This window comes from Saccoglossus kowalevskii, chromosome 8 (assembly GCF_978046115.1).
Source record: "Saccoglossus kowalevskii chromosome 8, keSacKowa6.1, whole genome shotgun sequence".
NCBI classification, from domain to species: domain Eukaryota; kingdom Metazoa; phylum Hemichordata; class Enteropneusta; family Harrimaniidae; genus Saccoglossus; species Saccoglossus kowalevskii.
Window position 1 is genome coordinate 21,952,113 of NC_140648.1, and position 144,179 is coordinate 22,096,291.

At 36.7% G+C, this 144,179-nt stretch overlaps 4 protein-coding genes and 2 long non-coding RNA genes across 6 annotated transcripts; all 6 read right to left on the reverse strand.

Annotated features, from left to right (window-relative positions):
• Positions 1 to 35,630: 35,630 nt before the first annotated feature.
• LOC146739403 (uncharacterized) lies at positions 35,631 to 36,645 on the reverse strand. The gene is made up of 3 exons (XM_085502764.1): positions 36,477 to 36,645; positions 35,906 to 36,156; positions 35,631 to 35,720 (listed from the first exon to the last, which is right to left on the reverse strand). Exons 1-3 carry the CDS (start codon positions 36,643 to 36,645, stop codon positions 35,631 to 35,633), a joined length of 510 nt encoding a protein of 169 aa, XP_085358890.1.
• A 5,270-nt stretch (positions 36,646 to 41,915) lies between these two features.
• Positions 41,916 to 42,204, reverse strand: LOC146739404 (uncharacterized). Its single transcript, XR_014930096.1, has 2 exons — positions 42,140 to 42,204; positions 41,916 to 42,016 (listed from the first exon to the last, which is right to left on the reverse strand). It is a non-coding gene; the product is annotated as an uncharacterized LOC146739404 (long non-coding RNA).
• A 28,511-nt stretch (positions 42,205 to 70,715) lies between these two features.
• On the reverse strand, positions 70,716 to 82,026 carry LOC146739405 (uncharacterized). Its single transcript, XM_085502765.1, has 14 exons — positions 82,019 to 82,026; positions 81,737 to 81,843; positions 81,461 to 81,616; positions 80,702 to 80,771; positions 80,248 to 80,294; positions 79,958 to 80,110; positions 79,681 to 79,747; positions 75,576 to 75,622; positions 74,854 to 75,126; positions 74,346 to 74,615; positions 73,908 to 74,195; positions 73,526 to 73,754; positions 71,240 to 71,295; positions 70,716 to 70,932 (listed from the first exon to the last, which is right to left on the reverse strand). The coding sequence occupies exons 1-14, from the start codon at positions 82,024 to 82,026 to the stop codon at positions 70,880 to 70,882; spliced, it is 1,824 nt and encodes a 607-aa protein (XP_085358891.1). The 3' UTR covers positions 70,716 to 70,879.
• Positions 82,027 to 83,000: 974 nt separating this feature from the next.
• LOC146739406 (uncharacterized) lies at positions 83,001 to 83,663 on the reverse strand. Its single transcript, XM_085502766.1, has 3 exons — positions 83,528 to 83,663; positions 83,269 to 83,338; positions 83,001 to 83,166 (listed from the first exon to the last, which is right to left on the reverse strand). Exons 1-3 carry the CDS (start codon positions 83,607 to 83,609, stop codon positions 83,001 to 83,003), a joined length of 318 nt encoding a protein of 105 aa, XP_085358892.1. The 5' UTR covers positions 83,610 to 83,663.
• An 833-nt stretch (positions 83,664 to 84,496) lies between these two features.
• Positions 84,497 to 87,183, reverse strand: LOC146739407 (uncharacterized). The gene is made up of 7 exons (XM_085502767.1): positions 87,140 to 87,183; positions 86,959 to 87,037; positions 86,315 to 86,361; positions 85,694 to 85,858; positions 85,202 to 85,274; positions 85,002 to 85,054; positions 84,497 to 84,774 (listed from the first exon to the last, which is right to left on the reverse strand). Exons 4-7 carry the CDS (start codon positions 85,851 to 85,853, stop codon positions 84,497 to 84,499), a joined length of 564 nt encoding a protein of 187 aa, XP_085358893.1. The 5' UTR covers positions 85,854 to 85,858; positions 86,315 to 86,361; positions 86,959 to 87,037; positions 87,140 to 87,183.
• A 45,874-nt stretch (positions 87,184 to 133,057) lies between these two features.
• On the reverse strand, positions 133,058 to 133,935 carry LOC146739408 (uncharacterized). The gene is made up of 2 exons (XR_014930179.1): positions 133,878 to 133,935; positions 133,058 to 133,113 (listed from the first exon to the last, which is right to left on the reverse strand). It is a non-coding gene; the product is annotated as an uncharacterized LOC146739408 (long non-coding RNA).
• Between the last annotated feature and the right edge of the window lie 10,244 nt (positions 133,936 to 144,179).

Below are 144,179 nucleotides of genomic sequence, written 5' to 3' on the forward strand. Positions count from 1 at the left end.
TGCAATATGTAAAGATCACCTTTGAAACGACGCCCGCTATATTGGGAGGGAGAATGACATTTATTGTACCAACAACCTCCCTCCAACTTTGTATTTTTTAATATTTTGATTTTAGATAACTCGTACCTTCTGCATTATTGCTTGTTTTAGGTCATCATGAATTGTGGAAACATTTACAAATAATTGTTAGCTCTTGTCGTGTTAAACGTACTCTTTATTGTGTACATGTTTCCCGCCACACCGTACGTAAACTGGTTCCTGTCGGGACGATTTTTAAAAAAATTGTGTGATTTTAGATTGAAAAAAAATGTTTTATCCACTCGAAGTCACCCTGACTGATGGCGTCCGCCCTCTATCAGAATCATAAAAAACGATGTTTTTTTAGTGTGTACTGTTAATGCTAGTACGGTAGTGAGTAGTTTTCTTTTAACCTATCAGAGGGCGGTATGATTTGCGGCAGTGTAGCGTAAGAAGCAAGTAGCGCTCCGCCCATCTATACTACAAGCAGACGAAGAGATCGTTGAATAGTTCCCGAAATATTATCAAGTCTTGCATATAACGGCATTGGAAAGAATTAGAAGCAAATGTTTGACGGGTATATTTCCAGCCGCGATGAGAAACAATCGCGAGAAGTTGCGCCATTTTTGTGTATGACCTTTAACACGACTGTTGAACTCATTGAACATAATGTGCACGTGGCCTGCATAATCTAATTAAAAATTCATATACGAATACAGCAGACACAAGTCGGGGGGATTTCGTGGTGATTAGGGATTTCGCGGCGAGAGGGTATTTCGCGGGAATAGTTGAGACACCAGAGACAATATTACGTAATTGGCACTGCCGACGTCTTGTCAGCTTTGTTTTGTTGTTTGCTAAGCTAGTTGATCTCGTTTTAGGTAAATCAGGGAGCCAGGACAGGAAGTCACGAACTGAGGGCAGCAACTCACTTGCATATAACATCAAGAGCAACATAAACAAACTTTCGGGACTTTTAATCACATACGCGTTCCTTGGTTTCCTATATTTTAAAATCGTTTTTTAGTACGTTCCAACATTGACAAAGCTCCGAAATGTTAACACTACCTAGCCTGTTGCGCCGGCCAACTAGTACAAAATGAGATTTTACCGAGTTTAACTATGTAATTTCCAAGGTGATTGGAGGGTATCAAAGGAGTCACCAGCTGTAATTAGTGCACGTTGTACCCAGGTCAAAACTCGTACTCGTGATTTTCATTAAAAGAACGCATTGGATTATTGGAAAATACATGTTTACCACACATGTGTCGCACATGAGCTTAGAACACGATTCCAGTTGCCAGGAATTGCCATAGACGTCCGTGTACAACAAAACATTTTTTCAATTCAGATAAATAAAATAAAGTGACTGTAAAATGAATATATATTTTATTCATTAACGCCTTGATAGCGATTTGTTTTGTATTCCATTCTTAATCTCCATCATATTGACCCAGCATAACTAGACCCTCAATCAAATGAATTCTAATGTCACTGTATTTCCACGGTTTGCACACGTTAATTTGGCGTACGTTTACTTTACCTGTCTATTTGACACTTCCGGTTATTTGACAGTCTTGCACGTTTACTGTGGGTCTTATATTTAGTTGTCGAGCCTGAAACATGGTGAACCAATTCTGTGTATTTCAGGTCCACGTGGTGAGCCATTTCTTGCGATTCTATGATATTAATTACTAGTTTTCACAATAATTGGAAAGACTTTCTATCAAGCCATGGTAAATGTACATGCAGCTACGCAATATATATTGGACGTATGTTTACAAGCAATATACGGCCTTATTCATTGCAAATTACGAAAACTTAACCAGACTGCTTTGAAAGTACACATTTTACTTTTATTCGTTTCTCATGAACATTGTATTAGAAGTAACGGTAACACATTTTTCTATACACAATTTTAAATATTCGGTTTAACTCTGTCTGCCATGTGGTCACTTAATTCATAAACCTACCATTTAAGCTTTGTATTTATGTTATGGAATATAAAATTAGGACAATGTGTCTCAATATCGTTTAAAGCTTGACTCCTAACAACTCTATTGCAGCTGCAAATATTATATTTACCCGTGATAAATTACCCACTGACGTCTAATCATATGGCCAACAAAATCCCGTAAAATATTTTTTTTTTTAATATTCCATCTTCAATTCAGTCGTTGATATGATCAGTCTCTTTTCTCACTACTACAAATTTCCTCGCCATCTTCAGTTTTTTTTTAGGTTTTGGATATGAGTAACATGGCTGTTACAAACTAGTGAATGCATAATTCATCGGGTTCCAAGCCTAGTGGCTGTAGTGCCACAATACACACGCTATATGGATAAGCTGTACTGCCATGAGACACACATAGTGAAATTCAAATTTGTATTGTTTTGCATTGGATAGAATGCGAAATAGTACCATTTCGATTGAAAATGTACAATTTGAGAATTTCAAAATATTACGATTTAAAAAAAAATAGATTCACATGCATTATTCATGCACTGCAAATCTATGTATGGTTTATGCCGTCCAATGGGAAAAATGCCCATACGGAGCATATGTGAAAGTCGTGATGAGAAGAAATGTTGTAATGTCTGGATCATGCGCATATATTGGGAGAAATAACATCTGAGCTCATAATATATTCTAGAGTAATGCCATAGACGACTTCTTCAGAACTCGATGATAATCGATCCATATTGCATTTTTTTACTTTTAGCAGAATAAAGAAAAGATGCATTATTTTATAACAATACCTGTAAACGATATGGGGTTGCATTTACATAATCGTGATTGTACAGACGTTTTCCGGATTTCATTGCAATTACTACAATTGACAGGCTACAGGGCATCTCTCAAAAGTATGCATATAATTAACTGAGAATACTAAGAACAAATCCCGTGAACCCCCAACCACATCAGTCGTAAGGTTGCGTTTCTACTTTTTCTATCACCCCTCCCATAACTAGCTAAAACATAGAACGTGTAAACAGTTCAAAAAAGATAGATAGACTGAAACCAAATCACGCAATGAATCCCTTAGACGAACAAAGTAGACAAAGAACCTACCCTCAAAAACAAACAATCCCTTCTAACCCGACGAGTGCCTCATATTTACAAATTAAATTAAACTGAATTAAAAAAAGTCTACAGTTCATTTTTCATTACCAATCTTAAAATGCTATTGTGTACTTAATGGCCATGGGGTGGTACCGTACATATTTGCAAAGCGGAAATGCTAAGTTAATAGTTTTAACTTTAAATCCACACCACTGCAAACTGCCAAAACATGCTATTCAGTACTCCAGGCGTATGTCAACATCATTTGTAACAAAGCACTGAAATAAGATATACGACATTATTAATGGCAAATTGCTATACTGTAAATATGTGTTTTAAGGTAGAGATGCAGTATATTTGGCTTGCTTTTTAATTGAGTAATTAGACAATGAAGATGGTATTATATATCCAACATGTTATATATTTTCCGAAAGCTTATTATACAAACTTTGTAAAACTTGTCTTTATTTTAAATATCCAGAATGCGTTTTTGATTTTGGGTCAAAAATATGCTTTTTTGGACAAAAGTGGTTTAAAAAAAATAGCTTAAAAACTTCAAGTCCGTTTGTGGGTAAAATTACATCACTGGATACCTTGGTATACTACTAATTCAAATGCGTCCACACATCTCTCTAACGGCTTTCAAAGTCGCACAGCATGACCTCAAAGTTCACTCTTTTCTATTTATGCATAATTTATATATCCATGTTAATTGCGGACTTGTTATTTTTGTTCCACTCGCCGAAATAAACTGTCCGGACGCATTTTGAAGGGGGAACACCTTGTCAATAATGTGTGAAAATTTCGAGGCAAATGGCCAAAGCGTCTATCAGCTATTTTAATTTAAAACCCAAGAATTCACCAAAAATAGAAGACGAGAAAAAGGCTAATTTGTATATTTGCGCGTTAAACCGGGAATTACGGCTTTGTCATACTTTGTCATACTTTCTAGACTATTGAAATTGAAAGTTAACGTATAGACATAGACATTTTATGTAAAATCGTTGGACCAGAACAACTGCTCTTGAATATATAAATCAGAAATACGTCATGCATACCAGTGTTTTGATGGGGTCGGTAAAAACACGTGGCAATGCCCAGTAAATATGATGTCATCTCATGAATTATTAACCAGGGGGCGGTCCTAGGAAGGTGACCTTTTATCACGATCAAAACATCACGGCTTCTCTTCGATGTATTTTCAATAAAAAATCTACGAGTATTTCAGAGCCTATGGTTTATCGTGAAGAGTACAAAGTGGGATATTAAATTATTTATCCTTGATGATTTTTATGTAGTATTGAGAACCAACTCCAGAAAGCAAACGCACAATAATGAATAATTGCGTAATCCTGGAATCGAAACGCGAGGCACAGAAGTTTTGTTCATCGTTTCCAATCCCATTTTTCCCACTGCAACATATTTGTTAAAAGAAATATTTGAATTCTGTTCGTTTTTTAAGGAGGCATTTTTATATTTTTTCCGATTTTGGCAACGCCTTATTCAGGGATTTTCTAAGACAGTCGCAGACAATCAGCGCACGGATGTACGTACAAAACATGCTGTTGTACTACCGGCGACGGTCGCCTGCAAGAAGAGAGCTCCAGCTCCTAACGTAAAAGTTTTAAAATTTCGACCGGTTTTAAATAATTTGTGTTGGAAATCTGACATGTCTTAAGAGTGCAAAATTAAGGTGCATTTTCGAGCGGCCGAATTTTTCTGAATAGAAATCGGCAAATGAAAAAAATAGGAGTGCTAAACAGTGTGCTTCGTTAGTTTAAAAAAGATGGAATGTCCGTCAAATTGACGTAAACTTCCCCATTTTTCACGGAAAAAGCAAAGGTCGTGACCGAGTTGCAGGCTAAAAAACTCAAAAATCAAAACAAAATCATCAATCAGTAAGTATTATGACAAGGAAAACAAAACATCAGACGCGGAGAAGCGGTCAGCGCGTCAAAAGAGTTGTTACCGTAATGTATCAAGTTACCTCTCTCTGTGATTTTTTTTTCATTGAAATTATTTGGTTGTTTTCAATTAATTTTAGCGTACCTCTGCAATTTATTTTAGCATTGTCAGTTGTTTGCTTCATTGAATTAAACGGAGTTCGTCCGGTTGCAAACAAAGCTGTCTCGCACCACCTAGCAAAACTTGCGAATGATCGAAGTACAGGTACCCATTGGACAAAAGATACACATAAGTTTGTATCTCCCCGACCCAGTGCAATATATCCGGTTAGAATCAAAGCTCACGTGCCCCTTATTTGAGCGACCAGATTCTGCCGTAAATTCTGGATTGGATTTAGAAAAAAAAAAAGGACTTTTAAGGTGTATTTTGGCGTCATTTTCTAAGTTTTACCGTAGTCATTGACGCCTATTCAAGAGTATGATGTTTATTGTGACTGGCGTGAATGGGTAAGCTTCGTTTCGACAATGAGCAGTTATCACTGTAAACAATGTTAAATTATTCTTCACATGCTCAGTTTATTTTTTGAGAACAATTATTTAAAAATAAAATCTCTCAGTCAATCAGAAACTCGGACTCATGCCTTCAGGGAAAGTCATATTTGGAAGCTCACATCGATTTTGTTTTTCGTTCGGTGGGCTGATGCCTTCCGTGTAGCTTTTGCCTCTTCCGACATAGAAATCATCTGAATCTTCTTTCTACCACTCTTTCTTTTCACACCACGCATAATGTTAAGATAAAAATTAGGAAAAAACGCTGAGGAAATATAATGTTTGGTTTGCTGAGAACTGATTTGAGAATAATTGCACATGCGCGTAAATTGAATGAACTATGACCCGTACAATCTCGATTTGCATATTGTCAATCAAAGGTCCTGTTATTTGGTTACTCATGCAAATTAGGCAATTGGACATAAACATTGCCACGTGTGAGTGTTTTTTATTTTTAACCAGAAAATAAACAGCAATTTTAACGGTGTTCCAATAAGAATTCATTGGTCAAATTTTCACAGAAAGTTCTTTAGATAAAAATCTATATGAAAAACATAAAAAACTATTTTTGATTGAAATTCACAAATAAACTGCATCTCTACCTTAAACGGTAAACAACGCCATATTTTTTTAATTGGAGAAGCCTGCCTCATGTAGAAGAATTGGAAACACCTGTTGTAGCTCACTGTTTTGAATGCACCGTTATACACTCAACATTTACGCGTATTTTATTACACATTATTTGTATTTGCGAGCGTGCCCACCGCCTGAACATTGTCCCAGCTCAACACTTTGCAGTTAAAGATAGGGGGAGTTTCTTACTATTAATTGGTAATATAAATATGGAAATTTGGACATTTTCAGCAAGTCGTAGACAATGAGTCATCGTAGAGATAGTGTTTCATCCATCAGTTATTAAGTTTATATTTCAGAAACGTGGTTAGTACGTGTATCGTTAATCGCATTGTGAACATACGTGACATATACAACACATGTTAATTATTTGGGATTGAAATATTCCAGATTAAACTTCAATCAACTAAGTCCGTTGCAATGCCCCCTTCGCATGTTTCGTCTTTCAGAATTCAGTCCTGTCGAATACAGGAAATCAAGGCCAGTGAAATAAAATATTTAGTTGCAATGTTCGATCGCATGCGTGCGCATTGTGAGTTGGGGTGTTTTAAATGATCGGGGCGTAACATATTGAATAATTGTAATTCGAAGAATGTTCCAGAATTCATAAATTCTCCAAGGAGCGTGCATAACGTGCACTAATGCACGAAAGTCAAAGCTTATTGAACTTTCAGAACATGCTGATAAACTAAGTTTTCGTCCCTTTGGTGCCTGGCGATTGTGGAATATCGCGTAAGCCCCGTCGTACTTTGCAAAACCGTTATACGTACAGTTGAAATTTACTTTAGGATTTTTTCAGAAAGTACCAGGGATTGAAAAAAAAACACCATCAATAAGAATTATTTGTGCATGCATAAATTTATTTGTTTGTTAAAAACTATATGTACAGACTATATCCTGTAATAAAAACATCCCTGTTATCTTCCAGTTTACGTTTACGGCTGTCGTCACTGAGCTGTCGTTGTACCTACAAATATAAACATGGCTATTCATGGGTTTAGTTATCGTCATCGATCGTATATCCCCTGAGAATAAATGTGCGAGTGAAGAAGAAATATCATTTTCCTTACGATGAACAGTTGTTTCTCGGAAAGTCATGAAACGTCTGAAAGTCGGGAATATTTCGCCAGTTTTATTAGCTCCGCTGTCAACTTTGTCGAGCGGAGCTTATCATATCAGTGATTGTCCGTTGTGTCCGTTGTGTCCTTGTCAACCTTTTACTTTTTCGACTTTTTCTTGAAAACTACAAGTCTTATTGCTTTGATACTTAATATATATGTAATTTGAGCGGACGTCTCTGTTAGATTTGTTCATTTCGTGATGGTATATTTAATTCTCTAATTGTGATGAATATTTTTGCAATTTTTGGTTTTTATATATGGGTTTACAGACAAAACAAAGTCAGCTTGGACATTCAGTTGTAAGACATGACAAAATAAACGCTGCCAGAGATATTTTTTTCGAGAATAAAAGAACAAAATAAACGCCGGCCACGCGCCTCGGAAGAAAATAGAACGCGTTGTGACACATATGGTGTTTTCACGTGGGGAGAAGGCTAGCCTAAACTAGGTCGGTCAATAATCCTTATCCGTGGTTTAAAACTATGGAGCGTTTACACGTATTGCTGGATTAGTTTAGTTTAGATCGGCATGACGTCATCATTGTTTGCGCCCTCTTCAGTAGAAAAGCGGAGAATACTATCATCGGGGGCGGAGCAACGTCACAAGACGTTCCACGTTGCTAAGACGCGTACCACTGTACCACGTATTTCTATGGGCTCTGCGCGCGCTGCTGGAGGAACGCAGAGCGCCGAGCGAAGAATCAGTGAAAATTCGAGAAAACGGCAAGAACTGAACTTTGAAGTAATTCTGAACAATCAAATTTATATACGTTACACACACAAAGGTAATCTTGTTACACTGTTCAGGGGAGTCTCAAAAACCATCTCAAAGTACCGTTTTCTGAGAGTTTTCGGCCTTTGTTTTCACTATAATGGTTGCCATGCGTTGAAAATGCCCGGATGTCCCCCCCCCCCAGAATAGACAAAATGTGAAAGTTAAGCGTCAGAACGAGGCTGGTCACGTGATGACGCTCTTCAAAGACGGCTTCAAGTGTTTACACGTATTGCAAGGTCTTGTTTTTAGATCGGGGTGCTGGCTCGAAACCACCACCTTTAGTGCGGCTTCAATTAAGATGGCGCGACGCCGTCTTCGTCTGTTTACACGTAATTTTTTATCACCGGCTCCCCCTTGGAGCTGGCTTTTTCCCCACGTGTAAACACCATGAGTCTCATCAATCCTTTCACTCACGCAATATAATTATTCTATTTCCCCACGCACTTATAATTAATACATTAACAAGAAAAAAACACGACAAGAAAATGTAAACCAGGCTTGTAATTACTAGTAACTCGAACGCAACATTGATCACCATAAAATTAAATTCGAACCAGCCATCAAATTCAAAATTCAAACAATTTCGTTAAATGTCAATCAAAAATACATTTCGTTATGAATTATTCTTAATATCAATTTCTAGATTATCTTGTCAAAATTAGTTTTTTCAGGTTTTTTTTTTCCAATTAAGGAAGAATTTCATAATGTCGAGAACGGGAAATCTTTATCGTAGTGTTCAACATTGTAAAACGTCGACTTCTTGAAAAATGCAAACGGATGACAGGACCAGCGTTAAGAAAATGTAATCTCCACTCAAAGCTATCTTAATAGACTGCAGGGAATTTACCCTTACCGAATCTTATTTATGAATTATTCGGGATTCAGCTACCCAAGTGTTTGTAACAGAGTATATCTAAAGATACGCGACAAAAACGAACTTTTGCGTGGGACTTTTCATGCAAACCTCGTCAATGGTTCACCGACACAGATTCCTTTTTAACTTTTAATTTTTCCAAGACGCGCGAACTCTGCTCATGACCGGAGGCGTCGTCTTCGTTGATAACTCGCCAATTCACCATAATCGTGGTGGTGAACTATTTAGCTGATTTTTCAAAAGATGGATATTCAATTTATATTCATCCCAACTTATTTGAATATTCTTCCGGAAATTTGAGCCATTGTTAAAAAACTCGTGCACAAAAAAACGTTACAAACATTAGCAGTAATTTCTAGTACTACCTGAAGAATCGCGTATTCTTTGTTCTCATCAGACATATCTCAAATTTCCAAAAGCATGTTCTGCTGCATTAAAGTCGGGCGAATAAATTGGAGTGATTATGAATACTCATATGATATAAAAATAGAACAGTACACTGCCACGATTATGGTGAATTAGCGAGTTATCGACGACGACGACGACGTCTCCGGTCGAGAGAGCTGGCCTACCGCCATCCATGACATGTGTCTGCTGCTTCATTGACAAATTTCAAAAAAGAATCCTTGAATATGTTGGTTTTCTACTTGTTGATCCGATAATCTAATTTGCTTGCAAACTAGTTCACTAACATTAAACTTGTTATTACTGTGTTTCATTTCATTTATTGGTTTTCTCCTGAATTATGACATTTGATTGATTGTGTGCCATAATATTTTATTTCAAACACTACCAAACGCCGTAGATTATTAGTACAGCTGTATACCACTTGTAATTATTACGAAACGTTAATTAAACCCATCGCTAAAATGTAATTGTTACAGCTTATATTCGTAGTATGTTTCATTTCAGAATTCGTCATTATGAAATTGATTACATTATTATCGCTAATAATGGGCTATTTTGCCGTCGTTAATGCACGTGATTTAAGGGTACGTATAATTATTTAGATATATAACAAATCATACAAAGCAAATTTAAGATCGAATCATTCCACGAGTCTGGTATATTGGAATTTTTAATCACGTGTCCATCTGTACGTCCATGTACTCTTATCAGCACTTAATTCAAAATTTTTAATTTAATCAATTACTAGCATGTTTAAAAAACCTGTTGTATTTCAGAGATTTATTCTCAAATATGTGAAGGCAAAATTACTCAGTAATTTAACTCATGTGAAACAGCAATTCAGCATACTCACATCTATATTCAGCCACGTGTTTGATTGCAAATTTTTACTGTTACATCCAATCAAGGCACTGTATTACCTTTTTTGTAGTTTAAGATAATTATCATCCACCACACATGCTGATATGTAAATATTTTCGTTCTGTATCAATTATTTAATGAAGTTTTATATCTGTTATTCTCCACTCAATGATTGTAGAAGCATTTGCTTTGTTTTTAAATCGATTTAAAGTGTGTGTTGATTGAGTATATACATAACCAAAAAATGTTAAACATTAATTTGTTAACACTTTTTAGTGTACTATATTATCTCAAATTCTCAAAATCGTACTGTCATGTGATGACAAAGTAAAATTGTTGTGTTTCAACAGATGTCCATCCGTGTTTTGGTGGTGCTCATTTGATGTCATATGGTTCGCTAGTGTTCTGTGGTGGCACTCCTCAAATTGAAAATCTTATTATTGAAGAATGTCCATCCGGGTATTCCTGTCTCGCAGACTCTAACTATGAATATTCTCTGTGCTGTCCTGATGGTAAAATAATTTTATAGTATCTTTAATATAATTCAGTTTCCACAATTGTATGAATAGTATGAATTTACCCTTTCAATTATGAATATTATTACGATTTGTTGTACCGACAGATACTATTTCGGGCTGCTTTGTGAATCGTCCATTTATACCTAATGGTGATTACTATATTGACGATAATTGCGCAGAATGGTGAGTTATAGTAGTTAGTTGTGAGAAAGTTATTTGCTTTAATTTGTATGTATATATATTCATTAACATGCCTTTTAACTTTTTATTAACTTTTATTAACGTTTGTCGATGTGACCCATATGAAATATGAAATCTGGTGAATGTTGAAAATTCCACCCTATTTGTAACATGGCCCATCTTTGATGAAAGGCACAAATAAAGTATTCCGTTGGTCACATGAGACATTTACAGTGTAACAGCTGCAGGCAGTACTCACATCATTTCGATCGGTCGTGTGGCTTATAACTATAATGGATTAACCCAATACAACCAAATTGTGTTATTCAGTGACTACTTGGGGTGTCCTAAACATAATATAAAAAACTCATACACCAATAATTCGATTCACCTGAACTTTAACCATGATTAAATGTTGTTCTTTCATCTGCACATCAAGGTTAATGAAGCTAATGATGAATAGTCACATAGAGTACATACAAACTGAACATTTGAAATTACTCGTACTCAACATTTAGATACATGTTTGTAACATCAAACCCAAGTAATACTCTAAAACTATATTTCATACTGTAATTATCAACTTTCCTTTCGTTTCAGTCACTGTAAAGACGGTCGGATTACATGTCAAGATACACCATTGTGTGGTACGTGTATATTCATTAAACGTTTTGTATAACAAGTAGAAATACACCACGTAGTTTTGAACAACAGGACTCTTATCACATTATGGTGTTCGGTGAAGTATAATATTTGAGCCAGCGATTATGATTTAGATATAAATGTATGTATTCTCGGGCGGAGCTACGTCACGGAGCGTTCTATGTTCCCCGGCAAGGCACCGCTGCACAATGTATTCATATGGGCTCTATATGAGCTGCTGCGGACTGCTGGTCTAAAAGCCGGTGAAAACAGCTTAAGTCGAGAAATTAGCACAAACTTTACTTTGATACAATCCTGAAAAACACACTTTATATATTTTGCACAGGTTAGAATAATCTTTTTATGCTGTTGAAGAGAAACACTGTTAACCCAAAACACAGTTTTTACTGACAGTTTTCGAACGTTTTCTTGAGTGTAGTTGCAAGTCGGTGAAAATGCTCTAATGTTTGCTTCTTGTAATTGTACAAGTTACTATTTGATTATCTACGTTTATAAGACAATTATTTCCATATAAAATGTGTTCCAGCGGTACACCCTACCAAGACGAGTATAATATGAACGTATTGTGCTCTAGTAGTACATTAACTAGGACCTGTCCAAGTTTTTTGTCCTGTTATATGATAACAGATGCGTATGGTGTGTGTTGCCTACAAACATGTAAGTATATGAGCATGTTATTCCCATCTATACCATTACGACATTGTTTATATAAAACTCGAATGCGCTACGCGGCGACTGTATGTCTTTAACATCTACTCCATTCCGTAAAGATACACCGACGTTTGATTGTCAGACGATTGCCAGATTGCCATCAGTGTTTCCAGGTTAGCTTTTGTAGCATTATTTTTATAAATGAACTAATCATAACTCACAATACAACACACCATGCAACAAATGGTGAACCCCAAAGCAAGTTGTGGATTCTATGCAATATATAGTTTAAACAAATATGGACCCGACAAAAGTCAGACACATTAAAGACAAGTATAAAACGTTAGTAAATTGTGCAAACGTACGCGTTTTTAATCCAGAACATACCCAATTTGCGTAACAAACTACAAATATAAAATAAATATACAAAAAGAAGATTCTACAAGAAAACTGTGCAATCATACAAATATACCATACGAATATATGATAAAACTATATTCTACCTCAGTCTCCGGGATGATTTTTTCATGTGAATTAATTCCCTTCTATTTATCAGCTGTTGATGATGCGTGCTATATATTAAAGGCGTTACATATCCTAATGTCGCCATTGTAATATTGGAATGTGCTCTCTGGTAAGTTTCACATATACATCATCGTTACGTAAACGACATGGTTCTCTAGATTGAGCATGCGCCGTTTCATAAACAAGCAGAATTGACAATGGTGATACATTACTGTATTATCTTTTTGATTTTATTCCCAGTCAATGCCTGTATGGTGCGTTTGTACGTCTATATCCTCCTGGTCTTATTTGTGAAGCAACATATATACACATACTGTTTGATGAATACAATAGACCATTTTTTTGATCTTATTTGAAGCCTCATAAGCTAGTGTGCTCTATTGCTTACTACTGTGTTGCCGTTGTCTCTCCTATTAACCACAACACCTTATTTCTTAGATTCATCAGAACTCATCTGCCCCAATGGTGATGATTACTATACAAGTACGGGAACAGAATGTTAATTTCTGTACTCTACCACTGGATGCATCATTTGGTCTTACACAAGGGGATTGCCCGGCTGATTATTTTTGCCATCCTTTAGACCTCGGATACAGTACATGCTGCCCAGCAACTTGTAAGTCTTTCCTTTCAATACAAATCGGCTTCAATGATGTTTGTTAATGCGATCTTTCATCTCAACTCACATTGTTTACGGATACGAGATAATTGATAAGATCAATCAATAGTATGTGTATTTATATTTATATTTATATTTATATCTGTAGCTGGAGATTGCGTTGTTAATGGAGTTCTAATTCCAAATGGCGGAGTAATATTGATGCCAGACTGTGTGTCATGTATGGTGGGTATTACAGATTTCCCTATCATAAGTGTAATGACATTTGCATATTCAATGCCCATTCTGTAGCAAAGACATGTTGTGGCTACTTAGTACAATGCTGGTTAATTGTAATTTTCACACTATAATGTTTTTTGTTGACATTTCCAGTAAATGTGTAAACGGTGGTAAAATGCCTTGAAAATATACCATGCGGTAAGTTATGTTAAATATGTAAGCAGATATTAGAAAAACAGCAACACATATACATTCACGTTCTCCTAGTGTGACTATGTTTATAATCAATGATAGTATGTATGCATTTATATTATTCAGATGAAATATGTCCGAACGGAGGTGATTCATTTGTAGAAGGCGGTTTCGGAACAGTGTTCTGTACAGGAGCTCTTCTGACATCAAAATACTACACAACGACAATTAAACATTGTCCAAGAGGGTATGAATGCACTCGAGTGGTCTATCGGTGTGCTGTCATATCAGTGAGTACCATACCGTTTGTCATTTACACTAATAAATAGGGCGAAAATAACCACACTTAATTATTGGCTAGAACACATATGATCAGCAATCTTGCACTATTTTTTCCTGCCACGTAATATTTTTTTAGCGAAAAACAATTTGAAAATTCCAAAACAATTTTGCAACCAAATTCAATAAAAATCCAGCTTTATTTCGAATACAATGAATACATTTAAAGCCATAACTACTCCTCTTAATACAGCATGTCATATTAAATCATTTTGAGATACAATATAACCTGCAGTTGTTAACCATGTAAACCAAATCACCATTTACGTGTGTGTTCAAAAGTAGTAGATGGCGATATAGTGATGTCCTGGCTTTGTGAACAGCATCACAAAGTAAAACCATATTGTAATAGTCAAAGACGTTTGTGATAATGGTAGCCAAATACTTTAATATCAATCGACTATGTTCTATTCAATACTATATTTGACGCAATTTTTGAGGTGTAAAATGGTGTCCCTGTCCCCAAATTCGAAAATATATCTTTACATTATGTCTAATAAACTGTGAAAAATGTATGAACCATCCTCCTCAAGAAATTTGCTGCATTGATGAGAAGATTTGTCCAGGTCACTGTGTTGGATTTGGTAATACTGTAGGTGAGTTATCTTTACGTTAAGTGAAGTAGATAATAACGTGTAACTACAATTACAAGTGTGTAAAATATGGCATTTCGTGTTGTATTCCAATGTTTACCTGAGTATCAACTAAATTGTGTGTTTTTCTCATCGGTTACTGTAAATATGATTGTGAATACTTTAAGCCAGGAGATACTATAAAAGTGCCTCCATGCACAGGATGGTATTTAGTATTTAATTATATTCTGTTTAAATTTGTGTTGTTACAACTCATTTACCTTTACGTGGATGTATGTTGTCATATATACAGTGTTTATCATTTGCAGCCAGTGCACAGATGGCAATTGGAATCCCTGCATAACCGACCCATCTTGCAGTAAGAAACTTACTTTTTATGACTATGATTGTGTAACTAAATTGTTAATTAACATTGTATGCGTGATCTACGGAAGCAGTAACGGCATAATGCCGCTAAAGAAATATGCAGGGAGTATCTTATGAGTGATCCCCAATATTCGACTGGTTTGTTAACCGAGTGTAGTAACTTTGTTTCGAACCTTTTGTGTAGTTTATTGTTTTACTAAACGAGTTAAATACATCTCATATTGTAGAGTCACGATTTTAATATTATGTGTATTCATGTACCCATTTCGCAGCTTCTAAAGGTTAAATACTAACGCAATGTTAGTCCGTATTCAAAAAAATGTAGATCGCCCTTGCTCATTTTCATAATTGATCGCCGTTCATGAACGAACATTACCGTTAGTTTACCTTATTACGATTAGGTAATATATATATTTTTGAGGCATTACGATATTTAAGTTCAATCTGACCAATCAGATTGCCTTGATTTTATTACATACTATGGGGATACATTATAACACTGCTTTTTCTCCGCTGAACTGCCATGATATATGGGATAAATGCCGTTTTTATTTACTCGCATTACAGATTGTGTTACCCCATTAACGGATGATGTAGGTAATCTAGTCGAATGTAAGCCAGACCAAAAGTGCCACGAGAATGGTTTCACTTGTATCAATGGAGTATGCTGCAGCAATGGTATGATATACAATATATTTTTTATCTGATCGACGCGTATCTCTCGATTTCGCGACCAGTACGTAAAAGTCGAATGTTGCGCATGTTTTAGACTTGTTTGCATATAGTAATTTCGTTGTAACAGTGTATTGCACAATCATGTACTAGGTATATCACCTATCTTATTTTTCTCCTAACATGTGCCCATTGTGTAATATTTCGATGTTCGGTATATTTATTAGGTTTGATATTGCCTCACATATATACTAAGCATAAACACACACATCTCATTGTGCTCCTTTTTATCAATAGAGTGGGTTCCATGTGAGAAGCCTTTGTTAAGTTCAAATGGATTCCCGTTCAATTGCGTGTATCAAGGGTGTTCAACTGGGTATTCTTGTGTTGCGAATTCCGACAATTATGGAGTATGTTGTCCAGGTATGTTTTGTCAAGGAGAAGCTTCTTACAATATACGGTCAGAAATAAACAGTTTGTCATCTTATCGAAATCTAGGTTAAATGGTCAACAGCAAAATACGCGCTAGTAATAAAGTGAAGTGACTTCGAAAGACTGGATGTTCTTTGCAAACTTCGTATATTGGGCTCCGGTTTTAGTTATAAACTAACATTCGCTTCACGTGCATGTCCTACCACGGCAACAGCTGAAAACATGTCTGTTTTTTAGGAACGCGGATCGCCAATCAGCCTACCGGCTTGTTCTGCTTTATGTCGTATTAATTAATATTGATTGTCTGGTATCTAATTACACAGACAAATACCCATGATGCCTTGAGCCTGAATCTGGACCGTGTGACGATTATATTCCACAATGGTATCACGACTGTCGAGATGACACGTGCAAAGATTTTATTTATAGTGGGTGCGATGCGAATGATAATAATTTTCTGACTAGAGCAGATTGTGAAAAAGCATGCGGAGGTAAGGAATTATAAATAAACAATGACATGACTGGGAAATTGACTATTGAGGGGGGGGGCATGTTAATATCACGGGGAAAGATCTTCTCCTCTGGGGTTCTCCAACCCGTGTCAAGGGAAATCTCGTCTCTGTCTCTATCTCTTGTCTGCTTGAGGTACGGGATCGGGAACGTCACTTAAACCTTACGGTCAAATAGACACACACAACGAAATACGTTTCAACTCTCGTCTTTAGTCGGTCAGTCGAGTACTCTATAAGACATAGCGCCCTGGGGGAAAAGTCCCCAAGACCAACGCAAGGCTGACCCAAGACAAGCCCAAGACTGCCCCAAGACTGCGTCTCTCCTCGTGTACTCGCCAAGACCAACTCAAAACTCTCTTTATTCACTTTCAAAACCTTAACCAATTACAAAGCAGTTAAATGACTCTAGGACGTGGCCTTCACACATACAGCCGATCACACTAAGTACTGGACATGTCATATATTTTGATTAATCGTTCACTATATTACTAACTGCGAATACCAACTTCCAGAAATAGTAGTCCGGATAGCGACGGTTATATCGTAATTAATTCCAAATCACTGAGTGAGTTCCGTCCAGGACTTCGCATGAACCTAAACGATGACAGATATAACACAGCCATTCAATCGCAACCAGCTAAAGAAGTCAGTCAACAGATACGCGCAAATAAATTCATAACATTACCACAGTCTGACTCACCACAGAGTATTATTTACATATATATTTTACATCAATATTTTAGGTGACTGTTGTTTGCCTGTCAACCCTGGTGTACCATGTGAATTTAAGCTGCTTCCCAGATGGTATTTTGACTATCAATTGTATGAGTGTATACAGTTTGCATATTCAGGTTGTGGAGGAAACAACAATAATTTGGTAACAGAAGAAGCTTGTAGACGACATTGCGGTGAGAATTTTACACATTTGCAACAGTTAATACATGTAAATATCTGGACACGTGTGTGTGTGTGTGTGTGTGTGTGTGTGTGTGTGTGTGTGTGTGTGTGTGTGTGTGTGTGTGTGTGTGTGTGTGTGTGTGTGTGTGTGTGTACTTGGATTGCTATATGTTGCGAGGACAAAAACACAGATATATAGCTACTTCCGAGGACATACACACCTTCCGAGGACCTTTTTCATAGTCCTCGGAAAACATAATTTATATTAATAGTTAATTCGATTATTAATACGTTTTGCGTAGCTTAGGTTTAGTATCGGGGGAAGGTATGGTTCACGTTATATTAATATTAATATAATTATACCATACCTTACCCCGATACTAAACCTAAGCTTCGCAAACATTTCTATGTTCAGTCACGGGATATTCAACTCTTGTTTAATTAAACTTAATTAAAATGCAATTCTCCATTGTATTGCATTGTAATTGAGTTTAATTAAACTCCAATTAAAACGCAACCCTATATAGGAACGCGTTTTAATCGAGTTCATATCGCAACTATATTAAAATTTAATTCAACTATATTAAAAGTTAATCCAATGGAGTCCTCGGAACATATTGCAATACAAGTATGTGTGTGTGTGTGTGTGTATGTGTGTGTGTGTGTGTGATTATCCCCGTGATTAATAACATGGCATTATATATTTTTCAAAAAAAAGTTAGTCCATGTCTTGCTGGCTTACTTGTGATCTTTGTGGTGAACATGCATCTGTGACGCCTGGCTATCTGTGTTGCGTAGACGACGGTTGTGCGGCACCATCGTGTTTAGGAGGAGTATACACACCAGGTAATAAGCTTTAAATTAACGTACTGATCTAACATTTTAAGGAAATATCTGCCTTTTCTGTTTCGTATACAATCCTGTTTCAGTCACAGAGATATCGTTCAGAATAAATGTTTCACACTGGATTAGATTGTGTTATGATATTCTATTTTTGCTGTAAAATGAATATATTTTGATAATGCTCAGTTAGCTAGTGAGGCTTGCCCAGCTGCGGAATTAGAATAGACAGCATGTATTGTCATTGCTAATTAATATTCTTCGTGCTTGTGCAAGACGAACGTGAACACGAGTTAATCAAGTTGTCACCCAGCTCCCGACCAGTGCAGTGCAGCTCAGCTCAGCTCCGGTGCAGTGTCAACGTGGCAGCCAACGTATGTCTCACGATAATGCCTGACCAATTCGGCATGTGGGACTGATAGATGCAAACAGCCTGCTGTGGTTCTACGCTGTAAAACCAACTTTATTCAAAGACCGGTGTTTCGCCAGAAAGCATGGTTTGCTGATCTTGGTTTTCTCTCTACACGGACGGTATGGAAGTCGCGTAACATTACGGTCAGTGTCGTGTAATTTGCATTCCCCGAGACCTCTTAGTTTGGAGCTGTAGACCTGATATCGCCGTCGACGTTGCTGTGATTAACTGTACTATCGCTGAAACTACGCAATACGGGTTCTGCACTTAGGTAGGGTAGACAATTCCGAGCTGGGCTATTATCATTAATGTTATATTTATTGTGATGTACATTGTACATTGTTTGTGATTTATATCACTCCTGTTATTGGTTTATGCTTATTGTATTATTAAATTAGTATTATTGGACATATCCTGACTGTGTGCCTTTGTTTGACCTTTAGTGTTGCGTTCTGGAGTGCGAGATATTGGCGGCCAGGTTCGCGGGAACTATCTCGTATTCCCGTTCGTAACCAATTGGCGAGCGTGCCAGGATACGACACGAATTGTTATGGTACATTCTAATATATAAATGCTTGAATTGCGTTTGGTGGCCGTACTAATGAATTTAAATTGTACTGAATTTTGTTTGGTTATGTACCATGGGTATGTATTGATCCGTACTGTCGTACAGGTCAAACAAAGCATACTGATAATTTGCTTACTATTGAATATATTTGATGAATATTGTGGGTATATAATTGTTGACTCTATTATATTGCGTAAATTTTGGATATTGTTTTGATACCTTTTATTTTAGGGCTAAGGTGCATTCGAGTCTTATTTGCGTAATATTTGTATTGTAAAATATTGTATCTGACACCTCTCCAATCATGACTTCTAGTGTAGAGTTTAATGCTGAAAGTTTTCTGAAATCTGCCAGTGTATGTGTTAAAGATGTAGAGGCATTGCGCAAAGATGAGTTGAAGGCCCTTGGGGAATACCTAGGTATTGGTGAAACACTGTCAGGTATGTTGAAATCTAAGATGGTGCGAGTATTAAGTGAACATTTGCGGTTAGTTGAGGAGGAGGAGGAAGAAGAGGAAGAGATGTCTCTTGACAGCCAGGTAGTTCTAGCTAAGATAGCATGGGAAAAAGAGAGATTAGAAAGACAAGAAAGGGAAAGGGAAAAGGAGAGACAAGAAAGGGAAAAGGAAAGACAAGAAAGGGAAAAGGAAAGACAAGAAAGGGAAAAGGAAAGAAATTTTGAGTTGGAAAAGATGAGATTAGAGCAGGAACTTAATAGAAGTGGTCCTAGTGGGTCAGAGTTTGGGTTTAGGTATGGTGGTGGTAAAGTTCAGGAATTTGATATGGCTCGGGAAATTAAATTAGTACCGAGATTTCAAGAGCAGGACGTGGATACCTATTTTTTGTCATTTGAGAAAATTGCCAAACGACTTGCATGGCCTGAACGTTATTGGACCTTGTTGTTGCATAGCGTGTTTACTGGAAAAGCTAGCGAAGTATGTTCCACTCTTGATGAGGAGCAGTATTCAGATTATGAGTTTGTGAAAGCTGCAGTTCAGTCAGCCTATGAATTAGTGCCCGAAGCTTATAGACAGAGATTTAGGCATTTGCAGCATACCGGTGGGCAAACATTTGTTGAGTTTGCTAGGGAGAAAGAGCTAGTTTTTGATAAATGGTATAGGTCCCTCCAGGCAGAGAAAGATTTTTGTAGTTTACGGGAGGTAGTGTTGTTGGAGGAATTCAAAGATAGCATTCCCCTAGATATTAAAACCCACCTTGATGAGCATGAAGTGAAAAATATTAGAAATGCAGCTGCTGTGGCCGATGATTATGAATTAACCCATAAGAAGAGTGTAAAGTCCTATTCCCCCAGATGGAATAATTGGCGTTCCTGTGGTGCTAATGGTGCATTGGACGGTGAGGCTAGTGGTGAAAGTACTAAAAGTCAGTCTGTAACACCTAAACCAGCTGAGAACAAGAGAGTATGGGAAAAACCTCTTTGTTACTATTGTAAGAAGCCAGGGCATGTGAGGGCAGAGTGTTTCAAGAATGAGAGGCAGTGGAGAAAGCCAGTAGCATTTGCCAGGGTTAGAGACCCTGTTAGGAAAGTAGTAGGGAGTTTAGCCATGCCTGGAAAAAGATGTGGAATTCTTGATGTACCTGAAGAGTATAAAAACTTCGTGTCAAAGGGTGAGGTATCCCTTGGTAAGGTTAGTGATAGTAAGCCTGTATTTATACTCAGAGACACTGGGGCAGCTCAGTCTTTAATGTTGGCTGGTGTATTATCTTTAGATAATGTAAATACAGATGCCAGTGTGCTGGTTCAGGGTATTGGAGGTGGTTATGAGTCTGTTCCCTTGTATAATGTCGAGTTGAGGTCTGATTTGGTCACTGGAGATGTGACTGTTGGTGTGGTCAAGTCCTTGCCGATAGAGGGCGTTACTTTTCTGCTGGGTAATGACCTGGCTGGGGGTAAGGTGAGTGTACTTCCCGTGGTTTCTTGTAAGCCTGTGGTTAATGATAAGACTGAAGAGTTGCTTGAATTATATCCTGGTATATTCCCTGCGTGTGTTGTTACTAGGTCACAAACTAGTAAGGAGAGACAGGATGAGCTGGTGTCAGAGGTAGTGAAGGAAGACTCTGGTGTGTGGTTAGCGGAGACTTTCTTTGGTGATTTGAAGGATGGTAGTGAGATTAAGACTGACTTCAGTCACTCTTCACTAGTAGAGCAGCAAGAAGCAGATTGCACCTTGAAAGAGCTAATGGCGAGTGCATTGAGCGAGAATGAGGCTGAAAATCTTCCGAAGTGTTGTTATATGAAGGATGGTGTTTTAATGAGGAATTGGCGACCTCCCAGTTCCCCAGCTGATGAGGACTGGACGGTAGTGCACCAAATAGTGGTGCCTCACTCTTATCGGCATGAGATACTTAGAATAGCTCATTCTATCCCTGTGGCTGGGCACTTGGGTATAAGAAAGACTGAAGCCAGAATAATGGCACATTTTTACTGGCCCAAATTACATAGAGACGTGGTTGACTACTGCAAAACGTGTCATACTTGTCAGGTTGTAGGAAAACCCCAGCCTGCTATTAAGCCTGCCCCTTTGGTGCCTATCCCAGCATTTGGTGAGCCATTCAGTAAGGTGTTGGTTGATTGTATTGGCCCATTGCCTAGAACCAAGACAGGTTTTCGTTTTATGTTAACAATCATGGATATGGCCACTAGGTATCCTGAGGTAGTGCCTTTGAAAACTATAACTGCTAAGGTAGTGGTGGAGGCATTGGTGCATTTTTTTACAAGGTATAGGCTTCCTAAAGAAATTCAGTCTGACCAAGGGTCAAACTTTATGTCTGGGCTATTTCAGGAGGTTATGCATCAACTGGGGGTGAGTCAGCTTAAATCCTCTGCTTATCATCCTCAGTCTCAGGGAGCATTAGAAAGGTACGTAACAGTTGTGATTACACTATAAAGCCATTTATTGTTACTGAGAGTTAAAGCGGGGAGTCCACATCTGCGCATGTGCCAAATGGCCATAGCGTGTCATTGTTTACAAACAATCGTCTACCCATGAGCCCTTGCGTTTTTAGCGTGTGTTTTTATCGTCGCTTGGGCAGGTGACGACATTCCCGCTTTAAAGTACGGCTACGAAGATACTAACTAGTAAACGTCCGTGACTTTGTAGTACAGAGCATTTGGCGAGTTTTTTTCTGCAACCCTGTTATTACATGTATTGTATGTGTTACACCTAACCCCCTGCTACATATAATTTGCATCTGAATTTGCATATCATAGTAAAGTACATGTGTTTCAAACAAAAAACACCTGCTTAGCTTATTAAGTAGTGTACCTATACAGCTTGTCAATCTGCCTACCGTTGTTTCAAAATGTCCCATTTTTAAATAGAAAAAAAATCGTGCTACCGTCTTAAATCACGCGAGAACAACCTAGTTCTGAACGACAGTTCTATCATAGTAATTTTTTAAGAACAAAGAAAGTAAAAAAAAATGGACACCGAAAGAATATATACCTATTAAGCGGGAATAACATTTCCCAGCGAAGCAATGAGTTTTATTGATATTTTACATGTAAACGTGATTTTAATTTAGAGGATTTTTCTTAATAGTCAATTAAAAAACGAGTAACTGGTTAATGGATGTGCATTACAAGAGTCTAGTGGTGTCACGTTATACACATTGTAAACACATTTCAATAAAACCGCCATGTTGATGACGTAATCGGAAGAAAAAATATCATCAATATGCTCTCACAAATGTTTTTAATTTCCACAGAAGGGTTTTGTGAGTTGGACTGTGAATATTACTCGCCGGGAGATGTAGTGAATGAAGACTGTGAAATCTGGTAATGAGTTGTAATTGTATTGTAACAGTAACATAGTTAATACCTCCCGTTTTGTTAATTAAAAGATTGTGAGATTGGTAATATTTTTGTTTTTAATTTCTGATAGCACGTGCAAGGATGGAAGATGGAATTTTATACCAGATCCGGCATGTGGTGAGTACCTATTATTTTGACAAAATCGTTCATATATATATGTACCATGCTGATTCATTTATTCACATTTTCGTTCGTTCTTTCATTCATTAATTCATTCACTGGTGTGTATGCTGAACTATATGAAAACGATTTTATTTACAGACGGAGTCTGCCCCTGTCCGCCCGACTTTGTAGGGGATATGTGCGTGGAATCGTGTGACGTTTGTGTTACAAATGACGAAATGAGCAAAAGTCGGCTTTGCTGTGCTGATCCTAATTGTCCACCGTCTGAATGTCTGTCTGGACAATATCTTGAAGGTATTTCATCATTTGTGAATTGTGAAGTTTTATTACACTTGGTGTATTTTTATCTTTATACATTTTGATAAAATGCTACATGAATTCTGTCGTATGGTCCGCCAAAACACCATCACATGAATGCTCAACTTCTTTATTTGTTCTAAGGTTACTGTGAAACGAATTGTACTTTCTACAGACAATTTGATGTTTATAAAGAAAACTGTGAAATATGGTAAGCCTGTGGCAGATTAAATACATCTACATTTAAATTACACCACTCCCATCAATACATTTAGATGCTCAACTCTTTAGGAGCAGTTAGCGGATTTGTCGGTTTTATTTATTTATTTACTCCAAGTTTCGATAAATGATTTCCATGGTCTAAGAATTAAAGCTGAATTAAGGTAATTTAGACATTCCTAAAGGCAACTGAGAATTCTACCAGAACATCGTATATATTACTTGATTGATATAAACGAATATGGTAGTGCATATGCCGTGCCATGTTTGTTTACGGGATTACCTGACGGTCAATATCGCTAGTGTGCTTTTTTTTACTATTCCGACTATTGAAAACGCCGTTTTTCATGCGAGTGACATAACATTTGCAGAAGACGTTGGTAACCGTGTAGGCTGAAAGATTGCATCTTTGTTTTCTGTTATCTGCCTCTATATTCTAGCTACTGCCAAAATAACTACAAACATGTTACCGAAAATCCGTTGTCGGTAATATGTGCTGCATATTATATCGTACGCGGCAAAAGAAAGGGAACAAGGAGATAACCCATTATACCCGCATTCTTGGGTAATATCATTATTTGTGTATGATGGAGATTCAAATGTTCAAATGTTATTGCTCTTCAAACATTCAATATCACTAATATATGTGTTTTTGTGTGTTATTTTAGCGTGTGTGTAAAAGGTGCTTGGGGCTGCCCACCGGATCCTGATTGTGGTAGGTAAATTTTTTGAGAGTTTTAAATTGCGCATTAGTAAATGTACATAGATGTTAAAGAAAATTGTAATCAAACTAGTAAAAAGGTGCAACATTGTTTATCGCTATTGAGACCATTGCTATGTGAATTCGTTATTATATTCAATTGTGTTGAACAGCGCATCTACAAACATAAACATTCAATATGTCGAGATACGTGTCATGTGAACGATAACACGAAGAAACATGGCATTTTATCTCAACTGTGTGAGATATACGAATGGTTAGTTCCCTTGTACCACGGGAATACCTTTAAAAATGTTCATTGTTTGTGTGCATGTGATGTTTTCTGAGTCACAAGTTAGTCAAGAATTTCTTTTAAATAGTTGTGTCACGCGGGATTTCCATTAATTTGTGATGATGTGTCTGAAGTGTACTGTGGTCGCGGTGGCGTTGAGTGTCCATTTGGTTACCACTGTGTTATCTATCCTGCTGATGCTTTTGCTGTATGTTGCCCAAATACAGGTTATCCAAGTCTCATCATGAACTCAGTGTTATGCAATGATCGCACATGATTTTACTCACGTATTAGTCAAAAGTCTGTGAATAAAAACAAAACCATTTTTAATTTCACCTGTAGAATGTGAAGACGGTGAATGGACTATCTGGTTCGATAGAGATAACTCAGGAGGTACTGGGGACTGGGAACTGGCATCACTTGCCATCGAGTTGTATGGTGATAAAATGTGCACCGATCCATCGGCGATACAAGTGCAGACCCTTGACGGTATTCCTGCAGGAGATACTGGTGAAATATTCTTGCATTATTCACCAGACATTGGTTTTGTGTGTCGGATGGAAGATCAACCAGATAACACTTGCTTTGTCTATCAAGTGAGATTCTGCTGTCCAGGTAACTAATATTTCTCGATATACATTCTAATTTGTGATCACAGAAGACCATTTAAAATTTACGACATTATCCCATAGCTTGAATGAACCTGATTTGTTATATGGTTTTGCGGCATTGACTCATAAATATGGATGTATTCGATTTATGTTATAAACTAATTCAATGAATTCATAACTAATTGCGAAACATGGTCTCCGTGAAAGTAATTGTATTCCTAATTGTGTATATAACACACGTGATGCGTATTTTAACAGCTGATCCACCATGTGATGGTGAATGGTCACAATGGTTCGACGAGGATAGTCCAGATGAAATTGTTGGTGATCTGGAAACGCTAGCAACACTATGCGAAGAGAGGTGCAAACGACCCAGTGCAATCCAGTCCCAGACTATTGATGGAATACCAGCTGAATTAACAGGCGATGTGCTCCTGAGCAATGACATGATTAACAGATTGGCTTGTTTGAATGAACAACAGGACGATGAGAAATGTGAAGATTATAAAGTCAGATTCTGTTGTCCAGGTAAGTCGGAAAAGTTAAGAATTAACGAGGTGTACATTAGACAAGTAATATTGATGCAATATTATTTTAAATATTGAATGGTGCATATATTAATAATACTAAATTAGGAAATGTAACACATAATAAAATAAAAACATATTTAAATATTTAAAGGAACGTTATGTCTATTCTGCTGTGAATCGAATTGACAATCAGTAAAATGCAAATAACATCACATCAATCAATATTGATATAGATATCAATTCTAGGGTGAAATCTTACACTGTTAACCTAGATTGTAACGTCAGAGGCACATATCGTATATACTGTATTTTTTACTACAGCGAGATTATAAGATGAGCAGTGTTAATAACTTCAAAATAGTTTCAAAGACCGAATTTAGCAAACAACAAATTAATAGAATAAAATGTTTCCTTTAGAAGAATAACATATTTCACAATCATTGACAAATTATTGTTATAGATTACTGTTATTATATTTTTGCACTGATATAAAATTCAACTTTGTGTTTACAGTTTAAAGCATATTGGGCCATTATGTGGAAAGGTAGCAGCACTCAGATCAATCAAGACATTCTTCACAATATATATTGATTATACATTGATACTATATAAGCAATCAGATCATTCAGTCAAAGTCACGAATGCGCTGAAATGCATTTTGAAAACTAACGGAGTTTATAACACAAAGAAGGGTAAAAGATCAGTGACATGGAATATACATTTTTTTGTTTTGTTTTTGTTTTTTGTTTTTTAATCAAAAAGTGGATTAAAAAACAGTAATTGTAATACTAGTATAGAGTATATATAAAGTATACATTTTGTTTTGTTTTTTGTTTTTGTTTTTTTTCTTTGAGTAAGTAATAAAAAAGGAATGGATTAAAAACTGAGTATTATAAGAATGATATTATTAGTAATATTTAAGAATAAAAAATGACATTTTGAGTATATAAAGTATACATTTTCGTTTTCATGAGGGCGCTGTTCATCATCGCATCCAACTATGAGCAGCGCTCTCATGGTCATACCTATAGTGTATGCTAAACTACTTATGTACCTTGACGACCGGATATAAACTAATGGAAACCAGCCAGACGAACATAAAATTCGTGACATAAACTTATGTACGAAATATATTGCTTTAAATACAAATAATGTGTAATAAAATACTCGTAAATGTGGAATGTATACCGGTGCATTCAAAACAGTGAACTAAAACAGGTGTTTCCAATTTTCTGCATGAGGCAGGCTTGTCCAATTAAAAAAATATGGTGTTGTTTACGTTTAAAACACCTATTTACAGTATAGCGGTTTGCCATTAATAACGTCGTATATCTTATTTCAGTGCTTTGTTACAAACGATGTTGACATACGCCTAAAGTACTGAATAGCATGTTTTGGCAGTTTGCATTGGTGTAGATTTAAAGTAAAAACTATTAAGTTAGCATTCCCACTTTGCAAATATGTAACATAACATTTTAAGATGGGTAATGAAAAATGAACTGCAGACTTTTTTAATTCAATTTAATTTAAATTGTAAATATGAGGCACCCGTCGAGTTAGAAGGGTTTGTTTGTTTTTGAGGGTCGATTACTTTGTTTACTTTGTTCGTCTAAGCGATGCATTGCGTGATTTGGTAAGAGTGTATCTATCTTTTTTTGAACTGTTTACCCGTTCTATGTTTTAGCTAATTATGGGAGGGTGATAGAAAAAGTGGAAACGCAACCTTACGACTGATGTGGTTGGGGGTTCACGGGATTTGTTCTTAGTATTCTCAGTTAATTATACGCATATTTTTGAGAGATACCCTGCAGCCGGGTGGGAAACGCGATTTGCTACCGTGCGGGTTCGGTTCGAGTTGTCCGCGCATCTCATGCTTAATTTTATCAATTTGTATTTACGGTGTTGTGTATTCGATATTATTTATGTGAGGCGAAGACTCTGAGTAACAAATGATCAGCATATCTGCCCTGCAGTCAGTAAGATCCTAGGTCCATTCACTGAGTTGTTATTGATCTGAATACAAATTTTTACTAATTGCATTGAAATCCTGAAAACGTCTGTACAATCACGATTATGTAAATGCAACCCCATATCGTTTACAAGTATTGTTATCAAATAATACATCTTTTCTTTATTCTACTAAAACTAAAAAATATGCAATATGGATCGATTATCATCCAGTTCTGAAGAAGTCGTCTATGGCATGACCCTAAAATATATTCTGTATCTCGCATTTTCTGAGGTCAGATGTTATTTCTCATATATATGCGCATGATCCAGACATTACAACATTTCTTCTCATCACGACTTTCTACGACTTTTACATATGCTTATGAGGGCATTTTTCCATTGGACGGCATAAACCATACATAGATTTGCAGTGCATGGATATTGCATGTGAACCCAATTTTTTTAAATCGTAATATTTTGAAATTCTCAAATTGTACATTTTCAATCGAAATGATACTATTTCGCATTCTATCCAATGCAAAACGCAATACAAATTTGAATTTCACTATGTGTGTCACATGGCAGTACAGCTTATCCATAAAGCGTGTATATTGTGGCACTACAGCCACTAGGCTTGAAACCCGATGAATTATGCTTTCACTGGTTTGTAACAGCCACATTACACATATCCAAAACCTAAAGAAACAGGAGACGATGGCGACGAACTTTGTAGTAGTGAGATAAGCGACTGATCATATCGACGACTGAGTTGAAGATGGATCATTAACAAAAATATATATTTTACGGGATTTTGTTGGCCACCGACTATTGCGTAACTGGGTAATTTATCACGTGTAAATATAATGTTTGCAGCAATATAGTTGCCAGGAGTCAAGCTTTAAACGATATTGAGACACATTGTCCTAATTTTGTATCCCATATAACATAAATACAAAGCTTAAATGATAGGTTTATAAACTAAGCGACCACATGGCAGACAGAGTTAGTACCGAATATTTAAAATTGTATATGGAAAAATGTGCTACCGTTACTTCTAATAAAATGTTGATGAGAAACGAATAAAAGTAAAATGTGTACTTTCAAAGTAGTCTGGTTAAATTTTCGGAATTTGCAATTAATAAGGTCGTATATTGCTTGTCAACATACGTCTATTATATTGCGTAGTTGCATGTACATTTACCATGTCTTGATAGAAAGTCTTTTAAATTATTGTGAAAACTGGTTTTTAATATCATAGAATCACAAGAAATGTCTCGCCACGTGGACCTGAAATACACAGAATTGGTTCACCATGTTTCAGTTTCGACAACCTATAGTAAACGTGCATGACTGTCAAATAACCGGAAGTGTCAAATCGACAGGTAAAGTAAACTTACGCCAAATTAGCGTGTGCAAACCATGGAAATACAGTGACATTTGAATTCATTTGATTAAGGGTCTAGTTATGCTGGGCCAATATGATGGACATTGGGAATGGAATACAAAACAAATCATCTCAAGGCGTTAATGAATAAAATATATATTCATTTTACAGTCAGCTGTTGTTTTATTTATCTGAATTGAAAAGAATGTTTTATTGTACATGGATGTGTATGGCAATTCCTGGCAACTGAAAACGTGTTCTAAGTTTGTATTTTTCAGATGCATGAAGGACGGTGGTTATCGCGCTGCTCATGTGCGACATTTGTGTGGTAAACATGTATTTTCCCACAATCCAATGCGTTCTTCTAATGAAAATCACGAGTACGAGTCTTGACCTGGGTACAACGTGCACTAATTACAGCCGGTGACTCCTCCATGTCTCATTTTGTACTCGTTGGTCGGCGCAACAAGCAGTCTTGGCTAGGCAGTGTTCAATTTCGTGACAATTTCGGAGCTTTGTCAATGTTAGAACGTATTAAAATAAACGATTTTAAAATATAGGAAACCGAGGCACGCGTATATGGTTAAAAGTCTTGAAAGTTTGTTTATGTTGCTTTTGATGTAAGTTATATGCATGTGAGTTGCTGCAGTCAGTTTGTGACTTCCTGTCCTGGCTCCCTGATTTACCTAAAACGAGATCAACTAGCTTAGCAAACAACAAAACAAAGCTGACAAGACGTAGACGCTTCCAGTATGCAAGCGGAATAAAAAACATACAGTTGTAAATGATAAGTAAACTTTTTAACCTTTATCTCGCAACATGTCGACAACTTCTAGCCTGGCAGCTCCTAGTGGTAGACTGTTGAATAGTTTGATTTTTTATTTATTTTTATGTAGGAGGAAGGCCCGGTAGCACGATTTGATTTTCACGCAAAACAAGGCCACCATTTCTTTTGTTCTCTTAGTACATTTGGGGCGAAGCTAAAGAAAAGTTCATGAAAAGTCAACAGTTGCCATGTAAACCGATTTATTAAAATATGTATTTTGACCATAGAAACACCTCTGCCACTTACACAAGAGCATATTTATTACCGCTATTTATACCGGTAGTGATGTCACAAAGTACGTTGGATGGCCGTGCTCGGCGATCTCTGGATATAAGTCACACTATGAATGAGGTATGGAGAGTATTATTGTGGAAATAGTGATGACCGCAATTGTCAAAGACTTCGGCAGTGCCAATTACTTAGCATTGGCCAGGGCAAGGAGTCGTCTGGCTACAGTCGGATGGGGGGGGGTGTATTTTATCTGTCTCAAGTGAAATACAGAACTATTTTCGTGAAATACCCCACTAGCCGCAAAATCCCCCAACAGGTTATGTCTGCTGTATACATATGTGCATTTATTATTTAACTAGATTTTGCAGGCAACGTGAACATTCTCTCCAATGAGGTCAATGCAATGCAAGACGTGATAATATTTCATTTGAACACGTTCCACCTTCCATATTTCGCTTCATCGCGGGAACTATTCAACAATCTATTCAACAATGAGTGCTGAGCAACTTGCCACAAATCATACCGATTTCTGATTGGTTTAAAGAATACTACTCACCACCGTATTAGCATTATACAGGACAGGCTAAAAAATCGTTTATTATTCCGATAGAGGGCGGAGCGAACACCATCAGACTTTGAGTAGAGAAAATATTTGTTTAATTGACAATAACAACAATGTTAAAAAAGAACTAGCTACAGTGTAGCGGGGAAACGTATTGAAGACCACATTTAACAAAGCAAGATATCAAAATTATCTGTAAATGTTTCCACAATTCATGATGACCTAAAACAAGAAACAAGGCAGAAGGTACCATACGAGTTACCTAACATCAAAATATTAAAAAATACAAAATTGAAGGTTCCTTGTACAATAAATGTTATTCTCCCTCCCAACATAGCGGGCGTTGTTCCAAATGTGATATGTACATATTGCAGGAAAGTGAATAATAAACCAGATATTGGTGTAGTGATGTGATAAAGTCAGAGGGGCAGTAGAATGTTCGTAGGATGTATGCAGAGAATGGATGGATTGGATATGTTGGTTGACAGAGGATTATGCGAGTACAGTTGCCTTTGAATCGAATGATGGCAATCCAGAATATTTTCACCAAGAGGATCTTGTTAACTATATTGCCTCTCATCAATGCAAATGGGCATAGCTAAGCCATACTGAACCCGGTTGTGGAAAAGAGTATATGCTATATTAACCACATCTCATTCTATTCTGAAAAAAAAACATGGGGAAAGCAATAAATTGGTATCCCACTTGCAATGCGATATGCATTCGTAACACATTTGCTGTTCTTAGACCTGTAGTACATATGCAGATTGTTTAAAGGGATATTGTATTTTTTCATCAATTAAGGGTTTACCAGAAAATGACTAACCTCAACATTGAAAAGTTGTTTTTTGCAGATATAATTAGCGTGTAGTCAAATATGAATCTCAGATAATATCACTTGTCTGATGCAAGTGTCTTCTTAACAAGGCAATTATTACCCAGAATGACACGTGCTCAATGTTTTCGTATCACCTTTTGTTGTATACAGTAATGTTATTGTACTCACATACTTGTAATTCAAAATACTTGTGCACAGACAAGTGAGTGACTACCCAGCGTGATCACAATTACGTCACAATTAGCATGTATTGTCCATATTATAAATACGTCATCTAATGCATTCTGTTTCCTGTAACACGCGCGCGTGCTGAGATCTGGGATGACATGTCGATAAAGATAGATACTAATAGATAAAGGGAATACAATTTATTGTAGACGAAGTAGAAATATATACCAATTAAGCCGTCACCGTGGTTAACAAAAGTAAGATGTACAATAGCATCAGTGGCACTATCAGCAGCAGCAGCAGCAGCAGCAACAACAACAACATTATTTACAGGCCGAGTTTATTTGAATAAATTCGAAGAAACAATTATTGAATATATATTAGCTGTCGTCACCAGCCATAGTTATTGATAGTATAGTTTATTTGCGAAGAAGGGGTTTGCCGATTAAAGGATGACTTAAATAGATGAATTCAATCAAGTGTTAGCTCAGCCTATTGTCGGTCTTTCAGCGGTAGCCTCGAGCTTGACTGCCTCGATAACTGTAAAAAAAATGAAATAAATTATTTTAATTTTATAATATTTTATGGATGTAATAATTACCTTTATTGTCAATGACATCCATATACATGGTATATTTCATGAATAAAACGAGATTTCCAAACTTGTTTCACATGAATTGTTTTTACAGTAGTTCCCTAGTTTAACTTAAGGCAATTCAAATTTTCCATCTGCTTTCTGAGATACGTAGTTGTATTAAATGTAGAAGATTGTGACTCGGACAATTGTGTCGTTTGCTTTGGTCCGAATATCCACAACTTAACAATACAAGTTGTTAAATAAAACGTACCTGTATCCCCACACAGAATCTTTGCGCACGCCCAGGTTCCATCGCTCGTACAGTAACTGTCAAAGGATATAATAATTGTCATTAAACTGATTTAAGTGGTTGGCTTACATGTGTTATTATGATGGTTCAACTGGCTACTATAGAATCATCATACACACAGACTGTTGACTGCTTGGATTGGCACTTCAGAAACGTTAATTTGACATAAGGTTGAAACGGATCATTAAGCACGAAGTCGAATTTGGTGGATACGTTATGGTAACTAAATAAGAAAGACAAGGTAGCATTCATTATTTTGTGTTGACTGCGATTTGACATTATCAATCAAGCTAAGAATGTTATAATTATAGCAATCGCTCAAGCTCAAGAAAAGGGTCCTATTATCATCCAGAATGCATTTCTCATAAGATCATATCGAAACATTGAAATGACCATATGTCAGCGCCCTCGTGATCCAACCCGAGAAATGTAGCGTTTTAACGTTTATAAGTACTTGGTTGTTAAAACATGTAACTGTAAAACATGTCGAAAAAGCGGCATGCAATTTTAGTAAATTGTGGTAAAATGTTGATTTAGAGAATCTCTTTTGTCATTGTTGATTTCTTTGCTTGGCGGCCATTTTGAATTTATAATGAAGTCATTAGCGACATCTTGAATTAGCGAATGAGTTCTAAATTCGCGAAAAAGACATGCTCGCGAAAAAGGCATATTTACAGTATGTATTAAAAAGCTATATTAGTGATGATGTGAACAATACGACTCAAAACCTGGTTAATAAGAAATCATGCAGTATTGTAGTTGCAAAAAACAGTGTCGGCCGGCACAACTGCCACATTACTGTAAATTACTCAATTGTTTGAACTCAACAATATATATGTAATGCAGCTAAGAATAGAAAATTGAGAGATGTAAAACCAAATGATGGATACACATAGCAGCGAGATTTAGGTTCCGGTTACCGATTGTGAAACTTATAATACGACCGGTGCCGACAGTCACGGCTATTCAATAGCCCTGAGTACAGTCCTGTAGGTTGGCCTTCTTCCACTGATCATTCGGCCCCCACATTCCTGAGAAGTCGCATAGACTGGGAATTCGACACTATTGTGAAGGAATGTTCGGGCGATATAAAAGGCATTCAGCTTTGCAGTTAAAAAATAAGCAGGTCTTTACGTCCAACTATTCTAAATACCTTAACTGGAAGCAAAATTACATCAGATTCCTACTAGGGTCGATCAAATCGACATTTTCCAACGTCAACCGAAAATATACGCCACCATCTTGTTCTTGACGTATTTATCAACAAAACGTTGTTTCGTTGCGTAAAACTAGATTTCGTCAACGTTCCAGTACTGTAGGTTCATTTCTCGGCCACAAATGGTATTTGTGATCGCTAGGTTGGTCGATAGATGTTTTAGCTGGTTACAATCATGAAAACGGCAGAACGGTTATCCGCCATATATTTGTAGGCGGGTGTCGAATCCTCGGTCTATGCGACTTCTCAGTACTGTGGGGGCCGAATGATCAGCGGAAGGAGGCCAACCTACTGGACTGTACTCAGGGCTAGGCTATTCGACTACACGACATCTGAGCATTGCTGGCTTTGTTTTATTTGGAAAATTGTTTTACATAGGGTAAAATGTGAGAAATTACCATGCAACCAAATATTGATCTTTTTCGCAGTTCAATAACATGTTATCATAGTAACGATAGTAACCGAACATTTGAAAATAGTTAAATTGAACAAACTGCCATATTAAGTACAAATATTGGGACAGAAAGATTAAAAATAATAAGTCCCAGACAGGGTGTATCATAACTTGTAGAGCTGTTTGACACTCACTCATTTCTGCCAGTGTCACTAAATATTTTAATAATACTATCACTGTTTGTTTACTCCTTCTGGCTTCACCCGCTCTTTCGAAGTTGCTTCCGCTTACATGCTTAGTGGTTGCATATACGTTTTGTAATTTACAGATGCGTTATGAATTGAAATGTCCCAAACGATTGGCATGTTAATATTGGGTTCAACGCCCACACTATAACTGAATCCATCAAGCAATGCAACAAAATTAAACAAGAATATATAATATATGTTTAAAAATAAGCCACTTCGAACCAAGGTGTTAGCATAATGCAATATAGTCTTTTGAATAAAAATTAATAATAAACGTATCTAGTTCATCTTTAGTATTACGTAACGAAATGTCCACTACATTCACTAATAACCTACCAGGTATTGCAGTCTTCTTTTCTGCCATCGCCTTCCAGGTAAATAACGCCCTCATGGAAACATGGGAACACAGGATCCATACAAATTGTGCCGCATATTCCAGAAGCACAGCATTTTTTCTTCCTCTGGCAATCGGTATCATCTTGGCATTCATAGTAGCAGTAACCCTTTGGACGGACAGCGTCGATAGATGGTACCATTGGGCATTGTCCGGATTTATCAGGTTGTTCTGGAAGGAAGCATTGTGACGTTTAGAGCTCTCAGGAAATAATTTTACACCTCATGGAAACGCTCAGGTGCGAATGCAGCAATCACAACTTTGTCTGTGAAATGACAAGTTCTTACGTAATAGTTAACATATTAATTGTATATAAATACGTACCATCACAACAGTATCGAACTTTGTAATCATGACATTGATCACCAGCTGGATGATCTTTGTCAAGACAAACAAATCCAGGATCGACATCGTGATGTAGGAATACCAGACCGGTGCTTGATGAAGGTTGTTCAGTGGCGGCGACAGCAACTTGAATGAATAACGGCCTTTTACACATTTCATTTGGATATTCATCTTGGATTACGGCGGTGACTTCACGATCTGCATCTGAACCTTAACATGCTTTATCGGTGTTGAACCATTTTGTCCACTTGTCACAATCTGGCTGTACTGTATAGTGATATTACATAAATGAAAACCGTGGTTAATGAGACGAGACAGTTTTTTGCTTATAATAAGTATTCAATTCAAAGTAACACTCAAATTAAAATATTCAACTAAAATAACGTAAAAACATAATATATTATTTGTTGTGAATATTTGAATATTGATTTACCAGGACAACAGAATCTGACTTTATAATCTTCACATTTCTTATCGTCCTGTTCTTCATTCAAACAAGCAAATCCATTAATGATATCATTGCTGAGTAACACATCGCCTGTTAATTCAGCTGGTATGCCGTCAATAGTCTGGGCTTCAATTGCGCTGGGTCGTTCGCACGTATTTTCACATAGTGTTGTTAGCGTTTCTAAATCGCCAATCCCTTCTTCTGGACTGTCTTCGTCGAACCATTGTGACCATTCACCATCACATGGGGGATTAGCTGTTTGAACCAAAATTACACATATAATACTGCATATTACACAATCAACGTCATCGGACATGCTACAACGAGGAATCAATGTTTTTAACCACGGGACAACATCTCAACAATATTTTTTTTTAATATGAGAAGACTATTTGTTACATACATATTTGTCACCTCTGCAGAACCTTCCACAGGTTGACTTAATCTACGACTATCACCTCACCATATCCTATAATGTTGTACTTCTAATGTACACATTTGTGCGGAGCTACACTACACACTGTCAATATTCCTGAGATGTTATTGATATTCAGTTGGTGTGTGTGTTATATTACCTGGGCAGCAGAATCTAACTTCATAATCAAGACATGTGTTATCTGGTTGATCTGCCATCTGACAAACAAATCCCACTTCAGGTGAATAGTGCGAGAATATTTCACCAGTATCCGCAGCAGGAATGTCATCTAAGGTCTGCACTTGTATCGCCGATGGATTGGTACACATTTGATCCCCGAATTGCTTTATTAGATCCTAAGTAGTTTCCCAGTCCCCAGTAGTTCGTGGGTTATCTCTACCGAACCAAATAGTCCATTCACCGTCTTCACATTCTACAAGTAAAATTAAAAATTGTTTTGTTTGTAATTACAGACGTTTGACTAATACGTGAGTAAAATCATGTACGATCATTGCATAACACCAACTTCATGATGAGACTTGGATAAAGTTGGATTCACCTGTATTTGGGCAACATACAGCAAAAGCATCAGCAGGGTGGATCACACAATGGTAACCAAATGGACACTCAACTCCACCGCGACCACAGTACCATTCAGACCCATCATCACCAATTAATGGAAATCCCGCGGAACACGGTGACACAACTATTTTAAAGGAATTATTGATTAATTTGTGACTGAGAAAACACAACATGTGAATGCATACCGGTTTTCCTGCAATATACAATATAATAAATGTGTTACCTGGACAGCAGTATCTCACTCGATACCCAAGGCAAGTGCTATCTGGCTGATCTGCCATCCGACACACAAAGCCAATGTCCGGTGAATAATGCAAGAATGTTTCACCAGTGCACTTGTATCGCCGATGGATCAGTACACATGTTATCACCATACAACTCGATGGCAAGTGATGTCGTTTCCCAATCTCCGGTAGTTCCTGGGTCATCTCTATCGAACCAGACAGTCCATGCACCATCCACACATTCTGTAAGTATATTCCAGGCATATATTATTCATGAAATTTTAATGATTCGCGAATATTCATGAACTAAATGAGTATTGTGCACTCACCTGTATTTGGGCAGCACACATATGTCAAGTCAGTTGGATGTGTGTAACAATGGTAGCCAAATGGACACTGCTTATCAAGAGAATCACAACCAACAGGACTCCCATCAGCAACAATTAAAGGAATTCCCATAGGGCAAGGTGGTTGAACTATAAAATTACAAACACCCACGCAGTAATTATTAGTGAGCCATAGAATATGTAGTACACACCACGGTGCATTTAAATTAAATTTTATATAAACTGTACTGCACCTTACCCGTTTACCTACGCTTCTCTATACAAATTAATATTATGGAAACATTTTTACATAGTTACATTCAATAATGTTTTAGTCTCAGTAGCACTTCTTGAAAATTTAACTTACCACAATCAGGGTCCGGTTTGCAGTACCACTTGCCGTTTCTACATTCGTTAAATAGATTTAAACAAACACAGTTTATATTAACTGTTTCAAGATTATGTGCAATACATACAACAAGGAACAAATTGTTATCTGCTATCGTTGATGTAATTTTGATCAGGCAAATTTCTAATCTATGAACACTGATGGCCAATCTAATGGTAATACGGGCACAATACTGAGAGCATATTCGAAATTACTACACAAATGCCCCGGGGTAATGTCGCGTCAATGTTCATGTGGATATATGTGAATATCGGTAACACCTTAACGGAGCGAAACGACCACTTGGCGTAGTCATAAATGCAATCTGATTAAAATCTGACGTAGTGTACGGGCTTTAATTAATTTTTATTACTTTTTTTATTAATGCATTTTTATTTTATTATTTTACTTTGATTTTGATTTTGTGATTTTATAAAATTCCGCCCTACATACATCTGACCCGATGCTTATGTAACGAGATTTTAACGAGACCCACTATCGACGATTTTAGTCAACAAATCTACGGCTGATCTGCACTGGCTCGGAAGATGAATTCTGATTAGCTAAAAAAACAAAAAAACTTGTGGCGTTGAATGCACGTTCATTGTCAGTATTGTTATGCAAATTCAAACTAGCTAATCATTTACAACCTTCCGAGCCAGTGCAGATTAGCCCCAAATCTATAGCGCTCATGATGGCGTCACCGGGCAGAGTCAGGTGGCAAACACACTCAAATAAAATGGCGGATTGTACTGACGTTAGCGACCGAGAAACACACGGCTGATTTGGACTGGACACAACGCAATTGATCAGGAAATATTTTTTTGCTCCAGCTTTCTGCGTCGATGCCGTGGGCCGGTGACCGTTATACAATTTAAAATCAGGTTGCATTGTTTATATAGCTTTTTACAGTGTTCTAATCATTACGATTTACTTATTTTTTTGCTTCCATTCTAGATAATTATGCTCAGCATTTGATGTAAAATTGAAGCGATGACTGAATAAACGAACCTTGGCTGGCGAAGATGTATCAGGAAGTGTACACATTTGTTGGAAGTGAAAAAAATATTCAATGTAATGACAAAAATTGTAAAATGCTGTAGAATTTCTTTTGTAAATAAAAATATACAAGCAATTTTCTATTAATGGTTTATTCAAGTGGGCAAAATATAATGTACAGAAAGATTGCCCGTAGAGAATCGCTACACTGAAAAGTAAGCAACCGACAGCCTGTATAAAAGGGGGCTGTGATTGGCTGTTACTTACGCGAGATTTGAACGGGACTTACATAGGCGTTGGATCAGATGTATGTAGGGCGGAATTAAAAAAAAATTACAAAATCAAAGTAAAATAATAAAATAAAAAGGCATTAAAAACAACAGTAATAAAAAATAAAATTAAAATAAGTTTATAGACAAAATAATTAAAGCCCGTACACTACATCAGATTTTAATCAGATTGTCATAAATGGTGGTTACAGTGAGTGTAAAGTAATAATATTATTATTGTTTTTTTCCGATACGCAGTGTCCGATGTTTACAGCAGTGCAAAAATGTTGAAATTTGTTTCGTGTGATGTTATACAAAGTACCCCCGCCCCTTTGTCGGGTCACTGGTGTCATTTACTAGGAGAGAACCAATTACTGCACGGACAGGTTTGCCAGAACGTTATTTTCACCCAAGCTGATTCACCATGTTGGGTTTTCCACTGATTCTGCATGAGATTACAGTGCCAGTTGTTGGTAATGTTGGCACTAATAACTGTTGAGTTCGAACACGTGTTTTATACATGAAACACTGTTGCACTTTTTGTAAAACATTGTACAGTGATTATCGGGGAAGCAATTACAATATTGTTACTTTACACTCACTGCGGGGAATACATGTGTGGAGTAGACGTTTTTGCTGCTTACCATATTTCACAGCTGTCTACATACGTTTCAAATGGTCTGTAGTAAATACAGTTCTTTTCACAGTAATCTAAGAACGGATTTAAAGAGTTTTATAATGGCGTTTGTCGAATACTGTCATGCAGCATTCAAGCAAATCATCACATATTACAAACGTCATAGCACCGGGCATGTAAATATCATCATTATACTAGTACAGTGTATAATGTTAACACACAAACATGATGTGATATATATTTCTTAACTATACCCATACCATTTCCAAATTTAAACGCTGAAATACCTTCAATATAATGTCCACCCAGGCATGAAGGAGGCGGGCAGTTTTCAATGTCCGAACAGCAAAGGTAATCCTGATCAGGATTTGCAATACACTCGTCGCACGATACCCAGCACACTTCTGGTACAAAATCGATTGGACAAGAACATGGTCCACCTGTGAAAACAATCATTGTCACACATTGCAACACACAAAAAACAATTACAGTCGAGCAATTCGAATTTACTATTGTATTACTTTTGAAATTGAAATGTCTAAGTGGGTATGCACGACATTTTAAAAGTAACATGTACTCACCGCATGCCTGGTCAGGTCGACAAATCCAATTCCCTTCTCTACAAAAGCTGATAGAAAGTATACAAATGTTTTGTTCAAGAATACTTAAATCTAGTTTAAATCTAATAAGTCTAATGGAACTTAAAGGGCGGTAGTCGTCACGCCACGCATGCGCGAGATACATGGGTCTCATATAAACAAAGATTGAGACGTTGCAGATCAACAAGCACAAACTGAGACGTTACCAAGATTTAATTAAGTATTTTTAGGTGAATCGCGCTGAGGTTAAACCTCGTACTCATGATTTGCATTAGAAGAGCGCATTGCATTGTGGGAAAATAAATATTTATCAACACAAATGTCGCATATGAGCTGCGCTACGACTGTCGCGCTTTGACCGAAGATAATCAGAAAAACAAATGTCTTACCATATTTCACAATGTGCGTTTACTACATCTCCTGGCGAATAATACTCGCAGTCCAACTCACAAAATCCTTCTGTGAAAATTAAAAAAAATTGTGAGTGTCTATAATTATTAACTCTTTGAAGCGCAAGGGTCAACATGTCAACATTCCCAATTTCTTTATATTTTCAAATATTTCTAAGTCCATTTGACACAAAATTAGAAATAAATAAAAAATAAATATACATGGGCAAAATATTGTACTAAGGTGGTGGGAAATGTGGTCCAAAGATTCTGGCAATCGAGATGTTTGATTAGGTCAGAAACTGCGATACACGCTCATATACAGCTTGTGTGAGAGAATAATTTTGTTGGAGAATATACGGGTTCTCTGGGGGGGGATAATATCATACTTTGTGATAGATTATCCCCGAGCACGGCGTTGCAATTCCGTGGATATGGTATATCTATTATATTACGTTGTATGGTTATATTCTCTTGATCATGAGTGTGTAGTAGATTTCATATATTACACATATTGCGTACGCGAAGTATGTTATTTGCGGGCATTTTCTCGATCAATTCGCATATCAATTTACCATTTTAGGCAATTATAATTACTACAATGGGCTGATCGGTAACTGTACCTGGATTTCTATGGTCTACTGAGTTGTTTCCACTTTAAACTTTTGTAGTCGCAATTGTATTGTAGTCAATTCAGTTCCGGGACATAAACTTAAGCCATCCAGATCCAGGCATATAAGACGTGACTAAAGCCAATGAAAGGCCAAGTTTCGACTAAGCACAGAAATGCAAAGGTCAGCTGATATTCTCTAAGCTGTTGTATCTATACTGTAATTTCAATTACCTGGCGTGTATACTCCTCCAAGACCTGCTGGTGCCGGGCAGCTACCGTCGTTGCAACAAATATAGTTTGGCGTCGTTGATGCATGTTCATCACAAACGTCACAATTCAACCAACAGACTTGACCCAGAAATCCTTCACGACATGGGCATGGTCCATCTTTTTTTGGAAAAAGATATAATAATGATATTCACGTGATACTAGTGATACATGCACTGATGTGTGTTAATATACATGTAATATCCATGTCATTACGAGTACACAGATGACGTGTTGCTTACCGCAATGTCGTCTACACGCGTACGCTTCTTCCGTCTCAAAATTATTGGTGTTTCCTTCACATCCTTCGTATATGAACTCTATACACTCATTTATTTCACAGTCAAAGTACCATCTGGAAATGGAACCTTCACACGCACCAGGATCAACAGGAAAACAGCAGTCACCTATAATTTTAAAATATTATCATATATCTGTAATTAATTATTACTGAAATGAATTCTATCATTTTGTTAGGAATCCGTATATAAAAACTGGGATACTGTAAATTTCATTTGCACATTGCTTACCTCCGCATTCTTTTTCGCAGTCTGCTCTAGTATGAAAATTGTTATCATTCCCCCTGACATCCACCGTAAATAAATTCTTTGCACTTGTAATCCCGGCAATCGTGATACCATCTTGGTAAATATGCTCTACACGGTCCAGATTCAGGTTCAAGACAGCATGGGTATTTATCTGTATAATTAGACTCCGAGTTATTACTATTCATGCAATACCTCTGTTAATGACATTGTGTACATATTGCGACAGATCGAATCGTACAATTTGTACAAAAATATGATAGTTCAGTATATATGACCATTTCTTACGAGCATGACCCTACCTGGACAACATACACCATATTCAAAATTAAGCGCACATGAATATCCAGTCGGACATTTTGTAAATGCGCAATTGTACGGGTATCCAGTTTCAGCTAACAAGGGCTTCTCGCATGTAACCCAGTCTGTTGGTAAAAAACAGTGTGTATATTATACAATAGTTGTCAAATAGTACTACGATCTGATCTAAAACAGTATAACGATTTCATGTCAAATGGATGTCCAAGGGTGCAACAAACTGGAACAAAGAAAAATGTAAACTTGTAGCTGTTGACAAGTACATAACACAGATTACATGGTGGAGTAAATTATAATTAATTCAAAGTAAACATATATTAATACTACTGTTGGACTAATGTTTGTATCATAAATGTAGCACGTGTTCATAACGATATTCACAGAAATTGCTGGTAAGTTTTAATATCAGACGATCAAGTGAAATCAACGTTCATATCTTAAGGCCAGTTTTTTTTTATTCCTTGTTTTTCGAGTTTTTATAAGGCATTTTTTTTGAGGAGGGCAGAAAATAAAATAAAATTAATTCTTTTTTTTCATTAGATTTGTGTGAATCTCAAAGAATTGTGAGTGCGATCAGAAATGAAATAAATTTTATTCCATCTATAACCTTGTTTCTCATCTGCGCGAGACTTCGGTACTTTGATCGTGATACTCCCACAAAAATGCAAATTGGATTTGTTATGCGGCAGGCGGTAAAAAAATGAAGATAAAAATATTGTTATTAAAAATATTAGCATTTTTTTGCGCTTGCAAGTCGGCGGGCGCGAGAAATTACGCTGAAATAAAATTTTATTTTTATTTCATTTTCGGCTCCTGTTCATTCGGCGGGTTCGCGAAACAAGGGATAATAAAAGTATGGCCTAATGTTTAACATATATCGTACCAGTGTTACAGCATATTCCTTCGATGCATGTGAAGCCATATATATCCAGGCAATCTACATCTGACAAACACGTGACTACATTACCCAATTCGTCCGTTTGTGGAGTAACACAAGCTAAAACAAAAATCAAACAAGAGAATAGTAACGTGACACATTTCCCGGTGAGGATGCGCCAGAACTGTTTATGCAAATTACCGTCTGCGCATGCAATGGACACGAAAATAACATTATTGTGACGTAAACCATAACAGAATGTTTCTTACTGCAAGATGGGTCTGTGGTACAGGGGTCCCATTCGGCGTTTGTGCATTGACTGCAAAAAATAAACAATGTGCATTAGACAACACAAATTACCTACGTAAATATAAATGAATTGCCAATCGATTTATATACAAGGTGAATATATACAAATGAAATGTGCGCTGATTAAACCTCTGCTCAAGAAAGCATCGTTGGATTCAAACATGCTGAAAAATTATCGACCGATTTATAATTTGCCTTTTATATCTAAAGTCCTTGAACGTGTCGTTGCATCCAGAGTGAAACAACATATAGAGAATTATTCGTTGTATGAAGAGGTTCAATCAGCGTATCGGACCGCACATAGCACTGAAACGGCTCTTCTGCGGGTCGCTAACGATGTACTATGCAGTATTGATAATTCTAAGTATTCAGTTGCTCTCGTACTTTTGGATCTTTCAGCCGCTTTTGATACTGTGAATCACAGGATTCTCATCGATAGGTTGAGATCAAATTTTGGTTTAAATGGTCTCATCATCAAATGGTTTGAGTCGTATTTGAGTAACCGCATTCAAAAAGTGAAAATTGGAAATGTATTTTCTGATATGACGTCTATTTTAGAAACCGGTGTTCCACAGGGCTCCGTTTTAAGGCCATTATTGTTCTCAATGTACATGCGTCCATTGGGCGAGTTATTGCGACGTCACGGCGTAAAATATCATTTTTACGCCGATGACACACAGATTTATTTATCGGTTTCTGAAGATGATCAAATTCGCGACCGGGTGTTACTTCACACATGTATTCAAGATGTTAGCGATTGGATGTCTTGTAATTTCATACTTTTGAATGTGTCGAAAACTGAATTTGTGTGCATGTCGTCTCGGAGATTCTCACAAGACTCGTGTCCTTTGTTTAGTATCGCAATTGGTGAAGAATTGGTTAGTGCTACGTCAAGTGCTAGAAACTTAGGTGTCTTATTTGATTCGCAGCTATCTATGGAAACACACATTTCCACTATTTGTAGATCTGGATATTCTCATCTAAGAAATATTAATCGTATTCGTAAATCATTATCCCAATCTGATACTGAAAAGTTGGTACATGCTTTCATATCTTCTCGCTTAGACAGCTGTAATTCATTATTGTCTGGTCTCCCTGTAACTAAGATAAAACCTCTTATTCGTGTACAAAATGCAGCAGCCCGCCTTGTCACTCGTGCTCGAAAATATGACCACATTACAGACATTTTTTATTAAACTTCATTGGTTACCAGTTGTACAAAGAATCAATTTCAAATTACTTTTACTAGTGTATACATCTTTGTATGGTTTTGCCCCAAATTATCTATGTGAATTAATCGAATTTTATGTACCGAGTCGTAAGTTTAAGATCTGAATCGAAGTTTCTTATTAAAACTCGTCAGATGTGTAGTAAAAAGTCCAAGGTGTTATACAAAGACCGTGCTTTTGAAAATTTAGGTCCTAAACTTGTTAATGAATTACCTCTGTCTGTTCGTTCTAATCCTTCAGTAGACATTTTTAAATCCAGACTGAAAACGCACTTATTTAAATGTGCTTTTAATATTTGACTGATTGTTTATTTTATCAGCGCCTTTGATCTTCATATGTTGGAATTGTTGCGCTTAATTAAATAAAGTTATTATTATTATTAAGGTAATTGAAAAGTAAATACCATTCTGTGCAAAGTGGCACTGTTATTTACGGTCATTTGATGAATCAAACACTGGTGCTACAGATGGAGCACATTCACACTTGTATGTCACAAATACTGCACGATCGAAAAAAATAACGTGAACATAACCCACCAACAGTATTAATGAATCCAACACAGCCTCCTGGACACGCTTTCTCACCAATGCAACAAATGTCATATGGCGGATGGTTCATACAATTGTCACAGTTGGATAGACATACTGGGAAGCTAGCTATTGGAATGCGGGACAGGGGCATCCAATCGGATCTCCTATGAACAGGACAAACGGGAATCACGTAAAATTAAATGTACGGTGTGTCAGAATGTACTTCATAGCAGTCGGTAAAAACTAATTAATATACAGTACTCACTAATAGGACGACAGTGTCACACGCAACGTAATATTACCGATATTGGTATAGTACAGGTGTGATGGTTCAAATACCAAAATGGCAACAGTAACAGAAAGACTTCCCTGGCGGCGATGATAACATACGAACACGGAGCCAACAGATGAGGTTTCAACTGGTACTGGTATTATTATACTCTGCAAACATCAAGTACAATAACGCGGTAAAACTACACTACTCCAATAACTAGATACTTAAACTCTAATACAATTCAACGAGATGTCCGATCTGATCTCAGTGCTGAACAACTCCCCTATATATACCCACACTGTCTATAAATAGACCATTACATCAGCATACATAATGAGTCTGGCACTTACTACAAATTTCAAGAATGTTCCATTACCTTCTATTGCCTCCTACAGTGTTCTATTACCTATTCAACCAGTTCCTAAAAAAATATAGAATATTCCACCCAGACACAGTACAGTTCTAGAACATTCTCAGTGACACGGAAGTGGTAAATAAGTCGTATGCGACATGCCTCCCCTCTCAAGAATATTATAACATATAATATTACATGACTAGCAACGACGTCAGTAATACGAATACGATAACAATTTCAAATAAAACAACAATACAATATATCAAATCGAACTGAATAAAGCTCTGAGTACATACAATTGAAAATCAAATACAGTAGAATATAATAAAATATGAAATATAGTCATAAACGAATAACATTCTACTATACTGTTCAAAAGTTCAGGTAGTCAGGTTGGTGACGTCTCCCGCACAACATACAACTTTAACATATTTACATGATACGTCTTCACTTTGTCACCTACCCTCACTCGATAATCGTTTTCGCCTATTACCTGCTCCACCACATAAGGACCCTTCCACTGCATCAATAGCAGGAGTATCGCTCTCTTCGTTCCATAACTCTTTAAGGATCTTCATTGGGCCTCTAACCGTTCGACCATATAACAGCTCAAATGGGGAAAAACCAATTGACTCCTGTGGTACCTCTCTATATGCGAAGAGTAAAGCACTAATATACCGATGCCATTGTCTTGGTTGTTCATGGCACAACCGCTTTAATATCTTCTTCAAAGTACCATTAAACTTTTCCACCAGTCCATTACAAATGGGGTGATAGGGCGTAGACGTCAGTCTCTTAATGCTGAGCAATCTTGATACTTCTTGCATGCATTCTGACACAAACTGAGTCCCCATGTCACTTAGTACTTCTTCTGGAACCCCCAATCAGCTATAAAAGTCAATCAACTACAGTCTCCGTATCTATATTTTTAAGTGCAACGGCCTCTGGATACCGTGTAGCATAGTCCACCATAGTTAAGATGTATCGATGATCCCCGTCACTGGCTGGTGTAATTGGTCCAACCAAAGCTATAGCCACACGCTTGAATGGCATATCAATTAAAGGCATCTTACCTAATGGGGCCTTCACAACTGATCCCTTTGAAACAGTCTTCTGGCACACATCACACGACCTACAAAAACTGGTAACATCTTGATGTAGCCCAGGCCAATAAAAGCTAGTCACAATCCGGTCTTCTGTCTTCTTTATCCCCATGTGTCCACCAAATATTGAATCATGGGCAATCTCCATAACACGAGTCCTCAACAGTTTCGGCACAACCGCTTGACGTACCGTCTTGCCTCCTGGAACTGAACGATCCCGATACACACGATATAGCAAGCCTCCATATACCTGGAATACGGTTGTATGGTGCCCTCTCACTTCTGGTTCTCTCTTATTATAATATTTCTTCAACGATGTATCTGCTTGCTGCATCTCGATTAATTTGTCTTTTGTTACATGTGCTCCAGTCTTTACATCACACACTTTGAGTGGCTTCACCTTACCAGATTTCTTCGCTTGTGCTCTGGTTGTTACTGCTCCACTCACATTCCACACTGAATCTGGGTCATCTGATGGTCTTGCTCCGGGCACATTCCCAACAATTAACTCATAGATTGGGTACTGCACACATAATGCTTCAACCATGCCTCTCAAATATGGCGTATCAATTTCCACCATGGCGACTGGAACCCTTCTTACAGTACGATCAACCATCAATATATGACCCATCTTTTTTGTATACTGGTCATCTGGTACCAAGCTCTTCTTGACTATAATGCCATTACACCCAGTGTCTCTCAACATGGTCACAACTGTGTCACCAACCTTCCCTTGACCCACAGGCAAAGTCCTGTCCTCCACAACGCCACTCCGTTCCCTACATGCACCATTCACAACCTTTAACTGCTCCCCCGATGCTAACAACAAATGGTCCTTCTCAATCATTTTAGGCACATCACTGCTAATTTGAACAGCATAGCTAGCACTGATATTAGACTCCTCTTTAACCACTGCAGCTGCACCAGTAGTAGTGCTGGGTTTGACACTCTTTCTTTCTTGACCCCTGTGTTGTCCACTACGACAGAACTTAGCCACATGTCCTATGGCACCACACTGAAGGCACTGTTCACCTTTGTCATGGTTGACATCAGTAACGCGGGATGGACATTGTGCTGCTCGATGACCAACACCCTGACATACAAAACACCGGATACTACTACCCTGTCTCACATCAGTATTACTAATGGCAGTCTTATTATCGTTACGCCTCACCTGGTCCTTTTTGGATAACTGTCGACCACGTGCCACTAGGTACTGCTTTGCTATTACTGCCAACTCATCTAAATCTTTGGGTGCTCTTTCTTTAAGATAAACTGCAAGATCTTTTGTACAGGCACCAATAAACTGCTCCTTTACCATCAAGTCGGTAACACCATCATATGTTCCTGCAGTGCCTGACAACTCAACCCATTTAGCAAAATAATTCTTAAGCCACACAATTAACTGGTCAGGACTCTCGGAACTTTCAGGTTTAACTTCACGGAATCGCTTCCTGTATCCATCCTCTGTGAAATCGTAACTTGTCAACAGCGCCACCTTCACACGATCATGGTCAACTGCATAAGTGTCGGACATCCTGGAATATACTTCCAGTGCTCTATCAGTCAACAGCACACTCAATTTTGTGGCCCATCCATCTCTATGCCAACTCGCATTCGTTGCAAACCTCTCAAATCGCAATAAATAACTATCAAGTTCGTCCTTACCATCAACAAATGCAGGCTACTTTGGTGACTGTGCATCACTGACCACATTTCGTTGACCGCCAAAATCAGCCTGTTGGAACCCCGGCATTGCTGCTTGCAGCTCCAATCTTCTCATCTCAAATTCTCTTTCCTTTTCTTTCGCTTCCAGTCGTAACTTTTTCTTTCTCTCCTCAATCTCCATTTTCCTTACCTCTACTTCTATTTCCATTTTTGCCTTTCTCTCCTCCCTCGCCGCTTGTCTGTCAGCTCGCTGAGAACTCAGTTGCTCCAAAATAAATTTCCTTTTGTCTTCTCCAGTCATTCCCAGTTTATTCGCCCATTCAACACTTGTTTCGACATATCTTTTATCTCGCTGGCCATGTTGTCTTCTATATGTCTTCACTGTTCCCGGACGAGCCCCCAGATGTCACACGCAACGTAATATTACCGTAATTGGTATAGTACAGGTGTGATGGTTCAAATACCAAAATGGCAACAGTAACAGAAAGACTTCCCTGGCGGCGATGATAACATACGAACACGGATCCAACAGATGAGGTTTCAACTGGTACTGGTATTATTATACTCTGCAAACATCAGGTACAATAACGCGGTAAAACTCCACTACACCAATAACTAGATACTTAAACTCCAATACAATTCAAAGAGATCTCCGATCTGATCTCAGTGCTGAACAACTCCCCTATATATACCCACACTGTCTATACATAGACCATTACATCAGCATACATAATGAGTCTGGCACTTACTACAAATTTCTAGAATGTTCCATTACATTCTATTGCCTCCTACAGTGTTCTATTACCTATTCAACCAGTTCCTAAAAAAATATAGAATATTCCACCCAGACACAGTACAGTTCTAGAAAATTCTCAGTGACACGAAAGTGGTAAATAAGTCGTACGCGACAGACAGCACACCGATAGACCACTTGAATCAAGCGCAGTGCATTCATATCCACTAGCACACTGCTTTATTCTCGTTGCATATTATTCTGATGTCAGAAGAGCTCCTGAACAGAACACTGTTCCAACACCATCCTTTACATAAGGATCACCTCCGTTCGGACATATTTCATCTGAAAAATATACATACTACCGTTGATTATAACCATAGTCACACTAGGGGAACGTGAATGTATATGTGTTGCTGTTTTTCTAATATCTGCTCACATAGTTAACATAACTTACCGCATGGTATTTTTTCAAGGCATTTCATACCACCGTTTACACATTTACTGGAAATGTCAACAAAAAACATTATAGTGAGAAAATTACAATTAACTAGCATTGTACTAAGTAGCCACAACATGTCCTTGCTTCAGAATGGGCATTGAATATGCAAATGTCATTACACTTATGGTGCACAATATAGGGAAATCTGTAATACCCACCATAACACACATTCTGGCATCAAAATTACTCCGCCATTCGGAATCAGAACTCCATTAACAACGCAATCTTCAGCTACAGATATAAATATAAATATAAATACACATACTATTGATTGATATCATCAATTATCTCGTATCCGTAAACAATGTGAGTTGAGATGAAAGATCACATTAACAAGCATCATTAAAGACGATTTGTATTGAAAGGGAAGACTTACAAGTTGCTCGACAGCATATACTGTATCCGAGGTCTAAAAGATGGCAAAAATAATCAGCCGGACAATCCCCTTGTGTAAGACCCAATGATGCATCCAGTGGTAGAGTACAGAAATTAACATCTGTTCCCGTACTTGTATAGTAATCATCGCCATTTGGGCAGATGGGTTCTGGTGGATCTATGAAATAAGGTGTTGTGGTTAATAGGAGCGACAACGGCAACACAGTAGTTAGCAATCAATAGAGCACACTAGCTTATGAGGCTTTAAATAAGATCAAAAATTGGTCTATTGTATTCATCAAACAGAATGTGTATATGTTGCTATACTTATTACTTACGACTGATTTGCTGTTAATCTATAACCATTAAATATTGTTGTCACTTACCACAAATAAGACCAGGAGGATATATACATAAAAACGTACCATACAGGCATTGACTGGGAAAAAAATAAAAAAGTTAATACAGTAATGTAATACAATTGTCAATTCTGCTTGTTTATGAAACAGCGCATGCATCATCTAGAGAACCATGTCGTTTACGTAACGATGATTTATATGTGAAACTTACCAGAGAGCGCAGTCCAATATTACAATTGCGCCATTATGATATGTAATGCCGTTAATATTATAGCACAAATCATCAACAACTGATTAATAGAAGGGAATTAATTCACATAAAAAATCATCCCGGAGACTGAGATAGAATATAGTTTTATCATATATTCGTATGATATATTTGTATGATTGCATAGTTTTCTTGTAGAATCTTCTTTTCGTATATTTATTTATTAATTATATTTTATATTTGTAGTTTGTTTCGCAAATTAGGTATGTTCTGGATTAAAAACGCGCACGTTTCCACGATTTACTAACATTTTATACTTGTCTTTCATGTGTCTGACTTTTGTCGGGTCCATATTTGTTAAAAATATATATTGCAGAGAATCCAAAACTTGCTTTGGGTTTCACCATTTGTTGCAGGGTGTGTTGTATTGTGAGTTATAATTGGTTCATTTATAAAAAAATGCTACTAAATCTAACCTGGAAAAACTAATGGCAATCTGGCAATCGTCTGACAATCAAACGTCGATGTATCTTTACTTAATGGTGTAGATGTTAAAGACATACAGTCGCCGCGTAGCGCATTCGAGTTTCATATAAACAATGTCGTAATGGTATAGATGGGAATAACATGCTCATATACTTACATTTTTGTGGGCAACATACACCATACGCTTCTGTTATCATGTTACAGTACAAGAAACTTGGACAGGTTCTAGTTAATGTACTACTAAAGCACAATACGTACATCTTATACTCGTCTTGGTAGGGTGTACCGCTGGGACACATTTTATCGGCAAATAATTGTGTTATAAACGCAAATAATCAAATAGTAACTCGTTCAATTCTAAGAAGCAAACATTCGAGCATTTTCACCGACTTGCAACTACAACGTTCGAAAACTGTCAGTAAAAACTGTGTTTTGGGTTAACAGTGACTCTCTTCAACAGCATAACAAGATTATTCTAACATGTGCAGAATATATAAAGTGTGTTTTACAGGATTGTCTCAAACTAAAGTTTGTGCTAATTTCTCGACTTCAGCTGTTTTCACCGGCTTTTCGACCAGCGGTCCACAGAAGCTCATATTGAGCCCATAGGAATACATTGTGCAGCGGTGCCTTGCCGGGGAACATAGAACGCTCCGTGACGTAGCTCCGCCCGAGAATACGTACATTTATATCTGAAACCTAATCACTGGCTCAAATATTATACTTCACCTAACACTATAATATGTTAAGATGAGTCTTGTTGTTCAAAACTACGTGGTATATTTCTACATGTTGTACAAAACGTTTAATGAATATACACGTACCACACAATGGTGTATCTTGACATGTAATCCGACCGTCTTTACAGTGACTGAAACGAAAGAAAAGTTGATAATTACAGTATGAAGTATTGTTTCAGAGTATTGCTTGGGTTTGATGTTACAAACAAGTATCTAAATGTTGAGTACGAGTAATTTTCAAATGTTCAGTCTGTATGTACTCTATATGACTGTTCATCATTAGCTTCATTAACCTTGATGTACAGATGAAAGAACAACATTTAATCATGGTTAAAGTTCGGGTGAATCGAATTATTGGTGTATGAGTTTATTTATATTATGTTTAGGACACCCCAAGTGGTCAATGAATAACACAATTCGGTTGTATTGGGTTAATCCATTATAGTCATAAGCCACACGACCGATCGAAATGATGTGAGTACTGCCTGCAGATGTTACACTGTAAATGTATCATGTGACGAACGGAACACTTTATGTGTGCCTTTCATCAAAGAAGGACCATGTTACAAATAAGGTGGAATTTTCAACATTCACCAGATTTCATATGACCGCTGGGTCACATCGACAAACTTTAAAAAAAGTTAATAAAAAGTAATCATGTTAAAAGGCATGTTAATGAATATATATACATACAAAAATAAAGCAAATAACCTTCTCACAACTAACTACGCTAACTCGCCATTCTGTGCAATTATCGTCAATATAGTAATCACCATTAGGTATAAATGTACGATTCACAAAGCAGCCGGAAATAGTATCTGTCGGTACAACAGATCGTAATAATATTCATAATTGAAAGGGTAAATTCATACTATTCATACAATTGTGAAAACTGAATTATATTAAAGATACTATAAAATTATTTTAACCTCAGGACAGCACAGAGAATATTCATAGTTAGAGTCTGCGAGACAGGAATACCCGGATGGACATTCTTCAATAATAAGATTTTCAATTTGAGGAGTGCCACCACAGAACACTGGCGAACCATATGACATCAAATGAGCACCACCAAAACACGGATGGACATCTGTTGAAACACAACAATTTTACTTTGTCATCACATGACAGTACGATATTGTGAATTTGAGATAATATAGTACACTAAAAAGTGTTAACAAATTAATGTTTAACAGCTTTTGGTTATGTATATACTCAATCAACAAACACTTTAAATCGATTTAAAAACAAAGCAAATGCTTCTACAATCACTGAGTGGAGAATAACAGATATGAAACGTCATTACATAATTGATACAGAACGAGAATATTTACATATCAGCATGTGTGGTGGATGATAATTGTCTTAAAATCCAAAAAAGGTAATACAGTGCCTTGATTAGATGTAACAGTATAAAGGGGCAATCAAACACGTGGCTGAATATAGATGTGAGTATTCTGAATTGCTATTTCACATGAGTAATTTTGCCTTCACGGATATAAGAATAAATTTTTTAAATACAACAGATTTTTTAAACATGCTAGTAATTGATTAAAACGTAAGAATTTTGAATTATCCTGTTTACAAGATTTGAAAAAAAATATTATGATTAAAACAACTCACCACAAATCTTATAAATACACACAAACAATGTGCCTTTGCATAGACTGAATTAAAAAAAAATATTGTAAATTTTGACTTTAATCGAACACATACTACATATATTACGTTAAACCCACATGGCAGATAATGTGTGGCATTATATATGTTTGTACGTACCATAAGACACAGTCGATTATACGATAAGAACCAGATGGCCAGAATGTTCTATCTCCCAACAGACATCCAGATGGTTCGATATAAAAGGAAAATGCATACATCAACTATATTTATTTTTTAGTTTGTAGACTATTCTCTCACAAGGAATGGTATATACGATTTTGTCTAAATTAATATGTGTACAGTCGACATTGATACATAATGCTCACTTGTTCTGTGAGCATACAGCACTGATCACAACATTATTCGAATGCAGCGCATTGTTCATTACCCATTGTTCATTGAAGCAGGCGTACAATGTTGAGTCATAAAGTAATACAGCAAATTTAATTGTACAGGGAAAGTAAATCGAGCATAAGTTTGGTATAAATTTAAACCAAGTTTTATATCAAAGAAAATGTCTGTACTTCGGACACGGTTCCAATATCGCAACCATACACAGGGCTATCAAACAGAAAAACACTCTACAGAATCAATGTTCGATCGCGACTAAGAATGGACATTTAATTTCATGGAATAAGTGCCAAAATACATTGTTCAACAATAGTTGACAAATCATCGGTAGTCTGCACACCGCGAAATCGTGTCTATAATCATGTCGAGAGAGGAAAATATGCTTTCGTGGCCGGTGTCTGTGTACAGAACTATAACAATATAATGTTTTTTTGTTTTAAAATCATTATTAAGCATGAAATATTTCAGCTCCCTGAATTTGACACAATTAAAAAAAAATATATATATACACCCACCTGTTGATATATCGGGAGGTATATTTACTATCTGCTGCTGAATGTATAAATTATATATAAGTAGGTATATAAAAAGTATTACACTAGTTTAGTTAAAACATTACAAAAAAGTTTAGTACAGGGGATGATCATTTCAACAACGATGCCAACGCACCCCATTTTAAAACGTACTTTGTTTCGTTCAAGACATTTTTTTCAATATATTTCTTTTCTTTGACAATCTTTATAAAATATTCAAGAGAAGGCGTCACATTTGTAAAGCGGCAGATATATAAAACATATTTACCTATTAAAATAAGATGGTTTAATAGTATACATTTTTGGGGAAATACAAAGAGAATATGTTCACAACTTAGAACTATATCATCACTTCCTGGTACAGCCCCGCAATAGTTTTGAAATAATTTCCAAAACGAAATTGTGGTTGTACATTCCCAGAAGAGATGTTCAATTGTTTCTTTTTGTTTACAATATTTACAACAATTGTCCAATCGGATTTTCTTTTGGAAAAGATAATTGTTGGTTGCCAAAATTCGATGCAATATTTTGAAATGAAAAATGCGCAGTTTTTCTTCCATTGTGGTAACGTACGCCAATTTCCAGATACATCTCCAATCAATTGCATCACTCACATATACAGTTGCTTCATATTTAGACATGGATGTTGGCGTTTCAAAACGTTTTTCAACTAATAACTTATAAAAATCTCTTGTTTTACCACCAACAACTGTATCATTTATTTTTTTAGTTAAATTCACATTGATATTTCTAGCAACTAATTTGGAATTCCAATAAACTGGAATTGCGTGCAGAATACCATTAAAAGTTACAAAATCTGTCTTAATAGTGTATTTCTCTATAAATTGTTCATATGACATAAAATTACCAGCTGTATTTAATAAATGTTGTATGCACTTTACCCCATTATTTAGCCAGTGTAAATAACACACTGTTTGTCCACCAATTAAAATGTATCTATTATTCCACAGTATTTCTGATTTGACCTCATTTGAATTAATGGCTGGGCCATGACAGAATAGTTCATACCAAAAACTTAAAATGTCAGAATAAAAAGCTGGTAAAGAAAAATGCATTTTGTCAGGATCATAATTACAGCTCAATAAAAATTTCAAGCCCCCATATCTACTAAAATAGCTCCTTGGAATAACTCCCCATGATGCATTTGTTTCCATTATCCTTATAGCCCCAGCTAATTTGAATGCTTTGTTTAACAAATCTAAATCAGTCATGCGCAAACCACCATATTCAATATCCCCAATTAAAGTGTTGTTTTTTATATGGTGTCTTTTCCCGTTCCACAGAATATCAAATAACCTAGCCCGGGCTTCGGACACATATTTTGGCGGAATAGAAATGGAGTTCATTACAAAGAGCAGATTAGTAGCACCAAAAACCTTTGCAAGTGTAACTCTTCCACCAATAGTCAAGTCACGTGACTTCCATATGCCAAGTTTTATATTCATTTTTAATTTCTTTGGTGGAAGTTAAGCTCTAAATTTTTCTTAACATCGTGACCTATATAAATTCCCAAGTAACGGATTGGTTTTTGGGTGGGGGCTATTACATCCATCTTTTTCCAATTATGTTTAAGTTTACCCAACACAAGTAGTTCTGTTTTACCCATATTAATTTCAAGACCAGAAAAATCATGAAACTGTTTTAGAATGAATAGAGCAGTGCGAACAGAATTTTGGTTTCTCATGCAAAGGGTTGTATCATCTGCATAGCCAGATATGTTTTGTTCATGCTCATATGGCAAAATAATACCATCTATTTGGTCACATGATCGAATGACAATAGCCGACAACTCTATGGCAATTACAAAGAGAGCTGTGGACAACGGACAAGCGTGTCGGATGCCCCGATATAACTTGAACCAACCTGATGAATGCCCATTATTAAGTACACAGCTTTCAATGTTGTTATAAAATACAGAAACCCATTTCTTAAAAGAATCGCCCAAATTGAACAAGTCGAGAGCTTTATGCAAGAAATCCCATTCTAGGGTATCAAAAGCTTTTGTAAAGTCAACAAACAAAAGTGCTCCCGGTTGACCACTATTTTCGCAGTAATCAATAATATCTGTAATAAGTCTGATATTGTCAACAATTTTTCTGCCTGGTATAAAAGCAGACTGGTTTTCATGAATAATGGAGGGTAAAATATGTTCAAGCCGTTTAGCCATGCATCTACTTGCAATTTTGTAATCTGCATTGAGCAGCGATACGGGTCTCCAATTATGCAAATCAGTCAATGCTTTATCAGGTTTTGGCAATAAAGTTATAACAGCTTGTTTTTGTGTGGCAGACATGACACCATGATTGAAACTGTAATTTAGTGAGGCCACCAATGAATCCCCATTTTTTTCCCAGAAAAATAAATAAAATTCAGGGGGTAGCCTGTCACTGCCAGGTGATTTATTTTGGGGGGATTTTTTAAGGCATAAAATGCTTCCTCTTTAGTCAGAATACCTTCACATTTGTTTATTTTTTGTGGGTCAACATGTGGGATATTATTATTATTAAAGAACCCATATTTATCATTTGAATTCAAATTTGGAGAGGTCGATGCATATAACGCACTATACTAATTTCTGATTTGAATAAGAATGTCCCGTTCACCATTAATTTCGTTATGATCGACAATCAATTTGGTTACAGTTTTCTTTTTAAAATTACGTTTTTCCAAGTTAAAACAAATATTTGGTAGATTTTTCACCCTACCGATACCATTGTATGCGTGAACGGATGGCATAGTCCTGAATCTTGTGATCAATAATGCTATCAAGTTCTTTTTTAAAGCTTCATATTGCATCAAAACATCCTCATCCAAATTGTCATCGATTTCTTTTTCTAAATTATACAACTCTTTTTCCAATTCAATTTCTCTATCCCTTCTTTCTTTTGCTTGTCGCTATGAAAATTCAACAGTAGCCTGACGAAACTTGTACTTCAAGTATTCAAAACGAGTTTGGTGGTCAAGTTATAAAGTATCACGCGGAATATCGTCAATGGTTTTAATAATACTTTCCGTATAAGTATTGTCCTCTAACAGGCTACAGTTGAATTTCCAAAAACCAGGGCCTCTGCGGGAACCACCTCCAACAGAAATCGAAATCACAATTGCATCATGGTCTGATTTTGTACAAGGACGAATATCGCAAAGTTTTACCTGATTATTCAGATGTTTAGAAATCAAAAAGTAATCCAAACGCGTTGCAGCATTTCCCCTTCTCCATGTAAACCTATATGTATTAGGATTGAGTTCTCTATAAATATCAATAAGATTATAACATTTCATAAAAGATAACATTTCCTTTCTGAAAGTTGATCTTGGATCAATATTTTCACCTCGTTTATCCATTACTGGATTTATTGGTATATTAAAATCACCTCCCATAATCAATATACTGTAAGGAAAATTACAATTAATTGATGTCTTAACAACTTTTAAAAAACGAATCTGTTCTTCTTCTCTATTCGGAACATATATATTTGCAATCACTGCCTTGATGCTATCAATATCTATTTCCAGAAAAATAAATCTACCAGATGCAACTTTGACAATTTTAGTGTGTTTTATAGTTGTATTTTTGTGTAATAAAATTGCTGTCCCACAGCTTGCCCGAGTTCCATGCGAAAAGAAAATGTCCCCTCCCCAGTCAACCTTCCATTTGTGTTCATCCTCTGAACTACTATGGATTTCTTGCAGTAAAATTATATCTGCTTTCTGCCTCGAACAAAAATGAAAAATAGCCTTACGCTTTTGTGCATCTCTTAATCCCTTACATTTAAACTAATAACATTTAATGAATACATGTACTACAAACACAAAACGTATAAACCACGTATACATAAAAGCTCAAGTTCAAAAAAAAAAGAAAAAAAATACCTGGATAACAGTACTAAAAAGCTGCTGCTCCAAAAAATCCCCCCAAAAAAGTAAATATTTACGATTCACAATGTGCTATTTTAAAGGTAACAAACAGTTAATAAGTAACATGTTTATCAGAAAAAGAATAAGTTGCACCGCAACGTAATTAAACAAAGTACACGTGCACAGGAAATTTCAATACCACACACAGCACCCTTTCACTCTTATGTAACCTAAATAATACATGGTGACAATGGTTGATAATGTACACCTAGTAACAGGTGCGGAACATGAGTGGTAAAGACCGCGATGGAATTTGCCTTTTTATTATATAAATTTAACAAAAAAAAAAAAAAAACCACGTTTCACACGTGCAGCTTTTTTCTTCTTTTTTCTTTTCCTCTTCCAATAATTAAATTTCAGGTCTCACACGTACAACTTCTTTGTTTTTGTTTTTTTAAATAAAAATTTCATGGCTTACCTTTAAACATACTATAACCTAAAGCAAATGGCAAGACTCCAGAAGACGTACCTACACTTTATGCAATTTTTTTAATTATGCTAATTTATTCATGACGTAGCAGTTTCTGTGCTCATGAATAATCATTAATTTGTGGGTCAATACATTTTAAAAGGGGCGATATATTATTTTTTGGGGGAAGAGTTAGAAAGGGGGATCAGTAATCATTAGGGGGTCAATACAAAAGAATGGACCCATTTGAAGAGCAGCCATGCTCCTCGTGTCTGTTGTTACACGTGACCTACAGCTGTCAACTGTCGAACTTGCAATCTTTGAGTTCCCAGCGCACTGTCTTGTCCACTGTACCACGAGTGTCTTCACACAAGAGATAGGATTTAAGTCCTATTCATAGGAGCACTGTCTTCACTAGCATTCAAAAATATAACTAAACATACTGGATTCGAACCAGCGATCGCTCACATTGCTGACATAGTACAAATTAACTGAGGTATGTAGGTAGTCATGCAAATTGAATAATTTGTTGTCATATTTAGCTTTATTGCCAAATAGTGTTTGCGAGAAAAAGATGGGCAGGCAAGGGAATTTAACCCGGCTCCTCCTGATCACTATGAAGAGAACTGACCCACAAGACCACGAAGGATTGACTGCTTGTGTTTGCATTTGATAAGAGTATATAGTGTGTATATATATATAGAAATACAACATATTTCTATTATTGAGTTACAATTGTCCAAAAAATTGGCAATTTTGTGTTTTTACTTGTGTAAACTATATACATGGCATAACACGTTAGTGTACATTTTGCCAATTGGGTGTTTGCCATTTGCGTTGCCCATACCTGACCCAACCCTAACCCGAATGCCAAGACACGTTCATGTTAATAATTCCGTTGCCCATACCTGACCCGACCCTAAACCTAATGCCAAGACACGTTCCTGTTTATATTTGCTCAATAATGATACTCTGTTGTGCACTGTCGGCGGATAAGTTGCATTGATGTCAACTGATTAAACAAGTCGCGTTTAAGTAATTTCCACTATTAACAAGTGGTTAAATTGTGACAATAAATGTGTGGACAAATATTTGAGATTAATTTTGGTGTAGACAACTCGTTTAATTATTTTACACCATTACAAGTTGTTAAATTGAGAGAATAAATTTCTCAACAAATATTTAATACTTAGTTTGGTGTAAACAACTCACATTTCATTAATTCCCACAATTACAGGCTGTTAAATTAAAAGAATAAATGTGTGGACAAATATTTTATACTTATTTTAGTGTAGACAGCTCTCGTTAGATTAATTCCCACAATTACAAGTTGTAAAATTGAGAGAATAAGTGTGCGGACAAATATTTTAGACTTATTTTGGTGTAGACAGCTCTCGCTTGATTAATTCCCACAATTACAAGTTGTTAAATTGAGAGAATAAATGTGCGGACAAATATTTAATACTTATTTTGGTGTAGACAGCTCTCGTTTAATTATTTTACACCGTTACAAGTTGTTAAATTGAGAGAATAAGTGTGCGGACAATATTTAATACTTATTTTGGTGTATACAGCTCTCGTTTGATTAATTCCCACAATTACAAGTTGTTAAATTGAGAGAATAAGTGTACGGACAAATATTTTAGACTTATTTTGGTGTAGACAGCTCTCATTTAATAATTTTACACCATTAAAAGTTGTTAAATTGAGAGAATAAATGAGTGGATAAATATTTGATACTTATTTAGGTGTAAGAACTCGTGTTTGACCAACTTCCACCATCGCAAGTTGTTAAAATAATGAAATAAATATACTGGTATCATTGGATATTTGATTTAATTGTGAAACTTTCTAACAACATGTTAACAGCTGGCTTCGAACCCTCAATCAACAATTCTGCAGACACAGTATAAATTCTACAACACCACAGAAGATATTTGTCTGTTCCCTGAATTGTGTTCGTAATATAGGGAACCCCATCGACACTTTAACAAAACTTACCTTGACTTGGGTCTTGTTTATCTTTGTGACTGGAAACTGTTGAACAAATTGCTCGTCGTCCAGTTTAAGATGTAAGTTATTTTATTATTTATTCATTCAGTTTTGTATGGTGGAGTTTTGTTAGGTTTATTATTTTATCGCGACGTTCTTTGCTTACTTGTTTACGGTTTGAAAGATTTTAGTTTATTTGATTTACGTTTTTACGGTAGCTCTGAGCGGGAACCCACTGTCTCTTTCAAGCTAATTTTGTTTTATTTTGATGGCACGCTTGTGTACCACGCCACGACGTTGGTCGTTAAGTGGTGTTCATTTTTCTAACTACTCCAGTGTTCCGATGAGTTGAACGGAAAAGCCAAGACGATTGCTCGTTTCTGATTGCTTCGGTTCTGGTGAGTGTACATCTCGTGTGATTCGAACCCATGTCGTTTGTATTGAGCGTTTTTTGTATTTCCCATGTTGGCTACGCCGTAATATGCAACCACTTCCCCGTTTTATTGTGATTTTGAGAGTGTTTAATGATGTCTTTCTCGCCCGTCACGCCATGACCCATTTTCAACCACACGGCCATTTTGCGTGACCCTCGGCGTCACCCGACTGACTATGAGATCGTTCTGTTCAACTGTTAAGCTAGGATTTATTACCGTTATTATCATTATATTGTCACATGATTTGTTTTACCTTATGTGTAATGTCTTAAGTATCTTTATTGTAATTTGTATATACCAATTCGTATATACCGAGGAAACGACCCCGATTGAAGGTCATGTACTTTGTGACGTCACCAATTCGTGTGTAGGTACGGCTTCTAGATCCGTGCCAAGCAAAGTAACATGCACAAAACTACCCATACTGGGAAGTGGTGCAAGACAAAAGTCTAATAATTATATAATGTCAGAGGGTTTATAAAGCAATCCATCTATAAATAATTTACCTTCATGGAAGGACGGCTTCTTCCCTTCTTCATACGCGGTTTTCATTACGTTTTTGAACTATTGTTTTGCTTCAAAATCTTCTTTGATGAGATCGCGAGTAACATAAATATGAGATTCTTTTAGCGCCGATCTTGCGTTTCTAATCACGGATTCTTTTATTGGTCTGCTGTAGAATTTAGCAATTATATAGTTTGGTGTCTTCTTATTTTGCTTACTGCGAGCACAATGTGCATTTTCGACACGAGGAACACCGGGCGCCATCTTGAAAACACCAATCAGTAGATTTTCGACAATTTCCGTGCAGTTCTCGTTGTCAGTTTTTGCGATTCCTCCAAAGCGCGAGTTATAATTTCTCGAATACCGTTCCTGTTTTTTTTTCTGGGAAAATTAGACACTCTAAGAGTAAAACCATATTTACGAACACCCTTTCAAATATTCACTCAATACGCAATAATTCAAATGAAATTTGTTTCTTGCCAACCTAGAAAAATGTCCATACCAACGATTTAGTGATTTTGAAATCGTACTTTATTGAGTCAATATTTAACACAACATCCACAATTTTGATGAAAATCATGAATTAACATTGGCCACGTTTAATGGAATGAGAAAAACCACCGGTCTAATGTCATTAAATCATTGCTAGGCATGCCATTTTATACATTTTGCAGACAATGTCCAGAGAATTACTCAAAGTGCTGATAAGAGTACATAGACGTACAGATGGACACGTGATTAAAAATTCCAATATATCAGACTCGTGGAATGATTCGATCTGAAATTTGCTTTTTATGATTTGTTATATATCTAAATAATTATACGTACCCTTAAATCACGTGCATTAATGACGGCAAAATAGCCCATTAATAGCGATAATAATGTAATCAATTTCATAATGACGAATTCTGAAATGAAACATAATACGAATATAAGCTGTAACAATTACATTTTAGCGATGGGTTTAATTAACGTTTCGTAATAATTACAAATGGTATACAGTTGTACTAATAATCTACGGCGTTTGGTAGTGTTTGAAATAAAATATTATGGCACACAATCAATCAAATGTCATAATGCAGGAGAAAACCAATAAATTAAATGAAACACAGTAATAACAAATTTAATGTTCGTAAATCTTAGTGAACTTGTTTGCAAGCAAATTAGAGTATCGGATCAACAAGTAGAAAACCAACATATTCAAGGATTCTTTTTTGAAATTTGTCAATGAAGCAGCAGACACATGTCATGGATGGCGGTATGCCAGCTCTCTCGACCGGAGACGTCGTCGTCGTCGTCGATAACTCGCTAATTCACCATAATCGTGGCAGTGTACTGTTCTATTTTTATATCATATGAGTATTCATAATCACTCTAATTTATTCGCCCGACTTTAATGCAGCAGAACATGCTTTCGGAAATTTGAGATATGTCTGATGAGAACAAAGAATACGCGATTCTTCAGGCAGTACTAGAAATTACTGCTGATGTTTGTAACGGTTTTTTGTGCATGAGTTTTTAACAATGGCTCAAATTTCCGGAAGAATATTCAAATAAGTTGGGGTGAATATAAATTGAATATCCATCTTTTGAAAAATCAGCTAAATAGTTCACCACCACGATTATGGTGAATTGGCGAGTTATCAACGAAGACGACGCCTCCGGTCATGAGCAGAGTTCGCGCGTCTTGGAAAAATTAAAAGTTAAAAAGGAATCAGTGTCGGGGTACCATTGACGAAACACTTGGGTAGCTGAATCCCGAATAATTCATAAATAAGATTGGGTAAGGGTAAATTTCCTGTAGTCTATTAAGATAGCCTTGAGTGGACATTAAATTTTCTTAACGCTGGTCTTGTCATCCGTTTGCATTTTTCAGGAAGTCGACATTTTACAATGTTGAACACTACGATAAAGATTTCCCGTTCTCGAAATTATGAAATTCTTCCTTTTTTGGGAGAAAAAAAACCCTGAAAAAATTAATTTTGACAAGATAATATAGAAATTGATATTAAGAATAATTCATAACGAAATGTATTTTTGATTGACATTTAACGAAATTGTTTGAATTTTGAATTTGATGGCTGGTTCGAATTTAATTTTATGGTGATCAATACTAGTAATTACAAGCCTGGTTTACATTTTCTTGTCGTGTTTTTTTCTTATTAATGTATTAATTATAAATGCGTGGGGAAATAGAATAATTATATTGCGTGAGTGAAAGGGTTGATGAGACTGTTATGGTGTTTACACGTGGGGAAAAAGCCAGCTCCAAGGGGGAGCCGGTGTTAAAAAAATACGTGTAAACAGACGAAGACGGCGTCGCGCCATCTTAATTGAAGCCGCAGTAAAGTTGTGGTTTCGAGCCAGCACCCCGATCTAAACAAGACCTTGCAATACGTGTAAACACTTGAAGCCGTCTTTGGAGAGCGTCATCACGTGACCAGCCTCGTTATGACGCTTAACTTTCACATTTTGTTCATTCTCGGGGGCGGGGGACATCCGGGCATTTTCAACACATGGCAACCATTACAGTGAAAACAAAGGCCGACAACTCTCAGAAAACGGTACTTTGAGATGGTTGTTGAGACTCCCCTGAACAGTGTAACAAGATTACCTTTGTGTGTGTAACGCATATAAATTTGATTGTTCAGAATTACTTCAAAGTTGAGTTCCTGCCGTTTTCTCGAATTTTCACTGATTCTTCGCTCGGCGTTCTGCGTTCCTCCAGCAGCGCGCGCAGAGCCCATAGAAATGCGTGGTACAGTGGTACGCGTCTTAGCAACGTGGAACGTCTGTGACGTTGCTCCGCCCCCAAGGATAGTATTCTCCGCTTTTCTACTGAAGAGGGTGCAAGAAATGATTACGTCATGCCGATCTAAACTAAACCAGCAATACGTGTAAACGCTCCAGAGTTTTAAACCAGGGATAAGGATTATTGACCGACCTAATTTAGGGTAGCCTTCTCCCCACGTGTAAACACCATATTTGTCACAACGCGTTCTATTTTCTTCCAACGCGCGTGGCCGGCGTTTATTCTGTTTATTCTCGAAAAAAATATCACTGGCAGCGTTTATTTTGTCATGTCTTACAACTGAATGTCCAAGCTGACTTTGTTTTGTCTGTAAAGCAATATGTAAAAAACAAAAATTGCAAAAATATTCATCACAATTAGGGAATTAAATATACCATCACGAAATGAACAAATCTAACAGAGGCGTCCGCCCAAGTTACATATATATTAAGTATCAAAGCAATAAGACTTGTAGTTTTCAAGAAAAAGTCGAAAAAGTAAAAAGTTGACAAGGACACAACGGACAATCACTGATATGATAAGCTCCGCTCGACAAAGTCGACAGCGGAGCTAATAAAACTGGCGAAATATTCCCGACTTTCAGACGTTTTATGACTTTCCGAGAAACAACTGTTCATCGTAAGAAAATGATATTTCTTCTTCACTCGCACATTTATTCTCAGGAGATATACGATCGATGACGATAACTAAACCCATGAATAGCCATGTTTATATTTGTAGGTACAACGACTGCTCAGTGACGACAGCCGTAAACGTAAACTGGAAGATAACAGGGATGTTTTTATTACAAGATATATTCTGTACATATAGTTTTTAACAAACAAATAAATTTATGCATGCACAAATAATTCTTATTGATGGTGTTTTTTTTCAATCCCTGGTACTTTCTAAAAAAATCCTAAAGTAAATTTCAACTGTACGTATAACGGTTTTGCAAAGTACGACGGGGCTTACGCGATATTCCACAATCGCCAGGCACCAAGGGGACGAAAACTTAGTTTATCAGCATGTTCTGAAAGTTCAATAAGCTTCGACTTTCGTGCATTAGTGCACGTTATGCACGCTCCTTGGAGAATTTATGAATTCTGGAACATTCTTCGAATTACAATTATTCAATATGTTACGCCCCGGTCATTTAAAACACCCCAACTCACAATGCGCACGCATGCGATCGAACATTGCAACTACATATTTTATTTCACTGGCCTTGATTTCCTGTATTCGGCAGGACTGAATTCTGAAAGACGAAATATGCGAAGGGGGCATTCCAACGGACTTAGTTGATTGAAGTTTAATCTGGAATATTTCAATCCCAAATAATTAACATGTGTTGTATATGTCACGTATGTTCACAATGGGATTAATGATACACGTACTAACCACGTTTCTGAAATATAAACTTAATAACTGATGGATGAAACATAAACTCTACGATGACTCATTGTCTACGACTCATTGAAAATGTCCAAATTTCCATATTTATATTACCAATTAATAGTAAGAAACTCCCTTTATCTTTAACTGCAAAGTGTTGAGCTGGGACAATGTTCAGGCGGTGGGCACGCTCGCAAATACAAATAATGTGTAATAAAATACGCGTAAATGTTGAGTGTATAACGGTGCATTCAAAACAGTGAGCTACAACAGGTGTTTCTAATTCTTCTACATGAGGCAGGCTTCTCCAATTAAAAAAAATATTGTGTTGTTTACCGTTTAAAACACCAATTTACAGTATAGCAATTTGCCATTAATAACGTCGTATATCTTATTTCAGTGCTTTGTTACAAATGATGTTGACATACGCTTGGAGTACTGAATAGCATGTTTTGGCAGTTTGCAGTGGTGTGGATTTAAAGTAAAAACTATTAACTTAGCATTTCCGCTTTGCAAATATGTACGGTACCACCCCATGGCCAATATGTACACCATAGCATTTTAAGATTGGTAATGAAATATGAACTGTCGACTTTTTTTAATTCAGTTTAATTTAATTTGTAAATACGAGGCACTCGTCGGCTTAGAAGGGTTTGTTTGTTTTTGAGGGTCGGTTCTTTGTCTACTTTGTTCGTCTAAGGGATTCATTGCGTGATTTGGTATCAGTCTATCTATCTTTTTTGAACTGTTTACACGTTCTATGTTTTAGCTAGTTATGGGAGGGGTGATAGAAAAAGAAGAAACGCAACCTTACGACTGATGTGGTTGAGGTTTCAAATGATTTGTTCTTAGTATTCTCAGTTAATTATATGCATACTTTTGAGAGATGCCCTGTAGCCTGTCAATTGTAGTAATAGCAATGAAATCCGGAAAACGTCTGTACAATCACGATTATGTAAATGCAACCCCATATCGTTTACAGGTATTGTTATAAAATAATACATCTTTTCTTTATTGTGCTAAAACTAAAACAAATGCAATATGGATCGATTATCATAGAGTTCTGAAGAAGTCGTCTATGGCATTACCGTAGAATATATTATGAGCTCAGATGTTATTTCTCCCAATATATGCGCATGAACCAGACATTGCAACATTTCTTCTCATCACGACTTTCTACGACTTTTACATATGCTTACGAGGTCATTTTCCATTGGACGGCATAAACCATACATAGATTTGCAGTACATGGATAATGCATGTGAATCCATTTGTTTTAAATCGTAATATTTTGAAATTCTCAAATTGTACATTTTTAATCGAAATGATACTATTTCGCATTCTAATCCAATGCAAAACACAATACAAATTTGAATTTCACTATGTGTGTCACATGGCAGTACAGCTTATCCATATAGCGTGTGTATTGTGGCACTACAGCCACTACGCTTGGAACCCGATGAATTATGCATTCACTGGTTTGTAACAGCCATGTTACACATATCCAAAACCTAAAAAAAGTGAAGATGGCGACGAAATTTGTAGTAGTGAGATAAGCGACTGATCATATCAACGACTGAATTGAAGATGGAATATTAAAAAAAAATATTTTACGGGATTTTGTTGGCCATATGATTAGACGTCAGTGGGTAATTTATCACGGGTAAATATAATATTTGCAGCTGCAATAGAGTTGTTAGGAGTCAAGCTTTAAACGATATTGAGACACATTATCCTAATTTTATATTCCATAACATAAATACAAAGCTTAAATGGTAGGTTTATGAATTAAGTGACCACATGGCAGACAGAGTTAATACCGAATATTTAAAATTGTGTATAGAAAAATGTGTTACCGTTACTTCTAATACAATGTTCACGCGAAACGAATAAAAGTAAAATGTGTACTCTCAAAGCAGTCTGGTTAAGTTTTCGTAATTTGCAATGAATAAGGTCGTATATTGCTTGTAAACATACGTCTAATATATTGCGTAGCTGCATGTACATTTACCATGTCTTGATAGAAAGTCTTTCAAATTATGAAAACTGGTTTTTAATATAGAATCGCAAGAAATAGCTCACCACGTGGACCTGAAATAAACAGAATTGGTTCATCATGTTTCAGGCTCGACAACTAAATATAAGACCTACAGTAAACGTGCAAGACTGTCAAATAACCGGAAGTGTCAAATACAGGTAAAGTAAACGTACGCCAAATTAACGTGTGCAAACCGTGGAAATACAGTGACATTAGAATTCATTTGATTGAGGGTCTAGTTATGCTGGGTCAATATGATGGAGATTAAGAATGGAATACAAAACAAATCGCTATCAAGGCGTTAATGAATAAAATATATATTCATTTTACAGTCAGTTTATTTTATTTATCTGAATTGAAAAAAAAATGTTTTGTTGTACACGGACGTCTATGGCAATTCCTGGCAACTGGAATCGTGTTCTAAGCTCATGTGCGACACATGTGTGGTAAACATGTATTTTCCAATAATCCAATGCGTTCTTTTAATGAAAATCACGAGTACGAGTTTTGACCTGGGTACAACGTGCACTAATTACAGCTGGTGACTCCTTTGATACCCTCCAATCACCTTGGAAATTACATAGTTAAACTCGGTAAAATCTCATTTTGCACTAGTTGGTCGGCGCAACAGGCTAGGTAGTGTTAACATTTCGGAGCTTTGTCAATGTTGGAACGTACTAAAAAAAACGATTTTAAAATATAGGAAACCAAGGAACGCGTATGTGATTAAAAGTCCCGAAAGTGTGTTTATGTTGCTCTTGATGTTAAATGCAAGTGAGTTGCTGCCCTCAGTTTGTGACTTCCTGTCCTGGCTCCCTGATTTACCTAAAACTAGATCAACTAGCGTCGCAAACAAAACAAAGCTGACAAGACGTCGGCAGTGCCAATTACGTAATATTGTCTCTGGTGTCTCAACTATTCCCGCGAAATACCCTCTCGCCGCGAAATCCCTAATCACCACGAAATCCCCCCGACTTGTTGTGTCTGCTGTATTCGTATATGAATTTTTAATTAGATTATGCAGGCCACGTGCACATTATGTTCAATGAGTTCAACAGTCGTGTTAAAGGTCATACACAAAAATGGCGCAACTTCTCGCGATTGTTTCTCATCGCGGCTGGAAATATACCCGTCAAATATTTGTTTCTCGTTATTTCTAATGCCGTTATATGCAAGACTTCATAATATTTCGGGAACTATTCAACGATCTCTTCGTCTGCTTGTAGTATATATGGATGGAGGGCTACTTGCCTCTTACGCTACACTGCCGCAAATCATACCGCCCTCTGATAGGTTAAAAGAAAACTACTCACTACCGTACTAGCATTAACAGTACACGCTAAAAAACATCGTTTTTTTATGATTCTGATAGAGGGCGGACGCCATCAGTCAGGGCGACTTCGAGTGGATAACATATTTTTTTTCAATCTAAAATCACACAATTTTTTTAAAAATCGTCCCGACAGGAACCAGTTTACGTACGGTGTGGCGGGAAACATGTACGTTTAACACGACAAGAGCTAACAATTATTTGTAAATGTTTCCACAATTCATGATGACCTAAAACAAGAAATAATGCAGAAGGTACGAGTTATCTAACATCAAAATATTAAAAAAATACAAAGTTGGAGGGAGGTTGTTGGTACAATAAATGTCGTTCTCCCTCCCAATATAGCGGGCGTCGTTTCAAAGGTGATCTTTACATATTGCAGGAAAGTGAATAATAAACCAGCTGTTGTAGTTGGTGTAGTGATGTGTAATAAAGTCAGAGAGGGGCAGTAGAATGTTCGTAGTATGTAGGCAGATCATGAATGGATTTATGGATATGTTGGTTGACAGTGGATTATGATTAGTATGTTTGCCTTTCTTTATGAATTACGTGATGGCAATGCAGAATATTGTCACCAAGATGATCTTGCTAACTATACTGTCTCTAGTCAATGCACATGGGTATAACTAAGCCATACTGAATTCGGTTGTCGAAAAGAGTATATGCCATATTAATCACATGTCAAAGAAATAAATTTGGTACTCCACTTACAATACGATATGCATTCGTAACACATTCGATGTGCTTACACATTCATTGTTTAAAGGGATATTGTATTTTTTTCATCTAAACAATTAAACCAAGATTTTACCAGAGAAAGACTAACCTTAACATTTGAAAAGTTGTTTTTGCAGACATAATTAGCGCGTAGTCAAATATGAATCTCTGATATCATCAATATCACTTGTCTGATTGATGCAAGTGTCTTAACAAGGAAATTATTACCCAGAATGACACGTGCTCAATGTTTTCGTATCACCTTTTTGTTGTATACAGTAATTGTTAATTTACCCTGTTGTGTGTTGAATAGTCTGCCAATGGGTATGTTTTAACTTTACTTCAATGGTGGTCATATTGTTGTCGTCCGAAAAGTGCGAAAACAACAGCAACAACAACATTATTTACAGGCCGAGTTTATTTGAATAAATTCGAAGGAACAATTATTGAATATTAATTAGCTGTCGTAACCAGCCATAGTTATTGATCGTATAATTTATTTGCCAAGAGGGGGTTTGCCGATTAAAGGATGACTTAAAGAGATGAATTCAATCAAGCGTTATCTCAGCCTATTGTCAGTCTTTCAGCGGTAGCCTCGAGCTCGACTGCCTCGATAACTGTAAAGAAAATGAAATGAATTATTTTAATTTTATAATATGTTATGGATGTAATAATCACCTTTATTGTCAATAACATCCATATACATGGTATATTTCATGAATAAAACGAGATTTCCAAACTTGCTTCACATGAATTGTTTTACAATAGTTTCCAAGTTTAACTTAAGGCAATTCAAAATTCCCATCTGCTTTCTGAGATACGTAGTTGTATTAAATGTAGAAGATTGTGACTCGGACAATTTTGTCGTTTGCTTTGGTCCGAATATCTAGAACTTAACAATATAAGTTGTTAAATAAAACGTACCTGTATCCCCACACAGAATCTTTGTGCACGCCCAAGTTCCATCGCTCGTACAGTAACTGTCAAAGGATATAATAATTGTCATTAGACTGATGTAATTTAAGTGGTTGGCTTACATGTGTTATTATGATGGTTCAACTGGCCACTATAGAATCATACACACAGACTTGACTGCTTGGATTGGCACTTCAGAAACGTTAATTTGACATAAGGTTGAAACGGATCATTAAGCACGAAGCCGAATTTGGTGGATACGTTATGGTAACGAAATAAGACCAGGTAGCATTCATTATTTTGTGTTGACCGCGATTTGACATTATCAATCAAGCTAAGAATGTTATAATTATAGCAATCGCTCAAGAACTTTTTGCAAAATTATTATTTCTTCATTTCTTTCCTAATTTCCTTGACATTATTGCATATGAAGAAAAGGGTCCTATTATCATCCAGAATGCATTTCTCATAAGATCATCACGAAACATTGAAATGACCATCTGTCAGCGCCCTCGTGATCCAACCTGAGAAATGTAGCGTTTTAACGTTTATAAGTACTTGGTTGTTAAACGTACTGTAAAACATGTCGAAAAAGCGGCATGCAATTTTAGCAAATTGTGGTAAAATGTTGATTTAGCGAATCTCTTTTGTCATTGTTGATTTCTTTGTCTGGCGGCCATTTTGAATTTATAATAAAGTCATTAGCGACATCTTGAATTAGCGAATGAGTTCTAAATTCGCAAAAAAGACATGGTCGCGAAAAAGACATGTTTTACAGTATTTATTAAAAAGCTATATTAGTGATGGTGTGAGCAATACGACTCAAAACCTGGTTAATAAGAAATCATGCACTATTGTAGTTGCAAAACACAGTGTCGGCCGGCACAACTGCCACATTACTGTAAATTACTCAATTGTTTGAACTCAACAATATATATGTAATGCAGCTAAGAATAGAAAATTGAGAGACGTGACACCAAATGATGGATACACATAGCAGCGAGATTTATGTTCCGGTTACGGATTGTGAAATTTATAATACGACCGGTGCTGACAGTCACGGCTATTCAATAGCCCTGAGTACAGTCTTGTAGGTTGGCCTTCTTCCACTGATCATTCGGCCCCTACATTGCTGAGAAGTCGAATAGACTGGGAATTCGACACTATTGTGAAGGAATGTTCGGGCGATTAAAGAGGCATTCAGCTTTGCAGTTAAAAAATGAGAAGGTCGATACGTCCAACTATTCTAAATACCTGAACAGGAAGGGAAATTACATAAGAGACCTACTACGGTCGATCAAATCGACATTTTCCAACGTCAACCGAAAATACACGCCGCCATCTTGTTCTTGACGTATTTATCAACAAAACGTTGTTTCGTTGCGTAAAACTAGATTTTGTCAATGTTCCAGTACAGTAGGTTCATTTTTCGGCCACAAAAAGGTATTTGTGATCGCTAGATTGGTCGAAAGATGTTTTAGCTGGTTACCGTCATGAAAACGGCAGAACGGTTCTCCGCCATATATTTGTAGGCGGGTGTCGAATCCTCGGTCTATGCGATTTCCCAGTACTGTGGGGGCCGATTGATCAGCGGAAGGAGACCAACCTACAGGACTGTACTCAGGGTTAGGCTATTCGACTACATGACATCTGAGCATTGCTGGCTTTGTTTTATTTGGAAAATTGTTTTACATAGGGTAAAATGTGGGAAATTGTCATACAACCAAATATTGATCTTTTTCGCAATTCAATAACATGTTATTATAAGTAATGATAGGAACCGAACATTTGAAAATAGTTTAATTGAATAAACTGCCATATTAAGTACAAATATTGGGACAGAGATTAAAAATAATAAGCCCCAGACAGGGTGTATCATAACTTGTAGAGCTGTTTGACACTCGCTCATTTCTGCCAGTGTCACTAAATATTTTTGTAATACTAATACAGTTTGTTTACTCCTTCTGGCTTCACCCGCTCTTTTGAAGTTGCTTTCGCTTACATGCTTACTGGTTGCATGTACGTTTTCCAATTTACAGATGCGTTATGAATTGAAATGTCCCAAACGATTGTCATGTAAATATTGGGTTCAACGTCCACACTATAACTGAATCCATCAAGCAATGCAACAAAATTAAACAAGAATATATAATATATGTTTGAAAATAAGCGACTTCGAACCAAGGTGTTAGCATAATGCAATATAGCTTTTTGAATAAAAATTAATAATAAATGTATCTAGTTCATCTTTAGTATTACGTAACGAAATGTCCACTACATTCACTAATAACCTACCAGGTATTGCAGTCTTCTTTTCTGTCATCGCCTTCCTGGAAAATAACGCCCTCATGGAAACATGGGAACAAAGGATCCATACAAATGGTGCCACATATTCCAGAAGCACAGCATTTTTTCTTCCCCTGGCAATCGGTATCATCTTGGCATTCATAGTAGCAGTAACCCTTTGGACGGACATCGTCGATAGAAGGTACCATTGGGCATTGTCCGGGTTTATCAGGTTGTTCTGGAAGGAAGCATTGTGACGTTCAGAGCTCTCAGGAAATAATTTTACACCTCATGGAAACGCTCAGGTGCGAATGCAGCAATCACAACTTTGTCTGTGAAATGACAAGTTCGTACGTAATAGTTAACATATTTAATGTATAAAAATACGTACCGTCACAACAGTATCGAAATTTGTAATCATGACATTGATCACCAGCTGGCTGATCTTTGTCAAGACAAACAAATCCAGGATCGACATCGTGATGTAGGAATACCTGCCCGGTGCTTGATGAAGGTTGTTCAGTGGCGGCGACAACAACTTGGATGAATAACGGATTTTTACACATTTCATTTGGATATTCATCTTGGATTACGGCGGTGATTTCACGATCTGCATCTAAACCTTCACATGGTTTATCGGTGTTGAACCATTTTGTCCACTTGTCACAATCTGGCTGTTCTGTATAATGATATTACATAAATGAAAAACATGGTTAATGAGACGAGACAGTTTTTCGCAAATAATAAGTATTCAATTCAAAGTAATACTCAAATTCAAATATTCAACTAAAATAACGTAAAAACATATTTGTTGTGAACATTGATTTACCAGGACAACAGAATCTGACTTTATAATCTTCACATTTCTCATCGTCCTGTTCTTCATTCAAACAAGCAAATCCATTAATGATATCATTGCTGAGTAACACATCGCCTGTTAATTCAGCTGATATGCCATCAATAGTCTGGGCTTGAATTGCGCTGGGTCGTTTGCACGTCTTTTCACATAGAGTTGCTAGCGTTTCTAAATCGCCAATCCCTTCTTCTGGACTGTCTTCGTCGAACCATTGTGACCATTCACCATCACACGGGGGATTAGCTGTTTGAACAAAAATTACACATATAATACTGCATATTACACAACGTTATCGGACATGCCACAACGAGGAATCAATGTTTTTAACCACGGGACAACATCTCAACAATTATCGGAAATCCCGCGGAACACGGTGACACAACTATTTTAAAGGAATTATTAATTAATTTGTGACTCAGAAAACATAACATGTGAATGTATACCGGTTTTCCTGCAATACACACTATAATAAATGTGTTACCTGGACAGCAGTATCTCACTCGAGAGTCAAGGCAAGTGTTATCTGGCTGATCTGCCATCCGACACACAAAGCCAATGTCCGGTGAATAATGCAAGAATATTTCATCAGTATCTTCTGCAGGAATACCGTCTAGGGTCTGCACTTGTATCGCCGATGGATCGGTACACATGATATCACCATACAACTCGATGGCAAGTGATGTCGTTTCCCAGTCCCCAGTACCTCCTGGGTTATCTCTATCGAACCAGACAGTCCATGCACCATCCACACATTCTACAAGTATATTCCAGGCATACATTATTCATGAAATTTTAATGATTCGCGATTATTCATGAACTAAATGAGTAGTGTGCACTCATCTGTATTTGGACAGCACACTGATGTCAAGTCAGTTGGATGGGTGTAACAATGGTAGCCAAATGGACACTGCTTATCAAGAGAATCACAACCAACGGAATCCCATCAGCACCAATTAAAGGAATTCCCATAGGGCAAGGTGGTTGAACTATAATATTACAAACACCCACGCAGTAATTATTAGTGAGCCATAGAATATGTAGTACACACCACGGTGCATTTAAATTAAATTTTATATAAACTGTACTGCACCTTACCCGTTTACCTACGCTTCTCTATACAAATTAATATTATGGAAACATTTTTACATAGTGACATCCAATAATGTTTTAGTCTCAGAAGCACTTCTTGAAAATTTATCTTACCACAATCAGGGTCCGGTTTGCAGTACCACTTGCCGTTTCTACATTCGCTAAATAGATTTAAACAAACGCAGTTTATATTAACTGTTTCAAGAATATATGCAATACATACAACAAGGTACAAATTATCTGCTATCGTTGATGTAATTTTGATCAGGCAAATTTCTAATCTATGAACACTGATGGCCAATCTAATGGTAATACGGGCACAATACTGAGAGCATATTCGAAATTACTACACAAATGCCCCCGGGTAATGTCGCGTCAATGTTCATGTGGATATATGTGTATATCGGTAACACCTTAACGGAGCGAAACGACCACTTGCGTAGTCATAAATGCAATCTGATTAAAATCCGATGTAGTGTACGGGCTTTAATTAATTATTTTGGCTATAAACTTATTTTATTTTTGTTATTAATGCCTTTTTATTTTATTATTTTACTTTGATTTTGTATTTTTTTTAAAATTCCGCCCTACATACATCTGACCCGATGCCTATGTAACGATATTTCCAAGAGACCAACTATCGACGATTTTAGTCAACGAATCACAAATCTCCTTCTATAGCGCACGTGATGACGTCACCGGGCAGAGTCAGGTAGCAAACACACTCGAATAAAATGGCGGATTATACCGACGTTAGCGACCGAGAAAAACACGGCTGATTTGGACTAGACACATCGCAATTGATCAGGAAATATTTTTTTGCTCCAGTTTTCTGCGTCGATGTCGTGGGACGGTAAAATCAGGTTGCATTGTTTATATAGCTATTTACAGTGTTCTAATCATTATGATTTACTTATTTTTTTGCTTCCATTCTAGATAATTATACTCTGCGTTTGATGTAAAATTGAAGCGATGACTGAATAAACGAACCTTGGCTGGCGAAGATGTATCAGGAAGTGGGCAGGACTCCAGAAGACGTACCTACACTTTATGCAATTTTTTTAATTATGCTAATTTATTCATGACGTGGCAGTTTCTGTGCTCATGAATATTTATTAATTTGTGGGTAAATACATTTTGAAAGGGGCGATATATTATTTTTGGGGGAAGAGTTAGAAAGGGGGATCAGTAATCATTCGGGGGTCAATACAAAAGAAGGGACCCATTTGGAGAGCAGCCATGCTCCTCGTGTCTGTTGATGCACGTGACCTACAGCTGTCAACTGTGTTCATTCTTCGTCGACTTCGACTGGCTTCCATGTGAGTTAGTATTCTTGTGTTCTGACTACAGTTTTTGAATCTGTTGTTTAGGTTTTTAACGTCTTTCATGTCTTTTGTAGGAGTGTCCAATCCGTGATTCGAACTTGCGATCTTTGAGTTCCCACCGCACTGTCTTGTCCACTGTACCACGAGCTTTATTGTTTGCGAGAAAAAGATGGGCAGGCAAGGGAATTGAACCCGGGTCCTCCTGATCACTATGTAGGGATCTGATCCACAAGACCACGATGGATTGACTGGTTGTGTTTGCACTATATAGACTATATAGTGTGTGTATATATAGAAATACAACATATTTCTATTATTGAGTTACAATTGTCCAAAAAATTGGCAATTTTGTGTTTTACTTGTGTAAACTATATACATGGCATAACCCGTTAGTGTACATTTTGCCAATTGGGTGTTTGCCATTTGCGTTGCCCATACCTGACCCGACCCTAATGCCAAGACACGTTCCTGTTAATAATTCCGTTGCCCAGACCTGACCCGACCCTAACCCTAATGCCAAGACACGTTTCTGTTAATAATTCCGTTGCCCAGACCTGACCCGACCCGACCCTAAACCTAATGCCAAGACACGTTCCTGTTCATAATTGTTCAATAATGATACTCTGTTGTGCACTGTCTGCGGGTAAGTTGCATTGATGTCAACTGATTAAACAAGTCGCGTTTAAGTAATCTCCACTATTAACAAGTTGTTACATTGTGACAATAAATGTGTGGACAAATATTTTAGACTTATTTTGGTGTAAACAACTCTCATTTGATTAATTCCAACAATTACAAGTTCTTAAATTGACAAAATGAATGTATGGACAAATATTGACCATTATACTTGTGAGTAAATACCTGTTGTTTAATTTCCACCTCTACAAGGTTGTTAAATTGAGAGAATAAATGAGTGGATAAATATTTGATACTTATTTAGGTGTAAGAACTCGTGTTTGACCAACTTCCACCATCGCAAGTTGTTAAAATAATGAAATAAATATACTGGTATCATTGGATATTTTATTTAATTGTGAAACTTTCTAACAAAATGTTAACTGCTGGCTTCGAACCCCCAATCAACAATTCCGCACACACAGTATAAATTCCACCACACCACAGAAGATATTCGTCTGTTGCCTGAATTGTTTTCGTGATATAGGGAACGCCATCGACGCTTTAACAAAACTTACCTTGACTTGGGTCTTGTTTATCTCTTGTGACTGGAAACTGTTGAACAAATTGCTCGTCGTCCAGGTTAAGACGTAAGTTATTTTATTATTTATTCATTCAGTTTTGCATGGTGGAGTTTTGTGAGGTTTATTATTTTTTCGCGACGTTCTTTGCTTACTTGTTTACGGTTTGAGAGATTTCAGTTTATTTGATTTACGCTTTTACGGTAGCTCTGAGCGGGAACCCACTGTCTCTTTCAAGCTAATTTTGTTTTATTTTGATGGCACGCTTGTGTACCACGCCACGACGTTGGTCGTTAAGTGGTGTTCATTTTTCTAACTACTCCAGTGTTCCGATGAGTTGAACGGAAAAGCCAAAACGATTGCTCGTTTCTGATTGCTTCGGTTCTGGTGAGTGTATCTAGTGTGATTCGAATCCGTGTCGTTTGTATTGAGCGTTTTTTTATTTCCCATGTTGGCTACGCCGTAATATGCAACCACTTCCCCGTTTTATTGTGATTTTGAGAGTGTTTAATGATGTCTTCCTCGCCCGTCACGCCATGACCCAGTTTCAACCACACGGCCATTTTGCAACAAGTGCGTGACACTCGGCGTCACCTGACTGACTATATGATCGTTGTGTTCAACTGTTAAAGCTAGGATTTATTACCGTTATTATCATTATATTGTCACATGATTTGTTTTACCTTATGTGCAATGTCTTAAGTATCTTTATTGTAATTTCTATATACCAATTCGTATATACCGAGGAAATGACCCCGATTGAAGGTCATGTATTTTGTGACGTCACCAAATCGTGTGTAGGTACGGCTTCTAGATCCGTGCCAGGAAGTGTACACATTTGTTGGAAGTGAAAAAAATATTCAATGTAATGACAAAAATTGTAAAATGCTGTGGAATTTCTTTTGTAAATAAAAATATACTAGCAATTTTCTATTAATGGTTTATTCAAGTGGGCAAAATATAATGTACAGAAAGATTGCCCGTAGAGTATCTCTACACTGAAAAGTAAGCAACCGACAGCCTGTATAAAAAGGGGGCTGTGATTGGCTGTTACTTACGCGAGATTTGAACGGGACTTACATAGGCGTTGGATCAGATGTATGTAGGGCGGAATTAAACAAAAAATCAAAGTAAAATAATAAAATAAAAAGGCATTAATAACAAAAGTAATAAAAATAAAATTAAAACAAGTTTATAGCCAAAATAATTAAAGCCCGTACACTACATCAGATTTTAATCAGATTGTCATAAATGGTAGTTACAGTGAGTGTAAAGTAATAATATTATTATTGTTGTTTTTTCCGATAAGCAGTGTCCGATGTTTACAGCAGTGCAAAAATGTTGAAATTTGTTTCGTGTGATGTTATACAAAGTACCCCCGCCCCTTTGTCGGGTCACTGGTGTCATTCACTAGGAGAGAACCAATTACTGCACGGACAGGTTTACCAGAACGTTATTTTCACCCAAGCTAATTGTTGGGTTTTGTTTTCCACTGATTCTGCATGAGATTACAGTGCCAGTTGTTGGTAATGTCGGAGCTAATAACTGTTGAGTTCGAACACATGTTTTTATATACGAATTATTTTTGCACCTATTGTAAAACATCACACAGTGATTATCGGGGAAGCAATTACAATATTGTTACTTTACACTCACTGCGGGGAATACATGTGTGGAATAGACGTTTTTGCTGCTTACCATATTTCACAGTTTTCGACATACGTTTCAAATGGATTGTAGTAAGTACAGTTCTTTTCACAGTAACCTAAGAACGGTTGTAAAGAGTTTTATAATGGCGATTGTCGAATACTGTCGTGCAGCATTCAATCAAATCACCACATATTACAAACGTCATAGCACCGGGCATGTAAATATCATTATACTAGTACAGTGTATATTGTTAACACACAAATATGATGTGATATATATTTCTTAATTATACCCGAAGCATTTCCAAATTTAAACGCTGAAATACCTTCAATATAATGTCCACCCAGGCATGAAGGAGGCGGGCAGTTTTTAATGTCCGAACAGCAAAGGTAATCCTGATCAGGATTTGCAATACACTCATCGCACGATACCCAGCACACTTCCGGTACAAAATCGATTGGACAAGGACATGGTCCACCTGTGAAAACAATCATTGTCACACATTGCAACACACAAAAAACAATTACAGTCGAGCAATTCGAACTTACTATTGTATTAATTTTGAAATTGAAATGTCTGTGTATGCACGACATTTTAAACGTAACATGTACTCACCGCATGCCAGGTCAGGTCGACAAATCCAATCCCCTTCTCTACAAACGCTGATAGAAAGTATACAAATGTTTTGTTCAAGAATATTTAAATCTAGTCTACGATTGTAAGTTTCGTATTAGTTAAATCTAATAAGTCTAATGGAACTTAAAGGGCGGTAGTCGTCACGCCAGGCATGCACGAGACATATGGGTCTCATATAAACAAAGATGGCAACTTGGCAGATCAACGAGTACAAACTGAGACGTTACCAAGAATTAATTAGGTATTTTTAGGTGATTGGAATGTATCAAAGGAGGCAAGTCGCGCTCAGGTTAAACCTCGTACTCATGATTTTCATTAGAAGAGCGCATTGGATTGTGGGAAAATAAATATTTATCAACACAAATATCGCACATGAGCTGCGCTACGACTGCCGCGCTTTAACCGAAGATAATCAGAAAAAACAATCTCTTACCATGTTTCACAATCTTCGTTTACTACATCTCCTGGCGAGTAATACTCGCAGTCCAACTCACAAAATCCTTCTGTGAAAATTAAAAAAAATTGTGAGTGTCTATAATTATTATCTCTTTGAAGCGCAAGGGTCAACATGTGTCACCATTCGCAATTTCTTTAAATTTTCAAATATTTTTTAAGTCCATTTGAGCCAAAATTAGAAATAAATAAAAAATAAATATACATGGGCAAAATATTGTACTGAGGTGGTCAGAAACAGCCATACACGCTCATGTACAGGTTGTGTGAGAGAATAATTTTGGAGGCGAATATACGGGTTCTCTGGGGGGGGGAATAATAGCATACATTGTAATAAATTATCCCCGAGCACGGCGTTGTAATTCCGTGGATATGGTATATCCACTATATTACGTTGTATGGTGATATTCTCTTGAGTGTGTAGTAGATTTCATATATTACACATATTGCGTACGCGTAGTATGTTATTCGCGGGCATTTTCTCGATCAATTCGCATATAAATTTACCATTTTAGGCAATTATAATTACTACAACGGGCTGATCGGTACCTGTACCTCGATTTCTATTTCTATGGTATTATAGTCAATTTAGTTCTGGGACATAAACTTAAGCCATCCAGATCCAGGCATATAAGACGTGACTAAAGCCAATAAAAGGACAGGTTTCGACTAAGCACAGAAAAGCGAAGGTCAGCTGATATTCTCTAAGCTGTTGTATCTATACTATAATTTCAATTACCTGGCGTGTATACTCCTCCAAGACATGCTGGTGCCGGGCAGCTACCGTCGTCGCAACAAATATAGTTTGGCGTCGTTGATGCATGTTCATCACAAACGTCACAATTCAACCAACACATTTGCCCCAGAAATCCTTCAGGACACGGGCATGGTCCATCTTTTTTTGGAAAAAGATATAATAATGATATTCACGTGATACTAATCACATGCAGTGATGTGTGTTAATATTCTTGTAATATCTATGCCATTACGAGTACACAGATGACATGTTGCTCACCGCAATGTCGTCTACACGCTTCTTCAGTTTCAAAATTATTGTTGTTTCCTTCACATCCTCCGTATATGAACTCTATACACTCATTTATTTCACAGTCGAAGTACCATCTGGAAATGGAACCTTTACACGTACCAGGATCAACAGGTAAACAGCAGTCACCTATAATTTTAAAATATTATCATATATCTGTAATTAATTATTACTGAAATGAATTCTATCATTTTGTTAGGAATCCGTATTTATAAACTGGGATACTGTAAATTCCATTTGCACATTGCTTACCTCCGCATTCTTTTTCGCAATCTGCTCTAGTATGAAAATTGTTATCATTCCCCTGACATCCACCGTAAATAAATTCTTTGCACTTGTTATCCCTGCAATCGTGATACCATCGTGGCAAATATGCTTCACACGGTCCAGATTCAGGTTCAAGACAGCATGGGTATTTATCTGTACAATTAGATACCGAGCTATTACTATTTCTGCAATACCTCTGTTAATGACATTGTGAACATATTGCGAGAGATCGAATCGTACAATTTGCACAAAAATATGTTAGTTCAGTATATATGGCCATAATACATTTTTTACGAGCATGACCCTACCTGGACAACATGCACCGTATTCAAAATTAAGCACACAGGAATATCCAGTCGGACATTCTGTAAATGCGCAATTGTACGGGTATCCAGTTTCAGCTAACAAGGGCTTCTCGCAAGGAACCCAGTCTGTTGGTAAAAAAAACAGTGTGTATTATACAATAGTAGTCAAATATTACTACGATCTGATCTAAAACAGTATAACGATTTCCTGTCAAACTGATGTCACAAAATACTGGGTTTTTTGGTATTGTCGAAAAGTACAATAAACTGGCACAAAGAAAAATATAAACTCGTAGCTGTTGACATAGAAAGTAAAGCAAGTACATAACACGGATTACATGGCAGGGTAAATTATAATTAATTCAAAGTAGACATTTTAATACTACTGTTGGACTAATGTTTGTATCATAAATGTAGCACCTAACGATATTCACAGAAATTGCTGGTGAGTTTCAACATCAGACGATCAAGTGAAATCAACGTTCATATTATAATGTTTAACTTAAATCCTACCACCGTTACAGCATATCCTATCAATGCATGTGAAGCCATATACATGCAAGCAATCTGCATCTGTCAAACACGTGACTACATTACCCACATCGTCCGTTTGTGGGGTAACACAAGCTATAACAAAAAAATCAAACGAGAGAATAGTTACGTTATACATTTCCCGGTGAAGATGCGCCAGTACTGTTTATGTAAATTACCGTTTGCGCATGCAATGGACACGAAAATAACATTATTGTGACGTAAGCCATAACAGAATGTTTCTTACTGCAAGATGGGTCTGTGGTACAGGGGTCCCATTCGGCGTTTGTGCATTGACTGCACGAAATAAACAATGTACATTAGACAACACAAATTACCTACGTAAATATAAATGAATTGCCAATCGATTTATATACAAGGTATTTCTAAAGTATATACCATTCTGTGCATAGTGGTACTGTTATAGTATCTCCTGGCATAAAGTATTCACAATCATATCTACAGTAACCTATAAAAACAATAGAAAACCACAATAATGAGCGCACATGTAGTACATATTGTAATATATTATACATGGATTAACACTTCCGGTCATTTGTTGAATCAAACACAGGTGCTACAGATTTAACACATTTGCACTTGTATGTCGCATATACTGCATGTTACCATAGTAAAAAATAACGTGAACATAACCCACCAACAGTATTAATGAATCCAACGCAGCCTCCTGGACACGCTTTCTCATCAATGCAACAAATGTCGTATGGCGGATGGTTCATACAATTGTCACAGTTGGATAGGCATACTGGAAAGCTATCTATTGGAATGCGGGGACAGGGGCATCCAATCGGATCTCCTATAAACAGGACAAACGGGAATCACGTGAAATTAAATGTACGGTGTGTCAGATGTACTTCATAGCAGTCGATAAAAACTAATTAATATACGGTACTCACTAATAGGACAGCACACCGATAGACCACTTGAATCTAGCGCAGTGCATTCATATCCTCTAGGACAATGCTTTATTCTCGTTGCATAGTATTCTGATGTCAGAAGAGCTCCTGAACAGAACACTGTTCCAACACCATCTTCTACATAAGAATCACCTCCGTTCGGACATATTTCATCTAGAAAAAAAAACCCATAAATATACGTTTTATATACTATACTTTACTGATAATTGTAGGTACAATAACTTGTTTTTAGTGATGTTGTTACTTACCACATGGTAATTTCTCTATGCATGCCATGGCGCCGTCTATACATTTACTGAGAATACGAACAAAACATTTACTAGTGAGAATGTGATCGCCGATCCATGTGCTACCAATCATAGTTTCGTCAACAGGTTTTAAGATGGGGTTTGCTATTTATTACTTCACGTTCACTAAATATGAGATTGAATAGAGAACACCAAAGAAGATGCTACGAAAATACACTGTTTTAGCCGACATTATTATTAAATCTGTAATACCCACCATAACACACAGTCTGGCATCAGAATCACTTCGCCATTCGGAATCAGAACTCCATTAACAACGCAATCTCCAGCTACAGATATAAATAAATACACATACAATCAACGGTTGATGTCACCAATTATCCCGTATGATGGCATGCGATAAGAGTTACGGTTTCGCATAAATGTTTTGCGTGGTCATTTTTATCCAGTCCATTGACAACGTGTCGGTGAACAATATTTGAAAAGAGAATTGCAATAACAATCACCACTGAAGACGATTTGTAGTGAAAGGGAAGACTTACAAATTGCTGGACAGCATATACTGTATCCGAGGTCCAAAGGATGGCAAAAATAATCAGCCGGGCAATCCCCTTGTGTAAGACCTAATGGTGCATCCAGTGGAAGTGTACAAAAATTAACGTCTGTTCCCGTACTTGTATAGTAATCATCGCCATTGGGGCAGATGGGTTCTGATGGATCTATAAAAAAAGTGTGCTGGTATTAAAAAGACAGGCAACAACAACAGAGTAATTTGTAATAGGTCATACAACTGTATCTACAAGCAGTATATATACTTGCAATCATTTCATAATATTGTTTGTTGTTGGTTAATTTGCTTCATCGACCAGAACTTGTATATATTGCCATATTTATTACGTTAACAATTGCTGTTGAACTTGAAGTACTAAATATTGCCGGAACTTACCACAGATAAGACCAGGGGGATACAAACATACAAATCCACCATCCCGGCATTGACTGGGGACACAATCAAAAACGTTAGTGTAGTGATATTGCACGATTGCCAATACTACTTGTTCATGTCATTAGCACGTATAGGCAGTGTACTAGCGCATGGGCAGCATGTCGTTAACTGAACAATAATAACAAATATGTGAAACCTACCAGAGGGCGCAGCCCCATATCACGGTTCCACCAACTGGGTACGCAACGCCGTTATAATAACACACATCATCAACTGGTAAATAGAGCAAATGAATGTATATAAAATTACGGTCTTGAACACCTAGAAAAGATGTTTCTTTACTCTAAATGAGTTACGTTTAACAACCTAGTTGGCGGAGAAAAAGCAATAACATTTGAAAACACTTGCGAAGATGTGTATATGTTAATTAACCCATAATATAAATGAGGAATAAATTAGAGACTTTTTTTATTTATTTGTTAAAAGTAGCAGTTCGTAACAATTAAATTTGTCGTTACTTAGCAGAGTAGACATTGAAACGTTACAATCGTTGTACAGAGTTTCAAAAATGTAATTGTGACAAAATGTAATATACGCGCTTTGCATACGTAGCATGGGGCAGGACAGGAACTGTGACGCCTTAAAGTCTGATTTCGCAATGCAAAATGAAAATAAAATATGTAAATACTTACGTTTCAGCGGGCAGCACACACCGTGCGAACTCGTTATCATGTTACAGTAGAAACCACGTGGGCAGGTCTGAGTTAATATACTATCGACACCAATTGCAACGGAGCATAATGCATTCATGTTTTGGTCGTCTTTATAAGGTTGTACTCCACTGGGACACATTTTATCTACAGATAATAAATTTAAAAATGATGTCTAAAACTTAAAACCGACTAGGTCAAAATAAAACTGTTTATCTACAAATTTATTTATTACAATTCATCTGACACCGCAATGCGATAAGAAAATCTCTATAGCATGATCACGTGCACACGGTGACGTTTATCGAACATTAAACGTTACACGTCATCAATTTATGTGTATTTGAAAAGGACACCAGAGAGAAAGAGCGTTACGAGAATTGGCAGTCACTGACACGGTTAGACGCCATTGCTAATTAGCATAGATCATAATATGATACGTGTCTTTATGAAAATGGGACTCATGGGGTGTATTATCCACTCGCCCTCGATTTGTGGATCCTACTAGTCCATGACGTCACTAGCGTCAACAAACAAGTTATATTATGTGTTAACAAATCCTTTTCACATTTCATATGCAGAGGTTAATGGATATACACTTACCACATAACGGTGTGTCCTCACATGTAATCCTACCGTTTACACATTGACTGAAAAGAAACAAAGTCAATATTATAATGACATCTGGATTATGACAAACATGTGCAACAAGATAACTTGATAATGATAATACGAAGTAAAGTGACATAGCAGAAATGCCCGGATGTCAAGACGCCCGCAGGAGAACAAACCTTAAACTATGTATGCATAAAATCTGTGTGATGTATGCAGCATTAGAAGCAATTAAATGACATCAACAATCGAACAAAAACAAGTTTGGATCTAAGTGGAGCAAATATGTTACCAACCAACAATTTAGACCCCTAAATAAATGTACGAGCACGAGGAATTGAGAGCTGTCAGTTTATATTTGACTTTCAATTTCTTTGTGACTCATCCCCACTATACTCATTAAAGCCGGTGAACGTTCAGGGGAACGCTTTCCCTATGGGGTCAATCTAAACTAAATAAAAACTGGTGTGAATATATTTTGAATAGGAACGCATAATATCAATATAAACATAATAATAAAAGCCGTTTAAGGTCTTGAATCCCAAAATGTAATTAATTTATATGGAATGCTAATAAAGATATGCTTCCAAAAGTTAATTTTCATTTTAAATAGTTTCTTACATATTTTAACTCACCATGCATAACACTCGTCGTCAATATAGTAATCACCATTTGGTATAAAAGCATTATTCACATAGCAGCCCAAAGTAGTATCTGTCGGTACAACAAATAAAATATATTAATATTCATAATTGAAAGAAAAATTTATAATGTTCATACAATTGTGGAAACTGAATTATATTAAAAATATTTTACCATCAGGACAGCACAGAGAATATTTATAGTTGGTATCTCCGAGACAGGAATACCTGGATGGACAGTCTTCTATAATGATGGATCCCGTTTGAGGAGTGGTACCACAAAACACTGGATAACTATGCGAGGTCAAATGAACACCACCGGGACATGGATGCACATCTATGAAAGGAAAACTTTATAATATAATTTCATTTCTTTATCGCAAGCCAATTTGACATAATACATGAAACACGCTTGTTTAGACAACAATAACAATGTTGTAAAATTGACTGATACGATATCCATGATGAAGTACTGACTTCAAAATCATTGGAGCTAGATTGATTGTGTGGAAAATCATAAAACTTCATAAAATTTCTCTAAAAAAAATCTGTATGATTTTGATTGCACATGCTGCTAATAAATTATTAATTTGCTTAACTAAAAATGCATTAGTTTAAGACAGTGATGTGTAGAAGTCTATTCTAAATTACATTTCTTCATGTGAGGTAGGTTATGTAAGAATTTATAATATTGTGTCTTGGTTACTGTTAGTGAACATGAACAATCAAACTCCGTGTATTGAGTGCTGGTACCATGATAATTAAATTACTTTGCAATTTTACGTTCACAAATCTCTGAAATATGAGACATCTTTTATTAACATAGTAATGATTGATAAACGATGAACTAAAAAAGTATTAAATTTAAAGGATTTTCTGGTGGAAACTTTTTAAAGCAACTCACCGCATATCTGTACAATGCACCTAAACGCCGTGCCTTGGCACTGACTGAGTAAAGAAAGTAAATTATATATTCAAAATAATAACACATATACAAATCGAACAGAATTCACTGTCGTGTTTACTTTATATTACAATAAACGTGTATATTGAATGAACCGTGACATTATATATTGCATTGTACTCGTACATACCATAGGACACAGTCTATTATACGATAAGCACCATCTGGCCAGACTGAACCATCACTCATAAGACACCCATACGGCTCTACATAAAATGGGGTTAGCAATATACAAACGTTACTCTCCTATTGTTAACCAAGACAAAACCGAGGTAGAAAATAAGTTATGTCATTGACATTGTATGTCCACTGTTGCTGGGGTGAACTTTGTTATTATTATATCGAATAAAGCATATATTGAAATTTCATTGTATGAGTACTACAATATACATTGATATCAAATTCTCACTTGTTACAGCAACCTTGCAACAATAATCACAACATTTTTCGGAGGTACCGCAGTTCCTGTCACTTATGCACGGGACACATATTTGGTCATCATTACCAATTCTTGGACATTCGCCAAGGTGATCTGAAAATAACAAAGTACGGTACGACAATATCATCAGAAGTAGGAATATTTGATAAACGCGTTTAAAACTCATTAGCCCAAATGTGAAGAGGAAGTATAAAAATATACAGAGTACGTGTATTAAAGTAAGAAATTCCAAGCTTCCGTGATTATAAAACAAAACAAATCTTTAAGAAAACCAAATCTTCAAAATAAAAGTTATAAGGTTTATACAAACAGCTGACGTGCGAGTGTTATGGGACTTATTTTTATAAATAAATTGGTGGATATCTAGCGTAATTACGGTAGAGAAAGATAATAACTAACAATAACTTTGCTAAACTACGAACATGCTGAACAAGGCAAACAAAGCAAACAAATTAAGGAGCTATTCCAAATAAAGTTCTAAAAGATGGATATACATCGTTATTTGTTGTGCCACATTCCCACTCATGTTGTGATATCAAGATCACATGGTGTATCGTTTAGAATTTCAAATACATGTCAATAGTTTTTAAAAATCTTAATGAAATATTTGATTTGTTATTAAAATATGTCTATACGCAGACGACACTTTTGACGTTCTAAGTAATCAAGCTTAGCCGAGATAAAAACAGTTTGACAACATGAGGCGGGCAATTCCCAGCCTGAAGACTCGAATCATGATTGCATCTTTATATTTAAGTTTGTTACAACCTCCTTGGTAAAAAGTGTAACTTTGAATGTAGTACTTTTGAAATCGTAATATTTTACGATATAACAAGAGTGAAAATATACTGGAACATTTACTTGCGTGCAACAAATTCTTCAGTACGGTTTATTATATCCAAGTCGTATTATAATGAGGTAAATCATCAATGATATTGACTCATAGTTGTATTATTAACTATTTTTGACGTATTACAAAACATACACTTTAATGATTACCAAGTCGATCTAGCTTGCGATTAACCCGAATGCATAATTTGAGCTGTGGATTAATGAACAACATTAAACCAGTAAACAAAGGTAAGTCTGCTGAAACATTTCTGTGTTCCAATGTTGCAATAACATATCCAACCATAAATCCTCAAACAAAAGTCTTATAGGGAAATCTACAAGTCCAAGAACACAAAACAATTGATTGACAACCATTGATAAAACGGCACACAATAACAAAACAAATCTACATAGTCAATAAATAAGATGGCACTCAATGGTATAATCAGTTATGGTATAATTACCCGAACAATCCAATACATTGCCGTCAGCATCATAGTATATAGCGTTACAACCACCGCAGTAATCAGCTTCACATCCAGCATAAGGAAGTTCGCATGACGTCATATCACATGGATCCACTAAGCAGTTAACTAATGATCCATCGGAACATCTCAATTCTAGAATAATATTTCAAATATATGAAATGACTTTCAACAACACAGTCGTCACTACAATCTATATGATGCCTGATATACTTTATAAACTATTGTTATTATAATAGTATTTCAAACTATTTTACAAACATTTCACTAAATAGGGTCAAACCTTGGAGGTAAAAAGAGATTCAAGGGAGATAAATAGGCTTCAAAGTATGCAACCATATAGGTATATACCTCCATGATGCAACCAAGAGAAAATATGAGTTTGTAAAAAAAATGAGCCCGAGCTATAATATATATTATGACAATCAACCCACGAATGCAGATTAGGATATAATTTATATCACTATTAATCAAAGCTCTACAAATATATTGATATTGATTTGGATAATATCTTATCCAGGCTGTCACTTCACACTATCGATATTTGTAACACACCGTGTAGTTTTAAATAATCAGGAATATCGTGTAAATACGTTGAAACAATGAACACAAATACTCACCAGCAGTGGCGCTTATTATTTCAATTTGCTGGTATGTCGAAAAAAAAAGTACGGCGTTAAATTTACACTGAGGAAGGCAATAGATGTGATATACAACGTGAATTTGAAAAGGCATGTGTAATCAGGACGTAAAATGTATAGAGAGGGTAAAATTGTTATTATACTACATACATTTGTGTTTTTGCACTATCTAATGTTTTTTCACTTAGGTATTGAAATGTTCCCACTATACAGTGTCTTGGTAACGTGCATTCAATTTAACCTTCTGTCGAAACTAAATTTTCGTTTAAATGGCGGAAGACAATCAGGGGGAATATATATATATATATAAACATACACTAATATACAACAACGGAAATGAGTATTTATTTAATTATACTTACCCTTAAACCGCGTGCATTTGCACAGGCAATTACGCATGTGTAAACTACCAATAATAAACTTAACTTCATGTTGCAGACAACTGAATGAAAACATGGTGAAAAATTTAGTGTGATAAAAAACGTAAATTAATAAAGGTGATAAAATAAAGCGCACCGATTCGCGGAATACTATGAGCAACAATGAGATTTTATTAGTGCATCGCCTCGTTTCGTTTCATTAATGGATTTAAGGGCGTGTTTATATTTGGAGTAATTTTTGATGACGTGATTACTATTATGTGGAGATCATTTAATTCGTGGTTTTTACACGCTCCAGGACGGGTTGTCGCCTATATCACCGACACATTGAGATATAGTAAATTTTTGCACTGTCAAGACAAACAAATCAACACAGTCAACAACCAGCTCTAACGGAATTTGCCAACTTAAGAGCACACTAATAGTATACGGATACTTGGTAAATGTTATCAAACCCATAATATTTAAATATGTTGAAGGGTGGTTGTAGTCGCGCCGCGTCCAGTTCGATATGGGACTCATAGCGACATACACATCGCGGGTAAAATCCATTGGTTGCAATACATTTAATTCGAAGACGCGGCGCAGCGCGACGACTACCGAATTTTTAACGTGACTTACCAACCAATGTTAGATAACCAATCATAAACTAACAAAGCTATAGGGAGTGTACTCAATAATAAAAAGTGAAATTCAATACATTAATAAAGATTCGAGATTTGCATATTTACTGTTAATTATATTTGTGAATAATCAAATTGACCAGATGTTAATAGTGTATATACCATTTCAGCAACAGCCTTGTATCCTGTTTTATGCATAATTACTTTCTACCCGAAGTTAATAAAAATGGTACACAACCAAGCAAACTGATTAATATTTGTCGAAAGAACATACGTCCCCGTGTAATTAATTTCCACATTAAGGTCAGTGCTGCTGAATACAATGCATATTAAAATGTATTTATGTTTTGATACAACGAGCGATCAGATTTAAAGCGTAACGAATCAGATTATTATTTCTGTGGGTCTGAAGTTATACATACGTTAGGATTTTCGTTAGTATTTCGTTACTCGTTTAAAATTTACATGAAAGAACGTACTCTCGCAGAAGGATATCAAATAGAACACCTGATTGGTTGGTTGGCTGGCTGGTTTGTTCTTTGCAATTCGGATTGAGCGTAAAAAGAGTTTATTTAATTAACATATTACACAATTTGTTTAACTTCATTGCAAGGCATAGCCGCAAGGGTATGTCCGTCACCATGTTGATTTCAACAACAACATTCACACTGTGCTGAAACAAATACAATTCGGGATTTCAAGAAAATAAACGATGGACAGCAAATCAATATTCAGTTAACGCGTTAACGCTGAAGGTTTGCTTGTTCGGTAATACTTTCAGTACTTATTTTCAAAGCTAACAACCTCGATATTATGAGTCTACGAGGCGAAGTACCATATCGACCGAGTGTGGATTCATGCCACACTAGTCACTGTAATGACAGATTGTCGTTAACATAGGGAAAACCGTCAAAAAGCGCGGGAATGTCACATTTTTTAAGTTAATTTAACTCGCGTAAAAATTCAATTTTGACAAAACTATTAATGATATGAAGATTCAAATAAATACGTTGTCGTCATTCATGTTTACGAATTTTAGAAGCATCTATCTGGTCAAAAACATAGAAAGGCCGACAAATCCTGAAACGTATGCAATCAGAAATGTTCGGGTACAGCGTAATGCTGGTTTATTTTTACTCATGGCAGAAATCGGAAAATTTGAAATTTGAACAACAGACCTTGGCAGTCCGACTGTTTTTGCTAGCTGAGATTTGAAATGTTTTTATTAGTTGTAACGTATTTTAGTACAAAACATATTAAAATACTGTATTGGTTTTTTTCCGTAAAAGCCCTGTTTTTTCATGTAATTTATGCAAATGTGTCATGTCACGGTCTTTTGTTCACGTTGGAAAGCAAAAAAAAAAGAGATCGGCGATTTAGCCAGAGATTGCGTCTCAAAATCGCCCAACGTTTATAATCACGAATATTACTACACAACGGTTTCATTTTGAAATAAATAACCTTAGCAATCGATTGTTTATATTCGCATAATATTATATGAACACAAAATTATTCGAATTTATACGTATCACAGTAAAAATATTAATAGAAGTTCGGTTTTAAATGTGTAATTTCGTTCTCGCAGTACAGTAGGACTGTCATGTGACTTAAGGCCGTGACACCTAACTTCATGTCAAGTCTAATGCGTGCTAAGTAAGTAAGACATATAAAGAACGCATCTACTTATTAAATATGCACCAACAACATTTCATAAGACTAACCTTAAAACTGGAGCGGCATCTGCCTGTGTGTGTACTATGGTAAAAAATCGCAATTTTATACACTAATACTTGCTTTGTCAGTACATAAAATATTGATTAGTCATCAAAATAATAATTCAACTAGTATCGTTAATAATACGGGTTTTTCAAGAAAATTCCATGTAATTTATGTAATTTATATAAATTATGTAAACAATATATGTAATAAAATAACGAAGTGTACGCCATACGGTCCTTGAGAGAACATATTGCACTGCGTCGAATAGAACATCTGGTTAGTGATTAGTTTGCTTGTTTCTCGTTTTTTTTTAGATAATTAAGGATTATTAAAGTTTCAGGAAAGAAAGCAAGTATGTTTGAGGAAAAAGTTAATTTCCAACTCTATTATTTGCGTGGGTGCAAAGTTATTTATTATTCAACATAAATTACAAATACAAAGTAAAATTGCACATGCTGTACTGCGAGTGTATCGGTCGCACTATCACGTTTGGTTCAATTATAAAAACAGATCTTTTCAGTTATTAATCATGTTTTTAATAGAATCCCATGTGAAATACGTAAAAAAGGTTTTGAATTATGATTGTTGAACAATTCCGGATAATACGCATACTGGGTTTGTGATGTGCGTATTTTTTGCAAATTGTTGTTTTCCAGTGGCTTGTCATGTAATGTGGTTGACTGATTCATGGTTGACATTTGATTCGAGCAAACAAATAATTAAACAAAACATAGAATAGTTACTTGCGCATTTATAAATATCGCGGCATTTAGATATTTTAGAAACGCAATAAACCTAAGACAGCAAAGTAACGCATTTGAGGTTGAAATTATTGACGTTATTGTCTGCGTTTTCCATATTTTTAAAATTCCGCTTCGAGACCATGTGAATCCATGTGACGTAGGCATGATATATTAAATAACTGATGGAACATTTCTATTAATAAAATACGGTTTATCTACAATATTGACTACAGATGACGAGATAACAGATAAATTGATGACACGGGAATGTACGTGTCTCCCGATACACCTGTGCTACATATCGCGCCACCTAGCGGCGATGCAACACAATAAAAGAAGAATCCCTTTTCTTTCTGAACACGAGTTTTGTATCGTCGTCGCCTGGTTGTCAACCTAATTTTTTGAGAACTAGTTTATATGATGAGCGTTAGTAATAAAATATCTAGTAAACATGTTTTGCTTTGTAATTTGTATTACAGACAAATATTTGCCGCTGGCTTTTTCGTTTCCGTTCGGTGTTTGGCTGCATTCCCATGGCGTGGATTATATCTGCTGACAATACGTCTACGCATTCGTTATTCCGTGAGCGCATATTATTGTGGTTCAATTTAAATACGACAGGCGGCAAATGAATACGTTGGTCGTTTCTGGCGGGCGCTTTTTACATGTATGTTTTATGTGCCAGCCTACATGTGTTGCCACGTAATTACAATTGTTGAAATATTGTGTTTCTAGAATAAAAAATACTAGTCAGTCTTTGAATCCGAATCAATGACTCGTGCCGTACATATAGTCTCGCTTGTCAGACTTTGAATTTGCAATACTCGATGATAGTGGATCCCCTAGGGCACCACTCGCGGTGAAGCTGCGTGACATCGTGCTCTTGCATTACCATTTCAGCTATACAGCCAATATTTGTATTAACCAATTGCCCAAAATATATATATGTCATCCAAAGATCTACATTCTCTTTAGATAACTGGATCGTTATTTGATGCAGGGAATCTCTTCCAAAATAACTAATTCTTGTTTTCACCAGCTGATTGACATTCATGTACAGTCTCTTTAACGACCAGCATTATATCTATATATTCTGTCCATTTTATGTGCATGATTATTTGGTATTATTGACACAACATCTAGTAAACAACAAGGAAAATAAATTGCTCTACGTTAATGATGTATCTATATGTACGACTGACGAGAAGCTCAAAATAAAATTTACAATAAAATTTTACATCAAAATTAAACAAACTAATATATATGAATATATATATGAATATATATCCTACATGCCATGGAGTGTGGGCTGTAGCTCAATAAATGAATTGTTCACATGACAGTTTACACGCTGATTTATTTCGGGCTATTTTTTCTAATTATCACTGAATCGGGATTGAACTTAGGCGTGATTCTGCCAAATAGTGCGATGTATAATTAACGCACAATCTTAAGTGGTCAAACTTAACCAGACTGTATTGCAGATTCCACGTCTAAACAAAATCTCACGGAATTTCTCAAAAATTTACACATGATTTACTATCGACAGGATAACGTAATTAAATATCCGGCGACAATATCCATAAAAAACAATACTCTGTGACCCCAAACCGTTTATCGTCGGGATACGCTGTATATTACAGGACGGATTCGGTGTACTGTAAAAATTTATTAATAATTAATTAATGGTATTCAAATTGTAATACTGCAAACAATTTTGTTTATAATATATATCCCTGTAAAAACACGTGTTAGCCTGCATTATGCTTTCATCTCAAATACAGCGGTGTACAATGTTCCCATGATGACATCCTCCGAAATATTACATTTCAATATACATATACTCATATAATCTCTTAAGTATATTCATATACTTACGCGATTCTGTCAGGCAAAACATGTTGCGTGAAATTCTCGTGTATTTTAATCTCTGTTCAATTTAACTTCCGGTTTATTTTGTGACGATAACGAAATGTCTCACTTTTTTGTAAAACCAAACTGGAAAAATAAAACTAAAACTTTGCGATAAATATTTGTTTATGTTGCGACGCATTATTATTAGCAGGATTAGTAGTATAGTTTACACATTGACACCTATTACGTTATCGTCACCTTTATCATTTATAGTATTGTTTCCGTGACTTTTGTTATACTCTACATTTCCGGGCGTGTCGTCAACTTTCATCGTTTGACTATTGTTATCATTATCACCATTTTCATTAATGTCGTTTGCTTCATCAGTTTTATCAAGAGTAGCAATAATAGACTGATCAACAGGTATTGGTTCAGGGTCGGGCGGGTTTTACTATTTGGAAGAGAATGATCGCGAACTGGGTCGTTTGAAGTTTTCCGTTGACTTACTTGGCAGTTTCTCATAATATGTCCCTTTTTTGACATCTGTGACAAACAATATCATCAGTTGACAATTAGATATTCCGCTCCTCATGAGTGACACCGTCATGTTTATTTATTTCGCACAACATATAAACTTGACGGTGAAAGGATTTGACGTGTTTCAGCTCGGGTTGTTTGCACCCGAGTGGAATTAAGCGCAAATTGCTAACAACGCGGCCATACTTTGACAGTTTAGTTTGAATAATGTGATTTAGTATATATGGGGGTACACCTGAGAGAATTATTTTAGTGGCAGGTTTAACAAGGGGTTGCACATGGGTAAAGCAGTCTCCCACTGACAGACCAGCTGTACAAACAGTTTCCACAGCGTTCACAGAGTCGAGAAAAACAACAACACTTCCGCTCACTCGGGAAGCGGCAATAATATTCACAGGTTTGAAAATAACAGAAATACTTTTAACATATGCTTCAATTGGTATCCCATCAATTGATTCGCATTTCAGACCATGTTTACGTGTTAGCCCTGCAAAATGGTTAACACCTTGGAAAGGCCCCACGACGAGCAACTAAAAGTGAAAAACAAAATCAACTAAAATACGGTAGATTTTTACCGAGAAAACAAAATGAATAAACGGCAGTAACTAAGAAGTATTTACAAAACGTATTGGAATAAAAGTAGTCACTTACTAAGTATTTGAAGCAAAGAAAACGTGTTTTTTGCACAGCTCTAACAACGCGTGGCAGTCATGCTAGCTATAACAAAGCATTTTTAATTATGCAAATTTATGTCAAACAACACTTGGCATGTGATTCACCTGGTCCAGGAATGTGCTGTTCCACTGAAAAAAAAATTGACTATCCTGCAATATGGCAGCTTATCAAAAACTAGGCATAGTACTTCGAGAACTACCTATTTGAGCTTTTATTGCTAAACCAATCGAAGATGTGATATAATATTACCTTTATTTCACAACAGCAGCTTTCATACTGACATATGGGGTATTGTTGTTTGATTTTAAAGGTCGCCTTAAGTACCCCTCACAGTGCATCAAATATCAATGAAGATGATTTCATACCAGTATGTCATTTAATTATTCTTTTGAGGAAATAAAACTTAACACTCACCATATCACTCTAGTAATACCTCCAGATCACCATTTCTCATGTCTTCTTGTAACTGATAAGAATATATGGCTTTTATTTTTTCCTCTTCATATAGAGCATTGAACCAAGTCGGGAAGCCAGGGACCTGAAAAAATGTTTAAAATGTATTTAGTCATTGCTTGTTTGTTTAACTGGCCCAGTTATTTATTGAACATTAACATACTTATCAGTTTATTACTATATTTTATGTTGGCTTGACTTAGTAACATTGTATAGACACAAGGATTGATAACACAAGAATATTGTTCACAGTTATGATTATTTATTCCTGAATCTAATTAAAACACAGCATGGCACAGCAAGGCACAGTTTGGCACAGCATGGCATGGCAGATAAACAACATAAACGAAACTTACTTTAATGTGATGGACATGATAACTAGTGCATTTAAATGTTGTAGTCTGTAGTTCAGAGTGTGAACTAATATTTTGTATTATACTTAAAATTATGTTTATATGTTAAAATTTCTATGTTATTGACTTGGGTATGATATTTGTGGAATGCATAGAATATATAATTTTTCACAAAGAAACATGGTATTACAATTTAATTATCATTTTTTTAAGTTACGTACTCCCCTCACCCACTAAATAAAATTACCATTACGTTACATCCTATCACACAACATATAAAATTACTGTTAAGTTTATTAATGACATGAGTTGTGCCAAATCGAGCCAAAGCTGGTACCTGCGATACGACTAATCCTTTGTATGTAACAATGTTTCCATCCTCTTCAAATTTGTGTTTAATTCTTTTGCCAACCAGAAAGGCAGTTTCCGGCGATTGACTAGTTGGCATCTCGCAGGCATGGTCCACTAGAGCTTTGACCTGCTCAGATAACTCTTCCCACGTCAATGCAACTCTGCGAGCACCCCCCCTCCTTGAAAAAACAAATAAATCCCTGTTTCCTGGATTTTGTTTTAACACATTTTTCCGGAATCTTAACTGAGCTTTCAAAGCATCTATTTTTTTCTTTGGTGGTTTTAAATGTACTCAGCATTGTGTCCACTTGCATTTTTGACTGCCAAAGTCCATAGTGGATCATCTCATGCGTTTGTTTTTCCAGATCAGCTATTTTTTTTCTTTTTTGGCCTTCTCTTTTTCTTGGTGGTCTCTCAAACTCTGTTGTTTTCTCTCTCTCTCTTGAAATATATTTGGCAACTAAGCCTAGAGCCCGACATCCAGTGCATATAATAAGGGACGACGTCAAAAGATCGATGTCGGATAAAAAAACTTATTTGCTTTAGTTTGGGGGTGGTGGGGTGTTGACCTCAAAAATTTACCATCCTACGAAAACGATTTTATTTTTTAATGAAGTCAAACAAATCTGGGATTATTTGTAGTTCGTTTTTTTCTCTATCCAATCATGGACAAAAATAACAGAAAATGAAAAAAAAAACATCCAAGACGAGAAAATGGTTTGGTCCGAGTGTAAATATGTGTGTCAAATGAGATCAATTGCAGGGCATGGACCAAGAGCATGTGTATTTGTAAAGTCTTTTAACACCCACCAGACAACCAACTGCTATGTCATACTACTGTCCGATTATCAATTATCAGTATTTAATGGTGAATGTAGTCTGACGCCATGATCAATATTTATCAATTAAGTTTCAGTGGGGGGGGGGCTAAATGAATTAAGTTTTGTATTCTACATTGAACTTTTGATGTTGTCCCCAGAGTTAAATTACATCGTTGCGCGTTACCTTAGCTTGACAGCCTGCCACTAGTCTCCCAGCTGATCCGGCAACAATCGTATCATTCAAACCATAAGATGTCACAAACGCACTGGTCTCTGTCATTCCATATACTAAAATATATATAACAAATGAATTCTTGATACGAACAATAATCAAATAATGTCACTAACACGTCATGTTAAGGATTATACATTAAAGCGCTCAATAACCGGAACTGAGTCCCAAGCGACGATAACAACACAGGCTTAAAACACAAAGGCTCACGGGTAGACGGTTGTTTGTAAACATGGACACGCTATGGTCATCTGACGCATGCGCAGGTGACGACTCCGCCGCTTTAAACAACTGTTTAGTGACGCGCATATTTCTGTCGGTACGCATTATTTAAATTATTTCGGACGTTCCTTAGCGTTGTGTAGTTGCATAACGAATCAATACTCACATTCACATTCAATAGAAAATTTATCGTAATATTTTGTCAAAATTGTTAAAAATTGCTAAGAAGTCTTACTTTTCTGTCAAACTGACAAATGTTATTGGAAATAAAACATGGCAGGTTATAAACGAACTGCGGAATAATCAGTCATGTAATGATCGTTTTCCACATAAAATTAGAGTGAGTACTAACCCAGATGAATTTGTGACATAAGGTAGGGCTATTGCTGAGAAGTTTAATTCGTATTTTGTTAATGTTGGTCCAAATTATGCATCTAAAATCGCCTGTAGTGCCAACTTCAATGATTACCTTGATAGTAGACAAACACATTCATTATTTTTCCGCCCAGTTTGTGCTCATAATATTTTAAAAGAGATCGATAAATTATATCCCAATAAAGCAGTTGGCTATGACAATATGTTCCCTAAACTTTTCTAGTAGGCTGCAGAACAAATTGCTGAAGCACTGGCTCATATTTTTAACTGTTCTGTGTACACGGGTATATTCCCTGATAAATTAAAAATAGCCCGGGTTTCTTCATTATTTAAAAAAGGTTGTGCATTTGAAGTTGGTAATTACAGGCCGATATCAGTGTTACCCATTATTTGCAAATTGTTTGAATCTTTAGTAAATAAACAGATGTGTGCTTTTCTAGAAAAAATCGAAATTCTTGATGAAAACCAATAAGGATTCCGTAAGCATCACAGCACCAAATTAGCTTTAGCTGACCTTACTGCTGAGATTTCAAAACAAATAGATGACGGTTTTATCACATTTTGTATTTTTCTAGACCTCAGAAAGGCTTTTGACACCATTAACCATACCATATTATTGTCTAAATTACATTATAATGGTATAAGATGGTCTATATTGAGTTGGTTTGAATCTTATTTAGAGGACCGTCAGCAATATGTTAATTTAAATAATTGTAATTCTGATTATAAAGTAATTTCTTGTGGGGTTCCACAAGGGTCCATCCTTGGACAACTTTTGTTTTTAATTTATATAAATGATATTGTAAAATCATCCAACATTTTCCAGTTTAGGCTTTTTGCTGACGACAAAAATCTGTTTCACTCCGTTAAAAATGATTCTATTGATATTGGCCTACTTAATTCAGAATTGAATAAGGTTTGCACATGGTGCAAGGCAAATAAATTAACCATAAATATTGATAAAACTAATTTTATGGTTTTCAAAACAGCTCAAAAGAAGACAACTATGCAAAGTTTATTAAATATTGATAACTCTCCTTTGGAACTTGCTTCCTCTGTGCTATATCTTGGTGTCACTCTCGACAGATCACTTACTTGGAGACATCACATTAATAATATTGTTTAAACAATTAGTAAAATGATTGGATTCATTTCATATCTGCGTCACTACCTACCCAAATCACTTATAATATTACTATATAATTCACTCATTCTTCCACACATAAGCTATTGTATTGAAATATGGGGCAACACTTTCAGTACCGTTATAGATCCGATTTTAAAATTACAGAAAAAATTTATTCTCTTAGCCACTTTTTCAAATCCCCGTGCAAGTAGCTCACAACTCCTTAAAAGATTGGGCATTCTTGATGTGCATAAATTATGCAAGTTCCAAATGTGCATGTTTATTTATGACCTGAAGGGCGATCGTTATGCTCGTTCTCTGGATCATTATGCCTCCTCAATCTCTCACTCTTATTTGACACGTTCAGTTATTTCTGACAAACTTGAAATTCCAAAAGTAAAACTAAGCTCAACTAAAAACAGTTTAACATATTCCTTAGTAAAACACTTGAATGATCTTCCAATTTCCATTAAAACATTAACATCAAGAAATCGCTTCAAGCTTACCCTAAAACAATTTCTTTTAAATAATTGAACATCAATTGTATTTTTATTTCTCTATCATTCAATTTACAGTATTGTTATTTCACTATTACCAGCATATTTCCTATAATTTTTCTCCTTATGTATTATGTACTCTTAAACAATATATTAATATGTTTTATGAATTCAGTGTCCTTATCAGTTTTTTTTCTGCTTTCAACGAATATGCAAGGGCTAGAGACTAGATTAGTTCTACTAGAACTACCTCTCTTGTCCTCGCCAGATAGTTGTGTATATCTCTATTTTCGTTTTTTACTTTGTATTTTATCTGGTGAAATTGTATTGTATTGTATTGTACTAAAGTGCCATGCTGCCATACCTTGGCGTACAGTGAGCTGATCGTTATTTAGCCTTCTCTTCAGTGAGTTCACGTGTCCCACTCCCAGCAGTGCAGCGTCACATACGATATCGTCTACGCTTGAAAGATTATATGTATGCACCATTGGGTGCTTGATCAAAAAACACAACAATAGGTGGAGCTACGGACAATTGACTAACCTGGAACGATAATAAATGATTGTATTATAACGTATTTATCACCAAGACAGCGCACCTGGATCATCTACTCACGTGGAATGGACCTCACAAATGTCCGATTCTATTCACTAATAAAATTAGACCCAGGTGAACGTCAAATACACTTGTACTCAATTGCATTAATGACAACTGCCTAAGTTGGCATAAAACTCATTTACGTTTTGCGCGCTTTTGCAGTGATTGATTTGCAGGAACCGGTCGTTTACGTCCGAAGATATAATAGAACGTTGTTTGTTATTGCTGATATTAAATATATATGTATATGTCCTTGTTAATAAAACAACATTCAGATAACGTTGTCACATCATTTCAGATCACGGGCTATCAATATATTTATTATCAGCCGTTCGCATACTGGTTGGCGGAAACGTAAGATGACGTCACGGTGCGATTGCCTATAGCGCTCATCTGCCACATTTTCAAGATGCGAACATTGTAAGAACAATGAAAACCACTCAGGCGTGGACATGTATACCGCAGTCGTGTATGGAATTGTATAGCATATTTCATTTTAAAATGCGCACAATCTCATGGTTTTTATTGCGAAATGCGACCATGCTAGTTGACGAAATATTTATAGATGCGTGTAGAGGTAGATTTTTAGTTGAAACCCTGGTACTCCGTGAACTTGACATATTATCTTGAGTTGGATATTACAGTCATTGTTTTCCGAACTCATATTTATATAACGTACAATGTGACAGTACCTTGTGCTTCTCGGCTATACGTAGAAACACTTCTGGCTGAAACTTGGGCAGCAGAACAGTTGTGTTCCATTGTTTCAAACCCTGGAGTATCTGCGTATGCATGCGTGATAAATGACATAATGGTAGTACACAAATAATATCGGACATCTTGAGAAGAGATGTTAAAAAAAATAGATTAAACTATTAAAAAAACTAAAATGAAATTCGTAGTAATATATCGTGTGAACAAGATGAACTTTTGATACAATAATATCAGAATTTTCTGCAAGAATGACAGCAAACTGTCGATTTTAAAGATAAATTTACATATGAAAGAACCAAACCACCATCTTGATTTATATAATTGCATAGAATGTCGACAGGCCTAAGTTTGCAAGAATTGGTTCAGGAATTTCCACCGGTACTGAACAGAGAATGATTGACAGCTTATGCAACGTCACGAAGCAACCAGCCAATCACAGATTCGGTGGACACGTCATTGCGCAATTGACATTGTATTCAATTCGACGATGATCGGCAAAATATGCTGCACCGCAATAATAATAAATACGCGTTGACCTTAACTAAGTTGTTGTCTGGTTTAAAACTATGAAATATCTTTTGATCACAAGCACGAAGGAATAGCTAAAAAAGCACATGGCCCCGTGAACTTTATTTTGTTGACCTCTAAACAGGAAGTGAGCCGAGCCATGCTCCGTCTATTATTATAACTGAGTGAAGTCCTTCGCTTGCTTGCATAATTAATACAAAGACAACTATGCAGAAGTGAACAGTCTTCAGGCCGCCTTCACTGAAATACCTGCGGCATTTCTTGCAAAACGTTTGCTGATTTAAATTACATGTAGTATACTAACAAATTAGGCCTAGGGCTGTCGACAATCTAATCATTGCACTGAACTTGCCATTCAGTTAAAATCATGTTGGAATACATACTTTTAAGAACAGATTTTAAATGTGTAACATGATTCAATAATTGCACATACCCGATCTCACAACTAGCAATGGGGTTCTGGTGGGTCAGCATAACTCCCTTTGGTAGTCCAGTAGTGCCACTAGAATATGGTAATACAGCCACGTTTTCTACTGGGTTTATTTTGATATCCTTAGAAAATGCAGATCGATCATCTGCCATTAAGTCTGCAAATGGCAAACAACCCTCAACACTGTCATCGCCAACTATATAGGTATGCTGTAAACAGAAATATGTGTAAACGTTATTCAGATAGCAAAAATAAAAGCATTTAATTATGTACAATATTATTGATCATATTGTCTATAGCAAAGGACAAATTGCGACTATATTGTCACACAATATTTATTTTGATGGAGCAGATAAGACTATACATGCATGATCCACATATATTAGAAAGTCAAGAAACACAAAACAAACAAATTACAAATGCACTTCACTAGAAAGTGTGTATGCCATAAGTCTTCAATATTGTAAGTAATATTTCAGGTACACTCACCTTAATATTATACAGGTTGGAACTTTTGATGTTGTCGACTAAATCCGGAAGTGTAACAATCCACTTTGCGTCTGACATTTTCAGTTGATGAACTCACTCGACTGACCAAAATAAAAACAATTTAGAGAATTCCAACAGACAATATTCAGAGTAAGTGACAGTTATGCTATCACACGAAATGTATTATTTCAAAGGATTGGCGTTATTAAATAATAAGTTAAGTTTTGTAAAATGTCATATAACATAATATATGAACAATTGCGGTTTCAACGATTAATCTATTACAATGGCGGACAAAAACTTACCAGAGGTGTGTGATGGATTAATAGTTGTAACAATTCCTTCAATGGATATCACCGCATAAAACAGTATACAATATTCTGACATGTTTTTGTAAATACAGGGCACATACGTCGCCTAGTTGAAATCCAGCTCTAGATAATCCACTCCCACATCTGTGGATTAAATCTTTCAATTGTCCGTATGTATATGACTTATTAGTTAACCCGTCAATCTGTGAAAGAAATATATTTGAAATTGAAGTATTTTGTGATTTTTTTTTGTTGAATTAAAGATTGTCGACGAGGACTAGTATTTTTCATTACAGCGGAAATCGATTCAGCTCGAAAGTTCAAAGTTCAAGATAAGCGTGCAACCGTATATTCTGTATTCTAATTTACTGAAACAATAAAGATACGCAAAACATAATTGCTTTGTGTTGTGTCCCTTTTTTAATTATCTGCCAGGTGCAGAAGTTATATTGCTGGTTACGTTATTACCACTTTTCTATACTTTCCTATTCTAGTCGCTCCTCTGGAAACAAAGCACTGCTATAACGTAAATATGGATGTGTATCACATTTCGATGAACATATTATAGTCACATGGTAATTAAAACTTGCAATGAAAGGCGAGGTATGCAAACTCTAAAATTGTAGAGTGCAAGCAAGTCTGAAAAGGGCACAATCAAGACCAAGAAAAAATGATACTGTGTATCAGTTTGTTATCTCACCACAGCAACCTTGTCTCCACAGTGATCAAAGTTTGACATCACATAATCAGAAATAGACATATTTGCGGGGATTTCTAGATCTGGGTATTTACTTGTAATTATACCTGTGAAATATAAAAACAATTTTGTTTAAACAAATTATTGTGGCATGGTCAGAGGCAGAAACTCAAACATTTTTTTCCATACATAATAATATAACCTGTATACGTACAACCAACCTAACCTTTAAAGCCACATTGTCAGTCTGAACTATGGTGCTACAATTAAAAGGAGTGTAACTTGTTGTCCAAGCGCTCTCTTGGTTACGGGTGATGGTGGGACAGAATCAAAATTAATTCCATTGGGACTGACAGGATTCCTGTCATTACGTCCCATGTATAGGTACTCAGATTATAATATTAGGCATATAGCTAATTATCTTATCGTTAAAGTGGAGGAGTCGTCATCTGCGCATGCGTCAGATGGCCATATCGTGTCATTGTTTACAAACAAGCATATACCCATTAGTCTTTGCGTTTTTAACGTGTTGTTATCGTCGCGTCGCTTGGTACTCAATTCCCGCGCGTTCGCAGGTGACGACCATCCCGTTTTAAAAACTATTGTCGTCATTGTAAGTTTCTATTGAATGTATTTGTTCATATATTTATAGGCAGTAGCAATTTTACAGATTACTCACCGCCACCGTCATTGGAGGACGAACAGTTGAATGCATTCGTAACACATTTGCTGTTCTTAGACCTGTAGTACATAGGCAGATTGTTTAAAGGGATATTGTATTTTTTCATCAATTAAACCAAAGGTTTACCAGAAAATGACCTCAACATTGAAAAGTTGTTTTTGCAGATATAAATAGCGTGTAGTCAAATATGAATCTCAGATAACATCAATATTACTTGTATGATGCAAGTGTCTTAAAAGGGCAATTATGACCCAGAATGACACGTGCTCACACGTGTTTTCGTATCACCTTTTTGTTGTATACTGTAATGTTATTGTACTCACATACTTGTAATTTACCCTGTTGAATAGTCTACAATTGGGCATGTTTTAACTTTACTTCAATGGTGGTCATATTGTTGTCGTCCGAAAAGTGATATACATAAGCTCAGACAAGTGAGTGACTACCCAGCGTGATCACAATTACGTCACAAATAGCATGTATTGTCCATATTATAAAGACGTCATCTAATGTTTTCTGTATTCTGCGCGTGCTGAGATCTGTGATGATATGTCGACAAAGATAGATACTAATAGATAAATGTAATACAATTTATTGTAGGCGAAGTAGAAATATATATCAATTAATCAGTCATCGTGGCTAACAAAAGTAAGATGTACAATAGCATCAGTAGTACTATAATCTGCAACAACAACAACATTATTTACAGGCCGAGTTTATTTGAATAAATTCAAGGGACTATTATTGAATATTAATTAGCTGTCGTAACCAGCCATAGTTATTGATCGTATAGTTTATTTGCGAAGAAGGGGTTTGCCGATTAAAGGGTAACTTAAATAGATGAATTCAATCAAGTGTTAGCTCAGTCTATTGTCTTTCAGCGGTAGCCTCGAGCTCGACTGCCTCGATAACTGTAAAGAAAATGAAATAAATTATTTTAATTTTATAATATTTTATGGATGTAATAATCACCTTTATTGTCAATAACATCCATATACATGGTATATTTGATGAATAAAACGAGATTTCCAAACTTGTTTCACATGACTTGTTTTTTACAGTAGTTTCCAACTTTAACTTAGAGCAATTCAAATTTCCCATCTGTTTTCTGAGATACGTAGTTGTATTAAATGTAGAAGATTGTGACTCTGGTAATTTTGTCGTTTGCTTTGGTCCGAATATCTAGAACTTAACAATATAAGTTGTTAAATAAAACGTACCTGTATCCCCACACAGAATCTTTGTGCACGCCCAGATTCCATCGCTCGTACAGTAACTGTCAAAGTATATAATAATTGTCATTAGACTGATGTAATTTAAGTGGTTGGCTTACATGTGTTATTATGATGGTTCAACTGGCCACTATAGAATCAATATACAAACAGACTGTTGACTGCTTGGATTGGCACTTCAGAAACGTTGATTTGACATAAGGTTGAAACGGATCATTAAGCACGAAGCCGAATTTGATGGATACGTTATGGTAGCGAAATAGGAAAGACAAGGTAGCATTCATTATTTTGTGTCGACTGCGATTTGACATTATCAATCAAGCTAAGGATGTTATAATTATAGCAATCGCTCTAGAACCTTTTGCAAAATTATTATTTTTACATTTCTTTCTTAATTCCCTTGACATTGCATATGAAGAAAAGGGTCCTATTAGCATCCAGAATGCATTTCTCATAAGATCATATCGAAACATTGAAATGACCATCTGTCAGCGCCCTCGTGATCCAACATGAGAAATGTAGCGTTTTAACGTTTATAAGTTGTTAAACGTATGTATTCAAAAGCTATATTGATGATACAACTATATGACTCAAAATCTGGTTAATAAGAACTGTGTTGTATTTGCAAAAAACAGTGTCGGTCGGCACAACCGCCACATTACTGTAAATTACTCAATTGTTTGAGTTCAACAATATATAAGTAATACAGCTAAGGATAGAAAATTGAGAGATGTGACACCAAATGATCGATATACCTAGCAGCGGAATTTAAGCCCCGGTTACACATTATGAAGCTTATAATACGACCGGTGGCGACAGTCACGGCTATTCGATTACATGACATCGAAGCATTGCTGGCTTTGTTTTTATTTGGAAAATTGTTTTACATAGCAACCAAATATTGTTTTTTTTCGCAGTTCAATAACATGTTATGTTATGTTAACATAATGATAGTAACCGACCATCTGAAAATGGTTTGAATAAACTGGCATAATATGTGATACGAATTACGAATATTGGGAAATAAAAACAATAAGTCCCAGCAGGACTTGTACGGTGTATCATAAGTTGTAGAGCTGTTTGACACTCACTCATTTCTGTAATACTAACACTGTTTGTTTGCTCTTTCTGGCTTTATCCTGCACTAATGACCTACCATGTATTGCAGTCTTCTTTTCTGCCATCGCCCTCCTGGTAAATCACGCCCTCATGGAAAGAAGGGAACACAGGATCCATACAAATGGTGCCACATATTCCAGAAGCACAGCATTTTTTCTTTCCCTGGCAATCGGTATCATCTTGACATTCATAATAGCAGTAACCCTTTGGACGGACAGCGTCGATGGATGGTACCATTGGGCATTGTCCGGATTTATCAGGTTGTTCTGGAAAGAATCATTGTGGCGTTCAGAAAAATTAATTTTGCATATATACAATAAAAACCTCATGGCAACACTCAGGTGTTCAGGTACGAGTGCAGCAATCCCAATTGTGTCTGAGTAATTGAATGACAAGTTTGTAGGTAATAGTTGAAGCGGGGGACTCGTCACCTGCGCATGCGTCAGATGGTCATAGCGTGTCATTGTTTATAAACAAACGTCTACCCATGAGTCGTTATTAGCGTGTGCTGTTATCGTTGCTTGGAAATTCCCACGCGACCTTCCAGCTTTAACATAATCAATGTATATAAATACGTACCATCACAACAGTATCGAACTTTGTAATTATGACATTGGTCACCAGCTGGCTGTTCTTTGTCAAGACAAACAAATCCAGGATCGACATCGTGATGTATTAATACCTGTCCGGTGCTTGATGAAGGTTGTTCAGTGGTGGCGACAACAACTTGGATGAATAACGGATTTTTACACATTTCATTTGGATATTCATCTTGGATTACGGCAGTGATTTCACGATCTGCATCTGAACCTTCACGTGGTTCATCGGTGTTAAACCATTTTGTCAACTTGTCACAATCTGGCTGTTCTGTATAGTGATATTACATAAATGAAAAAAATTGTTAATGAGACGAGACAGTTTTTCGCTTATAATAAGTATTCAATTCAAAGTAATACTCAAATTAAAATATTCAATGAAAATAACGTAAAAACATATTATATATTATTTGTTGTGAATATTTGAATATTGATTTACCAGGACAACAGAATCTGACTTTATAATCTTCACATTTCTCATTGTCCTGTTCTTCATTCAAACAAGCACATCCATTAATGATATCATTGCTGAGTAACACATCGCCTGTTAATTTAGCTGGTATGCCATCAATAGTCTGGGCTTGAATTGCGCTGGGTCGTTTGCACGTCTTTTCACATAGTGTTGCTAGCGTTTCTAAATCACCAATCCCTTCTTCTGGACTGTCTTCGTCGAACCATTGTGACCATTAACCATCACATGGGGGATTAGCTGTTTGAACAAACATTACATATATAATACTGCATATTACACAATCAACGTTATCGGACATACCACAACGAGGAATCAATGTTTTTAACCACGGGACAACATCTCAACAATATTTTTTTAATATGAGATGAATATTTGTTACATACATATGTGTCACCTCTGCAGAACCATCCACAGGTTGACTTAATCTACGACTATCACTGTATCCTATAATGTTGTACTTCTAATGTACACATTTGTGCGGAACTACACTACACACTGTCAATATTCCTGAGATGTTATTGATATTCAGTTAGTGTGTGTGTTATATTACCTGGGCAGCAGAATCTAACTTCATAATCAAGACATGTGTTATCTGGTTGATCTGCCATCTGACAAACAAATCTCACTTCAGGTGAATAGAGCGAGAATATTTCACCATTATAAGCAGCAGGAATGCCATCTAAGGTCTGCACTTGTATCGCCGATGGGTTGGAACACATTTTATCTTCGAATTGCTTTATTAGATCCTGAGTTGTTTCCCAGTCCCCAGTAGTTCCTGGGTTATCTCTATCGAACCAAATAGTCCATTCACCGTCTTCACATTCTACAAGTAAAATTAAAAATTGTTTTGTTTGTAATTACAGACGTTTGACTAAACGTGAGTAAAATCATGTACGATCATTGCTTAACACCAACATCATGATGAGACTTGGATAAAGTTGGATTCACCTGTATTTGGGCAACATACAACAAAAGCATCGTCAGGGTGGATCACACAATGGTAACCAAATGGACACTCAACTCCACCGCGACCACAGAACCATTCAGACCCCTCATCACCAATTAATGAAAATCTCGCGGAACACGGTGACACAACTATCACTGCATGAAAATTCGAATTTCCGTCGTAGCCGCTTGCCGGATTAGCAACGTGTTTTGCAGTAAATCCGTTGTTTATATTTGGGTGCGTAAACGTTCGAATTTCCCTCGCGTAACCGTCGAAACTGAAACGACGTAAATTTAGAAATTGCGCGTTTGATACGCCCAATGTAAACAGCGGAAATTCCCAAATTTGCTGTCGTTTTACGCTGAACTTAAAGAACTGATATACTACGTTGCCCGTTGTATATTTTCAACGTAAATTGACGGGCAACTCTGAGTTTGTCGTTGTTTTACGTTCAACTTATTAAGCGGAAATCACGCAGCTTGAACTGCTGCACTACTGGCTTGCCATGCTAGAAATCATTCACTTTTCATATAAACCTGCTTAGATGGCCAGGTCTAAAGACTATAGAAATATATTTCTAACTAATCCGTTTATAATTTACTAATTTATCGTCAACTATATATTTTTTGTTTTATAATGGTATTGTTTGAACTAATACTCAATGATTCGATTGTGGCGAAGTGCTTAACTAGCGACTGTAACTGTACATTACATAAATATGCTATTATAGCGACATATAATAATTTATTACATATGAATCCGTAGTGACTAATAATATTATTACTTCTGTTATTGCGCCCTCGCCGATCTCAAATCCAGTTGAACTTTACAATTCATGCGAAGCAAAATACTAGTAGCTCCTTATCATGGCTTATGCGATGATTGTGCGCCCTCTGTAAGTTGTGTATGTTTATCTATGGAATTAACACTTTAGTGACTATTGACATTTTGTGGCCTTGGACCTTACATGAATAATGTATGGGTTTAACCCGCACCATCGCTAATCCTACGAGCACGAAATGTGTTTTGAGGTTAACCTGAATTTGAGATTTACTGGATTTCGGCAGAGCAAGATCCCGGCGGACATTATCTCAGAAAACATGTGTTTAGATAATGTATTTTTTAAGTTACTGCCAACACATTACAATAGAACAGGGTCGACGATGAACGTCGATGTACTGTGAAATACTTTATTTTAGCTGGAATTATTGTTTGCTGAAAAGTGTTTTTGAGTGTTTTGCATGGATTTTTTTTACTGATTTCTGACGAGTTGAATGTGACATATAGGAAAAAGGTATATTCGCGAAAATAAAGTATTCCACAATAGATCTAAAAGGTCACCAATTTCAATCTTTATTTTAAAATACAAATAGTCCTATTGTTGCTTTATAAATCATAATATATAATATACAGCTAAAAAATAGGTGGTTTAACAATTAACGGATTATAGTACGCTCACATTAAATGCCATTGTCTCCATGCGATGTACTGTCTGGGAGTTTGTTCTACCCTGATTGTGTCTACAGGGAATGTTTTCTATATCATCTCTTATATTACAATTTTTAAAACAAAATGCTATATTACTATGTAGTGTATTGCAATACTTGATGACTATATAAATTTCAGGGAAAATTGTATGATTTTTTTATGAAGATGATGTCTACTCATGAGTTACTGTAGCACACGAATCTACAGGAGTGTTTTTTTGTGAACGGCAGGTCAGCCCTGGGATTCTGGCCCGGATTCACGCGACTAATTGACGTAATTTTAGAAACATACGACAATTCGTTCCACGCAACCCACTTAGCATTAAGTAGTAATTAACGAGGCGTTATATTCGGACAACTTGAAGCGGGTGAGCCAACAACCAACAACCAACACAGCGACAGGCGTATTTATAACTGTTGTGACGTTGCTTCTCTTTCAAGGGCTAAAAATCGTTCTACGATTGCATCACTTCCGCTTTAGGATCTTGTAATCATGACAAGCACTACGGTTGACGCTGTGACATCACGTCTATTCAGTCTTCCTACTTAGAATTCATAATTGAGATTGTTCTAGCATTTACTAATATTGTTGACGTTTATTATTTGGGCTTAAATGTAATATTCAAGATAATAAATGTTGTTGGATATCGATAATAAGGTGGTTTCACATTGTAAAATAATGGAGGCTTTTGTGGAGGGGCTGTGGCTTAACTCAATTTCGAATCAAAATATTCGGGCGGTATAAATAAATCATAGCTTAGAAGATTCCTTTGATGAAAGGGCGGTGGTCTTTGCTCAGTGTGTGTTTGAATTTTATGTAAGTAAACAACGTGTTGTATACGTCGCTATGAGTCCATATCAAACACGACGCGGTGCGACAACCATTGTATTTTAATCCCAAGGTTAGGTGGCCCATGGAGGTAAAAAGAGCCTCCATGGGCGGCCTAACTACAGCATGATCAAGCGCTAGATTGCGTAACCGCAACTATCATTGACCATGGAGGTATAAACAGATACCTCTATGCATTGACTAAATTAGGTTCGTGAAATTTGTTTTTACAATTGCAACCAGGATGGCTGTGAGAGATGTCAATTAGCCTGCCGAGGAAACAAAACCAATGGTTGGTATATATTAAAGGAAAATTAATTTCTCAATGGTTATTCCAGCATTGTAGAAACATAAAGCAGAGACTTCAATTTAAGACACTATTCCGATAATGCAGACTACCTTTTCGTCGAAATGTGCTACGTACATAAAGGAAAACACCGAGAAACAACACGCTGAGGTCCGACGTGTTGGACACTTCTGACGGCAACCTTGCAATTCCGCGACTGATGAATATCGAAGTACAACTTTCATAAAAAAGGTAAAATAATTCTCCGATAATTATCGATCTAAAACTTCGATAGTTAGGCAATCGGAGGATTTAAGGTTGGAACTACATCCAACAGACACGGATATCGTCAAACAATTGTCGAAGTATTAGAATGATACAATGGGCAACATTGTTTGATAATTCTCTGATAATTATCCGATAACAGTATGCAAGATCCCGCCTTCACCGGCTTTCGAGCATCATGGCCGGACTACACTACAGTTGGATTTCCAGTATTAACCCACAGGACATCCTGGTTATATCAAGGTAGTAAAAGGTTACGTACGGCTAGTCAGATTAAGTTTGACACAAGTATAGTATACTGTGTGTCGGAACATAGTGGTGTCGGAACATAGTGGTGTCAGAACATAGAGATGTCGGAACATAGGGCATTCCCCCCTTCTCAGACACCCCCCTGTTCGCGCAAGCGCGAACATTGGCCGCTTACGCGGACACAAAAGTGTCCCCCTCACTTTTCAGAATGGATCGACGCCCCTGATGCCACTTCCTGTCTTTATGTCTCGCGATAGTTGATTGTAATATGAATAGATCTCGCGTTATTTTGTGAAATATAATGAAAATCTCGTTGCTCAGCAACGTTTACTCGGTACGCTAAGAACTGATAACCTAAACAAACGTGGCACGCATTACTTCAAAAGAAAACGCCGCGTTGCGAGTCTGTTGTATTACTAGTCTGAGATTTAAGACACTATTCCGATAATGCAGACTACCTTTTCGTCGAAATGTGCTACGTACATAACGTAAAACACAGAGAAACAACACGCTGAGGTCCGGCGTGTTGGACACTTCTGACGTAACCAAACTGCGGCCTAAATAATAATGTGTGAAAGCGAAACAAATAACTGACGTCGAGACACCGTGTCCACTTCCTGTTATCTGCATTTTCTGAATTTGCTTTGGCATCGATTTATAACTATAAATCGAACATGTATACCTTCTTTGTTAATTTACTGAGTAATTATATTTAAAATGTCAGAAAATTGGGTTTGGGCGTTCCGGTGGACGGACGTTTCGGCCAAGGGTTTCAATATTTGAAATTCGCACCTATCGTTATATGTGTAGGCACAGTCCCTCTGGTGATAGAGGGACTGTGGTGTAGGTATCAGTTACTAGTATTTCAAACAATAAGTATGGTTTTTGTGCCATTGGAAAAAATGGTATATGCTTGTATTTTGTGCATGTATTTATGACCAATTTCAAGAATAAAAGTCGTAACTTTCGTAGGTACAAGTATCGTGACTCTTCCATACATTTCACTTACGCTCATTAAACTTGAATGAAGTCGCCGCTTGAAAAGAATGCTATTTACGAAGTTTAAAATAGCCAAGCCTTTCCGGATTCGAGCCTCTTGATTGATTCGACAACGGTAGCTATCATTTATTCTAAAAAGTTGAAGATCGGTAAACATAAAACTAATCTAAAATATCTCCTGTTTTTCACGTGCGACATGTTTATTAAAAAACAGACATTGCCAGAAATAGTCAATAAAATCTGGTCAAGTAGAGATTTCCTGTCTTTCCCATTGCAGTGACTATAATTACATGCAAAATTATTCAAGACAACGGATGATGTCATAGACTTTTAAGGTCTATTGTTTAGCCTAATGAGAGTATATTGTTATGTTAAGTAGTTCACGGCTTTGGGTTGGAAACAATAGTAAGTGAGGTAATCTATTGTTTCCTTTGTTCTGTGTCCACTTGTATTTGTCAGCTGATCATATGAAGCCATGTAATAAATGGTTGTGGTTACCAGAAGACAATATACCCTTAGGTACACTCTTAAGATGGCATTGAAGACAGTCACCTGTTATATACTTAATACAAAAATATGTGGACAGACTAATCTTGTAAATACCATTGTGACAGTCAACGGCGATTGGTATGCATATTACGTTTGTCTGACGCATTACAAAACAAAAGTCTAGACTGTCGTAGAATAATACACAACTCGCGGACAGACAGTGTGATGAAACCCCTTTTTTACAAAGAGGAAAAACGGCCGATACAATATATTGATCTTGTGGTCTGACTTTCAGCATCAAAAGCAGTATGGCGATAGTGCTTCGCGTTCGAAAAGTGGGATAATTTTTAACATGGAATAACGGACATAAACTAAATCTTGATTCAGGTTACTTCCTGTTGTTAATTGGATTAAAACAGTTATATTTGCTAACAACTGGATCGTACATCTGTGTAAAAAATACATGAATTTTAACTCTAATTTGGGCAGCGAATACTGCGTCTAAAACTGCGTTGGCTGCGTCACCGTGTTCATTGAACCAGAGAGTATCCAAAGCGAAGCAAACAAACTTGAACAGTCACCTGCGTTACTGCATTTACCTATTTTTAAAAATAGAGTTTGGCACACAATTACATATCGTCCATTGGTAATACACTGGGCCAGTGTAGGATTTATCATCAGGTTTTACGGCAAGTTGGGCATTTAATGGTGGAGTTTTGATGGAAACATCTATAACATATCGAAATCTTGGAACGTCACCTGTCTATTACGAAGCACACAAAAGTGAAAAAATAAAAAATATAAACTCAAAATTAAATTTTGTTTTGTTTTAATAGATGTTTATGCAATGCATTCTCTATGGCACATCCTGTGATGTTTACTGTATTTGACTGGGGAACACTGGCCAGGGCGGAAGTCGGCCATCTTGTCCACTCATTTCTGGCAATGGTTAAGCGAATTTAATTAGATATTAATGCGTGAACTCTGGAGGTCATTGCCCATTGCTGCACATAATTCAAACACGTTGTAATAGAGTTCATATTCATATTCACTCCATTTCAAATAAACTAATTCACCATTGAAACATCGCCGAACAAAGATGTCGCTGATCACTCAGTTGTCGCAGCGTGTGTTGTACCATGATACACCCAGTTTCGACTTTTGTAAAATGCCATAGTAAGCTGCGGATGGGGCGCTAAACGGCGGGATATTCGGTACCCTTGAACATGCAATAGAAATTACGTGTATACAGTACATTCTAATTATTCTTCGCAAATAAAACAACAATACAAATAAGAACTTTTCATTATCTAATTTACATAATACTGAACATAATAATGACCGAGAAGACTGGTTGTTACAGTTGTTGTCTATTGCACGATATAAGTGATCAGTTGTTCACAGAAATATTCAATACATAGTCAATTACGTGATATCGGTGATCAGTTGTTCACAGAAATGATGTCGTCATTCAGTTTACAAAAATACTAGTAGTCTATTCCGTTATTTCGGCGTACATGTTTAGTTGTTTACATAAATATTTAGTGTATAACCACTTTTTTGAAAAGTTATTTTCCAAACTAAAAAAACGCCAACGTCCTTTAAAATAGTATGATACAGGTACAAATTTGAAGGGCGCTGGTCGTTGCGCAGCGCGTTTTCGTACTTCATGTAATGAAGCAATGTTTACACGTGTTGTATACGTCGCTATGAGTCCCCTATCCAACAGGACGCGATGACCACCGCTCTTTGAACAAAAGATTTTTTTTATTTTATATGCTGACCAAAAAATATCAGAATAACAATGTTTTAAATGTTTGTAAAATTAACATCGCAAATTTTGAGAATGTGTTTAAGAGATGCCGCGGTGTAAATAAACATTGCAAACAGGGCCTGTTTCGTTCGTAGAATTTTTGTTTTGTTTATTTTGGCTCATAAAAAAACGTGCTGCATTTGTTTCTGTCTTTGGCATATTTCAGAATGATAGATATTGTCCGGTCGTATTTTTACGTATTTAAGGATCTGTTTATACCAACCGAGTGCGCAGTATTAATTTCACCCAACCTGTCTAATTTCCGCTTTATTTTAAAAATATCGCCCGCTGCGCGCATTTTAATTCGTGGTTTTGGCATCGTTATTTTTGGGAAAACACATCAGTATTTTCTTCGTTTCTTTGCCCTAGGGAGTTAGCGTTGTCTTTATCAAGTAACTGTCTCTATAATCATTGATGAAAGGAGAGAGCATTCCTGGATTCAAACGGAACAGAGTTCGGCTCCTTCAGCATGTTAAACAAAAGGTCGTAGTTCAAGTTGCATGCGCGAATGATACAAGGGGGCAAGGAGGGTTATTTTCGTTCAACGTAATTGCAATATTTTTTTGTTCGTACAACGGAAAGTGAAAAAATAAATTCCGTAATTGTGTAATCACAGGCTAGACGTACGACGTAATCAATCAAATATTTTTATCGTACACTGTAAAAATGTGTCATTTTTCTCGGTACGTACAAGAATTTACATCCAAATTAAAAAATCCAGCAAAATTACATTTTGGAAACTGTGAAATGACTAGATGACACAATTCATTGCAAAATTCAATTATCACTGTAAATTGTAAAAACGTCTTTTTTGCCTTGTAAATTGTAAAAGGCCCTTTTTATTTCCCGTAAAACTGTACCAGCTACCCCCTTTGCCCCCCTCCATACAAAGTATCATAGATTGTCGTTCGTTGGTATCGTGTCGTTCGGATTTTAATAGTAATTAATACTCTATTACTCGTTGTATCCGTAATCTTTGCCATTGAAACAACAAATTCAACCACTCGTGTACCAGTGATCAGTGTTTGAGCCAGCGATTGGTGTTTTAAATAAGCGAGCGAGAAAAGAAAGTGATATAAATGTGGTAGTTTTTTTCGGTCGGAAAAGATCCCGTGGTCGGATATTATGTGATAATTGGTTGCTTAAAACCGATAAAAGCGGGTGATTGGGTGAAATTAGTAGCGTGGCAAGTTTATAAATTGAGAAACGTCACCAAGTAAGGACACGGTAGAAAGAGTTGATAGTAAACGCAGGGGTTTACAGCAGGGGAGCAGCCACCACCCCTTTACCGTGAAAGCGTGAAATCGCGACAGATTTGTTTTCGTTCTTATATTTAATATTAGGTTTTGAGAGCTGCTGAGTCAAAAAAAAAAAAAGACTAAATGATCCAAAAAGAACGCGTTGGAGACATATGCCTATGCAGCATTTGGTTTGCCAGTACACAATCCATTTTAGCACATTGGCTACTCTATTGACAATGGCTGTTTATCCTGATTTGGCACTTGGAGTGACCGGTAATCAGTGTCCACAACGTGCTGTGCATGTTTTCGGCACGAATTCAGTTGTAAGCTGAAATTTTCATATGCGTGTTTGGTAGTCGTTAGCTAAACATTTTTAGGTTTCGTTTGCAAAGTTACAGAGTTTCGTCTAACTGTTTTTGCTGAAATACATTGTATACTGTATATAGTTTTGTCTTGTTCTCTCAACTGTGATGTGGTATTTAATCTGATAGTACTACAAATCTTAATTTAGCAAATCTTTGGAATGTTATTTTTATTGTGATAATCAAGAATATAAATTTGCCCGAAGTCGGGAGTTGTGAACAAATAAACTGTTAATAAAGAGCTTTGGTTGTGTAAGATCCATGGTAAGATCTCCGTGATAAGGGGTGGATAGAAACGCAGTCTCTCAACCCCCGGTTGGGAAACGATAATACTTCTTTTGTCTCAATGCGTGTTACACGTTCGTCAAATTGTTTATTCATTAACCCATGGAGGTCTCTTTTTACCTCCATGGTTAACCCAAGTGAACGCAAGCCTACTTTTCTATTACCATAAAATTAGCATATGGTATGACATATGACAACAGAAGCCTTCTTGAATCACATCAACGCATGCGTATACACTTCGTTTCGATTTTTGGCACAACGCGAGAGAAGGTACATTATTTACCGACATGTGGGAAAACTACGAGGATTTTGTCGATTTCGATTGGAATGATATATTGCAAGAGGGCCCAGAGAATGTTGCTGCTGAATGCACGAAAGAAGGCTCCGGAAACAGAGACATCGACGCAGCCATCCATTCTGTCAGGGCCGCAAAAACGTATCGAACGTAGTTTATGTGTTAAAACACGATCTAAGTTTGATCGAAACAAACAGAACAGCCATTAAAACAGCATTGGGCACTTTTTTAACTTCCACCTCATTATTAATAAAATAATAGCTCAAGTCGGAAAAGTGTGTTTGTGAGGTTTGTTAGAATCAGATACTGTTACTATAACATCGAATTTGGTCATTCGAATCGCCATCTTGATATTACCATAGCTCCATGATATAACCATGGAGATAAATGATATAACATGAACAAATTTTGTACACTCTAAATCAGGGAGCTGTTTAATTCAGTGATTTTCTGAGAAGAATATCGGAATCTGACTACACCAACATGATTCGGATATTTCTAAGATATAAATCAACGGTCTTTCAAAATTGTAGGCATCAATATAAAAAAAAAAACACTTCGAACAGTCGTTTTCTTCGAACGATACTCGACGACCATCTTGGTTCGTGGGCGGATACAAGTATCTACGGGGGCAAAACCAACGGTAAAATGATCGACTGAAATGAACCCTTTAATACTGCTTCTACACAAAATAATCTATGTTGGGGAATAATTAAAATATTAAACAAAAACATGACGACTGTGATCGTTTTAGATGTAGGGACGCATTTTCATAGGGTGAACACTTTTTGTACAGCGTCACCATAACAAGGCACCCTGCAATGAACAGTGCTGGCTGTGATGGTCTGAAATTCTGGATTTTTGTGATGTCAATTAAATGAACATATCTTTTGAATTACACGTGCCTTATCAGGAAGCTTTCACGGACACAAATTACACACGCAACTCGGAATAATTTCGAAATAAGCTGTATAAAATGACAAAGATTCGCAGGCACAGAGCGGAAGACAGTATCAGGGGGAAAATTCTTCTACTCTCGGGGTTCTCAACACTTGTCAGGGGGGAACTCGTCTCGTCTCTATATCTCGTCTCCTTGAGGTGCGGGATCGGGGAAGTCACTTAAGCTTTTCAGTCAAATAAGACACACACAACGAAATACGTTTCAGCTCTCGTCGAGCACTCTATAAGACACAGCGCCCTGGGGAAAAATCCCCGAGACTATCGCAAGGCTGAACCAAGACTCGCCCAAGACTGGACTGCCTCAAGGCTCGCCCCAGGACTGGACTCTCGACTCTCTACTGCGTCTATCGTGCTGTGCTCCTCAAGACCAACTCAAACTCTCTTTATTCATTTTCAAAACTCTAACCAATTACAAAACAGTAAAAAGACTCTAGGGCGTAACCTTCAATCATAAAGCCAATCGCACTAAGTACTGAATACGTCATATCTTTTGATTAATCGTTCACTACATTAATAACTATGAATATAAACTGTCAGAATGATTAGTCTGAATAGCGGCGGTTATCTGGTAATTAGTTCCAAATCACTGAGCCAAGTTCCGTCCAAAACTTCAAATAGGCCTAAACGATGACAGACATAACACAGCAATTCAGCTAATAATCAGCTAATTAAGTCGGTTAACAGATACGCAAAAACAAATTCATGACACATCCCTTCACCCAAACTGAGATTGTGCCTCCTGGAATAACACGTTCATAAATCAAAGATACCGTCCTCTACTCATCGTCATACAGGTTAAATACAATACTAATAAAAGGTATAAATCAAAAAGAGTAAAACACACTAATTAAGTACAATGATTATAAAGTCTAAATTCAATGGTTATAATGTCACAAATATCAACGGTTATAAATCAAAAACAAGGGAAAGGCTACCAATCGACTCACTTTTCTCACACGGTCCGCCGAGGGTAACCCTTCGCTGCACTGTCTCCATTACTAAGGTTACAAACTCTATATCAAAAGGTCAATAAAACTAAGGCGTGGTGGTGTAACCAAGCGACCAGCCAATCGCTGCAGTCGACAGCATGATCACGTGATTACCAGTAATGCGTCTCTCGGTTAAAGCATTGCAAAGCGGTAACTAATAAACAATGAATAAAAAGCTATTAATCAAACTCCTGTCATCTACGCTTATAAACTTTAACTGAACTCACAAGTCGTTAATCTAAACAAAAGTCATACAGCGTGGAAACAGAATGCAAAGACAATGTCGCTTTTGTAACACATTACTCCTCTGGCAAAAAGACGGGAAAAGCGAAACGATAGAAACAGCTAAGTCACATATAATCCTGTCACTCATGAACAAAAGCTTGCGTTATCAAACAATACGTATATAAGCGCACCAAACTCCCATCTCAAAAAGACATTAAAAAACGTTACAAAGGTGCTCTAAACTCAAAAAGCGTCAAAAGTATTCCGGAAAACAACACGTAAACAAAAACAACTCTTAAAACGTCGATATCTCTGTACATCGACAAATCTCAAAACTCTTAAAAAACTCATTGGGACATTACTCTCCCCATCATAATCCTTACTCATAAAGTCATTAAAACACCGTAAAACTTCACAAAACTCAAAACACTGTGTTGCAATTACTTGTCCACTGAGGCGCGCTTAAATCGTTATAAAGGACCTCGCACGTCACTAAATATCATTTCAAAACAAAAATCTGGGCGCTTACACACATACAATTCAACATCACAAAAAAACGGTAAGAAAAAAACGATAGGAAAAGCAAGCAATACATTACATTACTGAACAATAGGGTTATGGTTCTGGAAAAGGGTTCAACGTCCTGAGTTACACAGTGTCAGTTACAGTGTCCAACCAGCGGTTCTCTAAGCAATACACAGATAGCTAAAGTTCTAATCAAAGTCTATAAGCGTCATCTCTCTTGTCGTCGCGTTAGTCCGGGTCGTTCTTTCTCTTCTTCTTGTCTTTAATGTCGCTCAATTCTTAATTATACAGTCCTATACGATATTCGTCCTTCCGAAGGGGTTCTGAAATCTTCATCTCTTCAGCGTCGTTCATCGGTGCCATACTGTTAACGGTGTTAGTCGTCAAGCGCGGTTTCGTCTCTGCCATGGAGCTGGTTAGTTCGGTTCGCAAGAAAGACACACCTTCGCCATTTCACTTTTCTTCACAGGATGTCAATGTGTGTTAAACACCTGCCCGGGTTCATCCCAAACGTGTCACAGGGGAAATTCTCTTACTCTCGGGTTCTCCACACTTGCCAAGGGGAAATCTCGTCTCGTCTCTATATCTCGTCTCCTTGAGGTACGGGATCGGGGAAGTCACTTAAGCTTTTCAGTCAAATAAGACACACACAACGAAATACGTTTCAGCTCTCGTCTTAGTCGGTCAGTCGAGCACTCTATAAGACACAGCGCCCTGGGGAAAAATCCCCAAGACTATCGCAAGGCTGAACCAAGACTCGCCCAAGACTGGACTGCCTCAAGGCTCGCCCCAGGACTGGACTCTCGACTCTCTACTGTGTCTATCGTGCTGTGCTCCTCAAGACCAACTCAAACTCTCTTTATTCATTTTCAAAACTCTAACCAATTACAAAACAGTAAAAAGACTCTAGGGCGTAACCTTCAATCATAAAGCCAATCGCACTAAGTACTGAATACGTCATATCTTTTGATTAATCGTTCACTACATTAATAACTATGAATATAAACTGTCAGAATGATTAGTCTGAATAGCGGCGGTTATCTGGTAATTAGTTCCAAATCACTGAGCCAAGTTCCGTCCAAAACTTCAAATAGGCCTAAACGATGACAGACATAACACAGCAATTCAGCTAATAATCAGCTAATTAAGTCGGTTAACAGATACGCAAAAACAAATTCATGACACATCCCTTCACCCAAACTGAGATTGTGCCTCCTGGAATAACACGTTCATAAATCAAAGATACCGTCCTCTACTCATCGTCATACAGGTTAAATACAATACTAATAAAAGGTATAAATCAAAAAGAGTAAAACACACTAATTAAGTACAATGATTATAAAGTCTAAATTCAATGGTTATAATGTCACAAATATCAACGGTTATAAATCAAAAACAAGGGAAAGGCTACCAATCGACTCACTTTTCTCACACGGTCCGCCGAGGGTAACCCTTCGCTGCACTGTCTCCGTTACTAAGGTTACAAACTCTATATCAAAAGGTCAATAAAACTAAGGCGTGGTGGTGTAACCAAGCGACCAGCCAATCGCTGCAGTCGACAGCATGATCACGTGATTACCAGTGATGCGTCTCTCGGTTAAAGCATTGCAAAGCGGTAACTAATAAACAATGAATAAAAGGCTATTAATCAAACTCCTGTCATCTACGCTTATAAACTTTAACTGAACTCACAAATCGTTAATCTAAACAAAAGTCATACCGCGTGGAAACAGAATGCAAAGACAATGTCGCTTTCGTAACACATTACTCCTCTGGCAAAAAGACGGGAAAAGTGAAACGATAGAAACAGCTAAGTCACATATAATCCTGTCAATCATGAACAAAACCTTGCGTTATCAAACAATACGTATATAAGCGCACCAAACTCCCATCTCAAAAAGACGTTAAAAAACGTTACAAAGGTGCTCTAAACTCAAAAAGCATCAAAAGTATTCCGGAAAACAACACGTAAACAAAAACAACTCTTAAAACGTCGATATCTCTGTACATCGACAAATCTCAAAACTCTTAAAAAACTCATTGGGACATTACTTTCCCCATCATAATCCTTACTCATAAAGTCATTAAAACACCATAAAACTTCACAAAACTCAAAACACTGTGTTGCAAATACTTGTCCACTGAGGCGCGCTTAAATCGTTATAAAGGACCTCGCACGTCACTAAATATCATTTCAAAACAAAAATCTGGGCGCTTACACACATACAATTCAACATCACAAAAAAACGGTAAGAAAAAAACGATAGGAAAAGCAAGCAATACATTACATTACTGAACAATAGGGTTAGGGTTCTGGAAAGGGGTTCAACGTCCTGAGTTACACAGTGTCAGTTACAGTGTCCAACCAGCGGTTCTCTAAGCAATACACTGATAGCTAAAGTTCTAATCAAAGTCTATAAGCGTCATCTCTCTTGTCGTCGCATTAGTCCGGGTCGTTCTTTCTCTTCTTCTTGTCTTTAATGTCGCTCAATTCTTAATTATACAGTCCTATACGATATTCGTCCTTCTGAAGGGGTTCTGAAATCTTCACCTCTTCAGCGTCTTTCATCGGTGCCATACTGTTAACGGTGTTAGTCGTCAAGCACGGTTTCATCTCTGCCATGGAGCTGGTTAGTTCGGTTCGCAAGAAAGACACACCTTCGCCATTTCACTTTTCTTCACAGGATGTCAATGTGTGTTAAACACCTGCCCGGGTTCATCCAAAACGTGTCACGGGGGAAATTCTCTTACTCTCGGGTTCTCCACACTTGCCAAGGGGAAATCTCGTCTCGTCTCTATATCTCGTCTCCTTGAGATACGGGATCGAGGAAGTCACTTAAGCTTTTCAGTCAAATAAGACACACAACGAAATACGTTTCAGCTCTCGTCTTAGTCGGTCAGTCGAGCACTCTATAAGACACAGCGCCCTGAGGAAAAATCCCCGAGACTATCGCAAGGCTGAACCAAGACTCGCCCAAGACTGGACTGCCTCAAGGCTCGCCCCAGGACTGGACTCTCGACTCTCTACTGCGTCTATCGTACTGTGCTCCTCAAGACCAACTCAAACTCTCTTTATTCATTTTCAAAACTCTAACCAATTACAAAACAGTAAAAAGACTCTAGGGCGTAACCTTCAATCATAAAGCCAATCACACTAAGTACTGAATACATCATATCTTTTGATTAATCGTTCACTACATTAATAACTATGAATATAAACTGTCAGAATGATTAGTCTGAATAGCGGCGGTTATCTGGTAATTAGTTCCAAATCACTGAGCCAAGTTCCGTCCAAAAATTCAAATAGGCCTAAACGATGACAGACATAACACAGCAATTCAGCTAATAATCAGCTAATTAAGTCGGTTAACAGATACGCAAAAACAAATTCATGACAACAGTGTAAATCTTGTCACCGGTTTCACTCCACAAGCATAACGCACACTGTTACCAGCGATCGGGGGGATTAACATCATAGAACAAAGGCGTTTCCCAACTGGGTGTTGAGGGACTGTGGTAGAAATAAGTACAGTCTCTTTAGAGTGGGACTCTGTAGAGAGAAAAAGGAGTGCATTTTTTTTAATAATTTCACTCGAGCGACGTCACAACTTTTTTCAGTTTTTATCGCTCATTGTCGCAGTGCCAGGGGTTGTTTTAGAGTTCCGATCTGTTTATAAATATTCATGAAGCAATCGCAGCTGTTCTGAGAATTATTCGGACAGTCATTTAACAATATATCTTGGAACTTTGCAAAACACTTGAGTCTTTTCCAATCTAGTCTTGATGGTGCCATTTCATAATCAATTGGAACCATTTCATAATCTTGCTAGATGCGGGTAAAACGTTGTTTTCAAAACGTCACGCCTGGTTACAATAAAATAACAGGTTATATGTTGCATATGCGTTCAAGTGTTATATTTTAATTTTAAATTGTTATAACTATATGAGTCCACTTGACATAACACAATTAACAAATCAACTCCCTAGTGTTGAGTAACCCCAGGTATTAATGAACTCATTGGCAGCGCTGTAAAATTAGGTGCGTTCGGACGTTTAAACTCATGCATTCACAAGATAATAACGGTGTGAATTTTTTTTTTTTTGGAAAATGCTTTGTCACAGAGTAATAGTCTGTGGAATAGTATGAAATAGTTATGGGACAAAAACAACAAACCTGCTTTGAAATCGAAAAAAATGGGTCTTTTGATTACCGGGGACCCATTTCAATGAACTTGATGACGGGAAATGCATGGTGCAAATTTCAAGCGGAAATTCCGCTGTGAGCTCTCGCAATCGCGTCATTTTTACAGGGTTCGCCATTTTTTGCCACGTGGTAACAATGACTGTCCGGTTAGTGCGAACTTGTCCCTCTATATTTAGGCTTTTGAATCATAAATTCTAAAGTATGGTTCTGAATGAAACAACAGGCAGAGAACACTTTATTCAAAAGCATATCCCCAGACTAGTAATATTACGAGTCTGATGCATAACGGTCCAGTGGCCGACATCCTGTGTGTATTGCAAATAAATAGCATAGCGCCGGTCAGCAATTTTTTATTCTGGTCGGAAATTCTGAATGGCGGTTTCTTGCAGCGAGCGTGGGCAGATTTTTGAAAAAATAACGAACGAAGAAATCGATCGGTAAAAAGGTAAAACGCAACTAGATGAGTTTTCAGTAGACCAATACACTCACGTGACACTACTTTCCCGAATTAGGTTCGTGCAGGGAGCTGGTTCGTGTAAACTACTTCCTTGGGGAAGCCACTTTCGTTTTCGCACCCCAGGCCACGACACCAGATCTATTCACACTACTTGCCTAGACTTCGTACTTGATATGGTTGCACATTTGTCGTTATTTTGCGCAAAATAATGACAAACGAAACAGCGTTAATTTTTGACATAGAACGAAGGGAGATAGAACAGTGGTGGACGGTGGACTAATCAGAATATCGGAATCAATCCTCGGTACTGGCATTTTGTGGTTCTTTGCTAAGACCGATATAAAAAATAAATGTAGTAGTCCAGATAATCGTGGTGTCGTAATTATTCAATATATACGTTAAGACAAAACATCCTTTCCCATTTATACTTGATATACATATATATAATTATATATATATTGTGCGTGGATGTTTTTGAACGAGGTGAAACTTTACATTCTCCTAATTGAATAGTGTAACGAAAGAGACGCTGGAAGCAATGTCAGAGTTGCTTCGTCGAAATGAGCTTGAGAACCTTCAAACCGTTTGGGTCCGCTTCTTGGCATATGCCAAGTTATGCCCGTCTAATCGTATAACAGGGTTAAGAATTTACAAAAAAAGAATAGCAGACTGCATATAAACTTAAATAAAAAATGAATTTTTCTCGATGTCAAACCGGTTGCTATGTTGTAATTTTATGGAACATTGCATTCTGGTTGTCCAACTACGGAATGCGGTAAACTTAATGCTAGCTATTGTACACTATTGTCCGAGACTCATTCTCGCCGCCAGAGTTTATTTCCGCTTCGAGACTCGACGGAATAAATCTATGTGGGCTTGGCGTAAAAGAGGCCGGGCCATGGCGTACGATGATGTGGCGACTTGGATTCAGTAATGCTCCACTATTTGGCTCAAGCAGGCCTGTATGGCTGTATGTTAAACCATGGAGCTCCATGGTTAAACGTACGATGTATAAAACGCGTCGACGTGTTCATAATACTAACTATTATCAGCTCATTACCGACTGTCACCGAACCAATTCTGTCTTCGTATCGCTTATTTGGAATAAAAGACGTGTTTTAAGAGCAGGTCAAAACTTCCACCAGTATTCGACTGAAGTCTGTCACATTGTATTGCTTAACTGAAGAATGACACCTCTTGGTGTGTGAATTGAGTTTTATCCATTTAACATCAACAAACCACCAACTATTAATTGCAGCGGATTTCTTAATTTGTAATATTGCAATAAATTCGGAGCAAAATATGATATTATTATGGGGAGGGTGCTCAGCACTGCCAATTCACATCATACTTTTGACGAAATGGTCTCTCGACGAAATATGCATCGGGATAAAGCATTCTGTATGTAGTTTCTACCAACGAACATTTTAATTACAATTTTTCTATTCGTTTTTATCCTCATACGGAAGGGGAATAGTCTCTCTCTTTCGGTTATAATTTGGTATATTATACTGTTCTAGGCCAATCAGATCTTGGTTAGACCACACATATTTCATAGCAACAAACGTAGTTTGACACTTGCATGTAGATCCACATCCTCTAATGGATTATTATAGTTTTTATCAAGGTATCGGATGATTTTTAGCAGGCACATTACATTGACATTACAACAAATACACATTTCAAATTTAAATATTTTATTATATTATTAAGAGTTCCATAATGTCTCTCACACGGGCATAGCTGTGCCAAGGCAAGTATACAAACCAGTGCCGCTACACATTCATTGTGCATTTAATCAAAGTCCCTCTTCACTAGAGTAGTGTACTAGATATGAACTTCGAATATAATTTATTCCAGGGACGTAACGACCAACGTATTTTATTTATGAATCGTACAGCTACAAGTCTACTGCCTTTTCAACATCAGCATCCGTTACGTGCACATGTTGGGATCTCGGCACGTGCCGATATTTTAAGCCTTCATGTTTGGAGAGAATTACAGCACTGGGTTTACGTTTGTCCGGACCCACATCGGGACCCACTCGGCTCGTGCAGAAATCACGCTATCATTCGTCGATCTGTTAGTTGACCCAAACATGGAAAGCGATACACATATGATGAAAACAATAATTGACATATTGAAATTAATTCCTTTTGTTATTATAGTATTTATTACGAGTCATCATGCAATGAACGGCTTAGAAGATTCGATTTTTTTTTTACGTCAATGTAGCATTGCAAGAAAATGCCGGTTGCAGCACATGAATATTCGTCGCCGACGACAGTTTGCATTCATTTCATTCATTACTTAGTCTACTGTATCCGATCATATATATAGTTATGTGTTCTCTGAAAATTCACCACTGATTTCGGTTCGTGCCGAGCGTTCAAGTAGATCTGTAACGTGAACGCCACTAATGTGTACTCGAAAGTGACTTGGCTGAGAAATGATTACGTACTACAATATACCATGGAAGGTGCTAACGGAAGGAGCCACGACGCCAATCAAGTGGCCACTTAAGCCTCTTAACTGGCTTATTTCCTTTTGTTTCAACCCAATTTAATCCTGATAAGGCCATTGTCTAGCTCATCTTTGATGTCCATGATAGTTTGCGATTGTTTACACAAGTAACGAGTTAGCGGAGTATGATACAACCCCGCCAGTTTTTTAATGTGACTATAAAATATATGCGCATTATGAAACTACGGTCATCACACATGCGCACTGGGTTTGTTTAGGTGTAAAAGGTCAAAATACGTATTTCACAACCGGAAATCCAACTGATGAACGTTTGACTTCACACATTTCCCATGTTTTAAATATTAGCAATTGTAACTAGAACAAGATTTCGAGTGCATACAACAACAATTCCTAAGGACTCCTAAGAAATATTATCACAGAGAATGTGTCGAGTCATGCTGTTCTTTTGATACTATCTTTTCTGTTGGTGTTCGCCGATGTCCGGTGGTCAAAAATTTTGACAGTTTCGGGCGCCAAACCCACGCACTGACAATGGTACCATTAAATAATGCAATCGTCACAAGCACTCATTGATTAACTCTCATTACCATTACAAATACAAAATTCACGATATTTCATCAAAGTTTCTTCAATCAATGTTATATCTGCCAATTTTCCATTAAGTTCGCCATTTTCAATATTGTACATGCGAGGTACGACTCTCGCTTCCGAACATGCTCCGAATATTACCGAATGCTCGAGATTAGCATAACCCATTGTACGAAGGTATTAAAAGCTAACAAGAACAATGTTTGTGAACAAACATTGACAAACGATCATGGGTTAAAGCTAAAACAATAGCGTCGTGGCTCCTTCCGTTAGTACCTTCCATGAATATACTAACACTGACACTCTTTTTCTAACTTTCGAAAATAATGGTTTTAAGAAACATTCATTGTGTGTTTTAATCATAGGTTAATCAACAGTATGTTTATAAGTTCAGTCACGGTTTTAGTAACCGTGGTTCAGTCACATCAGACAAAACAAATATCACTTGATGCCACAGTGGTAACACCTCTTTTGTAGTAGAAGTAACACACGTGATTATAAACAATGTATTAACAAACAAGTGTGAGCTGTCCTGGCTGAGTTCAACTGCAGCCCCTTATTCCTTTTTTTTTCCAAAACGTAAAATATGACGGAACTTCGTTCTGTCATACTAGACTTTTCTTTAGATTTTTGAAATGTCATGAAATTAAACTGATAAAGACGTACAGGAAGCGTGATGTATTGGAGCTAAGCACGTCTGGGGGGTACATCAATCCTCAAGCCACGACTGTGTTTGTCGTTGATGGCGGGATCATGACGCGGGAGTAATTGTACTTAACAAGCAATTTAAAAACAAGCCGTACGAGGGCGCTATATACGAATATGGAAAAATGTTATTATATTTTCTAAAGCACATTTAAATTGTAAACGGTTATACACACCATATAAGGATAAATATTATAAGGCAGTTCCCGGAAAACGTCAAAATAAATTTACAATGGGCGTACTCTGCGTACATGACGTGGAAGAACATAAGAATACGCCGGAAACCGTTCACGTAATGATCGGTTACCCAGCTGTATATGTTGTTTCAGTTGCAACGTAAATTGGCGTATATTTTTGCATTTACGTTTCTTCCGTCCAACCTAATCAGCGGTTATTTAAAAGTATACGTTATAAACGTTGAACGGAAATCTGCGGTTTTTCAGAAATTACCGTTGATTTACGTTGGACTGAATGGACGACAAACGTAGCATTTCCGGCTGACGGTTTTGCGACGGATATGCCACCCCCATAGTCCGACGGTTACGCGACGGTTACGCGGCGGATTTACTGCATAACACGCGATTTCATGCCGTGTATTTTAAAGAAATTATTGATTAATTTGTGACTCAGAAAAAATAACAAGTGAATGTATACCGGTTTTCCTGCAATATACAATATAGTAAATGTGTTACCTGGACAGCAGTATCTCACTTGATATTCAAAGCATGTGTTATCTGGCTGATCTGCCATCCGACACACAAAGCCAATGTCCGGTGAATAATGCAAGAATATTTCACCAGTATCTGCAGGAATACCGTCAAGGGTCTGCACTTGTATCGCCGATGGATCGGTACACATATTATCACCATGCAACTCGATGGCAAGTGATGTCGTTTCCCAATCTCCAGTAGTTCCTGGGTCATCTCTATCGAACCAGGCAGTCCATGCATCATCCACACATTCTGCAAGTATATTCCAGGCACATATTATTCATGAAATTTTAATGATTCCCGAATATTCATGAACTAAATGATTAGTGTGCACTCACCTGTATTTGGGTAGCACACATATGTCAAGTCAGTTGGATGGGTGTAACAATGGTAGCCAAATGGACACTTATTATCAAGAGAATCACAACCAACGGGACACCAATTAAAGGAATTCCCATAGGGCAAGGTGGTTGAACTATAAGATCACAAACACAGTAATTATTAGTGAGCTATAGAATATGTAGTACACACATATACAGGTGTGATATTAGAACATTAGGTAGCCATGGTGCAGTTAAATTGAATGTTATATAAACTGTACTGCACCTTACCCGTTTACCTAAGCTTATCTATGGAAATTAAAATTATGGAAATATTTGTACATAGTGACAGCCAATCATGTTTCAGTTTCAGTAGCACTTCTTGAAAATTTAACTTACCACTATCAGGGTACGGTTTGCAGTACCACTTGACGTTTCTACATTCGCTAAATAGATTTAAACAAACGCAGTTTATATTAACTGTTTCAAGAATAATGTAACACATACTACACGGTACAAGTTGTTATCTGCTATCGTTGATGTAATTTTGATCAGGCAAATTTCTAATCTATGAATACTGAGAGCATATTCAAAATTACTTCACAAATGCCCCGGGGTAATGTCGCGTCAATGTTCATGTGGATATAAGTATAACTATCGGTAACACCTTAACGGAGAGAAACGACCACTTGGTCTTGTCATAAATGGTGGTTACAGTTAGTGTAAAGTAATAATATTATTATTGTTTTTTTCCGATAAGCAGTGCCCGATGTTTACAGCAGTGCAAAAACGTTGAAATTTGTTTCGTGTGATGTTATGCAAAGTACCCCCCCCCCCCCTTTCGTCGTGTCACTGGTGTCATTCACTAGGTTTGCCGGAACGTTATTTTCACCCAAGCTGATTGTTGGGTTTTGTTTTCCACTGATTATGCATGAGACTACAGTGCCAGTTGTTGGTAATGTTGACGCCAATAACAGTTGAGTTCGAACACATGTTTTTTATATATGAAACATTTTTGCACCCATTGTAAAACATCGCACAGTGATTATCGGAGAAGCAATTACAATATTGTTACTTTACACTCACTGCGGGGAATACATGTGTGGAGTAGACGTTTTTGCTGCTTACCATATTTCAAAGTTTTCTACATATGTTTCAAATGGTCTGTAGTAAGTACAGTTCTTTTTACCGTAACCTAAGAGCGGATTTAAAGAGTTTTATAATGGCGTTTGTCGAATACTGTCATGCATCATTCAATCAAATCACCACATATTACAAACGTCATAGCACCGGGCATGAAAATATCATATTTATACTAGTATAATGTTAACACACAAATAAAATATGATATATATTTCTTAACTATACCCATACCATTTCCGAATTAAAACGCTGAAATACCTTCAATATAATGTCCACCCAGGCATGAAGGAGGCGGACAGTTTTCAATGTCCGTACAGCAAAGGTAATCCTGATCAGGATTTGCAATGCACTCGTCGCACGATTCCCAGCACACTTCCGGTACACAATCGATTGGACAAGGACATGGTCCACCTGTGAAAACAATCATTGTCACACATTGGAACACACGAAAACAATTACAGTCGAGCAATTCGAACTTACTATTGTATTACTTTTGAAATTGAAAAGTCTAAGTGTACATGAATGACATTTTAAAAGTAACATGTACTCACTGCATGTCGGGTCAGGTCGACAAATCCAATCCCCTTCTCTACAAACGCTGATAGAAAGTATACAAATGTTTTGTTCAAGAATATTTAAATCAAGTCTACGATTGTAAGTTTCGTATTAGTTAAATCTAATAAGTCTAATGGAACTTAAAGGGCGGTAGTCGTTACGCCACGCATGCGCGAGATATATGGGTCTCATGTAAACAAAGATGGCGACGTTGCAGATCAACGAGTACAAACTGAGACGTTACCAATTTTTAATTACGTATTTTTTAGGTGACTGGAAGGTATCAAAGGAGGTAAATAGTGCAAGTTGCGCTTAGGTTAAACCTCGTACTCATGATTTCCATTAGAAGAGCGCATTGGATTGTGGGAAACTAAATGTTTATCAACATAAAAGTCGCACATGCGCTGCGCTACGACTGCCGCGCTTTAACCGAAGATAATCAGAAAAACAAATCTCTTACCATATTTCACAATCTTCGTTTACTACATCTCCTGGCGAGTAATACTCACAGTCCAACTCACAAAATCCTTCTGTGAAAATTAAGAAAAATTGTGAGTGTCTATATTTATTAACTCTTTGAAGCGCAAGGGTCAACATGTGTCACCATTCGCAATTTCTTTATATTTTCAAATAATGTTAAGTCCATTTGACCCAACATTAGAAAGAAATCAAAAACAAATATACATGGGCAAAATTGTGTACTAAAGTGGTGGTGGGAAATGTGGTCCAATGATTCTGGCAAGCGAGATGTTTGATTAGGTCAAAAACTGCGATACACGCTCATGTGCAGGTTGTGTGAGGGAATAATTTTGGAGGCGAATATACGGATTCTCTGGGGGAATATTAACATATTTTGTGATAGATTATCACCGAGCACGCGGTTGCAATTCCGTGGATATGGTATATCTATTATATTACGTTGTATGGTGATATTCTCTTGAGTGTAGTAGATTTCATATATTACACATATTGCGTACGCATATTATGTTATTCGTGGCCATTTTCTCGATCAATTCGCAAGTGAACTTACCATTTTAGGCAATTATTACTACATAGGGTGATCGGTACTTGTACCTGGATTTCTATAGTCTGCTTAGTTGTTTCCACATTAAACTTTTGTAGTCGCAATTGTATTATAGTCAATTCAGTTCAGGGACATAAACTTAAGCCATTCAGTGCCAGGCATATAAGACATGACTAAAGCCAATGAAAGGCCAGGTTTCGACTAAGCACAGAAAAGCGAAGGTCAGCTGATTTCTCTAAGCTGTTATATCTATACTATAATTTCAATTACCTGGCGTGTATACTCCTCCAAGACATGCTGGTGCCGGGCAGCTATCGTCGTTGCAACATATATAGTTTGGCGTCGTTGATGCATGTTCATCACAAAAGACACAATTCAAGCAACAGACTTGACCCAGAAATCCTTCAGGACACGGGCATGGTCCATCTTTTTTTGGAAAAAGATATAATAATGATATTCACGTGATACTAATCACATGCACTGATGTGCGTTAATATACATGTAATATCTATGTCATTACGAGTACACAGATGCGTGATGCTTACCGCAATGTCGTCTACACGGTTCTTCCGTATCAAAATTATTGTTGTTTCCTTCACATCCTCCGTATATGAACTCTATACACTCATTTATTTCACAGTCAAAGTACCATCTGGAAATGGAACCTTCACACGCACCAGGATCAACAGGAAAAGAGCAGTCACCTATAATTTTAAAATATTATCATATATCTGTTACAAATTATTACTGAAATGAATTTTATCATTTTGTTAGGAATCCGTATATAAAAACTGGGATACTGTGAATTTCATTAGCACATTGCTTACCTCCGCATTCTTTTTCGCAATCTGCTCTAGTATGAAAATTGTTATCATTCCCCTGACATCCACCATAAAAAAATGATTTAATGACATTAGACCGGTGGTTTTTCTCATTCCATTAAACGTGGCCAATGTTAATTCATGATTTTCATCAAAATTGTGGATGTTGTGTTAAATATTGACTCAATAAAGTACGATTTCAAAATCACTAAATCGTTGGTATGAACATTTTTCTAGGTTGCCAAGAAACAAATTTCATTTGAATTATTGCGTATTGAGTGAATCTTTGAAAGGGTGTTCGTAAATATGGTTTTACACTTAGAGTGTCTAATTTTCCCACAAAAAATGTTTTAACTAAAATAGTGTAATACTTTTTATATACCTACTTATAAATAATTTATACATTAAGCAGCAGATAGTAAATATACCTCCCGATATATCAACAGATGGGTGTTTATATTTAAATTTCTTAATTGTGTCAAATTCAGGGAGCTGAAATATTTCATGCTTAATAATGAATGTAAAACAAAAAATATTATATTGTTATAGTTCTGTACACAGACACTGGCCACGAAAGCATATTTCCCTCTCTCGACATGATTATAGACACGATTTCGCGGTGTGCAGACTACTGATGATTTGTCAATTATTGTTGAACATTGTATTTTGGCAGTTATTCCATGAAATTAAATGTCCATTCTTAGTCGCCATCGAACATTGATTCTGTAGAGTGTTTTTCTGTTTGATAGCCCTGTGTATGGTTGCGATATTGGAACCGTGTCCGAAGTACAGACATTTTCGTTGATATAAATCTTGGTTTAAATTCCTACCAAACATATGCTCGATTTACTTTCGCTGTACAATTAAATTTGATGTATTACATTATGACTCAACATTGTACGTCTGGTTCAATGAACAATGGGTAATGAACAATGCGCTGCATTCGAAAAATGTTGTGATCAGTGTTGTAAGCTCGCAGAACAAGTGAGCATTATGTATCAATGTCGACTGTACACATATTAATTTAGACAAAATCATATATACCATTCCTTGTGAGAGAATAGTCTACAAACTAAAAAATAAATATAGTTGATGTATGCATTTTCCTTTTATATAGAACCATCTGGATGTCTGATGGGAGATTCTGGCCATCTGGTTCTTATGAGTTGGACTGTGAGTATTACTCGCCAGGAGATGTTGTAAATGAAGATTGTGAAATATGGTAAGAGATTTGTTTTTCTGATTATCTTCGGTTAAAGCGCGGCAGTCGTAGCGCAGCGCATGTGCGACATTTATGTTGATAAACATTTAGTTTCACACAATCCAATGCGCTCTTCTAATGGAAATCATGAGTACGAGGTTTAACCTGAGCGCGACTTGCACTAATTACCTTCTTTGATACATTCCAGTCACCTAAAAAATACCTAATTAAATCTTGGTAACGTCTCAGTTTGTACTCGTTGATCTGCAACGTCGCCATCTTTGTTTACATGATACCCATATATCTCGCGCATGCGTGGCGTGACGACTACCGCCCTTCAAGTTCCATTAGACTTATTAGATTTAACTAATACGAAACAATCGTAGACTAGATTTAAATATTCTTGAACAAAACATTTGTATACTATCTATCAGCGTTTGTAGAGAAGGGGATTGGATTTGTCGACCTGACCCAGCATGTGGTGAGTACATGTTACTTTTAAAATGTCGTGCATTCACACTCAGACATTTCAATTTCAAAAGTAATACAACAGTAAGTTCGAATTGCTCGACTGTAATTTTTTCGTGTGTTGCAATGTGTGACAATGATTGTTTTCACAGGTGGACCAAGTCCTTGTCCAATCGATTTTGTACCGGAAGTGTGCTGGGAATCGTGCGACGAGTGTATTGCAAATCCTGATCAGGATTACCTTTGCTGTTCGGACATTGAAAACTGTCCGCCTCCTTCATGCCTGGGGGGACATTATATTGAAGGTATTTCAGCGTTTAAATTCGGAAATGGTATGGGTATAGTTAAGAAATATATAACACATCATATTTTATTTGTGTGTTAACATTATACTAGTATAATGATGATATTTACATGCCCGGTGCTATGATATTTCTAATATGTGGTGATTTGATTGAATGCCGCATGACAGTATTCGACAAACGTCATTATAAAACCCTTTAAATCCGTTCTTAGGTTACTGTGAAAAGAACTGTACTTACTACAGACCATTTGAAACATATGGAGAAAACTGTAAAATATATTAAGCAGCAAAAACGTCTACTCCACACATGTATTCCCCGCAGTGAGTGTAAAGTAACAATATTGTAATTGCTTCCCCGATAATCACTGTGCGATGTTTTACAATGGGTGCAAACATGTTTCATATATAAACACATGTGTTCGAACTCAACTGTTATTGGCGCCAACATTACCAACAACTGGCACTGTAATCTCACGCAGAATCAGTGGAAAACAAAACCCAACAATCAGCTTGGGTGAAAATAAAGTTCTGGCAAACATAGTGAATGACACTAGTGACCCGACTAAAGGGGGGGGGGGGTACTTTGTATAACATCACACGAAACAAATTTCAACATTTTTGCACTGCTGTGAACATCGGGCACTACTTATCGGAAAAAAAACAATAATAATATTATTACTTTACACTCACTGTAACCACCATTTATGACAAGACCAAGTGGTCGTTTCGCTCCGTTATGGTGTTACCGATAGTTATACTTATATCCACATGAACATTGACGCGACATTACCCGAGGGCATTTGTGAAGTAATTTCGAATATGCTCTCAGTATTGTGCCCGTATTACCATTAGATTGACCATCAGTGTTCATAGATTAGAAATTTGACTGATCAAAATTACATAAACGATAGCAGATAACAACTTGTACCTTGTAGTATGTGTTACATTATTCTTGAAACAGTTAATATAAACTGCGTTTGTTTAAATCTATTTAGCGAATGTATAAACGGCAAGTGGTACTGCAAACCGGACCCTGATTGTGGTAAGTTAAATTTTCAAGAAGTGCTACTGAAACTGAAACATGATTGGCTGTCACTATGTACAAATATTTCTATAATTTTAATTTCCATAGATAAGCTTAGGTTAACGGGTAAGGTGCAGTACAGTTTATATAACATTTAATTTAACTGCACCATGGCTACCTAATGTTCTAATATCACACCTGAATATGTGTGTACTACATATTCTATAGCTCACTAATAATTACTGCGTGGGTGTTTGTGATCTTAAAGTTCAACCACCTTGCCATATGGGAATTCCTTTAATTGGTGCTGATGGGAATCCCGGAGAATCTTGATGGGAATCTTGATATTAAGTGTTCATTTGGCTACCATTGTTACACCCATCCAACTGACTTGACATCTGTGTGCTGCTTAAATACAGGTGAGTGCAACCTAATAATTTAGTTCATGAATATTCGGGAATCATACTTGCAGAATGTGTGGATGGTGCATGGACTGTCTGGTTCGATAGAGATGACCCAGGAATCGAACTACCGGAGATTTGGAAACGACATCACTTGCCATCGAGTTGTATGGTGATAATATGTGTACCGATCCATCGGCGATACAAGTGCAGACCCTTGACGGTATTCCTGCAGAAGATACTGGTGAAATATTCTTGCATTATTCACCGGACATTGGCTTTGTGTGTCGGATGGCAGATCAGCCAGATAACACTTGCTTTGACTATCAAGTGAGATACTGCTGCCCAGGTAACACATTTATTATATTGTATATTGCAGGAAAACCGGTATACATTCACATGTTATGTTTTCTGAGTCACAAATTAATCAATAATTCCTTTAAAATAGTTGTGTCACCGTGTTGCGCGGGATTTCCGTTAATTGGTGATGATGGGTCTGAATGGTACTGTGGTCGCGGTGGAGTTGAGTGTCCATTTGGTTACCATTGTGTGATCTACCCTGCTGATGCTTTTGCTGTATGTTGCACAAATACAGGTGAATCCAACTTTATCCAAGTCTCATCATGAAGTTGGTGTTATGCAATGATCGTACATGATTTTACTCACGTATTAGTCAAACGTCTGTAATTACAAACAAAACAATTTTTAATTTTACTTGTAGAATGTGAAGACGGTGAATGGACTATTTGGTTCGATAGAGATAACCCAGGAACTACTGGGGACTCGAAACGAATCAGGATCTAATAAAGCAATTCGGAGATCCAATGTGTTCCAATCCATCGGCGATACAAGTGCAGACCATAGATGGCATTCCTGCTGCGGATACTGGTGAAATATTTTCGCACTATTCACCTGAAGTGGGATGTGTTTGTCAAATGGCAGATCTACCGGATAACACATGTCTTGATTATGAAGTTAGATTCTGCTGCCCAGGTAATATAACACACACACCAACTGAATATCAATAACATCTCAGGAATATTGACAGTGTGTAGTGTAGTTCCGCACAAATGTGTACATTAGAAGTACAACATTATAGGAAACAGTGATAGTCGTAGATTAAGTCAACCTGTGGATGGTTCTGCAGAGGTGACACATATGTATGTAACAAATATTCTTCCATCGCCAGAAATGGATGGTCAAGATGGCCGCCAATACCTAATTTGCATATCGTTTTCATTGAACTTGAGTTGGTATTGTTCGCCTATACAATTGCACTGGAGTGCCAGGAATAAAACGAAAAACCGGCAAAATGTGTACTTGCTTTGTTTAATTCCACTTATGTTCACTCTGAAATAGACACTTAATGACTTTGTCATTCACACTCAAGAGAGACTGCACTAAAATCATGCAACGTTGATTGCCATATTTACCGTAAAAAATCCAATAGGATTCACAATTTTTCACAACAGTGTACATAGCGTATATGCTGTTACAGTCAAATAGTTCAGTTTTGACAACGATAAAATCAGTTGACAGCGAGCGAAAGTTGATCGTGTGCGCTCGGTTTAAGAAAGTTAAAAACAAAAAGGTCACACAATTGATGACCTTTCAGATCATGAACGCATTATTAGCAGCCAAAATAACGCCAACATTTGGAAGGTTTTTACCTGATCGCCAGCAGCGCTGCTCTCCAGTTTAATCCAATTAATGACAGGAAGTAAACTAAGTGCGGTAATTTACCGCTATTTTTCCGTTATAGCCAGATAAACATTATTGAAAAAAATATCGAATGTTTTGGCTACTACCGCCATATTGCTTGTCTCATAGTCGATGTCAAAGGTCATATTTGTCGTGTTAAATAGCCGTAGTCTGTGTCCTTTGAAATTACGTGAATGTTTCGTCTTCACTTCGAATCCTTTCATTGAGTTGATGGGGGTCTATTGTGTCGCCTATTGTCCTCCTAATGAGAGTGCCATCCCGTAATTTGAATATCCAAAGTATTATTCCACTGACTCGTGTTGTTGGATGGCTTGTTGGGATCAGCCAACTGAAACAACTCTACATTGCCTACTTTCCTTGTGGCTGCAATATGGTACATGTTGTCAGGACCTAGTAAACTGGTATACTGGGAGATTCCTTGGTTATATGCACAATGTTATGCAGCTGAACAAAGAAAACAATTAGGAAAAACAGCTTGGGTTACGAAAACAAAGAACCACACATAATAACAAAGGACTGGGCTGGACCCTTGAAAACAATGGATTAAGTTCTTAATTCACACCTTCTTGGCTCTTGCATCTAATTAAAGGCAGAACCCCCTGAGTCAACAGGAAATCATTAGAATACACCCCAAGCTGACAGGAAATGACTTTTGACCAGCTTCTATTGTTCATTTCTGGCAATGTCATATTAAAAAAATATTGTTGAGAAGTTGTCCCGTGGTTAAAAACATTGATTCCTCGTTGTGGTATGTCCGATAACGTTGATTGTGTAATATGCAATATTATATATGTAATGTTTGTTCAAACAGCTAATCCCCCATGTGATGGTGAATGGTCACAATGGTTCGACGAAGACAGTCCAGAAAAAGGGATTGGCGATTTAGAAACGCTAGCAACTCTATGTGAAAAGACGTGCAAACGACCCAGCGCAATTCAAGCCCAGACTATTGATGGCATACCAGCTGAATTAACAGGCGATGTGTTACTCAGCAATGATATCATTAATGGATTAGCTTGTTTGAATGAAGAACAGGACGATGAGAAATGTGAAGATTATAAAGTCAGATTCTGTTGTCCTGGTAAATCAATATTCAAATATTCACAACAAATAATATACTATATGTTTTTACGTTATTTTCATTAAATATTTGAATTTGAGTATTGCTTTGAATTGAATACTTATTATAAGCGAAAAACTGTCTCGTCTCATTAACCATGTTTTTCATTTATGTAATATATATAGAACAGCCAGATTGTGACAAGTGGACAGAATGGTTTAACACCGATGAACCATGTGAAGGTTCAGATGCAGATCGTGAAATCACTGCCGTGATCCAAGATGAATATCCAAATGAAATGTGTAAAAATCCGTTATTCATCCAAGTTGTTGTCGCCGCCAACCTTAAACAAGCACCGGGCAGGTATTCCTACATCACGATGTCGATCCTGGATTTGTTTGTCTTGACAAAGATCAGCCAGCTGGTGACCAATGTCATGATTACAAAGTTCGATACTGTTGTGATGGTACGTATTTATATACATTGATTATGTTAAAGCTGGAAGGTCGTCATGTGCGCACGCGTGGGAATTCCCAAGCAACGATAACAGCACACGCTAATAACGACTCATTGGTAGACGTTTGTTTGTAAACAATGACACGCTATGGCCATCTGACGCATGCGCAGGTGACGACTCCCCCGCTTCAACGAGTACCTACAAACTTGTCATTCAATTACACAGACACAATTGGGATTGCTGCACTCGTACCTGAACACCTGAGAGTTGCCATGAGGTTTTTGTTTTATATAAATTAATTTCTCTGAACGCCACAATGATTCCTTCCAGAACAACCTGATAAACCCGGACAATGCCCAATGGTACCATGAATGTCAAGATGATACCGATTGCCAGGGGAAGAAAAAATGCTGTGCTTCTGGAATATTAGGCACCGTTTGTATAGATCCTGTGTTTCCATGTTTCCATGAGGGCGAAATTTACCAGGAGGGCGATGGCAGAAAAGAAGACTGCAATATATGGTAGCTCATTAGTGCAGGATAAAGCCAGAACAAGCAAACAAACAGTGTTAGTATTACAGAAATGAGTGAGTGTCAAACAGCTCTACAACTTATGATACACCGTACAAGTCCTGCTGGGGCTTATTGTTTTTATTTCCCAATGTTCGTAATTCGTAATACATATTATGCTAGTTTATTCAAACCATTTTCAGATGTTCGGTTACTATCATTATGTTAACATAACATAACATGTTCTTGAACTGCGAAAAAGAACAATATTTGGTTGCTATGTAAAACAATTTTCCAAATAAAAACAAAGCCAGCAATGCTTGATGTCATGTAATCGAATAGCCTTGACTGTCGGCACCGGTCATATTATAAGCAACATAATGTGTAACCGGGGCTTAAATTCCGCTGCTAGGTATATCGATCATTTGGTGTCACGTCTCTCAATTTTATATTCTTAGCTGCATTACATATATATTGTTAAATTCAAACAATTGAGTAATTTACAGTAATGTGGCGGTTGTGCCGACCGACACTGTTTTTGCAAATAAAGCACATTTCTTATTAACCAGATTTTGAGTCATATAGTTGTATCATCACTATAGCTTTTGAATACATACGTTTAACAACTTATAAACGTTAAAACGCTAAATTTCTCAGGTTGGATCACGAGGGCGCTGACAGATGGTCATTTCAATGTTTCGATATGATCTTATGAGAAATGCATTCTGGATGCTAATAGGACCCTTTTCTTCATATGCAATGTCAAGGGAATTAAGAAAGAAATGAAAAAAATAATAATTTTGCAAAAAGTTCTAGAGCGATTGCTATAATTATAACATTCTTAGCTAGATTGATAATGTCAAATCGCAGTCGACACAAAATAATGAATGCTACCTTGTCTTTCCTATTTCGTTACCATAACGTATCCACCAAATTCGGCTTCGTGCTTAATAATCCGTTTCAACCTTATGTCAAATCAACGTTTCTGAAGTGCCAATCCAAGCAGTCAACAGTCTGTGTGTATATTGATTCTATAGTGGCCAGTTGAACCATCATAATAACACATGTAAACCAACCACTTAAATCAGTGTAATGACAATTATTATATACTTTGACAGTTACTGTACGAGCGATGGAACCTGGGCGTACACAAAGATTCTGTGTGGGGATACAGGTACGTTTTATTTAACAACTTATATTGTTAAGTTCTAGATATTCGGACCAAAGCAAACAACAAAATTGACCGAGTCACAATCTTCTACATTTAATACAACTGCGTATCTCAGAAAGCAGATGGGAAATTTGAATTGCCTTAAGTTAAACTTGGAAACTACTGTAAAAACAAGTCCTGTGAAACAAGTTTGGAAATCTCGTTTTATTCATAAAATATACCATGTATATACATGTTATTGAAAATAAAGGTGATTATTACATCCATAAAATATAAAATTAAAATAATTTATTTCATTTCTTTACAGTTATCTAGGCAGTCTAGCTCGAGGCTACCGCTAAAAGACTGACAACAGGCTGAGCTAACACTTGATTGAATTCATCTATTTAAGTCACGAGCGATTTTACAAATTTCCATTCAAATTATTGGAAAAATCCCATGTAGTTGTTCCATTCGATTTTAAATGTCATTCACGAAAATTAGGGTACCCCAAAGCTGTTCGGGGTTGTGCCCTCCCTCTACTCCTTTCAGAAAGTGCCCTCCCATTGTGGAATTAAAACTCTACCTCCCCTTTCCCCACTGCATAAAATTATGTATTCCCCTCCCACTAATGAACATTTTTGGTCGAACAGCTTCTGTAATTAAAATGTATCCAAAGTAGTATCACCATACACATTACACATCAAAAATCAAACACTTTCATGAACACTATATTTCTTCAAAAAATAACGTCATCTAATGGTAATTATGAAACAAGACTTATGGGACACTGGATGGAAGTTGGATGGCGAAGCAAGCTGAATAGCAATATCCAACTTTACAATACTATTAACAAACAAACAAGTCATTCACTACTAAATAGTGCACAAACCCCAACATGCTCAACTGATTCGTCCAAATAACCTGTTACACACCATTTTATAGCCGGAGAAACCTAAAATACAGACAATCTATAACACATCGCATCGAAGTATTTTATTATGTGCTTTGTCATTATGTGTGTCATAAATTGTAGAAGTTTATAAAGGTGGATGAAAGGTGATTTTAAGATGGCTAAGCCACTCTTATTTACCATGCTGGACATTGGCTTTAATTGTAGTAAAATTCATAATCATAGAAAAATTTGTTCCCATTCTCAACATATATGTGGAAAAAAATAGATATTAGCTCATTTCCACAGAAATAGATTTTAGTATTTTTTTCTCATAGAATCATGCCTGATAAATTTTGCAAAAAACTGGGTACAATTTGGCAGAACTAGTGAATCCAATACAGATATGTTGAGAAATATGCCAAACAAAAATTCATTTTATCTCAGTACCATGAAGTGATAGCAACGGACAATTGTCCTATTGTTTAAGATGTGAAAAGAAATTGGGAGTAGCAATTCTTAATTCCACGGTGATGAGCTTTTGTACAAAATTTGAGCTCTAG

Excerpts from the sequence above, each read along its gene's own strand:
- LOC146739406 (XM_085502766.1), bottom strand. The coding sequence starts at position 83,609 with ATGAACCATCCGCCATACGACATTTGTTGCATTGATGAGAAAGCGTGT. Across the intron at positions 83,339-83,527 it reads TGGATTCATTAATACTGTTG|GTTACTGTAGATATGATTGT; the intron begins GTGGGTTATGTT and ends TTGTTTTTATAG. Across the intron at positions 83,167-83,268 it reads GTACCACTATGCACAGAATG|TCAATGCACAAACGCCGAAT; the intron begins GTATATACTTTA and ends TATTTCGTGCAG.
- LOC146739405 (XM_085502765.1), bottom strand. Across the intron at positions 75,623-79,680 it reads GTCGAAAACTGTGAAATATG|CGAATGTAGAAACGGCAAGT; the intron begins GTAAGCAGCAAA and ends AAATCTATTTAG. Across the intron at positions 74,196-74,345 it reads AGTCAGATTCTGTTGTCCTG|AACAGCCAGATTGTGACAAG; the intron begins GTAAATCAATGT and ends ATCATTATACAG.
- LOC146739403 (XM_085502764.1), bottom strand. The coding sequence starts at position 36,645 with ATGTGTACCAATCCATCGGCGATACAAGTGCAGACCTTAGATGACATT. Across the intron at positions 36,157-36,476 it reads AGTTAGATTCTGCTGCCCAG|CTAATCCCCCATGTGATGGT; the intron begins GTAATATAACAC and ends TGGTTCAAACAG. Across the intron at positions 35,721-35,905 it reads AGAAATGTGAAGATTATAAA|TACAGCCAGATTGTGACAAG; the intron begins GTCAGATTCTGT and ends ATCACTATACAG.
- LOC146739407 (XM_085502767.1), bottom strand. The coding sequence starts at position 85,853 with ATGTGTCCCAGTGGAGTACAACCTTATAAAGACGACCAAAACATGAAT. Across the intron at positions 85,275-85,693 it reads TGTGTGCTGCCCGCTGAAAC|TTGATGATGTGTGTTATTAT; the intron begins GTAAGTATTTAC and ends TCTATTTACCAG. Across the intron at positions 84,775-85,001 it reads TCCCCCTGGTCTTATCTGTG|ATCCATCAGAACCCATCTGC; the intron begins GTAAGTTCCGGC and ends CTTTTTTTATAG.